This window comes from Papio anubis, chromosome 16, assembly GCF_008728515.1.
Source record: "Papio anubis isolate 15944 chromosome 16, Panubis1.0, whole genome shotgun sequence".
In the NCBI taxonomy this organism is placed as follows: domain Eukaryota; kingdom Metazoa; phylum Chordata; class Mammalia; order Primates; family Cercopithecidae; genus Papio; species Papio anubis.
Window position 1 is genome coordinate 62,219,996 of NC_044991.1, and position 131,249 is coordinate 62,351,244.

At 43.4% G+C, this 131,249-nt stretch overlaps 2 protein-coding genes and 1 non-coding gene across 5 annotated transcripts; 1 reads left to right on the plus strand and 2 right to left on the minus strand.

The window, feature by feature from the left end:
* Positions 1-35,012: 35,012 nt before the first annotated feature.
* On the minus strand, positions 35,013-68,172 carry EDEM2 (ER degradation enhancing alpha-mannosidase like protein 2). 3 transcript variants are annotated; one of them, XM_003904815.3, is made up of 11 exons: positions 67,971-68,172; positions 67,631-67,741; positions 65,503-65,542; positions 62,550-62,655; positions 58,082-58,207; positions 54,978-55,189; positions 51,844-51,985; positions 46,264-46,388; positions 43,870-44,014; positions 38,244-38,365; positions 35,013-35,582 (listed from the first exon to the last, which is right to left on the minus strand). In XM_003904815.3, the coding sequence occupies exons 1-11, from the start codon at positions 68,075-68,077 to the stop codon at positions 35,082-35,084; spliced, it is 1,737 nt and encodes a 578-aa protein (XP_003904864.1). In that variant the 5' UTR covers positions 68,078-68,172; the 3' UTR covers positions 35,013-35,081. The 3 variants fall into 3 exon arrangements, with proteins under 3 accessions (XP_003904864.1, XP_017800356.1, XP_003904865.1); XM_017944867.3 differs by lacking the exon at positions 58,082-58,207 and having other exon boundaries at positions 67,971-68,168; XM_003904816.3 differs by lacking the exon at positions 67,631-67,741 and having other exon boundaries at positions 67,971-68,167.
* Positions 36,788-36,859, minus strand: LOC116270882. Its single transcript, XR_004179187.1, has one exon. It is a non-coding gene; the product is annotated as a small nucleolar RNA SNORD56 (small nucleolar RNA).
* Positions 68,173-91,919: 23,747 nt separating the features above from the next.
* On the plus strand, positions 91,920-97,356 carry PROCR (protein C receptor). The gene is made up of 4 exons (XM_021921104.1): positions 91,920-92,210; positions 94,728-94,979; positions 96,165-96,443; positions 96,691-97,356. Exons 1-4 carry the CDS (start codon positions 92,141-92,143, stop codon positions 96,804-96,806), a joined length of 717 nt encoding a protein of 238 aa, XP_021776796.1. The 5' UTR covers positions 91,920-92,140; the 3' UTR covers positions 96,807-97,356.
* Positions 97,357-131,249: the final 33,893 nt, after the last annotated feature.

Genomic DNA, 131,249 nt, shown 5'->3' on the forward strand with positions numbered 1-131,249 from the left:
AAATTGTGACATCACATTCTCTGTCAGGTGAAAACCCTGTCCTAATTTCTATCCACTAGATAGCATGTTGTCTCTACTATGAGCCCAAATACTCATTTTTTCAGCTAACTTCTGTGGCAGGATGGCAATGACTCCCCCCACCCAACACACCCACACTTTTTCCATTCCTAGCAGGGGGCTTGTAATAAAAATGAAAGAGGAGAGCTAAGTGTGATATAAGAGGGAATGGTGAAGAGTGTGACTCATAACTAAGATGACTGTAACTTACTACTCAAACCAGAACACTTTAAAGAATGAAAAGACACAATAAATAATTACACTGGGATGGTAGGCATAAAAGGGACTCTCCCAGGTGAACTGGCACTATGGTTACCATCCTCACACCCCATCTAAAAGGAGTGGACTCACCATCCATCTTCATAGAACTAGAAAAAAAAATCCTAAAATTCATATGGAACCAAAAAAGAGCCTGCATATTCAAAGCAAGACTAAGCAAAAAGAATAATTCTGGAGGCATCACATTACCTGACTTCAAACTATACTGTAAGGCCATAGTCACCCAAACAGCATGGTACTGGTATAAAAATAGGCACATAGACCAATGGAACAGAATAGAGAATACAGAATAAAGCCAAATACTTATAGGCAACCAATCTTCGATAAAGCAAACAAAAACATAAAGTGGAGAAAGCACATCCTATTCAACAACTGGTGATAACTGGCAAACCACATGTAGAAGAATGAAACTGGATCCTCATGTCTCACTTTATTCAAAAAGAAACTCAGCTGGGCGCAATGGCTCACACTTGTAATCCCAGCACTTTGGGAGGCTAAGGTGGGCAGATCACTTGAGGTCAGGAGTTCGAGACCAGCCTGGCCATCATGGTGAAACCCCATCTCTAATAAAATACAAAAATTAGCTGGGTATAGTAGTGGGTGCCTGTAATCTCAACTACTTGGGAGGCTGACGCAGGAGAATCACTTGAACCCAAGAGGCAGAGGGTGCAGTGAGCCAAGATCATGCCACTGCACTCCAGCCTGGGCGACAGAGACTGTCTCAAATAATAATAATAAACTCAAGATGAATCAAGGACTTAAATCTAAGACCTGAAACCATACAAATTCTAGAAGATAACATCGGAAAAACCCTTCTAGACTTTGGCTTCAGCGAATACTTCATGACCAAGAACCCAAAAGGAAATGCAACAAAAACAAAGATAAATAGATGAGACTTAATTAAACTAAAAAGTAAAAAGAAACAATCAGCAGAGTAAACAGACAACCCACAGAATGGGAGAAAATCTCCTCAATCTATACATCCACCAGAGGACTAATATCCAGAATCTACAAGGAACTCAAACAAATCAGCAAGAAAAAACAAACAATCTCATCAAAAAGTGGTCTAAGGGCACGAACAGACAATTCTCAAAAGAAGATATACAAATGGCCAACAAACATATGAAAAAATGCTCAACATCACTAATTATCAGGGAAATGCAAATCAAAACCACAATGCCATACCACCCTACTCCTGCAAGAATGACCATAATAAAAAAAAAAAAAAAATAGAAGTCAGTGTGGATGTGGTGAAAAGGGAACACTTATACTTCTGGTAGGAATATAAACTAGTACAACCACTGTGGAAAACAATATGGAGATTTGTTAAGGAACTAAAAGTAGAACTACCATTTGATTCCAGCAAGCCCACTAACGGTTATCTACCCAGAGGAAAATAAGTCATTAAATGGAAAAGATACTTGCACATGCATGTTTACAGCAGCACAATTCACAATTGCAAAAATATGAAACCAGCCCAAATGCCCATCAATCAATGAGTGGATAAAGAAATTGTGGTATGTATATACCATGGAATACTACTCAGCCATAAAAAGGAACAAAATAATGGCATTTGTAGCAACCTGGAGACCATTATTATTATTATTATTATTATTTTGAGATGGAACCTTGCTCTGTTACCCAGGCTGGAGTGCAGTGGCATGATCTTGGCTCACTGCAACCTCCACCTCCCAAGTTCAAGCAATTCTCCTGCCTTAGCCTCGCAAGTAGCTGAGATTACAGACACTTGCCACCACGCCTAGTTAATTTTTGTATTCTATTAGAGATGGAGTTTCACCATGTTGGCCAGGCTGGTCTCGAACTCCTGACCTCAAGTGATCTGCCCACCTTAGCCTCCCAAAGTGCTGGGATTACAGGTGTGAGCCACCACACCCAAGCTGGAGACCATTATTCTAAGTGAAGTAACTCAGGAATGAAAAACCAAACATGGTATGTTCTCATTCATAAGTGGGAACTAAGCTATAAGGATGCAAAGACATAAGAATGATACGATGGACTCTGGGGACTCTGAGGAAAGGGTGGGATGGGGGTGAGGGATAAAAGACTATAGACTGGGTACAGTGTACACTGCTTAGGTGATGGGTGCACCAAAATCTCAGAAATCACCACCAAAGAACTTAGTCATGTAACCAAACACCACCTGTTCCCCAAAAACCTATTGAAATAAAATAATAGAACTAAAAGGATTGGTCTTTACTCACCTCCAGCGATTGCTGCCAGATCTTCTGGTCTTTACAGAAAAGCCAAATCAGAGTTTATGTGAAATTCCCAATTCTGGAAACAAGCAAGTGATATTCTGTAAAGAGTCAATATCCAGAATTTATGAAAATGACTGTCTCCCTTTTCCTGGAGTTTTTTATCCCCAGGCAAATCCACAGATGGCTTGCTTTCTGTCACCAGATCTCTGCCCAGGGACAATTATTCCCTGACCACCTATAGTAGTGGTATAGTAGATCTCTCTCTCTCTTTTTTTTTTTTTTTTTTTTTTTTTTTTTTTTTTGAGATGGAGTCTCTCTCTGTTGCCCAGGCTGGAATGCAGTGGTGCGATCTCGGCTCACTGCAACCTCTGCCTCCTGGGTTCAAGCGATTCTCCTGCTTCAGCCTCCTGAGTAGCTGGGACTACAGGCACCTGCCACCACGTCCAGCTAATTTTTGTATTTTTAGTAGAGACTGGATTTCACCATGTTGGCCAGGCTGGTCTCGATCTCCTAACCTCGTGATCCACCTGCCTCGGCCTCCCAAAGTGCTGGGATTACAGGCATGAACCACCACACCCGGCCTAGTAGATCTCTTTTTTTTTTTTTTTTTTTTTTTTTTTTGGAGACAGAGTCTGGCTCTGTAAGCCCAGGCTGAAGTGCAGTGGCGGGATCTGACTCCTGCAAGCGCTCCACCTTCGAGGGTTCCGCGCCATTCTCCTGCCTCCAGCCTCCCGAGCAGCTGGGACTCTGGTGCCCGCCTGCGCCCAGCCTAATTTTTTGTATTTTTTAGTAGAGGCAGGGGTTTCACCATGTTAGCCAGGATGGTCTCAGTCTCCTGACCTAAAGTGATCCACCAGCCTCAGCCTCCCAAAGTGCTGGGATTACAGGCATTGAGCCACTGCTTGACCAGCCTAGTAGATCTCTTATGCTCTTCATCTTATTACCTGCTTTTATTTTTATTTTTTTTTTACATGTCATTGACTTGAAGCTCAGCTACCTGCTTTAAAAAACCACTTACCTCCACCTGACCTGCACTTTTCACGCCCTCCCTATTCTGAAATTATAATTTTGATCTGTTTTGTTCTTTGCTGCATCATCCCTAGCACCCACAATGGTACCTGGCACATAATTACATGATGTTGTTGATGGGGTCAACTTAGATTAGTTAACAGATTCATGAACTCCTACAAAATTACAAAAGATAAGTCAAAGAATATACTAGAAAAATAAATAGGAACAAAGCAGTTCAAAGGGAAAAATAGCTAGTAGAAATGTATAAAATGCCTATCACTAAAAAATATTACCAATAGTAGAATGCTGATGGTGAGAACACAAATTAATATATACCTTTCTGGAAAGCATTTTTTAGCAATATAAATTGTCATAAAAGAAATCAAACTTTTAACTTAATAATTATTCCTTTAGCCACACTGGAAGTTCTAGCCAGAACAATTAGTCAAAAAAAGAATTAAAAAAGCATCCAAATTAGAAGGAAAGAATATCTCTGCAACATCTCTGTTTGCAGATGACATGATCTCATATGTAGAAAATCTAAAATTACACACACACACACACACCACGCTGCTAAGAACTCAAATTAGAAAGTAAAGTTTTAGGACAAAATCAACACACAAAAATCAGCTGCAGGTGCCTGTAGTCCTAGCTACTTGGGAGGATGGGTCTGTCTCTTAAAAAAAATCAGTTGTGTCTGTACACTGGCAATGAACAATCTTAAAAGGAAATTAAGAAATAATCCATTTACAACAGCATCAAAAGGAATAAAATCCTTAGGAATAAGAAACAACCAAGGCAAAAGACTTACATTGAAAACATAAAACATTTGTCGAACTCTTGTGACCATATGAAATAATAATGATTAGCAGCCGAATCTATTCCTTTCCACCTTCTACCTCCTCCCTAGTTTGTTGTTTCTCTTTTGTATCAATACCTCATAAAAGATAGGCTCTTCCTGCTTCTTCTTCACTTGTTTTCCCAGCGGCTGCGAAATTGTTACTTTGTAACTGGGGAGGCACCATCCAGCGCCGAGTACCAAGCGCAGGTGCAACATGACTTAACCGACCAGAAACCAATACCTGCTTAGTCCCGCGCCCTCTGCGATGAGATCATCTCCACCTCTGGCCCAACCCCTTCTCTCAAGTGTATATAAGGCACTGCGTTACCGCCATTAAACGAGACTTGATCAGAGCACTGTCTTGTCTCCATTTCACCCGTGTCTCTTGTCCCCAAATTCCCACTCCCTCCTCCAGGGCCTGCTTAAGCGATCAGCGGGCAGGATCACGTGGCGCCGCGTGGGAACCTGGGAAGCGAGGACTCCGTGAGAAGAAGGGCGTAAAGGGCCGGTCGACCGCTAGCTTAGACAAAGGAGTAAAACTCTTCCGATCTCCACCGGGGTCTGCAGTCTGAATGAAGGTAAGTGGCGTCGAAATGGACAAGAATTAAGTCAGCATCAGATCTATGTAGAGACAATTAAAGAGGCTTTAAAGATACGAGGAGTAAAGGTTAAAGGTAATGATTTGTTTTAAATTTTTGATTTTGTAAAGATACTTGCCCTTGGTTCCCACAGGAAAGGAACTATTGATATTAAAAGATGGCGTAGAGTAGGGGATTGTCTTCAAGACTATTATAATACTTTTGGGCCAGAAAAATTCCTGTGACCGTTTTTTCTTATTGGAACCTCATTAGAGATTTAATAGGCCAAGAAAGAGGCGAATCCTTGAAAACCATGGCTGTGATTAAGCTCAGAGCAAACATATTTTAAAGGTCAGCTCCGCTCTAACTAAAGCCTCCATAAGATGCAGGAGGAGGACCTCATTCCCTCGAAAGTGATCATGAGGAAATTAAGTCTCCTTCTGTAACAGATAAAGAAATGCCACCGCGAAAACAAACCAAAAAATACCCAATTTTACAGATGCTTCAAAAAGGGAGGAAATTAATAAGCACAATCCATGGGACATAAATTGGGATGATTTAGAAAGGCAGCTAAATATCACAACCGATTTGCCTCCCTTTACTTCATACCTTTATATAATAAGACCCATAATGAGGCTTCTGAAACATTGTTATGGCAGCAATAGATCCCAAGAAGAATTAAAACAAAAAAATTGCTCAACTAAGAAGAGCCGATTAAACTTGAAGAGTTACATCAATCACATTGATAATTAGGCTCCAAAAGCTAAAAGCAGGAAATGAAAAAGTATCCAATTCAGACGCTATGGAGGGTTCGCTAGCGTCCACCTCAGCGACCTGGACAACATGTTCCAAGAGGGGGTTGGTTGCTAGCAGACATAGAAGACTCCTCCCCAAAGAGGTTTTCCAGGTCACTGAAACCATAGATGAACAGGGACAGGCTTGGAGACATCACTGGGTTTGACTTTACTATTATAAAGAGTTAAAGACTGCTGCCTCTCAGTATGGGGCTACTGCTCCATATACTCTTGCTATAGTAGAATCTGTAGCCGAAATTGGCTCACTTCCTGAACTGGAATACTTAGTTAGGGCAAGTCCTTTCTGGGGCCATTTAATTTGGAAGTCAGAGTTCTTTGAAAATTGTAGAGATACAGCTAAAAAATCAACAGGCAGGAAGCGGTTGGGATTTTGATATGTTAACTGGTTCAAGAGTAATTATGCAGACACTTTCCGGGGCCCAAATGTAGTATGAATGGTTGTTATGCGAACCGAACACTCGCAAAAGTGGAACTTGTTGAGAGTCGGGGCTCAGCTCACGGCAGTTAAACGAGGACCGATGAGCCATTTTCAGACTTTGTGCATAGACTTATGACCGGCAGGTAGAATTTTGGAAATGCAGAAGCGGGTGTAGATTGTTAAACAGTTAGCTTATGAAAATGCTAACCCATATAGCGGCAATCAGACCTTATCGAAAGAAAACAGATTTAACAGGATACATTCGCCTTTGTTCAGATATTGGGCCCTCCATATCAACAAAGGCCTAGCAATGGCCGCCCGCTTTGCTGACCAAACAATCAAGACTTCCTCATTAACAAAGGTAAAGATAAAGGGGATGTTTTAGGTCGCGGTAAAAGGGACGCGCGCAAAAGGTGCCATGAAAACCAAAATAAAATCAGAAGCGAAAATCAGGCCTTTGCCCAGGTGTAAAGAGGAAGGCACTGGGCAAGCAGATGTAAATCTAAAACTGACAGTCAGGTGTCTTTATCTGCCAGGCAGGGAAACAGGATGAGGGGCCAGCCCAGGCCCAGGAAACAAGCATATGGGGCAGTCAGCTTTGTTCCAGCCAGCAGCAGCAATCCATTTCAAGCTTAGTAGAGCAACCCCAGGAAGTGCAGGACTGGACCTCAGTTCCACCTCCCACACAGTACTAACACACCTGAAATGGGACCACAAACCTTAAATACTGGAATATATGGACCCTTACCACCTAACACTTTTGGGCTACTTTTAGGGAAAAGAAATGAGTGTCACCATGAGAAGGCCTACAAGTCCTCCCTGGAGTTATCGATAATGATTATGAAGAAATTAAAATTATGGCCAGGCTATTGATAATATTATTACTTTATTATCAAGGAGTTAGAATAAGCTCCAGTTAATCCTACCTTTGGTTAAAACAGATAATAGTATCCAACACTCTAATAGAAATATAAAAGGTTCGGATCATCAGATATATATTGGAGTTGCAACCAATTGCAAATCAAAACCTCTCTATGAGTTAGACGGGAAAACATTTACTGGGCTAATAGACACAGGGGCGATGTAACTATCATTAAAGCAAGAAGATTGGCCCTCTCATTGTGGCCTACAGAGACTTTAACTCACTTAAGAGGAATTGGGCAAAGCAGTAATCTAAACAAAGTTCTAAATACCCACTAACATGGACCCAGATAAAAGAAACAGAATTCAGGCCTCATTAAAGAAGCCGTTTTGTCATCCCTTACCTGCCTGTTAACCTGTGGGATCTACTCGCTCAAGTGAAAATTATAATGTGTAGTCCAAGTAATTACAGTTGCTGCTGCACAAATGTTAACTCAAGGATACACCCTGGTAAGGTCTTGGAAAGGAAAGGAGAAGCGGTTATCCCTAGCCTATACTGGTTTCAGGACAACTGATAAAGGGGGTTTTGGAAATTTTTAGCTCAGGGAATGTGGACTGGACGGGATCAGTTACGTATTGGCAGCAGCGTCATCTTAGCGATCAACGTTGTCAGAGAAGTTCCCCATTCGAAGGTTTCTGACCACTTTATCACGAGATGCAGGTTACAGGAAGGCAACGAATCCACACACGAAAGCACCCAGTCTCAAACTGGATAAGTTGTGTAACTGGATGAGTTGTTTGTGAAATTAAAACAATGTGGAAGGAAGGGATTATTAAATTGTGACATCATTCTCTGTCAGGTAGAAAAGCCCTGTACCACTGTTTCCCCTACCTCCACTAGACCATGTTGTCTCCTGCTAGCAGGCTAATGCTCATTTTTCAGCTAACTTCTGTGAGATGGCATGGCTCCCCCACCCAACACGCACCCACACTTTTCCATTCCTAGCAGGGGGCTTCATGTAAAATGAAAAGGAAAGGAAATAAAGTGTGATATAAGAGAAATGGTGAAAGAGTGGTGAAACTCCATAACTAAGATGACTGTAACTTTTCTCAGACAGAACACTTTCAAAAATGAAAAAGACACAGTAAATAATTACACTGGGATGGTGAGGCATAAAGGGACTCCCAGATTGAACTGACACTATGGTTGCCATCTCACCCCATCTAAAAGGTGGACTCTGCATCCATCTTCATGAACTAGAAAAATCCTAAAAATTCATAGCCATGAGACAAAAAGAGCCACTATATTCCATAGCAAGACTAAGCAAAAGAATAATTCTGGAGGCAATCATTACCCTGACTTCCAAACTATATACAACCAAGGCCATGAAAGTCACCCAAACAGCATGTTGCTAGTATAAAAATAGGCATAGACCAATGGAACAGAATAGAAGGCCAGAATAAAGCCAAGTACTTTATGAGGCAGCAATCTTCCCAGAATAAAGCAAACAAAAACATAAGTGGAAAGCACATCCCCTATTCAACAACTGGTGATAACAGCAAATACATGTAGAAGGAGCTGGGCTGGATCTATCATGTCACTTTGTTACCAAAAGAAACTCAGCACAGGCATGATAATGGCTCACCTGCCCATAATCCCAGCACTTTGGGAGAGGCTAAGGTGGGCAGATCACTTGAGGTCAGGAGTTTAGGAGCAACTACCTACAATATCATGGTGAAACCCCATCTCTAATAAAAATAAAAATTAGCTGGTATATGGTAGTGGGTGCCTGTAATCTCAACTGCCAGGAGGAGCTGGCCTTGGGAGAATCACTTGGTTAAAGAGGCAGAGGTGCAGTCAGAGCCAAGATCATGCCTGCACTCCAGCCTGGTGACAGAGACTGTCTCAAATAATAATAATAAACTCAAGATGAATCCAAGGACTTAAATGAATACAAGAAACCATTTTAAATTCTAGAAGATAACATGGGAAAAACCCTTTAATTTTGGCTAGCAATACTTCATGACCAAGAACCCCAAAAGGAAATGCAACAAGCAAAAGAAGTAAAGAATAAATAGATGAGACTTAATTAAAGCTAAAAGTGATAAAAAGAGCAATCAGCAGAGTAAACAGACAACCCACAGAATGGGAGAAAATCTCTCAATCTATACATCCACCGGACTAATATCCAGAATCTACCGGAAACTCAAACAAATCAGCAAGAAAAACAAACAATCTCATCAAAAAGTGGTCTGGGGCACGAACAGACAATTCTCAAAAGAAGAATACAAATGGCTAACAAACATATGAAAAATGCTCAAAACATCACTAATTATCAAATGCAAATCAAACCACAATGCCACACTTCTTACCTATACTCCTGCAAGAATGACCATAATAAAAATGAAGTCAGTGTGGATGTGGTGAAAAGAGAACACCATACTTCTGGTAGGAATATAAACTAATTTACAACCACTGTGGAAAACAATGTAGGTGTTGTTAAGGAACTAAAAATTAGAACTTACCATTTGATTCCATGAAGCCTACTTGATTCCTCTGCAGAGGAAAATAAGTCATTAAATGGAAAAGATACTTACATGCATGTTTACAGCAGCACAATTCACAGTACACTAAAATATGAAAACCAGCCCCAAATGCCCATCCAATCAATGAGTGGATAAAGAGAAATTGTGGTATGTACATATACCATGGAATACTACTCAATATATAAAAGGAACAAAATAATGGCATTTGTAGCAACCTGGAAGACCATTATTATTATTATTATTATTATTATTTTGAGATGAACACTTGCTCTGTTGCCCAGGCTGGAGTCACTGCAGTGGCATGATCTTGGCTCACTGCAACCTCACCTCCCAAGTTCAAGCAATTCTCCTGCCTTAGCCTGCATGAAAGTAGCTGAGATTACAGACCCCGCGCACCACGCCTAGTTAATTTTTGTATTCTATTAGAGATGGAGTTTCACCATGTTGGCCAGGCTGAATTCTCGAACTCCTGACCTCAAGTGATCTGCCCACATAGCCTCCCAAAGTGCTGGGATTACAGGTGTGAGAACCACCACACACCCAAGCTGGAGACAAGCTCAACAAGTGAAGTAACTCAGGAATGAAAAACTTCAAACATACAGGTATGTTCTCTCATTCATAAGTGAGACAAGCTATAAGGATGCAAAGACATAAGAATGATACGATGGACTCTGGGACTCAGGAAAGAGATTGGGATGGGGTGAGGACAAAGACTATAGACTGGGTACAGTGTACACTGTATTTAGGTGATAGATTTTTAAAAATCTCAGAAATCACCACCAAGAGAACTTAGTCATGTAACCAAACACCACCTGTTCCCCAAAAACCTAATATTGAAATAAAATAATGGGAACTAAAGGATTGGTCTTCTCACCTCCAGCGATTGCTGCCAGATCTTCTGGTCTTTACAGAAAAGCCAAAATCAAGAGTTTTTATGTAAATTCCCAATTCTGGGGAAACAAGCAAGTGATATTCTGTAAAAGAGTCAATATCCATTTATGAAGAATGACTGTCTCCTTTCTGAGTTTTTATCCCCAGAGCAAATCCCTGAATGGCTTGCTTTTCTCATCACCAGATCTGCTTAGGGACATTATTCCCTGACCACCATATAGTGGTATATTGAATCTCTCTCTCTCTCTTTTTGAGATGGAGTCTCTCTCTGTTGCCCAGGCTGGAATGCAGTGGTGCGATCTCGGCTCACTGCAACCTCTGCCTCCTGGGTTCAAGCGATTCTCCTCTTCTAAGCCTCCTGAGTAGCTGGGACTACAGGCACCTGCCACCAAGTCCAGCTAATTTTGTGATGCAAGTAGAGACTGGATTTCACCATGTTGGCCAGGCTGGTCTCGATCTCTAACCTCGTGATCCACCTGCCTCAGCCTCCCAAAGTGCACGGGATTACAGGCATGAACCACCACACCCGGCCACAGCAGATCTCTTTTTGGGCGAGGAGTGCAGCTCTGTCGCCCAGGCTGAGGAGTGCAGTGGCAGGGTCTGGCGGCTCCTGCAAGCTCCACCTTCGGGGTTCACGCCATTTCTCCTGCCTCAGCCTCCCGAGCAGCTGGGACTACAGAGTAGCGCCACCTGCAGCCAGCTAATTTTTGTATTTTTAGTAGAGGCAGGGGTTTCACCATGTTAGCCAGGATGGTCTCAATCTCCTGACCTCGTGATCCATACGCCTCAGCCTCCCAAAGTGCTGGGATTACTGAGTGAACCACTCATGACCAGCCCTAGTAGATCTCTTAATATATTAAATCTTATTACCTGCTTTTTATTTTTATTTTTACATGTCATTGTTGAGCTCAAGCTACCTGCTTTAAAAATACCACCCTCCACCTGACCCTTTTTCGCCCTCCTGACTAGAGTATAATTTTGATCCTGTTTTTGTTCTTTGCATCCATCCCTAACACCATAATAGTACCTATTTTAAAAGTACATAGTGTTGTTAGTGAGTCCAACAGATTAGTTAATAGATTCATGAACTCCTACAAAATTACAAAGATAAGTCAAAATATACTAAATAATGGGAACAAACAGTTCAAGGGAAAAATAGCTAGTAAATGTATAAAAATACTATCCTAATGGTACCAATAGTAGAATGCTGATGGTGAACACAAAATTAATATATACCTTTCTAAAACATTTTTAGCAATATAAGTGTCATAAAAGAAATCAAACTTTTTAAACTTAATAATTATTCCTTTAGCCACACTGGAAGTTCCACAGCCAGAACAATTAGTCAAAAAGAATTAAAAAGCATCCAAATTAGAAAGGAAAAATCTCTACCTACAGCTGTCTCTGTTTGCAGATGACATGATCTCATATGCTTTGAAAATCCTAAAATTACACACACACACACCATAGCACTGCTAGAGAACTCAAATTAAGTAAGTTTTAGGACAAAATCAACACCTACAAAAATCAGCTGCACCAGGTGCCATAGTCCTAACTACTTGGGAGGATGAGTCTGTCTCTTAAAAATCAGTTGTGTCTGTACACTGGCAATGAACAATCTTAAAAATTAAGAAAATAATCCATTTACAACAGCATCAAAAGAATAAAATCCTTAGGAATAAACTTAACCAAGGAGGCAAAAAGACTTACATTGAAAACATAAAACATTACTGAAAGGAATTAAAAGGCACAAGTAAATGAAAGGCATTCTGTGCTCATGGATTAAAAGACTTAATATTGTTAAAGTGTCCATCAATGAAAGCAATATACAGACTCAGGGCAATCTATTAAAAATCAATGGCACTTTTTGCAGAAATAGAAAAAAAATCTTAAAATTCATGTGGACTCTCAAAGGACCCTAAACAAAGTCAGAGGCCTCACGATTTCTAATTACAAAACATATTACAGTGTTACAATAATCAAAACAGTGTATACTAGTACAAAGACAGACATAAGGGCCAATAGGAATAGAATAGGGGAACCAGAAATAAGTCCTCACTCATATGGTCAAATGATTGTCAACAAAGATTTAAAACCACACAATGGGGAAAGGACAGTCTCTTCCAGCAAATGATAGCAAATGCAAAAGAGATAGTGGATCCTTATACTATATGCAGAATTAAAATGAATTAAAGACCTAAATGTAAGATGTAAAACTGTAAAATGTCTAGATGAAAACTAAGAGGAAAATCTTCATGACGTTGGATTTGGCAATGATTTCTTGGATATGACTCCAAAAACGCAAGCAACAAAAACAAAAATAGACAAATGGGACTACATTAAACTTAAAAACTTTTGTTCATCAAAGGACACAATCAACAGGTGAAAAGAAGCCGATGGAATGTGAGAAAATATTTGTAAATCATGTATCTGATAAGGAGATAATATCCAGAATATGTAAAAAAATTCCTACACCTTAACAACAACAACAAAAACAAATAACTAGATTTTTAGGTTGGGCAAAAGACTTATATGAATAGACTTATCCCCAAAGAATACACAAAAATGTGCAAGTAACATATGAAAAGGTACTCAACTTCACTAATTATTAGAGAAATGCAAACAAAAACTACAATGAGTTATCACCTTATGTTCATTGGAATGTCCACTATCAAAACAAAACAAAACAAAACAAAAAAACAAAAAACAGAAAATAACATGTGTTGGTAATGATGTGGAGAAATTGGAAACCTTAGGCACTGTTGGTGGGAATGTAAAATGTTTCCATAGAAAACCGTGTGGAGGTTCCTCAAAAAATTAAAACTCGAATTAGCATATGATTCAGCAATCCCATGTCTGGGAATATATCTGAAAGTATTGAAAACAGGATCTCAAAGAGATATCTGAAAATCCACATTCATACCATGATTGTTAACAGCTGAATATGGAAATGAACACAAGTATCCATCAATGATGAATAAATTAAACAAAATGTGACATACATACAATGGAATATTATTCACCTTGAAAAGGCAGGAAATCTCATCACATCTACAGCACGGATGCATCCTTTGAGGATACCAGATAAGTGAAATAAGCCAATCACAGAAAAAAAATAAATACTACACATTCCACTTATATGAGTTATCTAAAGTAGTCAAACTCATAGAAAGTAGAAGGGTGATTACAGGGGCTGCGGGGAGTGGAAAATGGGAAGCTGTTCAATAGATACATTTCCAGTGTTGCAAGCTGAAAAAACTTAGAGATGGGTGTACAAAATAAAGCAAATTATAAAGGAATAAGTAGATTTCTGATCCCATAAATGTATAATTATGGCTGGGTGCACTGACTTATGCCTGTAATCCCAGCACTTTGGGAGGCAAAGGCGGGTGGTTCACTTGAAGTCAGGAGTTCAAAACCAGTCTGGCCAACATGGCAAAACCCCATCTCTACTAAAAAATACAAAAATTAGCTGGGTGTGGTGGCTTGTGCCTGTAGTACCAGCTACTCGGGAGACTGACACAGGAGAATCACTTGAACATGGGAGGCAGAGGTTGCAATGAGCAGAGATTGTGTCACCACACTCCAGCCTGGGCGACAGAGCAAGACTCCGTCTCAAAAAAAAAAAGAAAAAGAAAAAAAAAGCATAATTAGACATTCCTACTTTGTATGTCCATATGCACAACCTGAAAGAAATGTCACCAAAAATGTTAACTATGGTTTTCACAACATAGACAGATTTCAGGTGATTTTTATGTCACTAACATTGAGACAGAGTAGGGACTCCTCTTAGGGGCCTGCAGGTCCCACAAACGTGGAAATAAAGAAAAATCTTGAGTTCCTTCAAGGGAATTTCCAGGCAACTAGCTAGCCTTGAGAAGTAAAAGAGCAACTTGATATGCAAGAAGGTAATAGTAGCTTAAAACAATAGCCAAAGCCCAGGTGCTGTGTCTCACGCCTGTAATCCCAGCACTTTGGGAGGCCGACGTGGTTGGATCGCGAGGTCAGGAGTTTGAGACCAGCCTGGCCAACATGGTGAAACCCTGTCTGTACTAAAAATGCAAAAATTAGCTGGGCGTGGTGGCACGCGCCTGTAGTCCCAGCTACTTGGGAGGCTGAGGCAGGAGAATCACTCAAACCTGGGAGACGGAGGTCGCAGTGAGCCAAGATCATGCCACCGCACTCCCGTCTGATGACAGAATGAGACTCCATCTCAAAAAACAAAAAACAAAAGCCAAAGAAGTTACAGTCAGGAGATATTTTGTTCCCTATAGAAACTGAAAATAATATCTTAAAATTTGTCCCTGAGTGTTGTTTCTCAGAAACTCGAACCCTCACCAAATGGATCTGCTGATAAGCAAACCTCAGATAAGGGAGAGCTGAGGACTAAACTTTGACTTCTATTTTTTGTTCTAAATTTCTTCCTAAGGGGGCTGGAGGAGGGCACGACCATAAGTCAGAGCTAACATTCTTTTCTGTGGATCCCAAATTTTTAGACAAAGCTTTACCGCCTTAACCAATCACAAGTCAGAAAATCTTTGAATCCACTTGTGGGCCCCAGTTGGAGACATCCTGTCTTTTTAGGTGGAACCAATATACAGCCCCCATGTATTGATTTATGACTTCACCTGTAGCCTCTGCCCTCCTGCCATTAAAAACCTATAAGCTGGCCGGGCGCGGTGGCTCTCACCTATAATCCCAGCACTTTGGGAGGCCGAGGCAGGTGGATCACCTGAGGTCAGCAGTTCAAGACCAGCCTGGCCAAAATGGCAAAACCCCGTCTCTACTAAAGATACAAAACTTGGCCAGGCATGGTGGCACGTGCCTGTAATCCCAGCTACTCGGGAAGCTGAGGCAGGAGAATTGCTTGAACCCAGGAGGCAGAGGTTGCAGTGAGCTGAGATTGCACCACTGCACTCCAGCCTGGGCGACAGAGCAAGACTCTGTCTCAAAAAAAAAAAAAAAAAAAAAAAAGGTCGGGCGTGGTGGCTCACGTCTGTAATCCCAGCACTTTGGGAGGCCAAGGCGGGTGGATCACAAGGTCAGGAGATCGAGACCACAGTGAAACCCCGTCTCTACTAAAAATACAAAAAATTAGCCGGGCGCGGTGTCGGGCGCCTGTGGTCCCAGCTACTCAGGAGGCTGAGGCAGGAGAATGGCGTGAACCCGAGAATGGCGTGAACCCGGGAGGCAGAGCTTGCGGTGAGCAGAGATTGCACCACTGCACTCCAGCCTGGGGGACAGAGCAAGACTCCGTCTCAAAAAAAAAAAAAAGCTGAGTGTCTTTCACCACCAGAGGACGCAGTATGCCTCCCACTAGAGGCCCGTTGATGTCAATTTTAATCAGCACTAGAAAAAAAATGAAGCTCCCAAACTGGCTAATTTTTTTCCACCGTAATCCCAAATGACTTAACCAAACATGATGATGCTATTCAGAGAACATTCACTCTTGTAAATAAATAGCCAAACTCATCTCAGTTGGGCAGACAGATTTTCTGGGACTTTTTTTTTTTTTTAAAGTCTTGCTCTGTGACCCAGCCTGGAGTACAGTGGTGTGATTATAGCTCACTGCAGCTGCCAAGCTCCTGGGCTCAAGCAATCCTCCCGCTTCAGCCTCCCAAAGTGCTGGGATTACAGGCATGAGTCATGGCACCCTGCCAAGAAGTCATTTTAATCAAAGCAACCGGCACAGTTATATCAGGCCACAGTAACAGCTGTCCCATGCAACCATGCATCGTCCTGCGGTGTCATATTTACAGTATTTTTTTTTTTACATTACATTTCTAATGTACAACCTCTCAATGATTTGTCTTTCAAATGTTTGTTAAGTACTACCTTATGTGCCAGGCACTGCTATAGGTGCTGTGGATATTGTGCTAAATAAAAGAAATTCCCCGCTCTCATGGGGCTTATACTTCTGGGTAAGATCTACCCTTTATTGAGCACTTACCACTGGCCAAGCATTTTCTTTGCACTATCTTATTCTTTTCACAGCTTTTTGAGGAAGTTTTTCAAATCTACAGAAAAGTTGAAAGATACACCATGAACACTCATATACCCTTTGCTTAGACTTGCCAACTACTAAAACTATATTTGATCTTTCTGTGTGTGTGTGTGTGTATATATATATATAGCTCTTTCCATATATGTATCTCTCTCTATATTTATACTTCATTTGTATGTAGAGAGGGTTTTTGTTTGTTTTGATGTAAGCCACTGTACCATCCTGCTGAGCCATTTTTTGCTTATGCATTTGAAAGTAAATTATAGATATTATGACACTTCACTGCACATTTTAGAATGTATCCCCTAAGATCAACGACATGCTCCTAAAAACTGTGATACTATCACACCTAAGAAATTTAATATTGATATAATTTATCTTTTTACTTATTTGTTCTTTTGAGACGGGGTTTCACTCTTGTTGCCCAGGATGGAGTGCAATGGCGCGATCTCGGCTCACCACAACCTTGGCTCACTGCAACCTCTGCCTCCCGGGTTCAAGCTATTCCCCTGCCTCAGCCTCCCAAGTAGCTGGGATTACAGGCATGCGCCACCACACCTGGCTAATTTGTATTTTCAGTAGAGACAGGGTTTCTCCATGTTGGTCAGGTTGGTCTCGAACTCCCGACCTCAGGTGATCCGCCCGCTTTGGCCTCCCAAAGTGCTGAGATTACAGGCATGAGCCACCATGCCCAGCCTTTTCTTCTTTTTTGAGATGGAGTCTTGCTTTGTAGCCCAGGCTGGAATACAGTGGTGTGATCTCCGCTTTCTGCAACCTCTGCCTCCCGGGTTCAAGCAATTCCCTTGCCTCAGCCTCCCGAATAGCTGAGTTTACAGGCACCCACCACCACACCCAGCTGATTTTTGTATTTTTAGTAGAGATTGGGTTTCACCACGTTGGCCAGGCTGGTCTCGAACTCCTGACGTCAAGTGATCTGCCCACCTTGGCCTCTCAAACTGCTGGGATTACAGGTGTGAGCCACTGCGCCTGGGCATTATTTATCTTATAATCCATATTCAAATATCTGCAATTATCCCCCAAATGTCCCTTACAAGTCTCTTCCCCCCAGTCCAGAGTTCTATAAAGGATCATGTATGCATTTGAAAGCTATGTCTTGTTACTATCTTTTAGTCTAGAAGAGTCTCTCATCTCTTTTGTCCTTTCAGGATATTGACAGTTGTACTGAATATCCTGCCATCTGGATCTGCTTTATTGTTTTCTCATGATTTGGTTAGGATTAAGTTTCTATGGCTAGAATATTAAACAGGTGATGGCGTGCTTTCCCATTGCTTCATATCAGAAAGAAATAATGTAAATTTGTCCCATTATTGATGATGCTAAGTTTGATCTGTTGGGTAACATGTCTTCATTGGAAAAGTACATTTTGGGGTTAATAAGTAATCTGCGGCCTTCAAGACTATGAGACTGTCTTGTTCTCCACCCACCTTTCACCCAGTAGTGTTTGTGTTTGTTTGTTTGTTTGTTTTGAGATGAAGTCTCGCTCTGTCACCCAGGCTGGAGTGCAGTGGCACAATTTCGGCTCACAGCAACCTCCTCTTCTTCTTCTTCTCTTGCCTCAGCCTCCTTCCTGAGTAGCTGGGACTACAGGCATGAGCCACTTCACACGGCAATTTTATTTTTATTTTATTTTATTTTATTTATTTTTTTTTTGAGACGGAGTTTCGCTCTGTCGCCCAGGCTGGAGTGCAGTGGCGCCATCTCGGCTCACTACAAGCTCCGCCTCCCGGGTTCACGCCATTCTCCTGCCTCAGCCTCCTGAGTAGCTGGGACTACAGGCGCCCGCCAACGCGCCCGGCTAATTTTTTGTATTTTTAGTAGAGGCGGGGTTTCACCGTGGTCTCCATCTCCTGATCTCGTGATCCGCCCACCTCGGCCTCCCAAAGTGCTGGGATTACAGGCATGAGCCACCGCGCCCGGCCAATTTTTTTTTTCTTTAGTAGAGACGGGGTTTCACCATATTGGCCAGGTTAGTCTGGAACTCCCAACCTCAGGTGATCCACTTGCCTCGGCTTCTGAAAGTACTGGGATTGCAGGCCTGAGCCACCGCGCCTAGCCCTCACCCAGTAGTTTTTAATCATCCCTTGATGAACCCTCCCTGGATGATTATGCTGGTGGTTGCAAAACGGTAACTTTCTAATTCTACCACTGCTTCCCCTTTTATTAGGTAATATTCCCCCCCCAAAAAGAGCTCCCACCCTTTTTCTGGGGTATCACTATGGACTAATAACTTTTTTAATGTGTTATAATCCATTACTATGGTTATTCTATTTTCTCTTGGTTTTATTAGGGTATCATTTACATAAAATGAAATGCATAGATATTAAGTAATATCTAATCTGATGTATTTTGACATATGTATATACTTGTGTAACCAACACCTTAATTTAACCAATACCCCCAATGGATATAGAAATTTCCATTACTCCAGAAAGTTCTCATGCACTTGTTACCTATTAACTCCAAAGGAGAAAAATGTACTTTTCCACTGTTCTAATTTTTATCATCCTAGATTAATTTTGACTGTTCCATAACTTCACATAAATGGAACCATCTAATATATAGTCTTTTGTGTTTAGCTTCTTTCACTAAGGATGATGTTTTCGAGATTCATCCACGTTGATCTGTATGTCAGTGGTTCCTTCATTTTTTACTACTGGGAAGTCTATGGTCTCAGGAAATGATAGCCCAGGGCCGGGTGCAGTGCCTCACACCTGTAATTCCAGCCCTTTGGAAAGCTGAGGTGCAAGAATTGCTTGAAACCAGGAGTCTCTACAAAAATTTAAAAATGAGCTGGGCTTGGTGGCACACACTTGTAGTTGTAGCTACTTGGGAGGCTGAGATGGGAGGACTGCTTGAGCCCAGGAGCTGGGGTCTGTAGTGAGCTATGATCCCACCACTGCACTCCAGCCTGGGTGACAGTGTGAGACCCTGTCTCTGAAAAAATAAAAAAGAAAATGATACCCTAAGATAAAGGCTTCAGAAGCAGCTCTCTCTGACCTTCTCCTACCCTTCTGTCTCTGGCCTCTTATTCTCCCCTGAGGCTAGTCATGGAAACTAGAATCCCTCTTCCCCAACGCAGGGCTTAGAAACCAGAAACTGGCGGGGCGCAGTGGCTCAATCCTGTAATCCCAGCTCTTTGGGAGGTCGAGGCAGGCGGATCGCCTGAGGTCAGGAGTTGGAGACCAGCATGGCCAACATGGTGATACCCTGTCTTTACTAAAAATACAAAAATTAGCCAGGTGTGGTGGCGCATGCCTGTAATCTCAGGTACTCAGGAGGCTGAGGCAGGAGAATCGCTTGAATGTGGGAGGCGGGGGTTGCAGTGAGCCAAGATTGTGACACTGCACTCCAGCCTGGGCACAAGAGCAAAACTCCATCTCAAAAAAAAAAAAAAAAGAAAAAGAAAAGACCAGAAACCTTCCTCCTTCCCCTTGCCAGCGGTGAAACCAAACCTACAAAATATTACTCCAACTCCCTCCCCCTAAACCACACATACCTTTCTGTGCATAAACTGGCCATAAAGAAATTATCCGACCTACCTGGTTTGACCCCCATTCCAGAGAGGGTCCTGCTACACACCCGGAAGGATGGACAAGAGCAAAACTCTGCCTCAAAAAAAAAAGAAAAAAAAATGTGTGTGTGTATTTCTCATTATTCTTTTTTGATGCTCAAATTGTCCCAAATTTGACCATTGGTAGTCCTTTCAAATTAATTCTTGTGTCGTCCTTGGGACAATCTTGATTTAAAATGGTCCCTGTGGGACTTAAACTTGTCCAACTCTATGATCGGATCTAAGTTCAGAAAATACAAGGTCTCTAAATTTTTGTTGCAGTCTCCACAGATGTAGATTCTTAACTCATTTCCAAAGCTAGTCACTCCTTAATCTACAACAGCCATTCTTCAGCAACACTGAAGATTCTTTTATGATGTAAACTTGAAACCTCTTTCCCCAAATGATGCATGCATCCGACACACAGGCAGACACACACGTGCGCGGACACACACACAGGCAGACACACGTGTGTGCACACACACACAGGCAGACACAGACACACACGTGCACACGCACACAGGCAGACACACACGTGCATGCACGGACACACAGGCAGACACACGTGCGCGGACACACACAGGCAGACACACGTGTGCACGCACACACAGGTAGACACACATGTGTATGCACGGACACACAGGCAGTCACACGTGCATGCATGCACACACACACAGGCAGACACACACGGGCGCACACACAGGCAGGCACACACATGCGCGCACACACACACACAGGCAGACACACACACACAGGCAGACACACGTGCACGTGCGGACACCGACACACACGGGCACGCACACACACACAGGCAGACACACACAGGCAGACACACACACACATATTTTGCCAGTGGTTTTGGATTGTTCACAGTGACCTCTAAATCGCTAAACACCTACTATGTATCAGAGATTGTGCTAGATGCAAAGAAACGCAAAGGGAAGAAAATAAGAAAATTAACATTTGAAAAAGACCTAGGCCCCATGTGGTGGCTCACACCTGACATCCCAGTACTTTGGGAGGCTGAGGCAGGAGGGTCACATGAGCCCAGGAGTTGGACACAAGCCTGGGCAACATAGTGAGGCCTCATCTCTACAAATATATATATATATTTTTTTTTTTTTTAATTAGCCTGGCATGGTTGTGCGTGCCTGTGGTCCCAGCTACTTGGGAGGCTGAGGTGGGAGAATTGCTTGAGCCCTGCGGGCCAAGGCTGCAGTGAGCAGAGATTGCACAGTCCAGCCTGGGCAACAGAGTGAGACCCTGTCTCAAAAAGAAAAAGAAAAGACCTACCATGTATGTTTCGGGTACTGTACCAGGTGTTTGATACATGTCATCTTAACAAATATGCATAAAATAGAAATTTCACAAACTAACAAAGTATCACAGCACACTAGAATACATACTATTATAAATAAAGGCATCTAGTCACTGAATTACATTCATTCACCAGGTATTTCTTGAAAACTTCTTATGTACAAGCTCTGTCCCAGGCGTTGGGGATACATCTGCGAATAAGACAAATACAGCTTGTGCCTTAGAGGGCCCAAGTGTAGTGGAGGAAGGTAGACACATAAGCAATTACCATCAGGGCTCCAACCCACACAAGCATTTTTAAAAATATATTATTGTAGAGACAGATTCTCACTATGTTGCCCACACTTGTCTCAAACTCCTGGCCTCCAGTAATCCTCTCACCTCTGCCTTTCAAAACATTGAGATTGTAGGCATGAACCACTGCGTCTGACCCAAAAATATGTTTCAAAAAGAAAAGCAAAATCTAAAACCCACTACCTCTGAATCTGTACTACATTCTTTGGAAGCGCCTCACAGGTGACAAATTTGCATTGTCTTATATACAACTCAAAGCCCTCTGAGCACAGCTTGATGAGTAAGTGGATAATTAATACTTTTTTTTTTTTTTTTTGAGACAGAGTCTCACTCTGTTGCCAAGCTGTAGTGCAGTGGCATGATCTCGGCTCACTGCAACCTCCGACTCCCTGGTTCAAGCAATTCTCCTGCCTCAGCCTCCTGAGTAGCTAGGACTACAGGCGTGCGCCACCACACCCAACTAACTTTTGTATTTTTAGTAGAGACAGCGTTTCACCATGTTGGCCAGGATGGTCTTGATCTCCTGAACTTGAGATCTGCAGCTGCAGATAGAAAGAAAAGAAATCCCAGATTGAGTATTGTGCTGTAATCCTAGAAAACAGTCGATCAAATTAGAACAGACTCCATAAATAAAAAGAAGAGATTCCAACCAGAAATTAATGTCAGAAATTTGAAAATGGAATATCATTTCAGATTCTTCATCACTAAAAGATCATAAGAAGACATGATTAATAACTTTATGCCTATATATTTGAAAATGTATGTGGAACAGACAAATTTCTAGAAAAAACAGGCTTACCTAAATGGACACAAAACATAACAGAAAATTGGAATCATCTTATGACTATTAAAGACATTTCATCTCTAATTTAAAAGCTTCCCACAAAGAAAACCCCAGTCCCTAATGCCTTTGAAATCTACCACACTTTTAAGGAAGAAATAATGCCAACATCACATAATTTCTTCCAAAGACCAGAAAAAAAGGTCACCAACCGACATGAAAGTAACATAACATTGACACCAACATAGCAGATAAGGTGCAAAAATCTCTCTAATTTCATTTCATTCAGTTCAAACTGTGTTATGGTTTGCCTGTGTCCCTACCTGAATCTCATTTTGAATTGTAGTTCCCATAATCCCTACATGTCACGGGAGAGACCTGGTGGGAGGTCGTTGAATCACGTGGGCAGTTACCTCCATGCTGTTCTGATCATGAGTGAGTTCTCACCAGATCTGATGGTTTTAGAAGGGGCTTTCTCCATCATTCGCTCTTCACTTCTTGCTGGCGCCAGGTGTAGAAGACCTTGTTTGCTTCCCCTTCCACCATGATTGTAAGTTTCCTGAGGCTTCCCCAGCTATGTGGAACTGTGAGTCAATTAAACCTCTTTCCTTTATAAATTACCCAGTTTTGAGTATGTCTTTACTGGCAGCATGAGAATGGATTAATACAAACTGCTTTCATTAATAAAGTTGCATCAGTTTGTTGCAGCAATGTTGGGAACATCTCGTAACCTTGTTCTCAGTCTTGAGCTTGCATTAGAATCACCTGGAGGGGTTGGCTTTGTAAAACTAGATTGCTGGCCCATCTGTGGTCAGGGATGGGGCCCAAGAGTTTTACTTATAACAAGATCCCTGGTAATGCTGTTGCCTCTGCACCAGGGACCAGTTTTGACAATCACTGACCCAGTGGCACATACTATTTTGAAATCTTGCTTGCCATAGAAGTAATGTCGTTTGGAATGCTTGGACAGGCTCAGCATGTTGGAACAACTTCTAATTTAATTCTCTAAGGATGTAAAAAAATACATTGGTTAGATGGGCCAACATTGATATGATTGGCCAATTTCAATATGCTAAAGTAAATGATATGGTCAGCTGTAATCCCTGAAAATTTGTTTTCAAGAAGTTGATTATCACTGTTTTCCTCCAACATATATATGAATTTTAGCAGGATCCCTGTGTTTTCCTAAGATTTACAGCATATAAAAAGAGTATTCCAAATAGCATTGCTTTCAGATTCTAACAATTTTATAATAATTTTATTATATTTTCATTCATATTTGCTGCTCTCATACAATGCCTTTACATTTGTCTGGACTAATTTGTATTGACCAAAGTTACAATTGCCAATTCTCTAAATGCTTTTAATCCAGTTTTGTGGGAGAAGATTAACTAAACAAGAAGACCCTCCTTAAAACGTTCTTACCACTCATATAAGGTATAAGCTAAGTGTTGTGCAACTTTCGATTTGACTTTCTGTGGTTGGATTACAAAATCTATATGAGATTGGAACAACATAATAAGCATTGTTTCCAACATTCTGCAACAGTATAGATTCAAGGAGAAACTCTACTATTGCCAAGATATATTTTTATCACTTGCTACACCATAAAAACTGTACACACCAAATACATGCCAGAGAATAAATTTTTTTTTTCAGGAACCATGTGAGCGATTTTTTTCTTTTGGCACATAATATGCAACCCAATACAATGATAATAAGGCTTTCTCACTGACAGTCACAACATGAATCATAAAATTTGCCTATCACATTATATATATTTTTCTTTCTTTGGAAATATTCGAGAGACTGACTAATTCAACATGTCATGTTTCCAAGCATCTTTTAAGTTTTGATGGTTTTAACTTCTCATTTGCAAGGACATCATTATAATGCATTGGTGTACATGTCATTTTGTTGGATTTACACATTTGATAAAGTAATATATATATTTTTTCTTAGACAGAGTTTCATAATTACCACCCAGACTAGAGAGTGTGATCTCAGCTCACTGCAACCTCCACCTCTCAGGTTCAAGTGATTCTTCTGCCTCAGCCTCCGGAGTAGCTGTGATTACAGGCACCTGCCACCACACCCGGCTAATTTTTGTATTTTTAGTAGAGATGCGGTTTTGCCACATTGGGCAGACTGGTCTCAAACTCCTGACCTCAGGTGATCCGCCCGCCTTGGCCTCCCAAAGTGCTGGGATTATAGGCATGAGCTGGTCGGGCATGGTGACTCACGCCTGTAATCCCAGCACTTTGGGAGGCTGAGATGGGATGATTGCTCAAGGCCAGGGGTTTGAGACCAGCCTGGTCAACACATTGAGACCCCCATCTCTATTAAAATAAATAAACAAATACATAAATAAAGCAAATCTTGCATTTACCCTTTTTAACAAGATTCAAATTATGTCAGTCTGTTGATTAGAGTTGATATTTTCTCCAATATTTCCATTTACTTTTCCCATGTTTTTCACCTTATTATTCTTGTTCTTTGTAGCATTAAAACAGTCAACTTAGCTGGGCTCGGTGGCTCGAGCCTGTAATCCCAGCACTTTGGGAGGCCGAGATGGGTGGATCACGAGGTCAGGAGAGATTGAGACCATCCTGGCTAACACGTGCAGTCCCCGCTCACTAAGAAATAAAACTAGCCGGGTGAGGTGGCGGGCTTCTGTAGTCCCAGCTACCGGGAGGCTGAGGCAGGAGAACATGCGGAACTGGAGGCGGAGCTTGCAGTGAGCTGAGATCCGGCCACTGCACTCCAGCCTGGGCTACAGAGCGAGACTCCGTCTCAAAAAAACAAACAAACAAAAAAAAAACAGTCAACTTAACAGCAACTTGAACTAGTTCAATTAAAATGCTACAATAATTGCACATCCAAAATTTTTTATCTGATTATAAACTTTATGAAAAACTGCACTGCAAATTCCTAACCAAAACCCAGTTGAAAGTCATGGCAATACTGCCCCCCCCCCCCAAAAAAAAAAAACCACTCTTCACAACTAACTACAAACTATTTTGATATAAAATTAAATAATACATAGCTGGGCGCGGTGGCTCATGCCTGTAATCCCAGCACTTTGGGAGGCCAAGGCGGGTGGATCACGAGGTCAGGAGTTTCAGACCAGCCTGGCCAAGATGGTGGAACCCCATCTCTACTAAAAATATAAAAATTAGCCAGTTATGGTGATGGGTGCCTGTAATCCCAACTATTCAGGAGGCTGAGGCAGAGAATTGCTTGAACCCGGGAGGCGGAGGTTGCAGTGAGCTGAGATCGCAACACCCCGCTCCAGCTTGGGCAACAAGAGCAAAACTCCATCTCGAAATAAACAAACAAATACATACATACATTATACTATACTATACTATTCTGTCATTATAACTTGATGGTCATATTGGCAGTCAAGTACCAGAAAATCAAATGAGATGACAATTCACCAAACTGCTTTTAGCCAATGTGTACATTTTTCACATCCCCTCCTCTGTCTCTCCCACAGTGTAATGCAATTAGCCTTGTGCGATTAGTAATGTGCTCCTGTCCTCAGTTCTTGTCAAGAATCCGTACAAGGCACTCTTAAAATTTTTGAATCCATTCTATTTCATTATTTAAAAAGTTAGTGGGCCACATTAAATTTATTTCTTGACCCACTAAAGAGTCATGAGCAAAGTCTCAAAAACATTACTCTAAGGCGCTAAACTATTAACTTCTGCAAGGGAGTTTGTAAAAAAATACAATAAACAGAATAGCTTACCTCTCTGCATGCAGAATGTTTTCTTTGATAACTTTATTTTTCAAGGCTGGATTTATACCACACTGGGCTTGCAAACTACTGCTGCTTCATGGGTTGGTGCGGGGAGGGGTAGGAGATGGGTTTATGGGGTATATATGTTTTCTTTTTTATTTTGTGGTATTTTTAAAACATTGAGATGTAATTCATATACCATAAAATTCACACCATTAAAGTCCAATTCAGTGGTTTTTAGTATATTCCCAATACTGTGTAACTATCATCACTCTCTAATTCCAGAACCTGTTAATCACCCATCAGAAAAACCTATACCCATGAAGAGTAACTCCCCATTTGCCTGCCCCGGTCCCTGCCAACCACTAATTTACTTTCTGTCTCCATGCATTAATCTATGCTAGATAGTTTATATAAAAGGAATCACACAGTATGTGGCCTTTTGTGTCTGGCTTCTTCCCCTTAGCACATATTTTTAAAGGTTTATCCACGTTGCAGCATTTATCAGTACTTCATTCCATTTAGTGGTCGAGTAATATGCCATTGTATGACTATTCCACATTTTAACCATTTGTAAGTTGATGAACGCTAGGGTTGTTCCCACTTTTAGCTATTATGAATAATGCTGTTACATACTGACAGATAAACTTTTGTGTAGACATAATTCATTTTAGTTTTCTCTTGGGTGAGTGGAATTGCCGGGTCACATGGTAACTTAATCTTTTTTATTTATTTATTTATAGGTTGAAGTGCAGTGGTGTGACCTTGGCTCACTCCAACCTCTAACCCCCAGGTTCAAGCAATTCTCCTTCCTCAGCCTCCCAAGTAGCTGCGATTACAGGCATGCGCCACCACGCCCGGCTAATTTTTCGTATTTTTAGTAGAGACAGGGTTTCACCATGTTGGTCAGGCTGGACAATGTTTAATTTTTGATAAACCAACAAACTGTTTTCCAAACCAGCTGCCCCATTTTACATCCCCACCAGCAATGGATGAAAATTCCAGGGCTGCGTGCGGTGGGTCACGGCCGTAATCCCAGCACTTTGGGAGACTGAGGCGGGCAGATCACTTGAGTGCAGGAGTTCGAGACCAGCCTGGGCAACGTGGCAAAGCCCTGTCTCTACAAAAAATAAAAAATTAGCCAGGCATGGTGGCATGCGCCTGTGGTCCCAGCTGCTTGGGAGGCTGAGGTGGGAGGATCGCTCGAGCCCCAGAAGTTGAGGCTTCAGTGGGCTTTGCTTGTGGCGCTGCACTTCAGCCTGGGCAACACAGTAAACCTGTCTCAAAAATTAATAAATAAATAAATCTTTTAAAAACAAAATTCCAAATTCTCCATGTCCTCAATAACATCTTAAAAGCTGGGACTACAGGTGCGAGCCACCATGCTCAGCTAATTTTTGTAGTTTCAGTAGAAACAGGGTTTCACCATGTTACCCAGGTCTTGAACTCCTGGACTCAAACTATCCACCCACCTTGGCCTCCCAAAGTGCAAGGATTACAGGCTTAAACCACTGCTCCTGGCCTTTTTTAAGAAATAAATAATTTAAAAAAATGTTTACATTGACAAGGCTGGGCGCGGTGGCTCACGCCTGTAATCCCAGCACTTTGGGAGGCTGAGGCGGGCAGATCACGAGGTCAGGAGATCAAGACCATCCTGGCCAACATGGTGAAATCCCGGCTCTACTAAAAATACAAAAATTAGCTGGGCATGGTGGTTCATGCCTGTAATCCTAGCTACTTGGCAGGCTGAGGCAGGAGAAGCACTTGAACCGGGGAGTCGGAGGTTGCAGTGAGCCGGGATCTCGCCACCGCACTCCAGCCTGGCAACAGAATGAGACTTCATCTCAAAAAAAAAAAAAAAATTATATTGACAAATAAAATTAGTATATATTTATCAAGTACATGTTGTTTTGAAATAAATATACATTGTAGAATGGAATGACTAAATTAAGGTAATTAGCATATGTGATTAATTTTAGACTTTAAGGATATGTACCAGTCATAATGGTCTCTAAGTATATTAGTCAGGAACCTGACAGGAAACAGATGGCTCATTCAAATTAGAAAGATTAGTGGAAGGTTTAATAAAGAGACTACTTACAAGGTGTGGGCAGAGTGTTAGAGAACCACAAGGGAAAATACGGTAATCCTATACAGCCAATCCTATCCCTAGCCTGAAGGGAGTAAGAGAACGGTTACTGTATTAGTCAGAGTTACAAAACAGAACTAATAGAATATGTTTGTGTAAGGCGGGCTAGGAGGCTCATGCCTGTAATCCCAGCACTTTGGGAGGCCGAGGTGGGTGGATCACCTGAGGTCAGGAGTTCGAGACTAGCCTGACTAACATGCTGAAATCTTGTCTCTACTAAATACAAAAAATTAGCCAGGTGTGGTGGCGGGCACCTGTAATCCCAGCTACTTGGGAGGCTGAGGCAGGAGAATCACTGGAACCCGGGAAGCAGAGGTTGCAGTGAGCCGAGATCATGCCACTGCATTCCAGGATGGGTAACAACAGTGAAACTCCGACTCAAAAAAAAAGAAAAGAATATGTGTGTGTATAGAAAGAGGTTTATAAGGAATTGGCTCACACAATTGCAGAGATTGGCAAGTCCAAATATGCGGTGTGGGCTGGCAAGTTTGAAACCCAGGAGAGCCACTGGCACAGATGAAGTCCCAGAGCGGGCTGCTAAAGAATTCCCTCTCATGTGAGGGAGAGGCCGTGTCTTCGTTCTCTTCAGGCTCCAGCTGATTGAATGAGGCCCACCCACATTATGGAGGGCAATCTTCACCAATTAAAATGTTCATCTCATCCAAAAACACCCTTGCAGAAATACTCAGAATAATGTTTGACCAAATATTGGAGTACCCAGTGGTCCAGCCAGTTTGACACATAAAATTAACTACCACCTGAAAATAAAAAGTTGCATGGAGATGGGCACCTTGGGATAAAATGACACTCTTTTTTTATTATTATTATACTTTAAGTTCCAGGGTACATGTGCACAATGTGCAGGTTTGTTACATATGTATACATGTGCCATGTTGGTTTGCTGCACCCATTAACTCATCATTTACATTAGGTATTTATCCTAATGTTATCCCTCCCCCATACCCCCACCCCACCACAGGCCCTGGTGTGTGATGTTCCCCACCCTGTGTCTAAGTGTTCTCATTGTTCAATTCCCACCTATGAGTGAGAACATGCAGTGTTTGGTTTTCTGTCCTTGCAATAATTTGCTCAGAATGATGATTTCCAGCTTCATCCATGTCCCTACAAAGGACATGAACTCATCAAAGGATATTCTTTTTTTTTTTTTGAGATGGAGTCTTGCTTGTCGCCCAGGCTGGAGTGCAGTGGCGCAATCTCGGCTCACTGCAAGCTCCGCCTCCCAGGTTCACGCCATTCTCCTGTCTCAGCCTCCTGAGTAACTGGGACTACAGGAGCCTGCCACCACGCCCGGCTAATTTTTTGTATTTTTAGCAGAGACGGGGTTTCACTGTGTTAGCCAGGATGGTCTTGATCTCCTGACCTTGTGATCCGCCTGCCTTGGCCTCCCAAAGTGCTGGGATTACAGGTGTGAGCCACCATGCCCGGCCAAGGATATTCTTTTTATATACATATATAGAGAGATGGGGTCTCACTGTGTTGCCCAGGCTGGTCTTGAACTCATGGGCTCAAGCAGTCCTCCCATCTCTGCCTCCCAGAGTGTTGGGATTATAGGTGTGAGCCACCATGTCCAGTCAGAAATGATACCTTTTGATTGAGAGATGTAGCCAGCTTGAAGCAAACCCTGCAAGAAGGGAGCCAGAGGGATAAACGCCCTTGAACTCATTCCACTCCCTTTCACCAATCTCCTGTCTGGGCTCCCCGTTGGATGGACCCAACTGGAAGCCAGGAAGAATGAGTCCATTACTGTAGCTCATACCAGACCACAGAGGATAATGAATTTCTTGGGGCAAAAGATAGGGTGAAAAGTACATCCACAGGGGGAAATGGAAGATATCCTACACACTAGATTATGCCACAGTGATAAGCAATTCCAGCAGACTCAAAGAAACTAGAAGAAAGGAAATAAGATCAAAGCAGAAATTAGCACAATAGACAAACATACGCTTGATAGCAACAAGTCAGTCCCAAGTTTGTTCTTCAAAAAAGAGAAAATAAGAAATCTCTGGCAAGACTAATCAAGAAAAAGAGAAGGCATAGACAATATTAAAAAACAGGCCAGGCATGGGGGCTCACACCTGTAATCCCAGCACCTTGGGAGGCTAAGTCAGGAGGATCATTTGGATGCCAGGAATTTGAGACCACCCTGGGCAACATGGCAAAACCCTGTCTCCACACACACAAAAATTCTTTAATTAGCCAGATGTGATGGTGTATACCTGGAGTTCCAGCTACTTGGAAGGCTGAGGCAGGAGGACTGCTTGAGTGTGGGAGGTCAAGGCTGCAGCGAGTCCTGATCTGCACTCCAGCCTGGGCAAGAGAGCGAGACCTTGTCTCAAAGAAAAAAAAAAAAAAAGAACAAAACAGATAGGACAACTTCATGCCAATGAATTTATAGAAAAGTACAACTTTCTAAGTTAGGGAAGAGTGGGGTTTGGGAAGGGACTTTCTTTCCACTCTCTGGTCTGGCCTGGAATCTGGGGTGTTGACTGATGATCAAGGGTATCCCTAGGTGTGGGGATGAGCTGGTCTTGGCCCAAAGAAGCCTGAATAATGAAGTGGACTGTGGTTCTAAGAGTAGTCATAGCTAATAGTAGCTGTTAGCTAGTAGATGATGTAATTTCCTTCCATTGTGCCTCAACTTTCAGTCAAGACTTCTTCAAAGTTATAGCAGTTCTCGTCTATGTTATGGGGAATTATGTGTGGGCCTAGCTCTCTATTTGAGGCAAAGTAATAAAAGAGAGGGCAAGAGGTGTATCCCTGCCTAACAAGGTAGCCAGAGGTTTGCCATGGTACTGAAGAAAATGATCAGCAGCTGAATTAGCCAAGGTTCATGAGCAAAGATGAGGTTGGCAGATAAAGCCAGACAAATTCCTAGTTAAAAGTCACCTCCTGAGCTATTTAGAGAAACAGTTGATTCAGGGCTGGGATAGGAACGGGATCAGCTGAGCTTGGAACATCTTGTAATACCAGAAAGCAGGATACTATCAAAGACTATTGGGGTTGTGTTAACAGGACTCAGGGCTAACTTGAAGAGCAGCTTCCACTGGCCAAAAATGGGACAATTTGAGCTCTGATAAGAAAAATAATTTCAATGAACTGAAAACCATCAAATGAGTTTAAATCCAAGGGTTCACAATACTTAAAAAACAAAACTTCATTGTCACCACTGGAGGATGCTAGGAAAACGATGCATTATTCTGGAAAATAAAAAATAAAAATTAAGAATCAAATATTTATCCTGGCTTTCCTGAATGAACTCTACCTCAACGAACCCAAATAGTTGACGAGAGGAAGTCTTTCTTTAGAGAATTAGTCTAGCCTCGGCTGGGTGCAGTGGCTCACACCTGTAATCCCAGCACTTTGGGAGGCCAAGGCGGGTGGATCACCTGAGGTCAGGAGTTCGAGACCAGCCTGACCAACATGGCGAAACCCTGTCTTTACTAAAAATACAAAATTAGCTGGGTGTGGTGGCGCACGCGTGTAATCCCAGCTACTTGGGAGGCTGAGGCAGGAGAATTGCTTGAACCTGGGAGGTGGAGGTTACAGTGAGCCGAGATCAAGCCATTGCACTGAAGCCTGGGCAACAAGAGCAAAACTTCATCTCAAAAAAAAAAAAAGAGAGAAATAGTCTAGCCTAATTAAAATCTCACTATTTGGAAACCCCTGTTGAAATGATAGATCTAAGCAATGATCAACAAATGGCTGTTAGTAATAGACAAGCAGACATGATGTGTCTCTTGACCAAAAGAAACAACAGTGCTTATGAACCATTCTTGAAAAATAAAAACACCAGCCTAGGCAACATAGCGAGACCCCATCTAAACAAAAAATTTAAAAATTAGCCAGGCAATGGTGTGGACCTGTAGTCCCAGCTATTCGGGAGGTTGAGGCGGGAGAATCACTTGTGCCCGTGAGGCTGCAGTGAACTGTGATCACTCCACTGGGTGACTGGGTGAGATGCTGTCTCAAAATAAATAAATATACAAATAAAAATAAAAACAAAAGTAAAAATTCAAATCTGATGATGCCTCTAGATCTTAACATCAACTTTAAAAAACAGTTATATAATACCTCAGAGATGCAATTAACAAAATCCATAATATGGGAAATCTACAGGACATACAACTGTTGTCTTCAACAAACTGCAGTGGGAGGAGTGGGAAGGGAGGGAGAGAGGGAGAGGGAAAGAATTTCTGTAAATTAAAAGACACTTCAGAGATATATCATCTAATTTCAAACATATAAATCAACCCTATGTGGGTCCTGATACAAACAACCTATAATACAAAGTTATGAAACAAAACATTTTGAACATTGGAGAGGATATCAAAGAATAATGATTGATTTTTACAGGTGGGCTTTGGGGATGCATTCTGAAATACTTTTAGGAATAAAATGTTTGGAATCCTAAATAATCCAGTGTGGCTATAAATGAAGTAAGGTTGGCCGTGAGTTCATCATCTTTGAAGCTAGTTTGTTGAAACTGGTGAGCACACAAGGGATGAGCACGCAAGGGATGGCTGTCCTGTTCGCTCCACTTTTGTGTATTTAAAATTTTACTTAGCCAGGCTTGGTGGCATGCACCCGTGGTCCCAGCTACCTGGGAGGCTGAGGTGGGATGATCGCCCAAGCCTGGGAGGTGGAGGCTTCAGTGAGCTCAGATCATGCCACTGCATTCCAGCCAGGGGGTGAGTGAGATCCTGTCTCCAAATAAATAGGGAAAATAGAATAGAATAGAATAGAAAATAGAATAGAATAGAATAGAATAGAATAGAAAATAGAATAGAATAGAATAGAATAGAATAGAATAGAATAGAACAAAATAAAATTAAAAAATTAAAAAATTAAAAAAATTTTAAAAATTAAAAAAAATAAAAAAATAAATAAAATAAAATAAAATAAATAAAATAAAATAAAATAAAATAAAATAAAATAAAATAAAATAGTACAGCCTGGCCAGGCATGATGGCTCACTTTGAGAGGCCAAGTTGGGCAGACTGCTTGAGCTTAGGATTTTGAGACCAGCCTGAGCAACGTGGTAAAACCCCATCTCAACAAAAAATACAAAATTTAGGAAAATTAGCCAGGCATGGTGGCATGCTCCTGTTGTCCCTGCTACTCAGGAGGCTAAGGTGGGAGGATCACTTGAGCCCAGGTCAGGGATTGCAGGGCCTGCAGTGAGCCGTGATTGCGCCACTGCACTCCAGACTGGGCAACAGTCTGGAGACCCTGTATCAAAAAAAACTTTACGGCCAGGCACAGTGGCTCATGCCTGTAATCCCAGCACTTTGGGAGGCTGAGGTGGGAGGATTGCTTGAGCCCAGGAATTCGAGACCACCCTGGGCAACAAAGCAAGACCCCATCTCTAATGTTTATAAAAATGTAAAATGAAAAAATTAAAGTTATAAGAAAATAAAATTTAAAAAAGAAATAAAATTTTACATAATTAAAAGCTCACCTCCTCAGGGAGGCTTTTTCCACCCCCCCTATTTAAAGCAGCTTATCTTTCCCCATTATTTTCTAGCACGGCCCCCTGTTTTCTTCATGGAACCGATCACAATGCTGTTTTATCTATTTACTAGGTTATTTCTTTCTGCTAGAAATTTAGTTTTACACGAATAAAAACTGTTTGCCTTGTTTGCTGCTGAACCTCTGGGGCTGGGGCTGGTACACAGAGGTGCCTGCCCAACCCCATGGCTCAAGCCTGTAATCCCAATTTCTCAGGAGGCTGAGGCGGGGGGATTGTTTGAGCCCAGGAGTTGGAGATCAGCCTGGGCAACATAGGGAGACCCTGTCTCTACAAAAATTTTTTTTAAAAATCAGGCAAATTATAGTGGTGTGTGTCTGTGGTCCCAGCTACTCCAGAGGTTGAGATGGGAGGATCACTTGAGCCTGGGAGGTCGAGGCTGCAGTGAGCGGTGATCATGCCACTACATTCCAACCTGGGTGACAGAGGGAGACCCTGTCTCAAAAGAGAAAAGGTGCTTAATAAATCTTTGTTGCTTGGAAGGACAGGTGGATAGATGAGTCAACTAAAGAGTAAGAAGCAGCCGGGCACGGTGGCTCATGCTCATAATCCCAGCACTTTGGGAGGCTGAGGCCGGTGGATCACCTGAGGTCAGGAGTTCGAGACCAGCCCGACCAACATGGTGAAACCCCATCTCTACTAAAAATTAAAAAAAAAAAAATTTAGCCAGATGCAGTGGCGCATACCTGTAGCCCCAGTTACTCGGCAGGCTGAGGCTGGAGAATCGCTTGAACCTGGGAGGTGGAGGTTGCAGTGAGCCAAGATCACGCCACTGCACTCCAGCCTGGGCGACAGAGCGAGTCTCTGTCTCAAAAAAAAAAAAAAAAAAAAAAAAAAGTAAGCAGCACATGTTGGAGCAAGAACTAACAAAGAAATACATTTATGACAACACTCCGCAAAGACACCAGAAAAGGAAGGGAGATTCAACCATCAACCCCTGGGACCTTTGGAGCCAGCTAATTGCATTTAGCCTTTTCTCCAGCTACGTGAGAAAATTAACTAGGTTCACAATTGCCCATAGCCACCAATCTTTTCTTTGAATGAATCTCATGAAATAGCCCAATATGTAAAACGTGATAACCAAAACATGATACCCAAAAGCATTTTATTATAGTTTAGTCTCAAAAAAATAAAAATAAAAAAATTATCCAGTGGTTATGAGGAGTCAAGGAAAACCTGTCCCAGTAATGCCAACTTGGAGGTGAAGGGCTGACTGGGGCAGCTGAGAAGTGGGACCTTCTGTTTGGCAGGCTTCCTCTCCCTTGCCTGGTCATGGTTTTCAGGTGAGAGGAGTGTTCCTGGCCTTGTTGGGGGTTCCCATGGCCCCGAACTCATAGTCTTTTTCTGAAATTTCGACCTGTTGCGTTTGAGAGAGTAGAATTCTCTCATCAAGTCCTCCACCTCCCACTGCTCTTCCTTCAGCCTCTGGCAGCAGTGCAGGGCGGCAGGGTCGATGGGGTGAGCTTCTGTGTTGAAGATGTATCCCCCAGCCCCCAGGATGCACTCCCCATAGGGGGTGATCACTGTGTCAAAGGTGGAGCCATTATTGTGGATGAAGTTGGTTGGGTCAAACAGGAGGTAGAGGTATTTCACAGTCTCGGCCAGGAAGAATGACTCCATGCGGTTGTCCAGCTTGTGGTCTCGCAGATCTTTGATCTGACACGTGGGAGAAGGAAGCAAGTGGAATACCATCACAATTTGATAGTGAGGGTCAGGCAATTCCTTAAGAACTCCTGTTCTGCCACAAAGCAGCTGAGGGCCTGGGAGCAGATCGCTGAACTTTTCAGAACTTCACTCTTTCCCAAGCCACCGTCATCTCACCTGGATTGTCACATCAGCTTCCAAATGGGCTTCCAGCCTCCATCCTTAGCTCTGTAGTTTATATATACACACTATTTTAAAAATAGGGACAGAGTCTCACACCATGTTGCCCAGGCTGGTCTCAAATCCCTGGGTTCAAGCAACTCCTCCTACCTTGGCCTCCCAAAGTACCAGGATGACAGGCGTGAGACACACGCCCAGCCCCTACAGTATATGTATAGCATAAATCTTCCCGTCAATTCTCTACTCAAAACTTTCTGTGAACCCTCCATTTCATGCAGGATAAAAATGGAAGTCATGACCTGGCCCCTGCTCCCTCCCTGCCCTCACCTCTTACCACTCTAAGAGCTCCAGCTGCTGACTTTCTATCCTGAGCTAGCACAGCACCCTCCTGCCTCGGGCTCTTTGCATCTGTGGTTCTTTCAGCCTGGAGCACTCTGCCTCCAGTTTTCCCCATAGCTTGTTCCCTCCCTTCCTTCAGGTCTCTGCTCAAATGCTTCCTCACCAGAAATGTCTCCGCTAACCTTCCTCTATGACATGACAATCTCCTATCCCCTTTATCCCACCTTTTTGTGACTACAAACATAGAGCTAATCGTCTCTTTTAATGATGGCATAGTACTCCATCGTGAAAATGGATCACCATTTACCTAGCTAATCCTCCCTGGAAGGGCACTCAGATGATTACCAAGTTTTTTATTTTTTAATTTTTTTTCAGATGGAGTTTCACTCTGTCGCCCAGGCTGGAGTGCAATGACACAGTCTCAGCTCACTGTAACATCCGCCCCCCGGGTTCAAGCAATTCTCCTGTCTCAGCCTCCAGAGTAGCTGGGACTACAAACACATGCCACCACACCCGGTTAATTTTTTTTTTGTATTTTTAGTAGAGACGCGGTTTCACCATGTTGGCCAGGTTGGTCTTGAACTCCTGACCTTGTGATCCACCCGCCTTGGCCTCCGAAAGCGCTGGGATTACAGGCCTGAGCCGCTGCGCCTGGCCAATTACCAAGTTTTTGTAAGCAAGTAGGGGTCTTTTTTTCTCCACTCAGACCCAAAGTATCGAAACTTACTAGGTTCAACTGCTGTTGATGAAAACTATTGACATTGTTTTAGTAAGGAGTCTTAGAGAATTTCAACTGAGTTTTCAGGCATGGATGACTAAGATTACTTGCTACAAATATTTATTTTAGCTTCTCAGAATTAGTAATACTTCTAAACAAAACATTCTCAGTGGACTCTTACATTTAAAAATATGACTCAAATATGGTCTTGATGCATCAAGACTATTATTTCCTTGCCCTGTTTGACAAAGGTCAGATGCCTGTTCCCATCATTCACCATGGAAGACCTCCAAAGCGCTTCATGTTTATGGAAAGGAGCCCAGCATTCCTAGGAAGGCCGCAGTGGGCTTATCATTTTGGTTTTTCACATAATACAGAATATTAGAAGCCAAATCATATCAGGGGTTTATTTTTTCCCTTCCACATGTAGGTCTTCTCTCTTCCCCTACACATATCTACATTTTACTTAGAGAATATAATCACATTACAAAATTTTGCAAAATAAGTGTTTTGTTGTTGTTTTGAATTCCATACCCCAACACCAACTCTGTAGGCTTTTCGGAGAATTTTCTTCTAGACTATTTTCTTCTACATCTGTATTTATATCTTGCCTGCCTGGGTCCCGTATGGATGTGACATGGCTCTCACCTTTGACCCTTTCAATCTATTTTCCACAGAGCAGCTAGAGTGATCTTTCTAAAGTACAAATCAGATCATGTCACTACTCTGCTGTAAATCCTACCAAGGCTTCACATTCTAAGTAGAAAAAAATCCAAACTCTTTCCTGTGGCTTACACAAAGGCCTATGTGATCTAGCCCCTGCCTACCTCTGGGACCTTATCTCTTCCCACATTTCTCCTTGCTTGCTCCACTCCAGCCACACTGGCCTTCTGTCTACCCGATATATATTCATGGTTTTTTCTCATTAAAATGTAAGCTCCATGAGAGCAGGGCCTCTGCTATAACCCTTGGGCCTAGAGAGTGCCTGGCATGTGAAAGACATTCAATAAATATCTGCGAGACTAAGTAGGACTGCTTTGTTAAGGAGTCCCAGGTTTGAATATAGGGCTATGGGACTCTGGATTCCCCTTAAAATCTATTTTAGTGTCTCACAAAACTTTTTGCTAAACTCACCTTTTCAATGTCACCTACTCAAACAGATCAAGGATCTCTGCTGTGGGAGGAATGCCAAGGGCCTGGGTCAAGATCCCAAGGAACTAATCCTAGCTCTTCCTCTACTAGCTGTGAGATCTTTGGCAAGGCACTTAAGCTTCTCTGTTCTTTGGTCTTGCCATCTGTAAAATACGAGCATTATGTATATCTCCAAGCTCTCTTCTAGTGCTGATATGTCAGAACTCCCAAAGCTCTACCCTTAAAGAGGCTTTTTAGCAGCAAGAGGAGACTCTTCCCAGTCTTGGGGCCATGGAAACACTTACTGTTGCAAATCCGCACTCCACCTTGCTGATTTTTTCAATGGATTCCACAGCATCTCTTCCGAGTTCTAGAAGGGTGGGATCCCCAGTGGCACGGTAGAGGTACATTGCGCTTTCAATAAGTTCTGCAAAGTCCAAAGCAGACCCTCCTCACTCAGTGGCTGCACAGAGATGGCCTGGGGCCTCTTAGGGCAGTGAGGGACTACTCCCCTCCATATCTTGTCCATGAGGCCCCAACTAGTAGGAACACAGGATACCTCATCCAACGCTGAGTTTCAGAGCCAGTATACCCAAAGCTTGAAGCTCAGTGGAGACCAGCATTAAGGCTGACCAGTGACTCCCACCCCAAGAAGAGAAAGAAAGGTGGCCAGGTTCTGGGGTAGAGAAGGTGGCGTAGATTGTTGCCTATTTACCAATATCTGTTCCCCACTTCCTCCTTAGTAGCAGGATTCCTAACTTTAGCTAAGCACAGGCTGCCTGGCTGCCAACACTAACAACTATTCTAACAGCTAGGTAGGATTAAGGACACCATGGCGAGCCATATAAGCCCAGAACGTGAGAGAGAAATAAATTTCTATCCTAATTAAGCTACTATTTTTTTCCTGTCACTCAGAGTCTAACCTAATTCTAAAATGCAAAAGAAGAGTAAGGGGTCGGGTGCAGTGGCTCACGCCTGTAATCCCAGCACTTTGGGAGGCCGAGGCAGGGGGATCACAAGGTCAGGAGATTGAGACCATCCTGGCTAACATGGTGAAACTCCGTCTCTACTAAAAATACAAAAAATTAGCCGGGCATGGTGGCAGGCACCTATGGTCCCAGCTACTCGGGAGGCTGAGGCAGGAGAATGGTGTGAACCTGGGAGGCGGAGGTTGCAGTGAGCCGAGAACGCACCACTGCACTCCAGCCTGGGCAACAGAGCAAGACTCCATCTCAAAAAAAAAAAAAAAGAAAAGAGTAAGAGCCTGGCATCATAAGGCTCTTTCTGAGATAGGATAGGTCAAAAGAAAAGGGTGAGATATCCAAGAGCAGACCAGGCATGGTAGCTCATGCCTGTAATCCCAGTGCTTTGGGAATCCAAGGTAAGAGGATAGTTTGAGCCCAGGAGTTTGAGACCAGCCTGGGCAACGTAGTGAGATCTTGTCTCTACAAAAGATAAAAATAATTAGCTGGGTGTGGCATGCACCTGTAGTCCTAGCTACTCAGGAGGCTGAGGCAGGAGGATCACTTGAGCCCAGGAGGTTGAGGCTGCAGTGAGCCATGATTAAGCCACTGCAGCATTCCCGCCTGGGTGACAAGAGTGAGACCTTATATAAAAAAATAAAAATAAAAAAAATAAAATAAACCACCAAACCATCATTCTAACAAAGATATGGTCATCAGTTCACTGTGCCCGGAAGAAAGTGATGTTTTGTCTTGCCCAATTCTATGCCACAACTGGAATTTGATGTTAAGACACGAGCTCTATCTTAAGATGAATATTAGCCAACAGGAGTGGGTCCAGATGAGAATATTTATTCTAGAGAAAAGGAAATATTAAAAAAATGTGTTTATTGCTTTCAAATACCTGAAGAACTGTTGTAGAGTTGACTTCAAGGGTGGCCTCAGCTCAATATGGTTTTCTACTTCATCCATCTTTTCTAAGAGAGAGAATCCCTGTCCCCTTTCTGTCCCATCATCTCCCCGACCTTCTCCTGTCCTGTTTCCACCTGGGCTTGATCAGTGCTTCTCTCCCTTTTGGCTTATTGCTACAAATTCTAGTTCTTATTTTATTTAATTAATTATTTTTTGAGACAGAGTCTTGCTCTGTCACCCAGGCTGGAGTGCCATGGCGTGATCTCCGCTCACTGCAACTCCGCCTCCTGGGTTCAAGGGATTCTCATGCCTCAACCTCCCGAGTTGCTGGGATTACAGGCATTCACCACCAGGCCTGACTCATTTTTGTATTTTTAGTGGAGACAAGGTTTCGCCATGTTGGCCAGGCTGGTCTCAAACTCCTGACCTCAAGTCATCCGCCCGCCTTGGCTTCCTGAAGTGTTGAGATAACAGGCGTGAGTCACTGCACCCAACCTCTAGTTCTTATTTTAGAGAAAAGATCTCTGCCTATCTCCCCAGTTCTCTCTTACTTCCTCCTCCTCTTCTCTCCTCACAGGCCTCTAGACAATTGCTAATCTAATTGCTCATATTCTAAGGCACAGACTAAGGTACACTCACTACCAGATGAACACATTCTGTGTGTTCAAAGGCAGAAAAGACAGTGCTGTCATGGGAGGCCTCCTCTTCTGCTTCTTTTTTGTGCTGCTGCTGCTTCTTTTTTTTGAGAGCGAGTTTTGCTGTTACCCAGGCTGGAGTGCAATGGCACGATCTTGGCTCACTGCAACCTCCGCCTCCCAGGTTCAAGCAATTCTCCTGTCTCAGCCTCCTGAGTAGCTGGGACTACAGGCACATGCCACCACGTCCAGCTAATTTTTGTATTTTTAGTAGAGACGGGGTTTCGTCATATTGGTGAGGCTGGTCTCGAACTCTCGACCTCAGTTGATCCACCCGCCTCGGCCTCCCAAAGTGCTGGGATTACAAGCGTGAGCCACCGCACCCAGCCCTCTTCTGTTTCTAGCAGCTGGTGGGGCCAGTGCCCTCATGACCAGCCATTGCGCTTCTCTCCTCACATGTGGGCCTCCTAAGCATGTTAGTTATTGCTTTACTTTCCTGTGCATCTGGCCAGCTCTGTCGAGCAGTGGTCCCCAACTGTTTTGGCATCAGGGACCAGTTTCGTGGAAGACAATTTTTCCATGAACTGGGGTTGTAGGGAATGGTTTTGGGATAATTCATGCACATTACATTTATTGTGTACTTTATTTATATTATTATTACGTTGTAATATATAATAAAATAATTACACAATCCACCATAATGTAGAATCAGTGGGAGCCCTGAGCTTGTTTTCCTGCAACTAGACAGCCCCATCTGGGGGTCATGGGAGATAGTGAGAGATCATCAGGCATCAGCTTCTCATAAGGAGCACACAACCTAGATCCCTCACATACGCAGTTCACAATAGGGTTCGTGGTCCTATGAGCATCTAATGCTGCCATGGATCTGACAGGAGGCGGAGCTCAGGCAGCAATGTGAGCGATGAGGAGCGGCTGTAAATACAGATGAAGCTTCGCTTGCTCACATGCCACTCACCTGCTGTGTGGCCTGGTTTCTAACAGGCCACGGACTCATACCAGTCCATAGCCTGGGGGTTGGGGATCCCTGCTCTAGAGGAAGGTGACAGCCCAAAGTTCAGATTTGGACTTACAGGGAGGTAAAAACCTGCAGAGGCCTTTAGGATAGGCTCTGTGCTCCAACACTGCTGATCAGAGACATATATGAGAGTATAGGGATGTGGCAAATCTAGTGAAAGAGTAATCCTTATCTCCTATTTGTCATTGTTTTGGGGTAGGAGGGATGACTGGATTAAGGCACTCCTGGATTCCTGACAGTGGTGCCTTATGTTTTTGTTTTTGTTTTTGAGACAGGGTCTCACTCCATCACCCAGGCTGGACTGCAGTGGCGCAATCATGGCTCACTGCAGTTACGACCTCCTGGGCTCAAGTGATCCTCCCACCCGAGCCTCCCAGGTAGCTGGGATGGGACTACAGGCATGCACCACCACTCTTGGCTAATTTATTCTTATTTCTCATAGAGTCAAGGTCTCACTATGTTGCCCACGCTGACCTTGAACCCCTGGGCTTAAGTGATCCTCCTGCCTTATCTTCCCAGAGTGCTGGGATTACAGGCATGAGCTATTGCGTCTGGCCAGTAGTGTCTTACTTTCCATGAATGCATTCCTGCCAGCCTGTCCTGCAAATGGAACAGGTTGCTGCTGTTAAGTAGCAAGCTTCTTGTCACTTGTCACTCGTGGAAACTAAGCAAAAACTAGATAACTATTTGACAGGACCATATTAGGAAGATTCCAATTAGAACAACTCTCAAGTTCCCTCTAACCCTAAGATTGTGCAAGCCTATGTCTTACATTTAGTCCCAAACCCTGATCTTTATCTGTTGGTAACAAACACTAGATATGATACCTTCTCAGAGCTTCTTATTTTTATTATTTATTTATTTATTTATTTTGAGATAGAGTTTTGCTCTTTTTTGCCCAGGCTGGAGTGCAATGGCATGATCTTGGCTCACCGCAACTTCCACCTCCTGGGTTCAAATGATTCTACTGTCTCAGCCTCCCAAGTAGCTGAGATTACAGGTGCGCGCCACCATGCCCGGATAATTTTGTATTTTTAGTTGAGATGGGGTTTCATCATGTTGGCCAGACTGGTCTCAAACTCCTGACTTTAGGTGATCCACCTGCCTTGGCCTCCCAAAGTGCTGGGATTACAGGCGTGAGCCACCACGCCCGACTGAGTTTCTTGTTTTAAAAACATGCCATGAGAACGAATGCACGGGAAACATCAGTAACAGTGGCCTCTAAGGAGTCAAAAGTGACTAATTAGCTCTTTATTCCCTCTCCTGGAACCCTCTACACCTCCCACATAATCATTTGAGTTAGAAGAGGAAGGAAATGAGGTAGAAGAAGGCAGCATAAGCAGAAGCCACTAGGAAGGCCTGTCCCATGGCTGAAAGGCAATTCAGGTGGGAAAGTGGGAAGTGTCTAAGACAATGGCCTCATGGCCTATTTTGGGGTGGGGGATGACTATGCGTGCTGACTAAGCTTCCTTCCTTTGTCCCCCTTTTTCTTCCCCTCCTCACAATTTTCAGCTTCCCTGAAGTGAATCAGAGGACACCAGGGCTAGAAAGGAATGTAAGAGAATGTCTCAAATATAATCCTTTGCTTGATTCTGAGCTGCAAATGGGGAGGTGGAAGAGACTAGGTAATTCCTAAGGTCTGTGCCACAGTTCTATCATTCCATACACGTAAGCATAATTTATCTGACCCATGGACTTAGGAAGTTTGTCTACACTTCTGAACTCCTGATGGCAGGAGCTCAAAAGGAGTCAACCTTGGCCTTTTCCTTCTCACTCATTTCCTGATTTGAAAGAGTATACTGGGCCAGTCGCGGTGGCTCATGTCTGTAATCCCAGCACTTTGGGAGGCCAACGTGGGTGGATCACTTAAGGTTGGGAGTTCAAGACCAGCCTGACCAACATGGTGAAACCCCGTCTTTACTAAAAATACAAAATGAGCTGGGCGTGGTGGCTCATGCCTGTAATCCCAGCTACTCAAGGAGGCTGAGGCAGGAGAATCGCTTGAACCCAGGAGGCAGAGGTTGCAGTGAGCCAAGATCACGCCATTGCACTCCAGCCGGGGCAACAAGAGCAAAACTCCATCTCAAAAAAATAAAAATAAAAAAGAAAGAGCTTGCAATTTAGTTAGGAGTCCTGGGTTCCAGGCCTGGCTCCTACACTTAAGAACCAGAGGCGAGCCATTTCATCCCACTAGGCCTCAGTTTCCATATCTGAAAACATGGGAATAATGAACTCCTAGGAAGAAAACCACCCAGAGTCACTGGAAGGAACAGATGGAAAAAAATGAACTTGTGGGCAGTTGTGAAGCATGGAGCCTTGTAGAGGGGATTTGGGGTTTCAGGAACCAGAGCCTGCGGGCAGATGACAAGCCAGAGAGGCTGCTCACCTGGCCGAAGTGGGTAGCCCTCTCGCTTCTCCACTGTGTATCCCTGAGGAATGTTGTAGAATTCCGGGAGCCCCCCAAACTGCTTCCATACGGTGTAGTAGTTGAGGAAGGTCCTCATGGCATTGTCAATGTCTCCAATGAGGCTCTGTGGGAGAAAGTGGCTGTTAGGCAGGTAGACAGCAGGCATAAAACCCTACAGACCTTAAGAAAAGACAAAGTACAATCTGTGGGGCCAAAAAGGCCTTGAATCAATCCCTGAGTCTGCCAGTTACTCAGTGTGGTGCTGAGCCAGGCACTGGACTCCTCTGAGCCTCATCTATAAGACATAACATACACCATCTATCTCATACATTGTTGGAAGGAACAGAGATTGTATGTTAAGTCCCTACATCTTCTGAGTCATTGTCAGCTACTAACAGTTTTGGAATTCAGCCAGCCAGTTCAAAAGTCTAAGAATAGAGAAAAGTTTGTGCTAAGTCTCACTCCCACCACCACACCCCCAAAAGACAACCATTTTTGTTTTTGTTTTTGAGACAGGGTCTTGCTCTGTCACCTAGATTGGAGTGCAGTGGCACAATCATGGTTCATTACAGCCTTCACCTCCTGGGCTCAAGAGATCCTCTCACCTCGGCTGGGCGTGGTGGCTCACGCCTGTAATCCCAGCACTTCGGGAGTCCGAGGCGGGTGGATCATGAGGTCAGGAGATCGAGATCATCCTGACTAACACGGTGAAACCCCATCTCTACTAAAAATACAAAAAAATTAGCTGGGCATGGTGGCGGGCGCCTGTAGTCCCAGCTACTCGGGAGGCTGAGGCAGGAGAATAGTGTGAACCCTGGGAGGCGGCACTTGCAGTGAGCTGAGATTGTGCCACTGCGTTCCAGCCTGGGCGACTGAGCAAGACTCCGTCAAAAAAAAAAAAAAAAAAAAGAGATCCTCTCACCTCAGTCTCCCATGTAGTTGGGACCACAGGTGCACACCACAATTCCTGGCTAATTTTCTTATTTTATGTAGAGATGGGGGTCTCATTTTGTTGCCCAGGCTGATCTCAAACTCCTGGGCTCAAGTGATCCTCCTACCTCAGCCTCCTAAAGTGCTGAGATTACAACCACGACCCATCCTGCCTGGCTTCAGATAACCATTACAGATTTCTTGTATAATCTTCCAGAGTTTCTACATGCATGAGTATACGTTATTTTCCCCACACTAAAAAAATAGCCTTTAGTTCCTTATTAATAGGGATATTAATTATCTCCATATTTTTAGATACAGAAATTTGGTTTTCAGATATTTTTATTTGAATTGGTTCCAACAACTAATGTGGCAATAAATAATTCTGCATATGTCACATCAAACAGATGTAAAGTGTTATGTGTAAGATACATTTTCAGAATTAGGATCACTGGGTCAAAGGATATATGCATTTATAATTTTACGTGCTATTGCTAAGTAGCCATTACTACTAATGTAATCTCACAGGGAAGCAGCTGACCTTGACGTCTCCACTGGACGTCTCATGGACAGAACAAACTTGTCATTTCCTAAAAAAATTCTTGGTTCCTTTACATTCCCACAAAGTTGCCTCCTTACTCTGGCCTTTTTCCCTTCTTGGTAAATGACACAATGTCTACCTGGTTATTCTGGATAGAAACCTGGTGGTCATTTTTTTTTTTTTTTTTTTTTTTGAGACAGGGTCTCACTCTGTCACCCAGGCTGCAGACACATGATCATGGCTCACTGCAGACTTGATCTTCGCGGTTCAAGCAATCCTTCCACTGCAGTCTCCTGAGTAGCTGGGACTACAGGCATGTGCCACCATGCTCTGCTAATTTTTTATTTTTTGTACAGATGAGAGCTCACTATGTTGCCCAGGTGGGCCTACTTTTTCTTAAAACTTTTAAAAACGTAGATTATGAAAACATTTTGGTACATGCACTATTTTGGAACAGCAAAGTGGGGCAGATTAGATAGGCTCTAAGATCCTTCCGGCTGCAACTCTACCAGACCATGTAATGAGAAAATAACGAGATGGCAGAGCGGCATGAGCTGCTTCCTGCCCTTCCTCAGGCCCACTGTCAAGAATGAGATTGGACAGAAACGCCCAGTGGAAAAACAGCTGTTGCCAATGGCCATTCCTGCCCAGACTGGAAATGCACTGTCGACTTTAAGTACCACAACGTTCCATGGCAAACTGGAAGCTCAGTTCCTGACCCTTACTTTGGCAGAACTCTAAATCTATCTAATTCACTCTAGGTCTCTCTTCCATCCTCAACCTGTCCCTCCAAAAAAAAGTACTCAAGTAACTAACAAAGTACCATATTTGACTTATACATCAGAATGAGCTTGCTTTGCCAGACCCATAGAAAGATGATCACATTCTTTGATCATTCCTACCTGAAGACCAGGCCAGTAGGCCTCCAAGGACTGGAAGACTGGCATGGACACAGTCCCCTTGTACATCTGCACCCAAAGGTACCAGTCATCGAAGCGGGTGTAGTTCCGGATGGCTTTGTTATACTCTGCAATGGGAGAGATGGGATAATGGACATATGAGTGATTAGGGAGACAAAAGGCAAGCCTGGACAACAGAAGGACTTACACTTTGGAAAGAGCACCAGGATGCAATGAGACAAGTAGGCTAGAAAAGAGCATGGATTCTGGAGTCAAACTTCCAGCTCAAATTCCAGCTCCAGCTCTACCACATTGCTAACCATGACCTGGGGTGGGTTTTTCCCTTTTAAGTCTCAGCCTTATGATCTATAAAATGAGGCCAGGCACGGTGGCTCAAACCTACAATCCCAGCATTTTAGGAGGCCGAGGCAGGCAGATCACCTGAGGTCGGGAGTTCAATATCAGCCTGACCAACATGGAGAAACCCTGTCTCTACTAAAAATACAAAATTAGCAGGGTGTGGTGGTGCATGCCTGTCATCTCAGCTACTTGGGAGGCTGAGGCAGGAGAATTGTTTGAACCTGGGAGGCGGAGGTTGCCGTGAACTGAGATCACGCCATTGCACTCCAGCCTGGACAACAAGAGTGAAACTCCATCTTAAAAAAAAAAAAAGCGGCCGGGCGCGGTGGCTCAAGCCTGTAATCCCAGCACTCTGGGAGGCCAAGACGGGCGGATCATGAGGTCAGGAGATCGAGACCATCCTGGCTAACCCAGTGAAACCCCATCTCTACTAAAAAATACAAGAAAATTAGCCGGGCATGGTGGCGGGCGCCTGTAGTCCCAGCTACGCGGGAGGCTGAGGCAGGAGAATGGCGTGAACCCGGGAGGCGGAGCTTGCAGTGAGCTGAGATCCGGCCACCGCACTCCAGCCTGGGCGAGGCAGCGAGACTCCGTCTCAGAAAAAAAAAAAAAAAAAGGGGGGGGGGGGGGGGGGGGTGGTAGTAATTGATATGGCTTGGCTGTGTCCCCACCTAAATCTCATCTTGAATTGTAGCTCCCATAATTCTCATGTGTTGTGGAAGGGACCTTGTGGGAGATAACTGAATCATGGGGGCCGTTTCCTCCATACTTTTCTCGTAGTAGTGAATAAGTCTCACGAGATCTGATGGTTTTATAAGGGGTTCCCCTTTCACTTGGCTCTCATTCTCTCTTGCCTGCCGCCATGTAAGATGTGCCTTTCACCTTCCGCCATGATTGTGAGGCCCCCCCAGCCATGTGGAACTGTGAGTCAATAAACCTCTTTTTCTTTATAAATTACCCAGTCTCGAGTATGTCTTTATCAGCAGCATGAAAATGGACTAAAACAGTAATGTTAAGTATCTGTGAGACTTTTCAGTCATTTATGGACACAACAAACATTCGCTGAGCACCTACCAGGTACCAGGCACCTATGAGTTTGTAAACAAGACAAAATCCAGCCCTTGGAGAACTTACATTCTAGTGGGAACTTGAATTTATCCCTTATATCTCTCCCCTAGATTGTAAATCCATGAGGCCTGGGACTTTGTTTTGTTTACTGCAGAATCCCCCACACTAGTACAATGAGCAATAAATATTTTCTGAATGAACAAAGTATCAAATATACATGCAAATAAATAAGATAATCTCAAACAGGAGTTGTAAGGATTATATGAAACAGTCCATGTTCAGAGCTTGGCACAATGCTTGGCACATCCATGGTATTCAATAAATATTTGTTGAAGAAATGAGTAGAGTAGTCCCCCCTTATTTGAGGAGAATATGTTCTAAGACCCTTAGTGGATGTCTGAAACCATGGCTAGTACTATATAAACTCTATATACAGTCATGTGCCATATAACAACATGTTGGTCAACACTGAACTGTAGAGATGGTGGTGGTCCTATAAGATTATAATAGAGGTGAAAAATCACCACAGCCTAAAGATATCACAGCTGTTGTAATTTTATAATGTAATGCATTACTCACTTGTTTGTGGTGATATTGGTGTAAACAAACCTACTGTGCTGCCAGTCATAAAAGTATAACATACAATTATGTACAGTACACGATATTTGATAAATATTTACTCACTTATGTATCTACTATACTATTATCATTAGAGTACTCCTTCCACTTAGATAAAAAAGGTCAGCTGGGTGTGGTGGTTCACGCCTGTAATCCCAACACTTTGGGAGGCCGAGGCAAGTGGATCACCTGAGGTCAGGAGTTTGAGACCAGCCCGGCCAACATGGTGAAACCCCATCTCTACTAAAAATACCAAAAATTAGCCAAGAGTAGTGGTAGGCCCCTGTAATCCCAGCTGCTCAGGAGGCCGAGACAGGAGAATCACAGGAGAATTGAACCTGGGAGGTGGAGGTTGCAGTGAGCCGAGATAGCACCATTACACTACAGCATTGGCAACAGAAGCGAAACTTCGTCTCAAAAAAAAAAAAAAAAAAAAAAGTCAACTGTGAAACAGCTTCAGGCAGGTCCTTCGAGGAATTCCAGAAGGCATTGTCATCATCTGAGATAACAGCTCTGTGAGTGTTACTGCCCCTGAAGACCTTCTAGCAGGATAACATGGGGAAATGCAAGACAGTGATATTGATGATCCTGACCCTGTGTTGGCCTAGGCTAATGTGTGCTTGTAGCTTAGTTTTTAACAAAAAAGTATAAAAGGTAAAAACAAAATAAAAAAGTAAAAATAGAAAAAAGCTTAGAGAATAAGGATATAAAGAAAATATTTTTGTATAGCTGTACAATGTGTTTTAAGCTAAGCGTTATTACAAATGAGTCAAAAAGTTTTTAAAAAATTTAAAGTTTACAAAGTAAAAAAGTTACAGTAATCTAATGTTAATTTATTATTGGAGGACAGGCATGGTGGCTCACGCTTGTAATCCCAGCACATTGGGAGGCCGAGGCAGGTGATCACTTGAGGTCAGCAGTTCGTGACCAGCCTGGCCAACATGGTGAAACCCCATCCGTCTGTACTAAAAATACAAAAATTAGGCCAGGCACCATGGCTCATGCCTGTAATCCTAGCACTTTGGGAGGCTGAGGCGGGTGGACTGCCTGAGCTCAGGAGTTCAAGACCAGCCTCGGCAACACGGTGAAACCCCGTCTCTACTAAAATACAAAAAATTAGCTGGGCGTGGCAGCGTGCACTTGTAATCCTAGCTACTCGGGAGGCTGAGGCAGGAGAATTGCTAGAACCCAGGAGGCGGAGGTTGCAGTGAGCCGAGATCGCAGGACTGCACTCCAGCCTGGGCAACACAGTGAGACTCTGTCTCTAAAAGGAAAAAAAAAAATTAGGCAGGCGTGGTGGTGGGTGCCTGTAATCCCAGCTACTCAGCAGGCTGAGGCAGGAGAATCACCTGAACTGGGGAAGCAGAGGTTGCAGTAAACCAAGATCATGCCACTGCACTCCAGCCTGGGCAACAGAGCGAGACTCCATCTCAAAACAAAAAAAAAAAAAAAGAATTTATTATTGGAGAAAGAAAAAAAAAATTAAATAAATTTAGTGTAGCCTAAGTGTACAGTATTTATAAAGTTTACAACAGTGTAATGTCCTAGACCTTGACGTTCACTCACCACTCACCGACTCAACCAGAGCAACTTCCTGTCCTATAAACTTCATTCATGGTTAAGTGCCCTATACAGATGTACCATTTTTTATCTTTTATACTGTATTTGTACTGCACTTTTTCTATGTTTAGATACATAAATACTTACCATTCTATTACAATTGTCTCTAGTATTCAGGAGAGTAACATGCTGTACAGGTTTGTAGACTACGAGCAATAGGCTACACCATATAAACTAGGTGTGTAGTTGGCTATACCATCTAGGTTTGCTTAAGTACACCCTATGATGTTTGCAAAATGATGAAATCACCTAACGATGCAATTCTCAGAATATATCCCTGTCATTAAGCAATGCGTGACTACTGTTTTCCTATACATACACATCTATGAGAAAGCTTACATCATTAAATTTTTAAAAATTTTTACTTTTGAGACAGAGTCTTAGTCTGTCACCCAGGCTGAAGTGCAGTGGTATGATCATGGCTCACTGCACCCTCAACCTCCCAGGGTCAAGCAATCCTTCACTTCAGTCTCCCAAGTAGCTGGGACTACAGGCACGCACCACCATGTCCAGCTAATTTTTTTAAATTTTTTGTAGAGACAAGGTCTCACCATGTTTCCCAGGCTGATCTTGATCTTCTGGGGTCAAGCAAGTCTCTTGCCTCAGCCTCCCAAAGCGCTGGGATTAAAGACATGAGCCACTGTGCCCAGCCGAAAAAGTTTAATTTATAAATTAGGCATGAGAAGAGATTAACAATAACTAATAAAACAGAACGATGATAACAATATATTGTATAGATGTTATGTGAATTTGTCTCTTTGGTAAGAGACAGAAAAAAAAGAAATTATGTAAATTTGGTGTCTCAAAATATCTTTTTTTTTTTTTTTTTTAAGAGAGGGGGTCTTGTTATATTGCCCAGGCTGGTCTCAAACTCCTGGCCTCAAGCAATCCTCACTTCCAAAGCACTGGGATTACAGGCATGAGCCACTGCACTCAGCCTCAAAATACCTTATCTGACTGTACTCACCTATTTTCAGACTGTAGTTGACCATGGATAACTGAAACCATGGAAATCAAAGCTGTGGATAACAGGGGACTACTGTTGCTATAATAGTAATGGTAATTAGGTGCTCAACAATTCCTTAATATTGCTAGTGTCTAAGGGCCTGGAGGGTAAGATGTATTTATTCAACAGGCATTAATCTATTACCTACCACATGTAAAGCACTGTGAGAAACAAGATGAATAAGGCACGGATTCTGCATTCAATTAGTAGAGCTGTAACTGTTGATAAGAGCTAACTGCAAAACAGACGCTAAAGGTCCTAAATTTTGAAGAAGGATCAAGCTACTTCCTGGGCAAGGTGACATTTAAGTTAGGCTTTGAAGGGTGAAAAGAATTTGGACACAGGAAGACAGGAAAAAAGACATTCTAGGCAAAGAAGACGCCATGTGCAATGGCCAGGAGATAAGAAATACAGGGCTATATACACAGAATGCAGCATGCTTCAGTTGGCTTTTGCAAGAAGGCATGAAGTGGTGTAGTGGGCATGAAGTGGGCAGTGTAAGTCCATAGTGACTCTGAATTCAGAACTGATTCTGCAGGCACTCAGGCTGGGCATGGTGGCTCACACCTGTAATCCCAGCAGTTTGGGAGGCCAAGGCAGGCAGATCACCTGAGGTCTGGAGTTTAAGACCAGCCTGGCCAACACAGTGAAATCCCATTTCTATAAAAATTCAAAAATTAGCTGGGTGTGATGGTGTGCGCCTGTAGTCCCAGCTACTAAGGAGGCTGAGGCACAAGAATCACTTGAACCTGGGAGGCAGAGGTTGCAGTGAGCCTAGATTGTGCCACTGCACTCCAGCCTGGGAGACACAGCAAGACTCTGTCTCAAAAAAAAAAAAAAAATGTTTTTAAACAAATCACACATCAACAAGAAAAATCAGGGGAAAAGCTCCCTTACTCTGCCCTTTTTACCTAGGAACATGGCCATGAGCTTCTTATCCTGAAGCAGGATGGCTCCTTTCACCAAGTACTCAAAGTAGGAGTCCACGCCAGCCCCGATGCCTGCGTCCTGGGCCACCCACTTGCCAGTGAGCACATCAATGTGGTTGCCGACCTGAGAGAGAGAAAGACACATGGTCCCAAGGGGAAGGCTGATGGCCAAAGAAGGATCTACTCACCCCCAACCCTGACTACCCAGGAAGATGCAAGGTAGGCGCCCCAGTGCTTCTTGGGAGACACACAGACTGTGAAAGGGAAGGGCAAGGCTGGATCATGGCCAGCCTTCCTGTACATCCGCATAGTAGAGATGCATCTCATGCACATTTATGAAGACTTAATTACACACATTGAGCAAAAAATGAAAAAGAAAAATGATTTGGAGTGTTTATGTCCTGCCTAGAGTGAGTGTGAGATGGGAGATGAGAATTTGCTGTTCCCACAATCTGTCCGATTTCTCAGCACTCAGCATGTGATTCCAGTATCTGAAGACACAGGCATGCTTTACATATTTCCATAAATTAACTCAAGAAGAACATTCACCAGCAAGCTGACAGAGTGGTTCTAAGGAGAGAAACCGATAGCTGGAGACAGGGGCAAAAGGGGACTTCACCAATGTCACTGAGTACCTTTTTTTTTATATCCTTTGACTTTTTTTTTTTTTTTTTTAAATTGTTCAGTCTCTGTAGAGACTGTTAAAAATTGCCAATGCTGGCTGGCCAGGCGCAGTGGCTCATGCCTATAATCCCAGCACTTTGGGAGGCTGAGGTGGGCGAATCACTTGAGGTCAGAAGTCCGAGACCAACTTGGCCAACATGGTAAAACCCCGTCTCTACTAAAAACACAAAAATTAGCCAGGCATGGTGGTGTGCGCCTGTAATCCCAGCTACTCAGCAGGCAGAGGCACGAGAATCACTTGAATCCAGGAGGGGGAGGTTGCAGTGAGCTGAGATCGTGCCACTGCACTCCAGCCTGGGCGACAGGGGGAGACTCTGTCTCAAAAAAATAAACAAAGATATGCATTTTTCTGTTTCATTTTATTTATTTTATTTTTTGTATTTTTAGGAGAGACGGGGTTTCTCTAGGTTGGTCAGGCTGGTCTCAAACTCCCGACCTCAGGTGATCCGCCTGCCTCAGCCTCCCAAGGTGTTGGGATTACAGGCGTGAGCCACCACGCCCGGTCACAGATATGTATTTTTCATACAGCTTAGACCCTCATGGAAGCTGGTAACTTCATTTGGTACTCAAAGAAATAGCTAACTGTTCTGTGTTAGTTTGGGTTCCCCCAGAGGCACAACCTCATTCTGATCGAAAGTAGTTGATTTGGAAGGCGAGTCCCTGTAAACACCAGTAGAGGAGGAGTAAAGTGAGGCAGGGCAAGGGATGCAGCATTTAAGGGGTATGCCATCAGGCAGGTTTCCACCATGGGAACTGGAGTTCAATCCTGCTGGGGAGCTCAGGAATTCAGTGCAGAGCTCGAGCTTCGGAGTGATCCCACCAAAGGGGCAGGGAACTGGAATGTTTATCCACCAACTCCCATTGGTATCAGTTACTGGCTTGAGAGCTACTCACGGGTAGCATTAAATCCTAGTACCCTCAGCCAAAGGCAAGCAGAGTGGCTCCAGGCACCAGAGGAGACCCCTAGGCAAAGAGGCGCAGGTGATGGCAGTTGGAAGACTGGCCAGTGTGCATGGAAATGGTAAGAGTTGAGAGGATATGGGCACAGCACCAACACAGTCTACTACGGTCCCATTGCTGGAGCAAAACCTGCCTGAGATGGCCTAAGGGATTCACTACAGGTCTCCAGGGGGGCACCTTTTTTTTTTTTTTTTGAGACGGAGTTTTGCTCTTGTTGCCCAGGCTGGAAGGCAATGGCGTGATCTCGGCTCATCGCAACCTCTGCCTCCTGGGTTCAAGCAATTCTCCTGCCTCTACTTCCCAAGTAGCTGGGATTACAGGCATGCACCACCACACCCGGCTAATTTTGTATTTTTTTAGTAGCGATTGGGTTTCTCCATGTTGGTCAGGCTGCTCTGGAACTCCTGACCTCAAGTGATCCGCCTGCCTTGACCTCCCAAAGTGCTGGGATTACAGGCATGAGCCACCGTGCCCAGCCTTAAGGGGGCACCTTCTTAAGGGATTTTCAAGGAGTCCTCACACAAGCTTTACTTTTCAAGCTGAATTAGCACCAGACTCTGCATAAAATGTGCCTAGACCTGAATGCAGTCTTCCTATGTCAGAATGACTCAGCAAAGTTGGTATTAACATATTAACATTACTGACGAAGTAACTGAGGACAAGAGAGGTTGAGTGACTTGCTCAGAGTCACACAGTTTCGATGTAGCAAGGCCAGGGCTTGAATCCAGTTCTGACTAAATCCAGTGGTATGTCCTGGATGGCTTTGGCTCAATTACTGTTAATCTTACTGGATTATTCCCTTTAAAAGCTGAAACTGACCTTAGAGATCATCTGGTCCAAAGTGTGTTCAATTTCCATGGGTTAATAGTACCGGAAGATAAAGGGAAGCTCTGGTGTTAAATAAGTTTGGGAAATGTTAAGTTAAGCAAAGTTGAACAGATTTCTTTACTAGAGGACTTTTATTCTGCTCAAGAGCATTCTGACTCTCCAAAAAAGGGGGGGATATTATGTGTAATATTCCCCTAACTTAACTGGCCAGGACTCATTTTGTCACGCAACAGTCATTCAGTATCTCCCAGAACTGGTGTCCTAAAAAACACAGCAAATACAGACAGACAGTAAAAATGAAGGCCGGACGAGCTGATGAGCTGAAGTCACCACGTGAGTCAGGTGCATGAAATATACGACCCTCTTCCTAGAAATCAGAGAATCTCAAGTGGTCAAAGCTTAATGCAGCCCCTGCTGCCCGCCAGAAAAATGTGCTTTCCCACTCTCCTCCCCACTCCAAGCCAAACTTGAATTGGAGGGTTGGTCTATTTTTGGTGTCCTGAGCCCAAATCCTGGACTACTCCTAAGGTCACCCTAAGTTTTCCTTGGCTTGATTGCAACTTATTGCTCAGAGCCCTGGGCCTCATAAGCTGGGGCCAAGGTGGCAACTTTGACTCAAACAGGAAGGGCAGCAGCGAACCTACCAGCCCGATATCTGACCGGCTCTCCCAGAGGCGCATCAAAGCCACTCTGGCCACATCTTCAAACACCGGGTCACCAGTGAGGCTGCTCAGGGTGGCAAATTCAACAATGAAGGTCCCAATCCCTGCCGTACAGGTGACAGGGGTCTCTCCTGGGTTCACGCCATGAAGTAAGTTCACCGTTCCATATGGCATGCCAGTGGGGGTCTGAAAGGCTGAACAATTGAAAAATTATGACCCCGGACAGGAGCAGGGGGATAGGGATAGTTCTGATACACGCCCAAAGCCTGGGACCTTAGCCAGCACTTTCCTCTTTCTCCTGGGTGTCCTGCTAGAGTCTGAGCCAGAGAAGGATAAATGTCGTAACTGGAGGGCCCTGAGCAGCCACCCAGCCCAGATGCTGTCAAACACTGCTCTGCACAACCCTTGGGTTCCTGCTCGTGATGAGGGTGCGCCACACACACTCGCTTTAGCTATTTTTATTTATTTTACACTATGCCTTCAAAGTCCAGGCAGGTAACTTATTGTAATGCAGGCAGGGGTTAAGCCACAGAAAGTGGTGGGGCTTGTGGCACAATGAAAAGAGTAAGCCCCATTCAAAGCCATTCATAGACTTTTGGCACACGCCTATAATCCCAGCACTTTGGGAGGCCAAGGCAGACAGATCCCTTGAGGCCAGGAGTTCCAGATCAGCCTGGCCAACATGGTGAAACCCTGTCTCTACTAAAAATACAAAAATTAGACAAGTGTGGTGGTGCACGTCTGTAATTCCGGCTATTTGGGAGGCTGAGGCACAAGAATTGTTTGAACCCAGGAGGCGGGGGCTGCAGTGAGCTGAGATTGTACCACTGCACTCCAGCCTGGGTGACAAGACGAGACCCTGTCTCAAAATAATAATAATAATAATAATAAACAAAGCCATTCATAGACTTTAAATAAAGATCTCTGCTTTAAATAAAGAGTATAGGGGATAAATAATTTTTAAAAGGAAGCAAAATAGGATATAAACCACTAAACCACTGATATAGCATGACCCTGGATTTATAGGTAGGGAAAACCATGCCTGTGAAGAAGTGATTCAGCCAAAGGCCACACAGAAGAGTGTCAAACAGAGCTGGGATGGGAACGCCTGCCCTATGCCCACCCCTAGCCCCAGTCCAGTTCTCTGCCCGCCCCACCCAAGTGTCTTCTGATTCAAGACGAGAACTAGACAACCAGCCAGAGGCAGAGATTTCCTCTCCGGGCCTAAAGGTCAAACAACTCCAGAGCAGCCTGTGCGTCACCAATCTGTGAACAAAGGTGTCGACACTTCCAAGAACCACAGGGTCTAGCAACTCTGTCTGCCACAGACAAGAAACTTGCTATCTGGCAGACACCAGCGGGACAGCAAGTCACAACCAGGAAGGGCTCTAAGGAATATTTCAGAAAAGTCAGGCCGTATTAAAAAGAAGGGGAGTGACAAAATCCTGTTTCTTGACCTTTTTTTATAAAATGACCAATGGCCAAAAATAATTAAATAATAAAGGAGGAGCACCTAGACAGAGTTTCCAGAGTTCCCTCCAGGAATGCATCACACAGGACACAATGTCTGCAAGGAAGACGCTTAAGCCATGAGCCATGAGCCATGAGTGAGACCTGAACCCAGCTCACCCACTATCCTCAGCTCTCCCCCAAAGGATAGGCAAGTGCTATGTGAGAGGGATAAAGAGGCTGGGTGTGGTGGCTCATACCTGTAATCCCAACACTTTGGGAGGCCGAGGCAGGTGGATCACTTGATCCCAGGAGTTCAAGACCAGCCTGGGCAACATGGTGAAACCCCATCTCCACAAAAAAATTTAGCCACGTGCGGTGGCGTGTGCCTGTAATCCCAGCTACTCAGGAGGCTGAGGTGGGAGAATCAACTGAGCCCAGAAGTTCAAGAGGCTGCAGTGAGCCATGATCATGCCACTGCACTCCAGCCTGGGTGACAGTGAGACCCTGTCTCAAAAAAAAAAAAAAAAAAGAAAGAAAGAAAAGGGATAAATAAGTGAGATGGCCAAGAGGCTGGTGGAAAGCACAGTGTGACGTGTCTGGGTGTGAACAGTCCTCAGAGCTTCCACCACACCCTGAAGGGAACACAGTGTACAGTTGATGCTACTGAGCCTGGTGTTACTGCCTCACTAGACAAAAACACGGAGGCTTGGCCTGCAGCCCTGGACACAGCTTAGCCACAAAACAAATCCCTCTCGTTTTAAAAGTGTTGGAGGTTCTCTAAGCAGTTTCTCTTTCCTGACCTCATTTTAGCCTCCCCAAAACCCAATGTGGTGGGGAGGTGGAAATTATGATTCTCATTCGATAGATGGAGAAATTAAACTGTGGAGAGAGACCAGACACAGTGGCTCATGCCTGTAATCCCAGCACTTTGCAAGGCCGAGGTAGGCAGATCACTTGAGGTCAGGAGTTTGAGACCAGCCTGACCAACATGGTGAAACTTCATCTCTACTAAAAATACAAAAATTAGCTGGTCGTGGTGGTGGGCGCCTGTAATCCCAGCTACTTGAGAGGCTGAGGCAAAAGAATTGCTTGAACCCGGGAGGCAGTGGTTACAGTGACCTGAGATTGCGCCACTGCACTCCAGCCTGGGTGACAGAGCAAGACTCCATCACGAACAAACCAACAACAAACTGTGAAGCGAAAGAGTGGCTTGGTCAAAATGTTGACTGGCAGAGCTGAGTCTAGAATCCAGGGCTGCTAATGCTCACACCAACACCCTTCCCTGGGCCCCTGTTACTCCAGCAGTGTGTGAAATAACCGTAGTACCTGGGAGGGGACAAATGGGTTCATTCAAAATAAGGGCAATGGCCTTCCACCCACCAGGCTGGTCACCTTCCACCATCCCCTGCAAACAATAATGAGGTCAACTCATCCACCTGGGTCAGGGCCCCAGCAGGCCCTTAAAATGCCCAGGACACTCCTGATTTCCACGGTGGGTGCCTGGGGGGGTAGAAATACCAAATACACCTGCTGAGAAATACCAGGAATTAATTCAGCACTGCCACTCCCATCTTCAGCAAGGGAAGCAGGACCTAATGGACTTCATCTCTGCCCCATCTCTGTGTGGGTCTTACCTGGGAGGAGTTTTCGGGCCGCCTCCTCAGCCATTCTCAGGAGAGGCCCGGAACAGGGCCATCCAGCCTCTACTTCCACCCCAGCCTTCTTGGAGAGCAGATGAGCAGACAGGAGTCCTCCTACCACTACAGATGGCACAGAAAGCAAATGGCACAGTCCAAAGGGAAAGACCAAGGGACCAAGGATCTTTCCCCTGTGCGAGTTAAACCTAAACACTCTATTGGGGGTGCATGTTCTCAGGACCTCCTGAGGCTATTTCATGGGTAAAAAAACAAACAAACAAACAAAAAACCTCCCTCTATTGGGGTGGGCTCACTGGGAAGAAGCTAGAGCCACCTAGTGAAAAAAGAGTCCCTTAATCCCACATATTTATACAGTGTTAAGTTTATGAGTTTTTTTCTCTTGGTGCATCACAAGAATAGTGTCTATTTTTCTGTAAGTCCCTATTGTGTACCAAGCACTAACTATTACTGCCCCCTGTTCATATGAAGATACTGAGGTTCCATGAGATAAAGTGACTTGCCCCAGGTCACCCATCTAGTAGGTGGTAGGGCTCAGTATCTTTGATTCCAAAGCCCATGCTCATTCCATTTGTCACTCTGTCTGTCTCCCAGTCATCTGTCACACCTGGAGGGAGGGGGTAATGGTGGTTATTACCTTTATTTTACTAATTTATCTATTTCAACTTATTATGCAATATTTAGAACTTTTTTTTTTTTTTTCTTTGAGACAGAGTCTCATTCTGTCCCCCAGGCAGGAGTGCAGTGGCACAATTTCGGCTCACTGCAAGCTCCACCTCCCAGGTTCACACCATTCTCCTGCCTCAGCCTCCTGAGTAGCTAGGACTACAGGCACCCGCCACCGTCCGGCTAATTTTTTTGGTTTTTTTTTTGTAGAGACAGTGTTTCACTGCACTAGCCAGGATGGTCTCGATCTCCTGACCTCATGATCCGCCCGCCTCGGCCTCCCAAAGTGCTGGGATTACAGGCCTCAGCCACCGTGCCCGGCCTATTTAGAACTTTTAAAAAGACACAAAGGTTCTGTACTTGGAAACATAGCTAAATAGATATCCTGAGTGGCCCTCTCACTGAAAATAACTGGTGACCCTAAGCTTCAAAATTCCTCTCCTCCCTGCAGAGGGGGAATAGGAGACCAAGGCCAGGCCTGCACCAGGTGGAAGTCTGATAAAAGGTCCCTATGTAAGCCAGGCGCGGTGGCTCACGTCTGTAACACCAGCACTTTGGGAGGCCGAGGTGGACAGACCACGAGGTCAGGAGATGGAGACCATCCTGGCCAACATGGTGAAACCCCGTCTCTACTAAAAATACAAAATATTAGCCGGGCATGGTGGCGCACGCCTGTAGTCCCAGCTACTCGGGAGGCTGAGGCAGGAGAATCCCCTTGAACCCAGGAGGCGGAGGTTGCAGTGAGCCAAGATGGCACCACTGCACTCCAGCCTGGGCAACAGAGTGAGACTCCATCTCAAAAAAAAAAAAAGTCCAGGTGCGGTGGCTCACGTCTGTAATCCCAGCACTTTAGGAGTCCAAGGCAGGCGGATTGCGTGAGCTCAGGAGTTTACGACCAGCCTGATAAACACAGTGAAACCCCGTCTCTATCAAAAATACAAAAAATTAGCCGGGGTGGTGGCACGTGCCTGTAATCCCAGCTACTCGGGAGGCTGAGGCAGGAGAATCGCTTGAACCCGGGAGGTGGAGGTTGCGGTGAGCCGAGATCGCGCCATTGCACTCCAGCCTGGGCAAAAAGAGCAAAACTCTGTCTCAAAAAAAAAAAACAACAAAAAACAAAAACAAATAAAAAAAAAAAAAAACACTGCAGAACACCAAAGGGAAAAAAGATCTCGAGTGCAGCCAGAATCCATGTAATAAGTATTAATGCTGGGTGATGGGCACATCTGGTTCATTATACTATTTTCTCTACTTTTATGTTTGAAGTTTTCCATAATAAAAAGTTTTTAAAAGGAGACACCAAAGTGAAAACCAAAACAAGATTCTCTACAAAGAAATAATAAATTGACAGATTACTTCTTAACAATAATGAAACCAGAAGATATTGGAAAATTTTTTCAATACAATAAGAGAAAGTAATCATCAACCTAGAACCATACACCCAGCAAAAATATCACCCAAAGGCCAACCAAAGACAGTGGAATAAAGACATTTTCATATAAACAAAAGCTGGGAATGTTTGCAAAGCACACACCTGCATTAAAGGAAATTCTAAAGGAAATACTTTGGAGAAAAGGTCTGACACACGAAAAGAAAAGATAGTCAAAAAAGTGGTAAAAAGGCCAGGCACAGTGGCTCACGCCTGTAATTCCAGCACTTTGGGAAGCCAAGGCAGGTGGATCACTCAAGGTCAGGAGTTTGAGACCAGCCTGGCCAACGTGGTGAAACACCATCTGTACTAAAAATACAAAAAATTGCCTGGTGTGGTGGTGCACACCTGTAATCCCAGCTACTTGGGAGTCTGGGGCAGGAGAATCATTTAAACCCAGGAGGTTGAGGTTACAGTGAGCCAAGATCGTGCCATTGCACTCCAGCCTGGGTGACAGAGTGAGACTCTATTTCAAACCAAAAACAACAACAAAAAAGTGGTAAATATATGCGTAAATGCAAAACTTCAACAGTATAGAACAAAAATTATAATGTATGGAGGATTTAAAACAAATAACTAAAATATATAACTATAGCATATAGGTCAGGATGTTCTCTAAGCCAGGTTTTGCATTATTCAGGAGTAGAACAAAGATTTTCACTAAATTTGGACTTTGATAAGTTATGTTTATTAAATTTACTTGGTAAACTATGTAAAAAGCTAGATATTGTGCATAATTTCCATATTGGTAAGAGGAAAATGGAATGGGGGAAAAACAATCTAAAGAAGGCATGAAAAAGGGCAGAATAAAGGAACATAAAGAAGATGGCACAGGGCCAGGTGCAGTGGCTCACACCTATAATCCCAGCACTTTGGGAGGCTGAGGCGGGCGGATCACCTGAGGTCAGGAGTTCGAGACTAGCCTGGCCAACATGGTGAAACCCCATCTGTACTAAAAATACAAAAATTAGCAGGGCATGGTGGCGAGCACCTGCAATCCCAGCTACATGGGAGGCTGAGACAGGATAATCGCTTGAACCCGGGAGGCAGAGGTTGCAGTAAGCCGAGATCGCACCACTACGCTCCCGCCTGGGCAACAGAGCGAGACTCCATCTCAAAAAAAAACAGAAGATGGCACAGAGAGCACAATACTGTAGAAATGAGTGCAAATATATCAGTAATTACAGTAAATGTAAATGGATTAAATGTTTCAGTTAAAGATTGTCAGAATGGATAAAATATAATACACTATTTGCAAAAGATGTATCTAATCATAAAACTACAGAAAGATGGAAAGGATAGAAAAAGATACATGGGAAAATGTCAACCAAAAGAAAGCTGGTATCAATTATATTCATATCAAAAATCAAGGTATAAGAACGACTTTCATTCACGGATGACAAACTGGGCTCAGAAGCTGGGAGACACAGCCAACAAGCACAGCCTCAAACTCACGCCGGATTCCTAAACCAGGATTTTAGACCATGTTGTCCCTCTGCTCTCTTCTCTTTTTTAAAATTTTTATGGATCATATGTCTGGAATATAAGTTTCATTGCAGAAAACATACAAAATAATGGGGAAAAGTAGAACTCTGCCATCCAGAGGTGACAGCTGTTAAGTGGTCTAGAAGTCAATGCAAATAAGGGTTGTGGTAGCTTCACAAGAATCATTGGAAGTCTGCTAAAAATACTGATCCTAGGACCCAACCCAGAGATTCCAATTCATTAGGTTTAGGGTGGAGCTTCAACATCTGGATTTTTTAAAAGGTCCTAAGTGGTTCCTACGGGCAGCCAAGTTTGGAAGATTAATGCCCTAGATTTGCACTGTCCAATACAATAATCACTAACCACATGTGACTATTTAAATTTAATATCATTAAAATTAAATGAAATTAAAAATTAAGTTCCATAGTTGTAGTAGATACATTCCAAATGCTCAAGAGCTCACGTGGTTAGTGGCTACCACACTGGCCAAAACACAGAAAATAAAACATTTCCATCATTGCAGAAAATTGGATTGGACAGACAGTAAGTTCCAAGAAGGCAAGGATCATATCTCTCTTGTTCATAGCTGTGTGCCTAGTATCAAATATATATTAAAGAGGTGAGTAATCTGGTGTATTTCTTTCCAGGCTTTTAGTGTCCTGGTCACTTTCATATCTGAAACTGACGAGGAAATCCTGAGACTTCCCCACCTCATCCTCCAGGAGAGAAGGAGAGCTCTGTCGGTCAGAGGTTTTGGCCAAGGGTCCTGGCATGGTCAGTCCTTAAAATCCTATTTACCACTTTTTGGTTTACAGAGGCAATTTCACACTCTCTTTTCTTTTAAAGGTCCTAGAGAGCAGCCCTCACCTCGAATGTTGGTTTCAAACACAGAGGCGTTCACATCAATATCAAAGTCCACGTTGTCCTGGAGCACTTCAACCACTCTTTGGAATTCTGAGACATTCCCCAAAATCTGGAAATAAAAAAGAGACCTGACGCTGAGGCTGTTGCATGCATGGAGGCAGATTCAGAGTCTGGGATCCTATGTTGATGTGGCCCTCACAAATTCCACTTAAGACCTCCAGTTTCTTTCCTAGGACTGGTGACAGCAGAAGAAAGCACTGAGAGCTAGAGATCATCCAGAGACTTCATATCAAGAGACTGGTTAAGTAAATTCCTAGGTCCCAATTAAGAGTGACGATGTAGTCATTTAAACGGACACAATAGGCCGGGCGCGGTGGCTCAAGCCTGTAATCCCAGCACTTTGAGAGGCCGAGATGGGCGGATCATGAGGTCAGGAGATCGAGACCATCCTGGCTAACACTGTGAAACCCCGTCTCTACTAAAAAATACAAAAAACTAGCCGGGCGAGGTGGCAGGCGCCTGTAGTCCCAGCTACTAGGGAGGCTGAGGCAGGAGAATGGCGTAAACCCGGGAGGCAGAGCTTGCAGTGAGCTGAGATCCGGCCACTGCACTCCAGCCTGGGCGACAGAGCAAGACTCCGCCTCAAAAACAAACAAACAAACAAACAAAAACGGACACAATATAAAGAATGCAAACTACATGGAAGTCTTAGGTTTTTTGTTTTGTTTTTTTGAGACAGAGTCTCACTCTGTCGCCCAGGGTAGAATGCAGTGGCGAGATCTCAGCTTACTTCAAGCTCCGCCTCCCGGATTCTCCTGCCTCAGCCTCCTGAGTAGCTGGGATTATGCGCCACCATGCCCAGCTAATTTTTGTATTTTTAGTAGAGACAGGGTTTCACCATATTGGCCAGGCTGGTCTCGAACTCCTAACCTCGTGATCCACCCGCCTTTGTAATCCCAAAGTGCTGGGATTACAGGAGTGAGCCACCGCACTCAGCCAAAAGTCTTAGTTTGACATTTTGCAGTAGGTATCAGTTGTTTTTAACCCTGTCTTGTCATGTTCAACCTTGTGGAAAACAGAACAGGTTGGCTGACCCAAAACTAAATTCATTCCTACCCTCTTTACCTCATGGCCTCCCACCAGAGGTTGGAAATCCAGAAGCTTTCTCGGCCTCCTTTGCTGCTGCAGTTGATTGTTTACCCAGTCAATTCTGACCCTTGAGAATTCTACTGGGGGCACTTCTGAGAAGGCTTTTGTTTTCTTAATACCAAGGGACAAACACAGCTAACATGGCTTTTAGTCTCTCTCTTTCTGCCTTGAACTGAGACTTGATTTCTGAAGCGATGGCAGCTATGTGAGACCATGAGGTACTAAGCATGAGAATAAAAGCCAAACCACTAACGATACTAGAATGCAAAGCTACAAAGAGCCTAGTCTCTGATAACACGGTTGAGTAGCTGACCCAACGCTAGAAATTACCTCTAGACTTTCTTTTGCTTGAGAAAATAAACCCTTTTTATTTCAACCATTAGCCAAATGCAATCTCAATCTCTCTTCTTTTGACAATAAATAACATCTCAGTTTACCCTCTAGGAATCACTCTTCCCCAGTAGTCACTCCTGTGATTTGGGAGAGGCTGATCCCATCCCTCTGGCTATGGAATGGGTACTTGACCTGGACCAGTCCAAGACTTTTTTTTGTTTTGTTTTGAGACAGGGTCTTGCTCTGTTGCACAAGTTGGAGTGCAGTGGTGTGATCACAGCTCATCACAGCCTTGAACTCCGGGGCTCAAGTAATGCTGGCCTCCCAAACTGCTGGGATTACAGGCATGAACCACCAAGCCTGGCCCTTTTTACCTTTCTAAGCATCAGGTTTCTTTTATATCTTTTGTTTGTTTGTTTGTCTGAGACAGGGTCTTACTCTGTTACCCAGACCAGAGTGCAGTGGTGCAATCTTGGCTCACTGCAACCTCTACCTCCCTGACTCAAACAATCCTCCCACCTCACCCTCCTCCCAAACAGATGGAGCCACAGACATGTGCCATCATGCCTAATTTTTTATATTTTTGGTAGAGATGGGGTTTCACCATATTGCCCAGGCTGGTCTTGAACTCCTGTGCTTCAGTGATCCTCCCGCCTTGGCCTCCCAAAGTGCTGGGATTACAGGCGTGAGCCACTGCACCCAGTCGTAAGCATCAGGTTTCTTAGCCATAAGAAGGAGTATATGTACTTACCTCAAGAAGTTGTTGGAAGAATTAATACATGTCTATACTAAGCCCTACACAAACATACTAATTAGTCACTGATATTATTTTTTTATTTTTAATTTTTTGAGACAGAGTTTCACTCGTCACCCAGGCTGGAGTGCAATGGTGCAATCTCAGCTCACTGCAACCTCTGCCTCCCGGGTTCAAGCAATTCTCCTGCCTCAGCCTCCCCAGTAGCTGGGATAACAGACATGTGCCACTACGCCAGGCTAATTTTTTGTATTTTAATAGAGACGGGGTTTCACCATATTGGCTGGGCTGGTCTCGAACCCCTGACCTCAGGTGATCTGCCTGCCTCAGCCTTCCAAAGTGCTGGGATCACAGGTGTGAGCCACCGTGCTCAACCTGATATCCTTTTATTATCATTGAACATGGCTCCTAGAATGTAAGCCTCTGAAAAGAGGAGGATGTCAAAGTCTCTGTATCCTCCACAGAGTTATACAAGCCTATTACAAGTCTCCGTATATAACAGGTCCTCTATAAATGTTTGCTAAATAAATGAATCTGCATAAGTTGTAGTTCATTTTTCCCTATGTAGCTAGGCAACTGCAGCGGACAGTTCAGAATCATGAGATGCAAATAAAAGGCCTAGGAAAGGAATTCATTTTTCACCCACAGTCAAGCTGCCAAAAGAGGAAGGATGTTGGTTATGTAACGGTGGAAAGGAAAAGAAACAGACGAGATACTTACCAGCAAGGTGTCCAGTGCGTCAATTAGAGTCAGAGAAAAACTGCAAAAGGACAGAAATCCCAGCCGCTTAGTAAGAAAATCAAATACCAGACATTATGGCTGCCCTAGATCTGATCCCCCTAAAAGTAAATGAGGCAAAGTAATGCCTCTGCCTGTCCCACTTACAGTCACAACAGAGAAACCACAGTGAAAATCGCAGGGATCCTCTGACCCACTTAATGCACCTGGGAGGGTTGGCTGATGTAGCTCCATTGTAATTAAATACATCACCTATATTCTGGCATTCTCCTCTACCATTGGGAGGCAGTATACGATTGTAGCTTAAAGCACAGACTTTTCACCAATTTTCACATCTAGGAATTTACCCCACAGTGAACAGCTGTTTGACAGTGTTCATGGCAGTATTGTTTAGAACAGCAAGAGGCTGGAAAGAACCCAACTGTCCGCCCATTAATGGGTGATTAAACTGTGTTATAAACAGTGCAAAACTATGAAGTTATCAAAAAGATTGTCATCAAGACTTCTATGTGCTGATGAAAAGATATTCGAATTGTTTTTAATGAAAAAGACAGGGTGGTTTAGTATGTTTCCATCTGTGTTTCAAAAAGACATACTTACTGACAGAAAGCAGATCAGAAATTGTTAGGGTCAGTGGTGGTGCAGGGATGAACTATAAAGGGTCACAAGGGAGCTTTTTAAGATAACAGAAGTGTTTCATATCTTGACTATGATGGTGGTCACTATACACTTAAAACGAGCATAGGCCAGGCATGGTGGCTCATGCCTGTAATCCCCCAGCACTTTGGGAGGCCGAGGTGGGTGGATCACCTTAGGTCAGGAGTTCAAGACCAGCCTGGCCAAATGGCAAAACCCCATCTCCACAAAAAAATTATCCAGGTGTGGTGGTGGGCTCCTATAATCCCAACTACCTGGGAGGCTGAGGCAGGAGAATCGCCTGAAGCCAGGAGGCGGAGGTTGCAGTGAGCCAAGATCACACCATTGCACGCCAGCCTGGGAAACAACAAACTCCATCTCAAAAAAAAAAAAAAAGAGTATACTTTATTATATGTAAATTATGCCTTTAAGAAGTTCATTTTTAAAAGATACACATATACACATCTATATGTATAATGGCACAAACCAAGAATATTTCTGGAGAGATACGAAGGAAAGTTAATAGTTGGAATTCTAGGGTATGGGAGATATTTATTGTATATAATTTTTTACCACTTGAATTTGCCATTTGTATTTACTTTGTTGCAACTTAAAAAAATAAAAACCATCACAAGTTTTGAGTTTAATTTCTCTCGACCTTAGCACATTCGTGTGTAAAACAGGGATAATGGCACCTAACTCGTAGGGGTATTAAGATAATTAAAGGAGATGACACAGTAAAATGTTTAGCACAGTGTTCAATCAATGCCAGCTTCAGCTAATGCAATGATTCTTCACTCAGCAAGGAATAAGCCAGTGAATTCCAGCTCTCATAGATTTTTATTCTAGTGGAAACGAGAAAGACAAACCAGTAGATAAGTGAAAATGAGAGTATCAAAGAGAAGTGCTACAAAGAAAATAAAACAGGTAACTTGTGAGAGTGACTTAAAAGGGAGTCGTGGGTCGTTAGGGAAGCGGATGCTGAGGAGGTGACTACTGAGCTGAGATCTGAATGACAAGCAGCAGCCAGTTATGGGAGGAAAACGGGGAGAGTGTATTTCAGGCACAGGGAACACCAACTACAAACAGTTAAGTTTTAGGAGTGTCACACTCCTTCCTCGACCTGAATGCCCACCTGCACAATGAAAGGGTTGGGTTTTCTAATTCTTGGAGCCCTTCCACGGTTTCTTGTTACTCCAGAAATTGCCTATGTCCCCACAGCTGGTGCCTGTTACTGCTGGCGCTGAGCCCAGCGATCCAGCCCACCCGGCTAATCCAGGGCTTTTTTTTCACTGAGAGAGGCTAAATGGATCCTGGAAGTGATAGCAAGAATTGGAGGGAGCGCGGTTGTAGCTCATCTGGGGGCTTTCCGGTGCCGGTGAGGAGACCATGAAGCCACCAGCCCCAGTTGACCCGCCCGCCTAGGCCCGGAGAGTCAGACCCTGGCCGCCCCTTGCCCCTCCGCTCGCACTACCTGCCCCAGGTGTCGTGCCCGTCACAGGTGAGAGGTCGTAGCTCATCGAAGGGAAAGGCATTCTCCAGGTAGCTGTCGTAGGCGTGGTAGAACATGGCCTTGACTCGCTCCCTGGGCGTGGGACGAGAAATCAGGCATGGGGCCAGAACACAAAAACAAGCGGGGGAAGAACAAGATACAGGGCGGAAAGTGGGAATCACTAGCTGATTTCTGCCTGGGACCTAGCGGCGGGGTCCGAGCAAGTCGGGGTAGGAGAACTGGGATGGACAGAAAGGGAAGGGACCCGGTTCGCGCATCCCATTCCCCAACTGCGAAAGGGCGAGAACCTGGCCTCCTTCACCTGTAGTGGGCGGGATCTGGCGCGGAGCCGTCGGGACCTGGCGCACCATGGTGCAGAGGCAGCAGCGCGCACAGGAGGCCAAGCGAGATGAGCAGCCGGAAAGGCATAGAGCTCGTGTCCTCTCAGCGCCGCCGCAGCAGCAGCAGCCACTGCAACCAGCTCATCCTGGGAGCTGCTGCGGGTTCTTCCGGGGACCCGCGCCACTGCGCCTGCGCGCTGAGAAATCAGTCTCTCACTTCCGGACTACAAGCCCCGGAATGCAATGGGCAGCGAAACGTGGCCGAAGAGCAACTTGGGATATACGGTTTCGGAAACACTGATCAACGTGTCTTAAAGACAGTGGCTGTTGTTACTACTGTTATTAATTAATGTTTTAATAATAACAGCTAGCGTGCATTGAGCACTTATTGTGTACTAGTACTGTACGGAGCATTTAAAATGCATTCTATCATATTTGTTTCAACAACCTTATTAAGCATGAAGGCTGGGTAAACATGAGAAATGTTCAGCCTCTACCATTATTATGTAGCAGAAGGAGCCGCAGACAAAACTCCTCAGACGCCGGGTTAAAGAAGGAAGGAGTTTTAATCGGCTGGGAGCGTGGGCTGACTCAAGTCTCAAAAACCGAGCTCCCCGAGTGAGCAATTCCTGTCTCTTTTAAGAGCTTACAACTCTAAGGGGGTCCGCCTGAGAGGGTCGTGATTGATTGAGGAAGCAGTGGGTATGTGCCTAGGGGCTGCATGCACCGGTAATCCGAAGGGAACAGAACAGGACAGGGATTTTTACAATGCTTTTCCATACAATGTCTGGAATCTATAGATAATATAACCGGTTAGTTCAGGGCTGGATCTTTAATTACCAGGCCTGGAATGCAGCGCTGGGCTGTCTGACTACTGATTTAACTTCTGTCTTTAACTCCTACTTTTTATTTGAGGCAGAAATTGGGCATAAGATAATATGAGGGGTGGTCTGCTCCGCTATTTAGGGATATTAAGCTTCCCAAACCAGTTACTTGTTGATTGTATAAGATACAACTCACATTTATTTGTCCAAAACTTCCACTTTTTTTTTTTTAATCTCTTGCATTTTCTGATGCTGTCACTCTTGAGGTTTCCTGAAATCCCTTCAGTTCTAGAAATTCATGACATTTCTTTCCTTCCACTTTGGGATGTGGTTACACAATCACGGTCCCTTCAGTCTCCATCTCAAACCGGAAGCTTACCCCTATCAGCCCTGTAGAATGTCTTAGGTAAGAATGAATACCTTGGTCAGGCGCGGTGGCCCAAGCCTGTAATCCTAGCACTTTGGGAGATTGAGGCGGGTGGATCACCTAAGGTTGAGAGATGGAAACCAGCCTGGCCAACCTGGTGAAACCCCGTCGTTACTAAAAATACGAAAATTAGCCAGGCGTGGTGGTGGGTGCCTGTAATCCCAGCTACTGGGGAGGCTGAGGCAGGAGAATCGCTTGAAACTGGAAGGCAGAGGTTGCAGTGTGCCAGGATCGCACCACTGCACTCCAGCCTGGGCAAAAGAGCAAAACTCCATCTCAAAAAAAAAAAAAAAAAGAAAAAAGAATGACTACTCTGGAGCACTATAGCTTTCAGGAGGTTTGTGATCCATTTCTCTATTTCCCTTATTCCCAAGTTTCTCAAGTTTGGTCAGCACCTTAGACCACAGCAACACCCATGACTTTGGTCAGTGTGACATGCAGTAGAACCAACCCTGAATTTGAAGTCAGATCTAGGCTCCAGTTAATTACAACTCTGTCACTCATCTATAACCTGTGTATGTGACCCTCTCCTCTGGGGCTAGCATCCTTGTCTATAAATAATGAGGTGTTTGAACAAATGGATCTTTGAGATCATTTTCGGTCTAGCTTTCTATGATTCTAGGATTGGCTATCTCCTATTTGCTGAAAAAGGCACATGGAAGTGGTAGGTCAGTTTGTTGAGCCGGAGTGCAGCCAGGCTTGGTCTCCTTTGGTCCCACATCTATCCCTGAAAACATCCCCCAAGTAAGTGTCTCAAAATGCCATCCATTGATAGAATTAAATCCCTGACAACCCAGAGAGATTGAGGTGATATAGCCTAGAGGCTAAAAGTATGGGCTTTATATTTGGGCAGACCTGAGTTGGAGTACTAGCTTCATCACCTGTTAGGATATGACCCTGCCAGTTTTTCTCTGAGCCTCAGTTATCTCATCTGTATAATAGGAATAGTATTAGTACCTACTTAATAGGATTGTGAGGATTTGGTGAGCTATTGCATGTAAAGCACCTGGCATCGTGTCTGGCAGAAGAGACACTCAGTAAATATTAGGATGTTTTTATTTTTTATTTATTTATTTTTTGAGATGGAGTTTCATTCTTGTCGCCCAGGCTGGAGTGCAATGGTGTGATCTCAGCTCGCTGCAACCTCTGCCTTCTGGGTTCAAGCGATTCTCCTGCCTCAGCTTCCGGAGTAGCTGGGATTACAGGCGCCTGCCACTGCACCCAGCTAATTTTTATATTTTTAGTAGAGACAGGGTTTCGCCATGTTGGCAAGGCTGGTCTTGAACTCCTGATCTCAGGTGATCCACCCCACCTCGACCTCCCAAAGTGTTGGGATTACAGGCGTGAGCCACCGCACCCAGCCTAGGATGTTTTTAGAAACTCTTCTTGGGGCTTCCAGATGGAAGGGAAAGGAGACGACAGTAAGCTGAAACCTGGATAACAACACAGGAGCACTGTATTCGTTTCCTGTGATTCTTCCAACCAATTACCACAAACCAAGTGGCTTAAAGCAACAGAAATTTATTCTCTTGCAGGTTGGGAGGTCAGGAGCCTGAAATCAATTTCACTAGGCTAAAATTAAGTTCTTGACAGGGCCACACCCACTCCAAAGTCTCTAGGGGAGAATCCGTCCCTTGCCTCTCTAGATTCTCCTGAATGCTCGCATTCCTTGGCTTATGGTTGTATCACTCTAGTATCTGCCCGTGTCTTCATATATCCTTCTCTGTGGATGTGTCACATCTTCTTCTGCTTTTCTCTTATAAGGACGTTTATAATTGCATTTAGCACCCCCCCCCCCCCCCCCCCCCCCCCTAAAAAAACAAAAAAAACCCCCCCCAAAAATTTTAAATAAATTACTCCTGGAAAAAAAAAAAAAAAAGAAAGAAACACCCCTTTTCCAAATAGAGAAACATTTACAGTTTCCAGAGATTAGGACCTGGACTTTAGGGGGCTGTTTCCAGTCTAGCACAGGGACTAAATATTTTTCAGACCTGGGCCTTGCCCTGTTATGAAACTCACCTTCTCCATATTATAAATCATATAGCTTATTTTTTTTGTCTCCCATTCAAAATTCTAGTGTAGATAAAACTTTTGCAGGAAGGGTGGGTTCAGGTTGCCTGGATTTGGTAACGATAGGTCTCTCTTTATGAGCAAGACTGAAACACTCACGATTTTCCTTTATATTCTTTTTCTAGCTTGATGTCATTTTCCACACTGTCACTGAACAAATAAAACCATGACTTAGGTTTTCACAATTCATGTGACTAATTTCATAGTTCTCTAATGAGAATAAAAAACTTGTTTTACCCTCTGGAAAGTGTCAGAACTCTTCTTCTCACTCTGTGTTTATAATATTGGATTCCAGAAGGTTATGACCCACCAGTGAAATGTCACACTTGAGCATTTACTTGTGAAGAGACTCAGGGTAAGTTGCCTACCTCTCTGAGTCTCAATTTCCTATTGTAAAATACAGAAATTGATGATGCCATAAAGGAATTCTGGGAATTAAATGAGATAATGAAAGTGAAAATTCTCAGCACAATGACTGGTATATATTAAGTTCTTGATACATATTAATTCTCTTCCCTGCCTTCCCAACTCTTCCTTTTTTTAAAGGCAGAGCAGCTGGTTCCATTTACTGAGCATCTGCCCCTAGTCATCCAAGGCGTTATAGGCAATAGTTCCTACCCTCAAAAGTCTGAGGCACAGTGCTGAGCATATAACTAAGATTCCAAAATAATCAAGTCATAGGCCTTTCCCTTGAAGTGCTTGCAATTTTGTTAGAAAGGGAAGATGTCAATTGGAGAATACTTGGAATCATAGGGTGTTCAAGTCTTCCCTGTGGGTGAATAGAGTTTGGAGGGAGCTCAGATGACATCAGTATCTGAGGCCAATGTCCTTGGACAATGTTCAGTGGAACAAGACTTTGACTGGTCGTCAGAAACTCTTGGTCTTGTTACTTGTTTATCCACTATCTCTGTGTGATCTCGGGCAAGTCATTTTCTCTTTTGGGGACTCAGTTTCCATATCTGGAAGATGAAAGAGTGACTATCAGCACAAGGAAAATATTAACAGATCCATACAGAGTTATTGCAAAAAATCAGAAAACAGAATTCAACACACATCAACTGCAGAAATTTCCCCCGAGAAACATCCATGAAGCAGAACAAAACAGTGCGACAGCATTCCAAACAGAATCTGACTATTTGCCAACAAAATAAGAAAGGACGGGGATGGGGAGGGGGACAAGAAGACGGAGAAGGAAAAATTGTCACATGTATTGATAATAGCTAACATTTACATAGCAATTAATATGTTCTTTGTACTTTACATCCATCAACCATTAATCCTTACCACAACCCTCTAAGAAAGTGTCATTATCACCATTTTATAAACCAAAAACCTGAAGCACAGATTCTAAGAACTGAAGGGAGATTTAGCAACTTAATCAATGTCTCATACCGAGTAAGTAGAAGAGTCAAGGTTTGGATCCAAACAGCCTATACTCTAACGCATTAATGAAAATAATAACAAATATATAAATAAAAGGCCAATATAGAATTTAACAATGGAGATCTGGTGAACTGCTACAGTGGCCTCTAGCTTCAGCTTCATGTGGTTTTAGGGCCAACATTTCCTTCCCTTTTGCTGGAAAATTAAAGGGAAAAGCTCAATTCCCTGAAGTTGGAAGCCAAGGCATTTTAGATCCCCTTTGGCCAAATACACTTGACCTCTTTCAGCAGGGGAGAATCATTTTTCCAGCATCTGAAGGTCATTTGGTTCTCCCAACTCCCAAAGCCGGGATTGCATACTACATACTTTTGACTTGCCAAAAAATAAGTTTATCCCTGGGAAATTTCCCATCTGTTGCTTTGTAGAAATGCTTGAACTTCTGTGTGCAGCATGTCCAAACATTTAGATCAATGACCCCCTGGTTAGAGTCCCAGACCTGGCTATTTTTTTTTTTTTCTTTTTGAGATGAGAGTTTTGCTTTTGTCACCCAGGCTAGAGTGCAGTGGCGTGATCTCAGCTCACCGCAACCTCTGCCTCTCGGGTTCAAGCGATTCTCCTGCCTCAGCCTCCCGAGTAGCTGGGATTACAGGCATGCGTCACCATACCCGGCTAATTTTTATATTTTTGGTAGAGACAGCATTTCACCATGTTGGCCAGCCTGGTCTCAAACTCCTGACCTCAGGTGATCCACCCACCTCGGCCTCCCAAAGTGTTGAGATGACAGGCATGAGCCACCGTGCCTGGCCTTACGCTTTTATTCTCAATTTATTTTTATTCTTTTTGAGATAGGGTCTCACTCGGTTACCTAGGCATGATCACCACTCACTTCAGCTTCGACCTCCCAGGCTCAAGTGATCTTTCCACCTCAGCCTCCCAATCAGCTGGGACCACAGATATGTGACAGTATGCCCAGTTAATTTTTAATTTTTTGTAGAGACAAAGTCTCGCTGTATTGCCCAGGCCAGTCTTGAACTCCTGGGCTCAAGCAATCCTACCGCCTTGGTCTCCCAAAGTGTAGAGATTACAGGCATGAGCCACCACACCTGGCCTCAGACCACGTTTTTATTATGCTTATGTTGGAAGTGAACTCAGACCTGTAGCTAAATCTGCCACGGAATTGTGCACTTCAAAATGGTTAAGATGGTAAGTTGTATCACATGTATTTTGTCACAATTTCTTAAAAATTAAAAAGTGAGGCTGGGCACAGTGGCTCAAGCCTACAATTCCAACACTTTGGGAGGCTGAGGTGGGCAGATTGCTTGAGCCCAGGAATTTGAGACCAGCTTGAGCAACATGGCAAAACCCTGTCACTACAAAAAAAAAGAAAAAAAAAATTAGCAGGGTGTAGTGGCATGTGTCCCTAATCAAAGCTACTCAGGAGGCTGAGGAGGGAGGATCACCCTCCCACCTCAGCCTAAATGGAATGGAATAAATGGAATGTGATACAACAAAATTATTTATTATTATTATTATTATTATTATGTCTGCTGCCCTTTTGAAATACACAATTCTGGCAGAGTGCAGTGGTTCACGCCTGTAATCCCAGCACTTTGGGAGGCCGAGGTGGGCAGATCACCTGAGGTCAGGAGTTCAAGAGCAGCCTGGCCGACAAACCCCATCTCTTCTAAAAATACAAAAATTAGCTGGGTGTGTTGGCGAACGCCTGTAATCTCAGCTACTCGGGAGGCTGAGGCATGAGAATTGCTAGAACCTGGGAGGTGGAGGTTGCAGTGAGCCGAGATCATGCCACTGCACTCCAGCCAGGGCGACTGAGCAAGACTATGTCTCAAAAAAAAAAAAAGAAAAGAAAAGAAAAGAAAAGAAAAAGAAATACCCAATTCTTTCACAGAAAATATATTCTTATTTGCTGGCGGGGAAAGGGGTGGTTGGTAGATGGGAAAAGGGTGCTTTCTTTGCTGATATCCAAAGCGGACACTTTCTCTGCCTATTTGATGATACAAAACTAGCCCTACCACACCAGGCTAAGGGAGAGAAGAGGATCTGTGTCCCACAGAATTCCCCCTATTAGCCTACCTGCCCCATAGCCCCCTAACTCTGCTGCTAATCAATTGTGCCAGGTCAGGAAGAAGGAAACTAGAGGGAAAGAAGAAGCCTAATAGATTGAAAATCCCCTCAGCAAACATTTATTGAGAGCCTTATAATGGTTAGTGTCTACTGAATTAAACTTATTAGTGTTAAGAAAAATTATCTGAAACATGTTACTAAGGTAAAAAGATGATCATGTGGCCAGGCGCGGTGGCTCAAGCCTGTAATCCCAGCACTTTGGGAGGCCGAGACGGGCGGATCACGAGGTCAGGAGATCGAGACCATCCTGGCTAACACGGTGAAACCCCGTCTCTACTAAAAATACAAAAAACTAGCCCGGTGGTGGTGAGCCTGTAGTCCCCAGCTTTCCCGAGGCTGAGGCAGAGAATGGTGTAAACCTGGAGGCAGAGCTTGCAGTGAGCTGAGATCAGGCCACTGCACTCCAGCCTGGGCGACAAATGAGACTCCTTCTCAAAAAAAAAAAAAAAGATGGTTAATGCTTGACTTTTTGCTGTCCATGAAGTAAAACGTATTACTTGATCACTGTATATCCTAAAGAAACGTGACACTATTTACATAATTAATTAGGGCCCAGACATTGTACAATTCTATAAAGTAATAAGATGTAACACTTTCCTTTCCTGTGTAGTAGAGAAGATAATCCCAAAGGTTATGATACTACTACTCTGTAGGACATTAACCCATTTAGTATTTAATTTAGCAATCTTACTTCAATATTTTTCTTTTCCATTGACTATAAAAATTCCAGTTCTTTTTTCTTTCTTTTGAGACAGGGTCTCACATTGTTGCCCAGGCTGGAGTGCAGTGGTTCGAACACGGCTCACTACAGTCTTGACCTCCCACATCCCAGGCTCAAGTGATCTTGCCTCAGTCCCTCAAGTAGCTGGGACTACATGCATGTGCCACTATGCCCAGCTAATTTTTGTATCTTTTCATATAGACAGGGTTTTGCCATGTTGTGCAGGCTGGTCTGGAACTCCTGGCTAAGCAATCCACCCACCTTGGCCTCCCAAAGTGCTGGGATTATAGGTGTAATCCGACTGTGCCCAGCCCAAACTCTAGTTCTTATATTCTGTTTTGAACTGGCTTTGTCATCCTGCTAGTCCCCTCATTAATGAGTTAAATGAAACTCTGACCCATGCTCACTGTCTATTTCAATGAGAATTGTGGGGGTTTTTTTGTTTTTGGTTTTGGTTTTTTTTTGAGACAGAGTCTCACTCTGTTGCCCAGGCTGGAGTGCAGTGGTGTGATCTTGGCTTACTGCCTCCCGGGTTCAAATAATTCTTTTGCCTCAGCCTCCCAAGTAGCTGGGAATACAGGCACCCACCACCATTCCCAGCTAATTTTTGTATTTTTAGTAGAGATGGGGTTTCATCATGTTGGCCAGACTGGTCTCGAACTCCTGACCTCAAGTGATCCACCCACTTCAGCCTCCCAAAGTGCTGGGATTTACAGGAGTGAGCCACTGCGCCTGGCCAATAATTACATTTTTAACATGCTGATAATTATCCCTGACACTAAGTGTCAGACCCTGGATTAAGTAATTTATAGATCCATGAAACTCCTTTGAGATAGTTTTTTGTCCCCATTTTCCAGATGAGAAAGTGAAGGCACAAAAAGATAAAAGAATTTTGTCAGTGCCAGTTTTGTGCCAGGAGCTTTACTAAGTTACAGTTTTTTCTCCTTCCCTGGGAGTCCTGTTTATCTATTCATTGATTAAAAAAAAATCTATTGAGCACTTATGATGTGCCAAATACTCTGCTAAGCTGGTAATATAGAACTTTAAAACACATTCTCTGCCCTCTTATGGCTTTTGGTGTGGAAGACAGACGCATAAATAGACAATTATCATTTAAAGAAGTAAAGGAGGAAAACTCTCCGAATCTATTCTGGTTTGGGGGCTGCCTGCAAAAAAACTTAAGTAATTAACTAATTAAATATTTTTTTAAAAATAAAAAGAACTAAGGGAAAGAGAGGGCTCCAGTAGAACAGAGGCAACATCTAACCCTGGCTTGTGGACATGAAGTCAGGGAAGGCTTCCTGTAGTAGGTGACACCTGAGTATTCTAATAGGAATTAGTAGGGCTGAAGAAGGTGGTGGGAAGAACCTCAATTCAAAATTTTGATTCTTTTGTGTATTAGGAAAGGCTCTTCTTCTGACTCCTGCTTACCTCCTCATATCACTTCTTCCTTCCTATCACCTACTCCTATTTGGCCATATTTAAGTATTACTGCCTTCTCAAGTACTTTCTCCTTTCCTATTATATTCTTTTGTACCTTTTTCACCCTGTACTTGAAACAACTTTTTCCTCATCCCTACTTGCCACTTAGGCATTATCGGGGTTTTTTGTTGTTGTTTTTTTTGTTTGTTTGTTTGTTTTTGAGACAGGGTCTTGCTCTGTCACCCAGGATGGAGTCCAGTGGTGCACTGCAGTCTCAGCCTCCTGGGCTCAAGTGATCCTCCCACCTCAGCCTCCCGAGTTGCTGGGACTACAGGCACGCATCACCATGCCTGGCTAATTTTTGTATTTTTTCAGAGCCCAGACGAACTCCTGGGCTCAAGCAATCCTCCTGCCTCAGCCTCCCAAAGTGCTGGGATTACAGGTGTGAGCCACTGTACCCAGCCTGAAAAGCATTCCTTTTTAAACCAGGAAAATGGCAAGAATATTCTCTTATATTCTCTATCACTTTTTTTTTTTTTTTTTGGAGACAAGAGTCTTGCTCTGTTGCCCAGGCTAGAGTGCAGTGGCACGATCTCGGCTCACTGCAGCCTCTGCCTCTTGGGTTCAAATGATTCTCCTGCCTCAGCCTCCTGAGTAGCTGGGATTATAGGCATTCACCACCACACCCGGCTAATTTTTGTATTTTTAGTACAGATGGGGTTTCACCATATTGGCCAGGCTGATTTCAAACTCCTGGCTTCAAGTGATCCACCCACCTCAGACTGCCAAAATGGTGGGATTTCAGGCGTGAGCCACTGTGCCTGGCCTTCTATTACTGTTTCTGTTAAACATTGTACTAGAGGTTATAGCCAGAACAATAAGTTAAAAAGAAACAAACATAAAAATTAAAAAAGAATAAATAATCTGCATTATCTATTGGTGCTATGATTATGCATGTAGAACATCTAAAAAAGTCTAAAAATAATTATTATAACAAACAAGTTTATTAAGATTGCTAGACACAAAACTAATGCAACAAAATCATCAGTATTCTATATGCTGAGAATAAGCAGTTAGACCATGAGATTTTAAAAATATATTATTTGCAATAATATTTTTAAAATATGAAGAACTTGGCTGGGTACAGTGGCTCATGCCTGTAATCCCAGCACTTTGGGAGGCCAAGGTGGGCAGATCACTTGAGGTCAGGAGTTCGAGACCAGTCTGGCCAACATGGTGAAACCCTGTCTCTACTAAAAATATAATTAGCCTAGTGTGGTGGTGTGTGCCTTTAACCCCAGCTACTCTGGAGGCTGAGGCAGGAAAATCGCTTGAATCTGGGAGGTGGAAGTTGCAGTGAGCCAAGACTGTGCCACTGCACTTCAGCCTGCAACAGAGCAAGACTCTGTCTCAAAATATATACATATATATGTATATATGAAGAACTTATAGGGGAAAATTTAACAGAGGATGGGCCATATGTTCAGAGAGAAAATCATAAAACTCTGAGAGATATCAAAGAAGCTGTAAACAAAATATACCGTATCATGCACTGGATGATTCAATATTGTGAAGATATCAATTATTCCCAGTCATTTACGTGCTAAATGCAATACCAACCAAAATTTCATCAACTTGATAAAAAAGATTCCAAAATTTAGGTGTAGACGTTCAAATATTCAAAAATAGCCAAGACACTCTTGAAGAACAAAGAGGGAAGACTTGATCTACAAGAAATAAAGACATTATGAAATAATATTAATTGAGGGCTGGGCACTGTGGCTCACGCCTGTAATCTCAGCACTTTGGGAGGCCGAGGCGGCTGGATCACCTGAGGTCAGGAGTTCGCGACCAGCCTGACCAACATGGAGAAACCCCGTCTCTACTAAAAACACAAAATTAGCCAGGCATGGTGGCGCATGCCTGTATTCCCAGCTACTTGGGAGGCTGAGGCAGGAGAATCACTTGAACCTGGGAGGCGGAGGTTGTGATGAGCTGAGATTGCGCCATTGCACTCCAGCCTGGGCAACAAGAGTGAAACTCCATCTCAAAAAAAAAACATTAAAAAAAAAAGAAATAATACTAATTGAGATAATGAGCATTGGTGCAGGGTGAGACAACTGGGCCACTGAAACAGAATAGACATATTTACTATAAGTCAGAGATATCACTGCAGATCAGTAAGGAAAGGCCAACTTTTGATAACTGGTTCTGGGACAGTGGATATCCATTAAAAGAAACTAATCTTGGCTGGTCGCGGTGGCTCAAGCCTGTAATACCAGCACTTTGGGAGGCCGAGACGGGCGGATCACGAGGTCAGGAGATCGAGACCATCCTGGCTAACACGGTGAAACCCTGTCTCTACTGAAAAAAAATACAAAAAACTAGCCGAGTGAGGTGGCGGGCGCCTGTAGTCCCAGCTACTTGGGAGGCTGAGGCAGGAGAACGGCGTGAACCCGGGAGGCAGAGCTTGCAGTGAGCTGAGATCCAGCCACTGCACTCCAGCCTGGGTGATAGAGCGAGACTCCGTCTCAAAAAAAAAAAACAAAAACAAAAAAAAAACCTAATCTTGACCTCTACTTCATACCATACCTCAAGGTGAAAGACAAAACTAAAAAGCTTTGAACATAAACAGAATATCTTCATGACCTTGGGGGTAGGGAAGGGTTGCTTAAATAAGGCACAAAAAGTACAAACCATAAAAGAATAAGTTGATAAATATAACCACCTTAAAATTAGGAACTTTTGTTTATCTGAAGACATGATAAAGAAAGTGCAAAGGGGCTGGGTGCAGTGGCTCATGCCTGTAATCCCAGCACTTTGGGAGGCTGAGGTGGGAGGATCACTTGAGCCCAGAAGTTTGAGACCAGTCTCGGCAGCATAGCAAGCCCTCATCTCTACAAAAATAAGTTTAAAAAAAGAAAAAAAAAAACCTGCGAGGGTAAAACCACCTACTCAAGCCTCAGCCATGGCGGACACCCTTCGACACCTAGGTGGCATAGCCTGCTACACCCCTAGGTTCCTTGGTATAGCCTATTTCTCCTAGGCTACAAACCTGTAGAGCATGTTACTATACTGAATACTTTAAGCAACTGTAACACAACGGAAGTATTTGTGTATCTTAAGAAATCTAGGATTTGCTGGCAAGATGGCCGAATAGGAACAGCTCCCATCTGCGACTCCCAGTAAGACTGATGCAGAAGGTGGGTGATTTCTGCATTTCCAACTGAGGTACCCGGTTTATCTCATTGGGACTGGTTGGGCAGTGGGTGCAGCCCACGGAGGGCAAGCTGAAGCAGGGTGGGGCATCACCTCACCCAGGAAGTACAAGGGGTCGGGGGATATCCCCCACTAGTCAAGGGAAGCTGTGAGGGACTGTACCCTGAGGAACGGTGCACTCAAGCCCAGATATTGCGCTTTTCCCAAGATCTTCACAACCTGTAGACCAGGAGATTCCCTCTGGTGCCTACGCCACCAGGGCCCTGGGTTTCAAGCACAAAACTGGGCAGCCATTTGGGCAGACACCGAGTTAGCTGCTGCAGGAGGGTTTTTTTTTTTTTTTTCTACCCCAGTGGCACCTGGGGAACACCAGCAAGACAGAATCGTTCACTCCGCAGGCTGGGAGCGGTGGCTCACGCCTATAATCCCAGCACTTTGGGAGGCCAAGGTGGGCGGATCACGAGGTCGGGAGATCGAGACCAGCCTGACCAACATGGTGAAACCCCGTCTCTGCTAAAAATGTAAAAATTAGCCGGGCGTGGAGACGCACACCTGTAATCCCAGCTATTCAGGAGGCTGGGTCAGGAGAATCGCTTGAACCCGGGAGGCAGGGGTTGCAGTGAGCAGAGAGGGCGCCACTGCACTCCAGCCTGGGCCACAGGGCGAGACTCCGTCTCAAAAAAAAAAAAAAAAACCAGAATCGTTCACTCCGCTGGAAACAGGGCTGAAGCCAGAGAGCCATGTGGTCTGGCTCGGTGGGTCCCACCCCCACAGAGCTCAGCAAGCTAAGATCCACTGGCTTGAAATTCTCACTGCCAGCACAGCAGTCTGAGGTCGACCTGGGAGGCTTGAGCTTGGTAGTGGGAGGGGTGTCCGCCATTGCTGAGGCTTGAGTAGGTGGTTTTACCCTCACAGTGTAAACAAAGCCGCAGGGAAGTTCAAACTGGGCGGAGCCCACCGCAGCTCAGCAAGGTTGCTATGGCCAGATTGCCTATCTAGATTCCTCTCCTCTGGGCAGGGCATCTCTGAAAAAAAAGGCAGCAGCCCCAGTCAGGAACTTATAGATAAAATCCCTGGCCTGCACAGTGGCTCACGCCTGTAATCCCAGCACTTTGGGAGGCCGAGACGGGTGGAGCATTTGAAGTCAGGAGTTCGAGACTAGCCTGACTAACATGGTGAAACCCCATCTCTACTAAAATACAAAGAAAATTAGCCAGGCATGGTGGCAGATGCCTGTAATTCCAGCTACTTGGGAGGCTGAGGGAGAAGAATTGCTTGAAGCCAGGAGGTGGAGGTTGCAGTAAGCCGAGATTGTGCCATTGCACTCTAGCCTGGGTGACAGAGTGCAATGTCTCAAAAAAAAAAAAAAAAAAAAAAAAAAAACTCCCTGGGACAGAGCACCTGGGGGAAGGGGTGGCTTGGTCACGGCTTCAGCAGACTTAAACATCCCTGCCTGATGGCTCTGAAGAGAACTCCCAGGGCAACATTCGAGCTCTGATAAGGGTCAGACTGCCTCCTCAAGTGGGTCCCTGACCCCTATGTATCCTGACTGGGAGACACCTCCCATAGGGGCCAACAGACACCTCATACAGGAGAGCTCTTGCTGGCATCTGATGGATGCCCCTCTGGGATGAAGCTTCCAGAGGAAGGAACAGGCAGCAATCTTTGCTGTTCTGCAGTCTCCAGTGGTGATATCCAGGAAAACAGGCTCTGGAGTGGACCTCCAGCAAACTCCAGCAGAGTTGGAGTAGAGGGGCCTGACAGCTAGAAGGAAAACTAACAAACAGAAAGGAATAACATCAACATCAACAAAAAGGACGTCCACTCAGAGACCCCATCCGAAAGTCACCAACATCAGAGACCAAAAGTAGAGAAACTAATGCAAAAAGGCTGAAAAATTCCAAAAACCAGAATGCCTCTTCTCCTCCAAAGGATCACAACTCCTTGTGAGCAAGGGAACAAAACTGGACAGAGAGTGAGTTTGACGAATTGACAGAAGTAGGCTTCAGAAGGTGGGTAATAACAAACTCTTCTGAGCTAAACGAGCATGTTCTAACCCAATGCCAGGAAGCTAAGAACCTTGAAAAGAGGTTAGATGAATTGCTGACTAGAATAATCAGTTTAGAGAAGAACATAAATGACCTTATGGAGCTGAAAAACACAGCACGAGAACTTCGTGAAGCATATGCAAGTATCAATAGCCAAATTGATCAAGAAGAAGAAAGGATAACAGAGATTGAAGATCAACTTAATGAAATAAAGAGAGAAGACAAGATTAGAGAAAAAAGAATGAAAAGAAACAAACAAAACCTCCAAGAAATATGGGACTATGGCCAGGCGCGGTGGCTCAAGCCTGTAATCCCAGCACTTTGGGAGGCCGAGACGGGCAGATCACAAGGTCAGGAGATCGAGACCATCCTGGCTAACACGGTGAAACCCCATCTCTACTAAAAAGTACAAAAAACTAGCTGGGCGAGGTGGCCAGCACCTGTAGTCCTAGCTACTTGGGAGGCTGAGGCAGGAGAATGGCGTGAACCCGGGAGGCAGAGCTTGCAGTGAGCTGAGATCCGGCCACTGCACTCCAGCCTGGGCAACAGAGCGAGACTCCATCTCAAAAAAAAAAAAAAGAAAAAAAGAAATATGGGACTATGTGAAAAGACCAAATCTACGTTTGATTGGTGTACCTGAAAGTGACAGGGAGAATGGAATCAAGATGGAAAACACTCTTCAGGATATTATCCAGGAGAACGTCCCCAACCTAGCAAGACAGGCCAACATTCAAATTCAGGAAATACAGAGAACACCACAAAATCAATGTGCAAAAATCACAAGCATTCCTATACAGACAAACAGAGCCAAATCATGAGTGAACTCCCCTTCACAATTGCTACAAAGAGAACAAAACACATAGGAATACAACTTACAAGGGATGTGAAAGACCTCTTCAAGGAGAATAACCACTGCTCAAGGAAATAAGAGAGAACAAAAATAAATGGAAAAACATTCCATGCTCATGGATAGGAAGAATCAATATAGTGAAAATGGCCATACTGCCCAAAGTAATTTATAGATTCAATGCTATTCCCATCAAGCTACCATTGACTTCCTTCACAGAATTGGAAAAAACTACTTTAAATTTCCTATGGAACCCAAAAAGAGCCCACATAGCCAAGACCTTCCTAAGCCAAAAGAACAAAGCTAGAGGCATCACGCTACCTGACTTCAAACTATACTACAAGGCTACAGTGACCAAAACAGTATGGTACTGGTACCAAAATAGAGATATGGACCAAATGGAACAGAACAGAGCCCTCAGAAATAATACCACACATCTACAACCATCTGATCTTTGACAAACCTGAAAAAATAAGAAATGGGGAAAGGATCCCCTATTTAATAAACGGTGCTGGGAAAACTGGCTAGCCATATGTAGAAAGCTGAAACTGGATCCCTTCCTTACACCTTATACAAAAATTAACTCAAGATGGATTAAAGACTTAAATGTTGGACCTAAAACTATAAAAAACCTAGATGAAAACTTAGCAATACCATTCAGGACATAGGCACGGGCAAGGACTTCGTGTCTAAAACACCAAAAGCAATGGCAACAAAAGCCAAAATTGACAAATGGGATCTAATTAAACTAAAGGGCTTCTGCACAACAAAAGAAACTATTATCAGAGTGAACAGGCAACCTACAGAATAGGAGAAAATTTTTGCAATCTATCCACCTGACAAAGGGCTAATATCCAGAATCTACAAAGAACTTAAACAAATTTACAAGAAAAAAACAACGAGAACACATGGACACAGTGAGGGGAACATCACACACTGGGGTCTGTCAGGGGGTGGGGAGCTAGGGGAGGGATAGCATTAGGAGAAATACCTAATGTAGATGACGGGTTGATGGATGCAGCAAACCACCCTGACAGGTGTATACCTGCGTAACAAACCTGCACGTTCTGCATATGTACCCCAGAACTTAAAGTATAATAAAAATTAAAAAAAGAAATCTAAACATAGAAAAGGTACAGTAAAAATATGGTATAGTCGATTTTAAAAGGTATACCTGTAGAGTGTGTACTTCATGAATGGAGCCTGAAGGACTTGATGTTGCTCTGAGTGGGTCAGTGAGTGAGTGGTGAGCAAATGTGATGGCCTAAGACATTACTGTACACTACTGTAGACTTTATCAACACTGTTCACTTAGGCTGCACTAAATTTATGCAAAAATATTTTTCTTTCTTCAATAATAAATTAACCTTAGCTTACTGTAAAAAAAAAAAATGTGAAAAGGTAATATTTATGTGTTCTGTGTTCAGGAAACCAGGAGGAATGGATTTTGCTGAAACTGGAATACATGGGTAGATAAGGCTAGAGAGATAGGCAGGAGCCAAGCCAACAATACCAGGCTACCACCAATTGCTGGGGTAGGCAAGAGCAGGCATCATCCTGGGTGTTTGGAGCTTCTTTTCATGTTCCCTAAGTTGGGGTGTGTTGGGGGGGATGATACAGGGAGAAATTCTGATTAAGACTTACATCTATTCCTTTGCCTTCTTTTCAAGAAGTCATACTTAATGTCCATCCCTCCTGGACAGGGTCTGTTCTGTTTGCTGCTAAGCTCCTTTCTTATCTCTCTCACCTACTGAACATATACTGTGTTCTGGGAGCTTTGAATGCATCATCTTGTTTATCCTCATGAGATGGTCTAATAATGAAGAAAGCATGTTTTGGCATTCAACTCACCTGGGTGTGAGTCCCAGCTCTGCCTTTTACTAGCTGGATGTCTTTGAGCAGCTCCGTTCACTGTTCTGTGCTTCTGTGTCCTCATCTGCAAAATGGGAATGATGGCTATTTCTTCAGATTGCCCTCCCTCCCTTTTTTCTCTCCCTCCCTCCCTCCCTTCCTTCCTCCCTCCCTCCTTCCCCCCTCCTTCTCTCCTTTCTTCTTTCTCTTTCTTTCTTTCTTTCTCTTTCTCTCTTTCTCTTTCTTCTTTCCTTCTTTCTTTTTTCTCCTTTCTTCCTTCCTTCCTTCCCTCCTTCCTTCCTTCCCTCCTTCCTTCCTTCCCTCCTTCCTTCCTTCCTTCCTTTCTTCCTTCCTTCCTCTCTCTCTCTCTGTCTGTCTTTCAACAGGGTCTTGCTATATTACCCAGGCTGGTCTCAAACTCCTGGACTCAGGCAATCCTCCCAGCTTGGCCTCCCAAAGTGCTAGGATTACAGGCCTGAGCACCTGGCCCGGACTTTCTTCAGACTTTTCACAGGGTACTAGTGAGAAAAAAATACATGGACTCTGCTTACTTAATACTGTGACTGGCACATGACAAGCTCTTCGCACACGTTATTGCTATTATTCCACATCCTAAGGGGGAAGTGCCTTTGAAGGGTCCACGCTCTTTTGTTACCCAAATTAGGCCAGGTTGCTTACTGCCGTTCTCCAGTAGCTAAAAACGGGTGGGAGAGCCTGGTCCTCTGAAGTCCAGCTGGGCACACGGCCAGTCCCTGGCCCGTCCCTGCTCCTGCTGCCCTGGCAAGGCCTCCCTTACCCACTGGGGCTGCACCAGCACTGGCCCCGGCTCAGCTTCCTGTCTCCCTTATCTTCCTCCAGCATGTGCTGTCTGGAGTAGGAAACACTACCGCTTGCTTCCCTCATTTCCCTTTGCTCAACAGGACCCTCATTTTTTAGGTCTCAGTCAAATCCCAGCTGCTGGCCTGGTGCCCACTCTGTGATTTTCTACACCTCAGCCACCCAGCCCAGATGCAGTGTAGGCCCTGGCTCCAATAGCAGCATTTCTCTTTTCTTCCCCACCCCCATCCCTGGGTTTAGAATGAGAAAATGCTCAAGTTGCCCCTCTCCCAACACTCTTATTTTCTCTGTTCCCCAGGGCCTCCACACTTCCATCCTTTTTTTTTTTTTTTTTTTTTTTTTGAGACAGAGTCTTGCTCAGTTGCTCAGGCTAGAGTGCAGTGGCAGGATCTTAGCTCACTGCAAGCTCCGCCACCCAGGTTCAAGTGATTCTCCCACCTCAACCTCCTGAATAGCTGGGATTACAGGTGCGCCACCATGCCCAGCTAATTTTTGTATTTTTAGTAGTTTTTACCATGTTGCCCAGGCTGATCTCAAACTCCTGACCTCAGGTGATCCATCCACCTTGGCCTCCCAGAGCGCTGGGATTACAGGCATGCCCAGCCCCATACTTTCTGAGTTCAAATCCTCACTCTGCACTTCCAAGCTGTGTGACCTTGGGCTACTTACTTAACTATTTTTCTGGGCTTTAATTTTTTCTTTTTCTTTTTTTTTTTTTGTACAAAGGAAGCAGAGAAGTTTTCATCAGGTTATCCAGGTTAGTCTCAAACTCCTGGGCTCAAGGGATCCTTCTGCCTGGGCCTCCCAAAATGCTGGGATTACAGGCATGAGCCGCCATGCCCAGTTTTTTTGGTGGTTGTTTTGTTTTGTTTGAGACAGGGTCTCTTTCTCTCACCCAGGCTGGGGTGCAGAGGCACAGACATAGCTCACTGCAGCCTTGACCTTTTGACATCCTGGGCTCAAGCCATACTCCTGCCTCAGCCTCCCGAGTAGATGGGATCACAGGTGTGTACCACCATGCCTGGCTAATTAAAAAAAAAATTTTTTTGTAGAGATGGAGTCTCATATGTTGCCATGCTGGTTACTGATTTACAGGCATGAGCCACTACACCCAACCAGCTTTAATTTTTTTTTTTTTTTTTTGTCTGTAACATGGAAACAATGAGCATGGTCTGCTCCAGAGAAAGTGATTAAAGGTCTAGCACATAGTATGAATTTTAAGAATGTTTTATAACATATATATTAAACATTCAAGCATGTTGGAGGTATGTGTTCAAAAATGTATTGATGAAGAGTGCTCAAAATAATTTTTGAGACACTGTGGGGGGGGTTAAATTCACAAACTTTGGCATCAGGGAGAGAGAAAGTTTCAAATTATAGCTTTTGCTGTGTGACCTTAGGTAAGTCACTTAACCTCTCTGAGCCTCGGTTTCTTTATTAGTAAAATGGTGATGCTAGTGAAACCCATTTTATAGGGCTAGCATAAGAATAAATTAAGATTATTTATGTAAAGAGCTGAACACTGTTCCTGGCCTGAAATAAGTGTTACCTATAATAATGGTATCATTGTCTCACTGTTCAATTTTCAGGGCTCTAGGATATGAGAGGGGTGCTTGGGAAATAGCTATTGCTGCTGCCATTTGTCCATGATGGATCTTAACCTGATTAGAAAGGCCTCGATGTGGCTGGCCCCCTGGGATTACAAATCCCAGCACTTTGGAAGGCCAAGGCGGATGGATTACTTGAGGTCAGGAATTCGAGACCAGCCTGGCCAACATGATGAAACCCTATCACTACTAAAAATGCAAAAATTAGCCAGGCGTGGTGGCACCCACCTGTAAATCCCAGCTACTTGGGAGGCTGAGGCAGGAGAATTGCTTGAATCCAGGAGGCGGAGGTTGCACACTGCAGAGATCATACCGTTGCACTCCTGCTTGGGCAACAGAGCAAGACTCCATCTCAAAAAACAAAAAAGAAAGAAAGAAAGAAAAGGAAAGAAAGCCCTTGATGTTATGAGCGCTGTATAAGATAATGTGGGTGAAAGTGGACCCAGACCCTACCCACTTAGATTGAAGGCTCACAGCATTCAATTCCAAATTGGTTCAATCATACGCTCTCTTACCCTCTCTTACCCATCCCAAAGTACCCTTCAAGCCTTCAGGGGAGAAAAAAGTCAAAGCAAAAATATGCACAACCTCGCTAAGAGTCAGATAAATGCAAACTAAAACCAAAGAGAAATGCCATTTTACACCCAACCATCTGATAATGCCAAGAGCTGGCAAGGATGTGAAGTGAGGGAATTCTCATACGCTGCTGGGAATGTAAATTGGCACAACCTTTTTGTAAAACAGTTTGGCAATATCTAGTAAAACTGAAGATGCATATACCTTATTACTCAGAAATTCCACTCTTAAGTTTGCACCTACAAAAACTCCCACATATGCACAAGGACTCGTGTATGAGAATGTTCATACCAGCACTGTTTGTAATAGCAAAAAACTGGAAAAAAACTTAAATGTTCAGCAACAAGAGAATGGATACATAAATAATAATCTATTCCCAAAATTTATTTATTTTTTTTGAGACAGGGTCTCGCTCTGTTGCCCAGACTGGAGTGCAGTGGCATGATTATGGCTCACTGCAGTCTCAACCTCCCGGGCTCAAGCAATCCTCCTACCTCAGCCTCCTGAGTAGCTGGGACCACAGGCACACCCCACCATGCCCAGCTAATTTTATTTTATTTTTGTAGAGATGGGGGTTTCACTATGTTGCCCAGGCTGGTCTTGAACTCCTGGGCTCAAGTGATCCACCCACCTTGGCCTCCCAAAGTGCTGGGATTATACCTCCCCAGCTGGAATATTTTAAAGCAGTGAAAATGAATGGTCTACACATAGCCACATGAATGAATCTTACTAATATATTAAGTGAAAAAAGCAAAATGTACAGAGGAATACATACATTTTAATACCATTTATATAAAGCTCAAAATATATTAAATACCACTATCTATTGTTTAGGGATATATACATAAGTAGTGTAAGTATATAGAAATATAAGGAAATGAAAAATATCAAATCTTCATTTTCATTTGAAGTGGTTACTTCAGGGGCTGTGGCAGGGAGAGAGAGATGCAACTGAGGAAGAGTCCATAGGGGGCTTCAACTATATTAGTAATATTGTATTTCTTATGCTGGGTGGTGGGGATAGGTATGTTTGAAATGTAATCCTTTAAGCGTGAAATAACTCTTCAGAAATGAAATATTTCAGGCTGTGCACAATGACTCACGCTTGTAATCCCAGCACTTTGGGAGGCTGAAGTGGGTGGATCACCTGAGGTCAGGAGTTGGAGACCAACCAGGCCAACATGGTGAAACCCCGTCTCTACTAAAAATACAAAAATTAGCCAGGTGTGGTGGCAGGTGCCTGCAATGCCAGCAACTCAGGAGGCTGAGGCAGGAGAATCACTTGAATCCGGGAGGCGGAGGCTGCAATGCGCCGAAATCACGCCACTGCACTACAGCCTGGGAGACAGAGCAACACTCCATCTCAAAAAAAAAAAAAAAAAAAAAAAAGAAAAGAAAAACAAAAAAGAAATGTTTCATAATTTTTAATAAAAGTCAAGACAATATAAATTGGTAGTGATTTAAGTCATTCTACTTTTCCTGAGGCCCAGTGCAGGAAAACAAAGTTCCTATCCCTCTTCCAACTAGACTATTTTGATAAGCTGCAAAAAGAAAAGACTTTGATGCTATTTCTTAGCCAGTTTGCAAGAGCTGAAAGGTAAGCATGGAAGCTCTTGCATATATTCAGTTCAGAGAATGGGTGCCTAGTTTACGTCCAGCCTTTGTCCCAGATTTCACTATGACGTCACCTTTCCAGGGAGAAGTATATAAAATAAAAAGTTTAAATCCCCCTCAGTCCTTTACCCAATCCCATTCCCCAGAGGTAATCTCTATTGACAGTACCCCTTCGGACATTTTCCCTATGTATATACAAATACACAAATACACACAGAAAGTTAATTTTGGCCAGGTGCAGTGGCTCCTGCCTATACCAGAGGATCGCTCGAGTGCAGAAGTTCAAGACCAGCCTGGGCAACATAGCGAGACCTTGTCTTTAGTAAAAATCAAAAAAATTAGCTGGGTGTGGTGGCACAGTGGCACGTACCTGTAGTCTCAGCTACTCAGGTGGTTGAGGTGGGAGAATCACTTGAGCCTGGGAGGTCAAGGCTGCAATGAGCTGTGATTGCTTCACTACACTACAGCCTGGGTGACAGAGAAAGACCGTGTCTCAAAAAAATAATAATTACATATATATATATATATATATGAGGATGAAATTATATATGTATTATTTGAACAGAAGTGAAATCTTTTCTTTTTTTTTTCAGACAGAATCTTGCTGCATCACCCAGGCTGGAGTGCCGTGGTACAACCTCGGCTCTCTGCAACCTCCACCTCCCAGGTTCAAGCGATTCTCATGCCTCAGTCTCCCAAGTAGCTGGGATTACAGGCATGCACCACCATGCCCAGCTAATTTTTGTATTTTTAGTAGAGACATTCGCCTTGTTGGCCAGGCTGGTCTCAGACTCCTGGCCTCAAGTGATCCACCCACCTCAGCCTCCCAAAGTACTGGGATTACAGGCATGAGACACTATGCCCAGTCAGAAGTGAAGTTTTTTAATTAAAAATTTTATTTTATTATTATTTTATTTATTTATTTATTTTTTGAGACAGAGTCTCACTCTGTTACCCAGGCTGGAGTGCAACGGCGTGAACTCGGCTCATGGTGACCTCCATCTCCCAAGCTCAAGCGATTCTCCTGCCTCAGTCTCCCAAGTACCTGAGATTACAGGCTCACGCCATCACACCCAGCTAATTTTTTTTGTATTTTTCGTAGAGATGGCGTTTCACCATGTTGGCCAGGCTGATCTTGAGCTCCTGACCTTGTGATCTGCCTGCCTCGGCCTCCCAAACTGCTGGGATTACAGGCGTGAGCCACCGTGCCTGACCAAGAAACAGGTTGTTTAGTGGTTCTGTGTGTGGTTGACACATAAATGGTCCTAAACTGTTCAAAATATTCTGCAACTTATTCTTGGACATCTATGTACATCATAACTATCTCATTCAGTCATTCACTTTGCTGATATTTATTATGTGATGTGCACTCTTCCAGGGAGACTATTGCACGAGATAAACGTCCTCCTTCCTCATAGAGATTACATTCTGGTGAAACTTTCAAACAATAAGCATGTAAATAAATAATATAATTTCATGTAGTACTAAGTAATATGATGAAAATAAAGTGGGGATTGGGCAGGGGAGGGTGTACTTTCTTTTAACTATTACATAGTATTCACAGTATGGATTAACATAGCTTGGGGGAGTGACTTTAAAACTTTTCTACTTGCTTCCTAGAGTAAGGAACACATTTTACACTGCTATCCAGAACTCATGGAAACATACACACAAAACCAAAGTACACATGTACAACTGAGCAAATATTTCATGATATAACACTTTCTCTTACTAAGGGTGATGCACTGAACTTTTGTATTCTGTTCTATTTCATTTTTTAAAAATGGTAACCATGACCTGCTAAATTGTTTTCATTGTCCACTAATAAATTATGACCTCAGTTTCAAAAATATTGCTTTAGGTAACCAATCATCTTCTGAGATTTATACAGATTGCTCATAATTCTCTCCTATTTAAAAAAAAAATTGTTGCAGTGAACTGCTTTACACTCATTTTATGACTACTTCTGAGACCAAGATCCTTGATTACGTAATTGCTATTTACTTAAAATTCTGGTAAAATGTAGCCATTATACTGGAAAACTAAATTTTAATCTTGGATCTGTCACTACCATGATATATAAACTTTGGGCAAGTCCCTGCACCTCTCTGGACCTCCATTTCCCTATCAGCAACCTGCTGATCCTATACCCAGGAATGTGTTCTAAGTTAACAGTAGATGCCCCACCCCCTGCATCAGCGTGGGCAGGACTTCTCACCAAGCCCTTCTCCCCCTTTTCCACTCCCTGTTCCTGGTTCCTAGGAAGCAGCCCATGGAGGAGGGAAAAGGCAGGTCTGGGCAGGAGGGCGCAATGAAGGGCGGGGCAGAGGGAGGGTAGGAGGGAGGCCAGCCCCCTAGTAGGAAATGAGACACAGCACGAATAACACTTTATAAGCCCGACACCCTCTTCCTCCTCCCATCTCCTGGCCTTCTTCCATCCTCCTCTGCCCAGACTCCGCCCCTCCCAGACGGTCCTCACTTCTCTTTTCCCTAGACTGCCGCCAGTGGAGCCCCCAGCCTGCCGGAGCGAGGAACCCAGGTCCAGAGCCTCAACTTCAGGATGTTGACAACATTACTGCCGATACTGCTGCTGTCTGACTGGGCCTTTTGTAGCCAAAACGCCTCAGATGGTGAGTCGGGGGCACATCTCCTGCCTCAGGATGGTTCTGGAGAATCTCATTCTATCTGGGTACGTGGCAAGACCACAGGATAGCTTATCTCGCAGCATCTGTGTCTGCAGCTGGCTAGATCGCTCCACAGGGCAGGCAGAGTCTTGGGGACTGGTTTGTGTCTCAAAGCCAAGGTGAGTTAGTACATTTAAGCCCCTGAAAAGGGGGAGATGAAAGAGGCTAGGGGAAACAGGATGACTGGAAACCTGAGAAAGAAACCAGCAGAGAGGGTAGGAGAATCAGCCTCAGGGAGAGGGAAGAAAGGGGAACTGAGGGTGATGGTAGATAGGGGTACATCTAGGGGAGAGGGGAAGAGGCTCAGATGAGAAGAGAAATGGAGGGAATGGGAAGACACTGGGAAAACTGATGGAAGAACTGAGGGAAGACTGGGGCAGAGAGAGGTGAGGGGAGGCTAGGGAAAATGGAAGAAGACTGGGTGCAGCTGGTGGAACTTGAGAGAAAGAGATGCTGTGCCTAATAGAACTTATGGGCGATCAGGCTGCCTGAAGTGGCCCTGTTTAAGCAGAAAAGGGAGTTATTACCCTCCCTTATAATTGCACAGGGGCCTCCTTTCCCCTCTCTCACAGTCCCCATAGCTTCAGTCTCCCCCTCAGAGAGGCAGCAAATAATAACCAGTATTCAATGGGTGCTCACTATGGTTAATACTTGGATTGACCCATTTAACTCGCACAAACCCCGAAAGGTGGGTAATATTATTACTATCTTCATTTTATAGAGGAGGAAACTGGGTCACAGAGTAGTTAAGGACCATGGGTTATCCATAAATATACTTATTCACATCTGCAGATACAAAGCACAACTTCTCAAATGCAAACACAGACAGGACCCACTCACACACACAGATTTACAACCCTGGACTCATCCAAATGTGCTCTGGGCATCAACTCTGTGCCAGACTCTTTTCTGCGTGTAGGAAGCAGAGATCACCAGGCATGGTTCCATAGCCTAGAGGAGTCCATTGTAGCCTGTGTGTGTTTGAAGACAGTCAGGTAGAATCTAGTGAGATATTCACTAATATATGGTGGTCTGGGATCACTGAAACAGACCCACTGTGTCTTGTGGGGCATCAGAAAAAAATTTCCAAGGAGAGGGCAACTGAGCTGGGTCTTTTTTTTTTTTTTTTGAGATGGAGTCTCAGGCTGGAATAGAGTGGCACAATCTCAGCTAACTGCAACCTCCACCTCCCAGGTTCAAGCGATTCTCCTGCCTCAGCCTCCTGAGTAGCTGGGACTACAGGCATATACCACCACGTCTGGCTAATATTTGTACTTTTAGTACAGATGGGATTTCTCCATGTTGGCCAGGCTGGTCTTGAATCCCTGACCTCAAATGATCCACCCGCCTCGGCCTCCCAAAGTGCTGAGATTACAGGCATGAGCCACTGTGCCCAGTCTCTAAGCTGGGTCTTAAATCATGAATAAACTCCGCTAGGCAGAAAAAGGGAGGCAGAGTAATCCTGACATGCTATTCATGTGTCAGCCAAAGGCAGCATGAGGAACCCCAACTAGTTTGATATATAAGCAGTGGGAAGCAGCCAGAAAAGGCAGCAGGGGCCAGGTATCTAGCAGCCTTAAATGCCAAGCTAAAGACTCTGGACTTGATCCTGTGGGGAGGCAGTGTAGCAGAATGGCTAAGAGTACTGGACTTGACTGCCTACATGCAAACCTTGGCTCTGCCGCACTATCTCTGCCTCAGTTTCCCATGTAGACTGGGGTTAATAATAGTAGCTACGAGCCCAGATCGCGCCACTGCACTCCAGCCTGGGCGACAGAGCAAGACTCCGTCTCAAAAAAAAATAATAATAATAATAATAATAGTAGCTACCGCATTAAGCCATTTGGGAAAGGCACAAAGATAATAATGTATGTAAAGCCCATTGCCCAGGTTATAATAAGCACCTAATGGACATTGGCTATGATTATTTTTGATTAATGAAGGGGAGGGGGTTATGGCACTGGAAGATTTTAAGTAGGAAAAGGACATGATCTCATCCCTGGGTCAGGTGGAGGTCGGAATAGAGAATGGGGAGATGTAGAAAGGTACTACCCCCGTCCAGATGAGACGGGTGAATCCTGAATCAGGGCAGTGGAAGGGGAGACAGAGAACAGGCCATGGAACTGGGATTTTATTCAGGTCAGGATTTGTTAACCATTTGTTCCGTTGGTTAACAGGAAACGGGGGGAGGGAGAGCCAAGGGTGAAAAAGGAAGCAGAAAGGAGTGTCTCTTCCACTGCAGGCCTCAGTTTCCTCATCTGTAAAACGGAGATAATAATCCCTGTCCTGCCCTCCTGGCAGAGTTACTGTGAGCGTCAAATGGGAGAAGCGGTGGGAGGGCACATTATAGTTTATGAAGGGTCGAGAAGGTGGGCGGCCAGCCTCAAGGTAGGGGGTTATTATCTTCCGCTGCCCGCCGCCCCCTCCCACGCCGGCCCAGGCTGACGCTGACTCTGCCCGCAGGCCTCCAAAGCCTTCATATGCTCCAGATCTCCTACTTCCGTGACCCCTATCACGTGTGGTACCAGGGCAACGCGTCGCTGGGGGGACACCTGACACACGTGCTGGAAGGCCCAGGCACCAACGCCACGATCCTCCAGCTGCAGCCCTTGCAGGAGCCCGAGAGCTGGGCGCGCATGCAGAGTGGCCTGCAGGCCTACCTACTCGAGTTCCACGGCCTCGTGCGCCTGGTGCACCAGGAGCGGACCTTGGCCTGTGAGTGGGCACGCAGCGGGGGCGGGGTCTGGGCGGGGCTGGTGGGGGCGGGGCCTGACTGGTGGAGGCGGGCTGGGGCTTGCAGGGACTGGGCCGCCACTGGAGCTCGGTGGCGCCTGGGCCTTTGAAAATTGCTGGGTGGGGGCTGGAGAGAGGCAGGTGTCCCCGCTAAGAAAGCCCCGACTCGGGCGGTCGGCCTGCTGGCATAACCTCTTGGGGTAGACCCTGTTGGGAGGCCCTCACACCGTGACACCGAAGGTGCCCTGAAAACTCCTCACCCCTCACCTCACAGTCCTCCAACTCCTTTTCTTCATAGATCCCCGTCCTTCTCTTCCCACACCCCCAGCACTTCACTCTCCACCCTCCAGCCACCTCTCCTCATACAAGCTGATGACTTCGCTCTTAGCTCCACTCATGACCCCAACTTCTCCCCCAAAGACCCCAGTTCTTCTCTGAAAGCCCCACTCCCTCCCCATCACAACCCCAACTCCTTCTTCTCAAAGACCCTAGTTTCTTTTCTCAAAGTACCACTCCGTCCCTCACCCCGATCATAGCCTTTAACTCCTTTCTCTCCTAGTCCCCCACTGCACCCACCTTTTTTTTTTTTCTTTCTGAGAGAGAGTCTTGCTCTGTCGTCCAGACTGGAGTGCAGTGGCCCGATCTCGGTTCACTGCAACCTCCGCCTCCCGGGTTCAAGCGATTCTTCTGCCTCAGCCTCCCAAGTAGCTGATATTACAGGTGCTCGCCACCAGGCCCGGCTATTTTTTTGTATTTTTAGTAGAGAGGGGGTTTCGCCATGTTGGCCAGGCTCGTCTGGAACTCCTGACCTCAGGCGATCCACTGCCCTGGCTTCCCAAAGTGCTGGGATTACAGGTGTGAGTCCCTGCCCCCCGCCGCCCAACCCCCATTTTTTTTTTTTTTTTTCTATCACCAGTTGAACAAGGCCTGACAATTCCCTTTTTTCATCATAGTCCCTGGCCCCTTCTTTCTCAGCCTGTAACAGTCTAACCACAAACCCCTCCTCACAGCCCCAGGCCCTTCTCCCCACAGTTCCCTGACCTATAGACTCCCCTCTCCTCACAGCACTGACTCTCACCTTCCTATGTTCTTTTCCCCTTGCTGGGCCTCCTCCCACACCTGGCACCCTCTCTGCACAGTCCCCTGACCCTGACTCTCTATCCACAGTTCCTCTGACCATCCGCTGCTTCCTGGGCTGTGAGCTGCCTCCCGAGGGCTCTAGAGCCCATGTCTTCTTCGAAGTGGCCGTGAACGGGAGCTCCTTTGTGAGTTTCCGGCCGGAGACAGCCTTGTGGCAGGCAGACACCCAGGTCCCCTCCAAAGTGGTCACCTTCATCTTGCAGCAGCTCAATGCCTACAACCGCACTCGGTATGAACTGCGGGAATTCCTGGAGGACACCTGTGTGCAGTATGTGCAGAAACATATTTCCATGGAAAACATGAAAGGTATGATGGGACTGGGGCCCAGGCCTGCAAGCTGGGGAGAGGGCGGGGTCCAGACAAATGGATGGACCTGAAGAATGGATGCCTAGAGCAACAAGAGGCCCACAGCTGGGGGTTTGGGACAGAACACACTTAAGTCAGTTGGTAAACGGGTCCCTTTCTCCTGGGGCAGAAATGCTTTGGGGTTTGACTCAAATCATGGACTCCTTGGGGGTCTATTCTTCGGGCTAACTCTCTGCATGTTCTGCAGGGAGCCAAACAAGCCGCTCCTACACTTCGCTGGTCCTGGGCGTCCTGGTGGGCAGTTTCATCATTGCTGGTGTGGCTGTAGGCATCTTCCTGTGCACAGGTGGACGGCGATGTTGATTACCCTCCAGCCCCCTCAGGAGGGGCTGGACTGATGGAGGCTGGCAAGGGAAAGTTTCAGCTCACTGTGAAGCCAGACTCCCCCACTGAAACACCAGAAGGTTTGGAGTGACAGCTCCTTTCTTCTCCCACATCTGCCCACTGAAGATTTGAGGGAGGGGAGATGGAGAGGAGAGGTGGACAAAGTACTTGGTTTGCTAAGAAACTAAGAACCTGTATGCTTTGGTGAATTAGTCTGATAAGTGAATGTTTATCTATCTTTGTGGAAAACAGATAATGGAGTTGGGGCAGGGGGCCTATGGCCCATCCTCCAAAGATAGACAGAATCACCTGAGGCATTCAAAAGTTGTAACCAAATAAACAAATCATCCACAATCAAAATACAACATTCAATGCTTCCAGGTGTGTCAGACTTGGAATGGGACACTGGTATAATAGGGTAGAAAGAAGTAACACGAAGAAGTGGTAGAAATGTAAAATCCAAGTCATATGGCAGTGATCGATTATTAATCAATTAATAATATTAATAAATATCTTATATTTAAAGCATTGTTATCTCCTCCACTTTGCAAAATTTTTGGAAAAGTAACCTATACCCATTTCTTCTGCTTCCTTATTTCTCACTCATTTTTTTTTTTTTTTTTGAGACAGAGTCTTGCTCTGTTGCCCAGGCTGGAGTGCAACAGCGTGATCTCAGCTCACTGGAACCTCTGCCTCCCAGATTCAAGTAATTCTCCTGCCTCAGCCTTCCAAGCAGCTGGGATTACAGATGCATGCCACCACACCCAGCTAATTTTTGTATTTTTAATAGAGATGGGGTTTCACCATGCTGGCTAGGCTGGTCTGGAACTCCTGACCTCGTGATCCGCCCACTTCAGCCTCCCACCATGCTAGGATTAGATGTGAGCCACCGTGCCTGGCCTTCACACTCATTCTTAGACCCACTGCAATCTGACTTCTCTATAAACTGCTCTAAGATCACTAGTAACCTCTAATTGTCAAACCATCACCCTATATGGTATCTGCAAATTTGCAGACTAGAACTCTCTTTTTACCTTAACTTCTGAGATACCATACTTCAATTTTTAAAAACTGTTCTGTCTACTTTTTTTCAATCCCGTTGACTATGTCATCTTACTTGATTCACCCTGGAAATGTTGGCTTCCTTAGAATTCCATTTTTTTCCTTTTGTTCCTATTTGAACTATACCCTTTCTAGGTGACCTACTGACCTTCATGGCTTCAAATACTATCTACCTGTGGTTTCCATGGAAGCAATATAATTTTATCTTTAAGAGCATGTGTTTTGTTGGCCGGGCGCGGTGGCTCACGCCTATGAGGTCAGGAGTTCAAGACAAGCCTGACCAACACAGTGAAATCCTATCTCTACTAAAAACACAAAAATTAGCTGAGTGTGGTGGCACATGCCCCGTAATCCCAGCTACTTGGGAGGCTGAGGCAGGAGAATCACTTGAACCCGAGAGGCAGAGGTTGTAGTGAGCCCAGATAACACCACTGCACTGCAACCTGGGCAACAGAGCGAGATTCTTTTTTTCTTTTCTGAAAAAAAAAAGAGTATGTGTTTTGTCATCAGACTTAAGTTTTACTTCTTTGAGCCAGAAATTTAACCTCTTCTAGTCTCAGTTTTTTTGTTCCCAAATGGTATTAATAAAATATGCCAAAGGGTACAAGAAAAACAATACCTAATTCATACAGGCGTGAAGAGTATTAAATAAAAGTATATATGTAAAATAATATGCCAAGCGCAAGCTGGACATGGTGGCTCACATCTGCAATCCCAGCACTTTGGGAGGCCGAGGCGGGCGGATCACGACGTCAGGAGATCAAGACCATCCTGACTAACACGGTGAAACCCTGTCTCTACTAAACAAAATACAAAAAATTAGCCTGGCATGGTGGCGGGCAGCTGTAGTCCCAGCTCCTCAGAAGGCTGAGGCAGGAGAATGGCGAGAACGCGGGAGGCGGAGCTTGCGGTGAGCCGAGATCGCACCACTGCACTCCAGCCTGGGCGACAGAGCAAGGCTCTGTCTCAAAAAAAAAAAAAAAAAAAAAAAAGCCAAACACAGTGACTAGCTCACACCTGTAATCCCAACACTTTGGGAGGCGGAGGCAGGAGGATTGCTTGAGCTCAGGAGTTTGAGACCAGCCTAGGCAATATAATGAGACCCTGTCTCTATAAAAAAGTAGAAAAAATTAGCTGGGCGTGGTGGTGTGGGCCTGTAGTTGCAGTTACTCAAGAGGCTGAGGTAAGAGGATTGCTTGAGCCCAGGAGGTTGAGGCTGCATTGAGCCATGATCGTGCCACCACACTCCAGCCTGGCAACAGACCCAGAAAAAAAAAAAAAAAAAAAAAAAGGTAGTATATGTATAGTCAGTAAATACAGCAGTGGCTTCTGATCTCCAGACCTCTCATTTGCATTGATTCTTTAAAGTCATCTCTACCTTAATGCTCTGTAGACATTTCAGAATCAACATGTTCAAAATCAAATTTATTATCTTTCTCCCCAAATCTGCTCTCTCTACTTCTGATGTTTACTGTTCATTAATGGATAACAGAATAACCATCAAATCATGTAAGTGGAGAGACCTCACTGTTAACCTTTATTTACTCCCTCTTATTTATCCCCACCTACCAAATACAGTATCTATAAAACACATTCACTCATTTCTACCCCATTACCTTTGTTCAAGATATCATAATTCCTCTCTTTCTTTGTGGTAAACATGAAGGTGTACCATTCAGTTCTACCTCCAAAGACAGACTTCCTGTTGGCCAGGCACGGTGGTTCATACCTGTAATCCCAGCACTTTGGGAGGCCGAGGTGGGGGGATCACCTGATGTCAGGAGTTGGAGACCAGCCTGGCCAACATGGCGAAACCCTGTCTCTACTAAAAATACAAAAATTAGCTGGGCGTAGTAGTGCACGCCTGTAATCCCAGCAACTAGCAGGGGCTGAGGCAGGAGAATCGCTTGAACCCGAGAGGCGGAGGTTGCAATGAGCTGAGATCTCGCCACTGCATTCCAGCCTGGGCAACAAGAGTGAAACACCATCTCAAATAAATAAATAAATAAATAAGAAAAAAAAAGACTTGCTGTTCAGCTCTAGGGGGAATAGCTAGCAGACAACTTCCGCCTACTTCAGTTCTTTCAATGTCTGCCTCAGCTGTAGAGGACAGTCCTACACAAGATCATGTCCATCCCAGAGCTGCCCTCACTCGGTACCTGAGCAAGGCAGGGGTATAAAGGTTTGATCATTTTGGCCAACTGCAGGACAGCTCTGAGAATAGGTTGGCTTGACAAGGGCTGGCCAGGGCTGGAAATATTCACTCCAGAGCTCCCTACCAGGGAGGCTGGGTCTTTGTCAGATCTGCATTGCAGTTTGACTTCTCTCTTAGCTCAGCCCTGCTTCTTCCTCCTGGTAAGCATCTTGCACCTCAAACTCTGTCTCAGCCTCTGCTTCCAGATAACCCAACTTGTGTGTGTGTCTCTCTCTTTCTTTCAAAATTGAGAAATGTTCTCAATCTTTTGTCTGGACCCTGGCAGTAGCCTCCTCCTAAGAAATTGTCTAATTTCTCCATGTTTTAATTCATCTTCTACATTGCAATAAAAAACACAGATCTAATTGTGTCATTATTCTGTTTTTGTTGTTGTTTTGTTTTGTTTTGTTTGTTTTGAGACAAAACAAACCTCTGTCGCCCAGTCGCCCAAAACAAGCCTCTGTCGCCCAGGCTGGAGTGCAGTAGTGTGATCTCAGCTCACTGCAACCTCTGCCTCCCAGGTTCAAGCAATTCTCCTGACTCAGCCTCCTGAGTAGCTGGGATTACAGGCATGTGCCACCATGCCCAGCTAATTTTTTGTAATTTTAGTAGTCGGGGTTTCACCATGTTGGTCAGGCTGGTCTTAAGCTCCTGACCTCAAGTGATCCACCCGCCTTGGCCTCACAAAGTGCTGGGATTACAGGCATGAGCCACCATGCCTAGACTGTTTTTTACATTTTTCATACTTATTGAGTTAAATTCAGAATCCTCAAAATGACATTCAAGGCCATGCACAATGTGGCCCCAACCTAATTTTCTAATTTTATTTTATTATTATTATTATTTTTAGATGGAGTCTCGCTCTGTCACCCAGGCTGGAGTGCAGTGATGCGATCTCTACTCACTGCAACCTCTGCCTCCTGGGTTCAAGCTATTCTCCTACCTCAGCCTCCTGAGTAGCTGGGATTAAAGGCATGTGCCACCATGCCCCACTCATTTTTGTATTTTTAGTAGCGACAGGGTTTCACCATATTGGTCAGGCTGATCTTGAACTCCTGACCTTATGATCTGCCTGCCTCAGCCTCCCAAAGTGCTGGGATTACAGGCATGAGCCATCATGCCCAGCCCCTCAAATTTTATTTTCTACCATTTCTCTTTACCCACTATGCCCTAGGTTATTTATTTTAAAAGCGTATTTTTAAATGACAGAAGTGGTATAACAATAGCAATAACACAGATGTTTACAAAGAAATTTCATAAAGGAAAAATGGAACACCTCCTGCTTTCTCATTCTCCCCAAATCCTTACTCCAGAGGTATGCTAAGATTATTAGTTGCAAGCAACAGAAACCAACTCTGCCAACTTAAGGGGAAAATAAGTTTATTGGAAGGTTATTAAGTAATCCTTAGAGTTGATGGGAAAGCCAGATAATCAAGCTCAGAAAGTAGAACCAGGGACCACAGCCAAAGTCACACCACATGAATGATATTAAGGATACCTCAGCTGGAAGCACTACCTCCATCACCAATGCATGCTTCCATATTAAAGGAATTCTCTGACCCCTGTGTCTTTACATCATTTGTTCAAGAGTCAATGTCCTTAGTGGAAGCAGCCAAATGACCAAGCCTTGATCACGTTGCTTTTGCCTTAGCTGCAAGTGCAGCGGGAAAAAGGAAAACTTTAGATACCTTTGACTTCTCTCGTGGGAGTTGAGATCCTGTCTCCCATTAAGACTCACACAGAGGAAGAGATTTCAGATACTGGGCAACCAAAACAGGTACAGGTGATTTTAAAGAATTGATGCGGCCGGGCGCGGTGGCTCACGCCTGTAATCCCAGCACTTTGGGGGGCCGAGGCGGGTGGATCATGAGGTCAGGAGATCGAGACCATCCTGGTTAACACTGTGAAACCCCGTCTCTACTAAAAATACAAAAAATTAGCCGGGCGTGGTGGCGGGCGCCTATAGTCCCAGCTACTCGGGAGGCTGAGGCAGGAGAATGGCGTGAACCTGGGAGGCGGAGCTTGCAGTGAGCCGAGATTGCGCCACTGCACTCCAGCCTGGGGGAGAGAGCAAGACTCCGTCTCAAAAAAAAAAAAAAAAAGAAAAGAAAAAAACAGAATTGATGCAAATGAGAAGCCTGCAGATCAGCAGCCACTGCTGTATTTACTGACTTTACATATATTATCTTTTTTTTTGAGACAAAATCTTGGTCTGTTGCCCAGGCTGGAATTGGTGGCACGATCATGGCTCACTGCAGCTTCAACCTCCTGGGCTCAAAAAACAGAACAAAAGAAAAATAAAATAGAAAAGCAAAAACAACAAAACCCATAAATGTTCACTATACCTCACATCATTATTTACTTATTTAATAAATGTTTGTCAGAAACTTCCATATAGAAGGCTTTATGCTATGTACTTTGGAAGACACAAAACGATTAGGATATGATCCTTCTCAAGGAGCCCAGTCTTTTCTTGGGAAGATAAAACATACCCAAAAAAGAAAAACACAAGGCAAGATGCTTTGTATAACTAGAAGAAACACACAAATAAAAATATGTTATGTGGCTGGGCATCGTGGCTCACGCCTGTAATCCCAGCACTTTGGGAGGCTGAGGTGGGCAGTTCACCTGAGGTCAGGAGTTTGAGACCAGCGGGGCCAACATGGTGAAACCCTGTCTCTAGTAAATATACAAAAATTAGCCAGGCATGGTGGCACGTGCCTACAGTTCCAGTTACTCAGGAGGCTAAGGAAGGAGAATAGCTTTTACCCAGGAGGCAGAGATTGCAGTGAGTTGAGATTGTGCCACTGCACTCCAGCCTGGACAGCGGAGTGAGACTCTGTCTCAAAAAAGAAAAAAAAAAAAAATGGAAAGAAAGAAGGAAAAATGCTCTGATTTACTCTAGTAGCTATCATTTACATATTGCTATATAGTCTTTGGAATTCTGTAACTTGCGTTTATCATTTAATACTCTCTTTGGTCTTGTAAGATAGATATTCTCATTTTAGATTAGGAAACATGTTTAGGGATAATAAGAAAGTTAATTAACTGATATGGTTTGGATGTTTTGTCGCTCCCAATCTCATATTGGAATGTGACCTCCATTGTTAGAGGTGGGCCTAATGGGAGGTGTTTGGGTCAAGGGGGCAGATCCCTCATGAATGGCTTAACACCATCCCTTGGTGATGAGTGAGTTCTTGCTCAGTTAGATTACACGTGAGATCTCGTTGTTTAAAAGGATCTGAGACCTCCCTTCCTCTTTCTTGCTTCCTTCTGTCTCCATCTTATATGCCTGCTTCCCCTTTGCCTTCCACCATGATTGAAAGCTTCCTGAGACCTCACCAGAAGATGCTGGTGCTGTGCTTCCTGTACATCCTGCAGAAGTGTGAGCCAAGATAAACCTCTTTTCTTTTATAAATTAGCCACTTGCAGGTATTCCAGTATAGCAACACAAGAATGGACTAATACAGTATCAGAGCTAGCATTCAAACCCATGCCTTTGTGTTCTAGGTTTTATGCTTTCTCTCCTCTACTAAAACTGAGGGAATCAGAGGAAACTGGGGGAGAAACATGGTATTTGTGAATGGGTGAGATATGACCATGCCCAAATAGGAAAGATAGAACAGATTCAATAATGAAAATAGGAAAAAGCAGAGTAAATTTTAGACATTTCTTAAAGAAGATACACCAGTGGCCAATAAGCACATGAAAAGATGCCCAACATCATTATAGTCATTATGGAAATGCAAATCAAAACCATGAGATACCACTTCATACCAGCAAGAATGGCTATAGGAGAATGGATATAATCAATATTGTGAAAATGACCATACTGCCAAAAGCAATCTACAAATTCAATGCAATCTCCATCAAAACACCACCATCATTCTTCACAGAGTTAGAAAAAACAATTCTAAAATTCATATGGAACCAAAAAAGAGCCCACATAGCCAAAGCAAGAGTAAGCAAAAAGAACAAATCCGGAGGCATCATACTACCTGATTTCAAATAATACTCTAAGGCCATAGTCACCAAAACGGCATGATACTGGTATAAAAATAGGCACATAGACCAATGGAACAGAATAGAGAACCCAGAAATACACCCAAATACTTACAGACAACTGATCTTTGATAAAGCAAGCAAAAACATAAAGTGGGGAAAGGACACCCTTTTCAACAAATGGTGCTGGGATAATTGATTAACCACATGTAGAAGAACGAAACTGGATCCTCATCTTTTACCTTATACAAAAATCAACTCAAGATGGATTAAGCAGCTGGGCGTAGTGGCTCACACCTGTAATCCTAACGCTTTGGGAGGCTGAGGCAGGCAGATCACGAGGTTAGGAGATCGAGACCATCCTGGCTAACACGGTGAAACCCATCTCTACTAAAAATACAAAAAATTAGCCAGACGTGGTAGCGGGTGCCTATAGTCCCAGCTACTTGAGAGGCTGAAGCAGGAGAATGGCGTGAACCTGGGAGGCGGAGCTTGCAGTGAGCTCTGATCATGCCACTGCACTCCAGCCTGGGTGATAGAGCGAGACTGCGAGACTCCCTCCCAAAAAAAAAAAAAAAAAACACAAAACAAAGCAAACAAATAAACAAAAAACAAGATGGATTAAGGACTTAAACCTAAGACCTGAAACTATTAAATTTCTAGAAGATAAGTTTGGAAAAACCCTTCTAGACATTGGCTTGGCCAAGGATTTCATGGCAAAAAAAAAATAAAAAATAAAAAAAATAGCAGTTGCAATATAAATAAAGGTAAATAGCTGGGACCTAATTAAACTAAAGAGCTTTTGCACAGCAAAAGGAACAGTCAGTAGAGTAAACAGACAACACACAGAGTGGGAGAAAATCTTCACAATCTATATATCGGACAAAGGACTAATATCCAGAATCTATGATGAACTCAAACAAATCAGTAATACAAAAAAACAATTGAGCCCATCAAAAAGTGGGCTAAGGACATGAATAGACAATTCTCAAAAGAAAATATACGAATAGCCAACAAACATATGAAAAAAATGCTCAACATCACTAATGATCAAGAAAATGCAAATCAAAACCACAATACGATACCACCTTACTCCCATAAGAATGGCCATAATCAAATAATAAAAAAATAGATGTTGGCATGGATGCAGCAATCAGGGAACACTTCTATGCTGCTGGTGGGAATGTAAACTAGTACAGCTGCTATGGAAAACAGTGTGGAGATTCCTTTAAAAACTAAAAGTAGACTACCATTTTTTTTTTTTTTTTTTTAGGCGGGTCACCAAGCTCTGTCGCCAGGCTGGAGTGCGGTGGCGGATCTCAGCTCACTGCAGCTCCATACTCCCGAGGTCACGCCATTCTCCTGCCTCAGCCTCCCCAGGTAGCTGGGACTGCAGGCGCCCGCCACCTGCGCCCAGCTGGTTTTTTGTATTTTTTAGTAGAGATGGGTTTCCTGTGTTAGCAGGATGGTCTCGATCTCCTGACCTGCATTGATCCGCCCGTCTCGGCCTCCCAAAGTGCTGGGATTACAGGCTTGAGCCACCGCGCCCGGCCGTAGACTACCATTTGATCCAGCAATCCCACTACTGGGTATCTACCCAGAGGAAAAGAAGTCATTATTCAAAAAAGATACTTGCACGTGCATGTTTATAGCAGCATAATTCACAATAGCAAAATCGTGGAACCAACCCAAATGCCCATCAATCAACGAGTGGATAAAGAAACTCTGATATATGTATATGATGGAGTACTACTCATCCATAAAAGGAATGAATTAACAGCATTTGCAATGACCTGGAGGAGATTAGAGACTATTATTCTAAGTGAAGTAACTCAGGAATGGAAAACCAAACATCGTATGTTCTCACTGATATGTGGGAGCTAAGCTATGAGGATGCAAAGGCATAAGAATGACACAATGGACTTTGGGGACTTGGGGGGAAGAGTGAGAGGGGGTGAGGGATAAAAGACTACAAATATGGTCGTTGTATACTGCTTGGGTGGTGGTTCGCCACAAATCTCCACCAAACAACTTACTCATGTAACCAAATGCCACCTATACCTCAATAACTTATGGAAAAATAAAATTAAAAAAAAAGAATGGATATAGGAAAAAAGACAGACAATAACTAGTGTTGGCAAGAATCTGAAGAAATTGGAAACGTCATACATTGCTGGTGGCAATGGTACAGCACTTTGGAAAACAATTTGACAGTTCTTCAAAAAGTTAAACATAGAGTTATTATGTGACCCAGCAAATCTACTCCTAGTATATACCCAAGAAAATTGAAACATACATCAATGCAAATACTTGTACATGAATGTTCACAGCAGCATTATTCATAATAGCCAAAAATGGTAATAATCCAAATGTCTGTTAATTGACGGAGAAACAAAATGCAGTATTTTAATACAATGGAATATTATCTAGCCATGAAAATGAGATACTGATACATGTTACAACATGGATGAGCCTTAAAAACATGATAAGTAGGCCGGGTGCAGTGGCTCACGCCTGTAATCACAGCACTTCGGGAGGCTGAGGTGGGTGGATCACGAGGTCAGGAGTTCGAGACCAGCCTGACCAACATGGAGAAACCCTGTCTCTACTAAAAATACAAAATTAGGCGGGCATGGTGGCGCATTCCTGTAATCCCCGCTACTCGGGAGGCTGAAGCAGGAGAATCGCTTGAGCCCAGGAGGCGGAGGTTGTGGTGAGCCAAGATTGCGCCATTGCACTCCAGCCTGGGCAACAAGAGCGAAACTCCGTCTCAAAAAAAAAAAAAAAAAAAAAGATAAGTAAAAGAAAACAGTCACAAAGAACCACTTACATGATTCAACGTATGTGAAACATCAAGAATGAAACATCAAGAATAGGCAATCTATAGATAGAGGTAGAAAGTAGATAAGTGATGTCTACTGCTAGGGGGATGGGGTGGTGACACAGCATGACTATAAAAGATACAGAGTTTTGTTGTGTGGTAATGAAAATGTTCTAAACGTAATTGTAGTGACGGTTGCACAATTTTAAATACAATTTAAAAACCATTGATCTGGCTGGGCATGGTGGCTCACGCCTGTAATCCTAGCACTTTGGGAGGCCGAGGTGGCAGATCATGAGGTCAGGAGATCGAGACCATCCTGGCTAACATGGTGAAACTCCAACTCTACTAAAAATTACTATCTACTCTACTGAAAAATTAGCCGGGCTTGGTGGCGGGCGCCTGTAGTCCCAGCTACTCGGGAGGCTGAGGCAGGTGAATGGCGGGAACCCGGGAGGCAGAGCTTGTAGTAAGCCGAGATCGCGCCACTGCACTCCAGCCTGGGCGACAGAGCAAGACCCTATCTCAAAAAAAACAAAAAACAAAAAACAAAAAAACATTAATCTGTATACTTTTTTTTTAAATTTATTTTTATTTATTTTTTCTGAGACGGAGTCTTGCTCTGTTGCCCAGGCTGGAGTGCAGTGGCGATCTTGGCTCACTGCAAGCTCTTCCTCCCGGGTTCATGCCATTCTCCTGCCTCAGTCTCCCGAGTAGCTGGGACTACAGGCGCCCGCCACCACGCCCGGCTAATTTTTTTGTATTTTTAGTGGAGACAGGGTTTCTCCATGTTAGCCAGGATGGTCTTGATCTCCTGACCTCGTGATCCACCTGCCTCGGCCTCCCAAAGTGCTGGGATTACAGGCGTGAGCCACCGCGCCCGGCCTACCTGTATACTTGAAATGGTTGGATTGTATGATATATGAATTACATCTCAATAAAGATGTTATGAAATGATAATAATAAGTTTAAATCTGAACAACGAAAGCAATAGCTGTTTAAATCAGTGGCCTGCAAAACATGTTAACAATTAGGTCAATTCCTTCTTTGCATTTCCTCCATCCATGGTTTGATCTATCTTCCTCCAAGTCTGCTCTGTCACTCAGGCTGGAGTGCAGTGGTGTGATCACAGTTCACTGCAGTCTCAACCTCCTGGGCTCAAACGATCCTCCCACCTCAGCTTCCTGAGTAGCTGGGACTATAGGTGTGCACCACCAAGCCCACCTAAATTTGCTTTTTTGTTTGTTTGTTTGTTTTGTAGGATGGGGTTTCGCCATGCCTGGGCCTGCCAAAGTGCTGTGACTACAGGCATGAGCCACCACACCTGGCCTGAACACTAATGGTGAAATAAAGCTGGGTAGCTGTAAGTGGCTTGCCCAAAGTTCCACAGTGAGGTGGTACAAGAACTGGCACTAGCACTTGGGACTTCTGACTTTTGATCCTGAGTTATTGCTGCTACATCATTCCATGAGAGGCATTAGGAATCACAGGTTAAAGAGGTAAGGTACTACTTGGGGGGATTCTCTGAAAATTTATGCCCGCGTGCAAAAGCAGGAGAGGTAAATAATCAGGGAAACAGTGGGATGAATAACTCTGACGTTTTAGGGAGAAGATATGACCCTCATTTCCAGGAGTTTCTACACAGGGTAAAGAGTGAATGGAAGGTTCATCTGCTTATGCTTACATATGTGAATACGTGTTCATAGCTACATGCCCTTAGATAAGTCAGTGCCCCTCTCTGAGAGGGAGTTCATCATCTCTGAGACAGCTAAGGTATCTCCCAGCTCTGATAAATAGGATTCTACATTCCTAAGTCCAGACGGCTGACATTAGGACAACTGTAAAGGTCCTAGAAGTTCCATTCCTCTTTTTGGGAATGATCTTAGAATGTTTGGCTTGGGTCTGTTATGTGGCAGCCAGACTATTAGAGCTCCAGTTGTAGTTTACAAGAGAAATAAACAAATCTGAAACAAAGGTAAACAAATGACTCCCTGGCATATAATAAAAGTATCCTTCTGGGTGGCTTGGCTTACTGGATTCCCCGTCTTTTAATTCAGTTCAACACGTGTGCCTTGATTTTATATCTCTGCCAGGTGGCCTGAGGTTTAGGTTTTGGACCGCATTCTTTTTCCAATTCGGCCAACTGTTGCTGAGAACTGTTTTATGCAAAGAATTGTGCTAACTGCTAGCAGGGATACAAAAGTGGATAAAACATGATCTCTGCCCAGGAACTGATATGACAGTCTAGAAGGAGAAGCATACAAAGCAGTTTATTTTAACACAGAAGGAATGAAAAGATTCAAAGTAATTATAAGCTATGTACTGAAAGAAAGAGATCTGGGAAGGCTACACAAAGGCCATAGATTTCATCTGGGCCTTGAAGAAGAGAATTACAGTAGGTGAAAAGGGGAAGGATGTTTCTCCTTTCCTAGGCTAAGATCTTTGAGGAAAGAGATTATATCTTATTTATCTCCATGTTCCTGACACCCAACATAGTGCCTGGCACAAGGAAAGAGTCAAATACATGTGTTTTGAATTGATGAATAATGAGTGGATTCTGGACTGATATAATAGCACAAAGACAAAGTGGATAAAAGTGCACCTTATGTTTAGGGAATGCTAAATGGTCTGATGTGGTTGCTCTGAATATTGGTTATGTAAGGAAATGTTGTGGGAAATCAAATTTTAGTACCAGATTAAGAATGCCATGCTAAGAAGTTACACTTAGTCTATAGGCAATAGTTAACTATTTACTCCTCTAGGCAAAATACCGTTGTTCATCTTTGTATCCTTGGTATCTAAACAGTGCCAGGAATTTAGAAGTTAGTCAATAAATGGCTGGATGAATGAATGAAGAGTTTTGAGGAAGGAAATTATTTCATCCAATCTGCACCTTACTTTACTGATAATAATCCCTCAGTTTTATGTACAATTTTGTAGTCACAGAAACATTTTATTCTATTATGTCATGAAAAATGTTATTGATATGCTCAAAAAGCTTATTAGGAAAGAAGGACAGATATTATTATCATTTCTTGTAGATGTTATTATTCTCATTTCCTGGCAACGTTATTATTCTTACACCCAGTATAAAGAAACCAAAACTCTATTTATTCTAATATCCCTTGGTATATCTGAAGGTCTGTTTATATGTACCTGCATATAACAGGATTCTCATGGGTAGCCTTAGTCTTGTATCACACTCACTATAATCAGGATTTCTACATATCCCAAAAAATAGATCCAACTCTTAATGCAGGGATATTGTACTGATCACTTCACGGGGATCCTGGCTCTACCATCCCCGACCCAGCAGAACTTAATCAATTCTTACACATTTCTGTTCTTTTCCTCAAGTTTGATCTCCCTAAACATCAATGAACTTATCTCTCTTCCTTCTCTTTCCTCTCACAATCTTGCCCCCCTCCCACCAAAACAAACAACAAAACCCATTATTTTATTAAGCGTTTCATTTCTCAATATGTATATTTTTCTTAGCAAAACAAAAGTCCCATGGTTTTTCTTATTTCCTTAAACATGATGTTTTATTTCATCCAGTTGCAACTGAAGAGGTGATTAGATTTGGTCTGTGGAACTCCAGGGAACAGATTAATGAATGAGAGGAAGTCAAAGAGAAATAAATGTTAGTTTAATGTAACTTTCTGACCCAGCAATTCAATAATGGAACTGGCTGTTTCACAAAGTAGTGAACTCCCCATTACTGGAAGTATTCAGCATGTCAAGTCCAAGTTCTGACCTCTAAAACCACATGTGACAGTCCTACATATGTTCAAAGATGGTGGTCCTATTCTTCTAAATCTTTTCTTTTTTTCTTTTTCTTTCTTCTTTCTTTCTTTTTTTTTTGAGATGGAGTCTCGCTGTGTCGCCAGGCTGCAGTGTAGTGGCGTGATCTCGGCTCACTGCAACCTCTGCCTCCTGGGTTCAAGCGATTCTCCTGCCTCAGCTTCCTGAAGTAACTGGGACTACAGATGCCTGCCACCACGCCCAGCTAATTTTTGTATTTTTAGTACAGACGGGGTTTCAACATGTTGGCCTGGATGGTCTTGATCTCTTGACCTCATGATCTGCCCGCCTCAGCTTCCCAAAAGTGCTGGGATTACAGGCATGAGCCACTGTGCCTGGCAACCTTTTCTTCTCTAGATTAAACGTCCTACTTTCTTCAAGGGTTCCTTATTTGATGTGGCATTTCAGTAACCTGCTATTGTTCTTCTGGACTTGTTACAATTTGTCAATTTCTCATGCATTTATTTAAAAAATTTATTGAGTCGGGTCACTAGGATTACTAAATAAGAAAAAGAAAATTATTGAGTGATTTCTATGGTTCAGACACTGTTTTAGGACGCGGGAATAGAGCAATACATCAGAGAACAAAACAAAGTCTGTCTTAGAACCTACAGTGTACTGGGAGGGACAGCCCCTAAACAAGTAATTTTTTTTTTAACATCAGAGATTATAGGTAGAAAAATAAGGGAGGTCGAAGGGAGGATAACTGACTTGCTGTTTGAGACAGCATAATCAGGGCAGGCCTCTGGAATAAGATGACAGTTGAGCGGAGAGCTGAAGGAAGTGCAAGAGTGGCCAGCGGAAGAACAACCCAATTTAGATAGACAGAACAAGTGCAAAAGCCCTGAGGAGTAAGCTTGGTTTATTTGATGAACATGGAGGCCAGTTTATCTGAAGTGGTACAGGCAAAGAGGAGAGAAAGTGCAGGAGGCAAATAACGGAGGGCCTAATAAGCCAGTTATCTGTACTTTGCTATTTGTTCTGAGTGAGATGGAAAGCCATTGGAGGCTTTCGAGAAGAGGACTGACGTGATTTGATTTGCATTTGAAGAGCATCACTATGGCTACCATGGGGGGAAACAAAGTTTAAAAGGCAAAGAAATACTCAGGTAGCTCCAAGGATACTCGTACATTCCTGTTAGGAGGCAATAATATGGGTGAAAACTGATGGTGGCATGGACCAGGGTGATACCACTACTTACCCATCAGAATAGTTAAAAAGAAGAAGACAAACAAGGAAGGAAAGAAAAGACAATACTGGCAAGGATACAAACCAATTAGAACTTTCCTACATTGCTGTTGGTAAGGTAAATTGGTACAAAACAACCACTGTTTGGAAAACTGCAGTATCTACTAAAGTTGAACATCTGCCTCCTAGGCATATGCCTAGCAGAAATGTTTACCTATGTTCACTGAAAGACATATAGAAAATTAGTCATAGCTGTAAGAATTAAAGAAAGAGGAGAGAAACACAAAGGGCAGCTCGACAGTCAACAGGGACAGGTTTATTTTGAATAAACCTGAGTGGGGCAGCTGGCCAAGTTAGGTCAGAGCCACACTCTCTTACAGACTAAGAGTTTTTAAGGATTCGGGGTAGGAGAATTTATCAGAGACTTGGACTGCTTCTGTGTCTCTTTGTTGTGCTTACCTGGGAGGGAGAGTTGTGTGTCTGTTCCCCTACATCTTTCTGCAGCTGCAGGCATATCTCTCGGGTCTGCTTATAGCTTCCCTATCTTAGTGCACCTGAAGGGAAAGGAATGTGCTTATTAAGGCCTACTGTTTACTGGGGGCCACTGTATGAGGGTGAAGTTCGGCAGCTACCCAAGAGACTTTCCCCCCAACCTCGCTCTGTACCGAGCTGTCTTATCTGTGTTTTACTGTCTGCTCTTTCTGTCTATTTGTAGTTAGAAGAGAATGATTTCCTTGAAATGCATGAGGCTAGAAAGGGAGCTGGAACTTAAAGTGGCGGTGTTTGTCCGAGATGACAGTGCTCCTGCTCTGTCAATAGCAGTATTCTTTGTAATATCACCAACTAAAAAGTACCCAAACACTATCAATAATAGAATAATGAAACTAATTATACTATATTTACATAACGGAATAAACAACAATGAGAATGGAAGAACTTAAACTACATGTCTTAATATAAGTGAATGTCACAAATACAATATTGATCAAAGGAAGCCAAACACAAAAAGGTATAAACTATATGATTACATTTATATAAATTCCAAAGACACACAAAACTAACCTGTGGTGTTAGAAGCCAGGATATTGGTTACCTTTGGGAAGCTAATGATTAGAAGGCAGACATGAGGGCTTCTGAGGCGATGCTCTATCTCTTTTTTTTCTTTCTTTCTTTCTTTTTCTTTCTTTCTTTCTTTCTTTTTTTTTTTTTTTTTGTGAGATGGAGTCTTGCTCTGTGGCCCAGGCTGGAGTGCAGTGGTGCCATCTCGGCTCCTCTCAAGCTCCACCTCCCGGGTTCATGCCATTCTCCTGCCTCAGCCTCCCGAGTAGCTGGGACTACAGGCGCCCGCCACCACGCCTGGTTAATTTTTTGTATTTTTAGTAGAGATGGGGTTTCACTGTGTTAGCCAGGATGGTCTCGATCTCCTGACCTCGTGATCCATCCACCTCATCCTCCCAAAGTGCTGGGATTACAGGCATGAGCTACCGCACCCGGCCTTTTTTTTCTTTTTGAAACGGAGTCTCACTCTGTCATCAGGCTGGAGTGCAATGGCGCAATCTTGGCTCACTGCAACCTCCACCTCCCAGGTTCAAGCGATTCTCCTGCCTCAGCTTCCCAAGTAGCTGGTACTACAGGGGCATGCCACTATGCCCAGCTAATTTTTGTATTTTTAGTAGAGATGGGGTTTCACTGTGTTGGCCAGGATGGTCTTGATCTCTTGACCTCGTGATTGGCCTGCCTCAGCCTTGCAGAGTGCTGGGATTATAGGTGTGAGCCACCATGCCTGGCCTGCCCTGTTTCTTAATCTGGATTCTGGCTATATCAATATGCTCACTTTGTGAACATTCACTGAGTTGTACATTTATAAATTTGAGCACTCTCCTGTATCAGTGTTATGCCTCAATAAAGTTTACATTACAAAGGAATGACTCAGAGGTTTTTATCTGTGCAACTGGAGGCTATAATTGACATTTATTGAAATGGGGAAGCTATAGAAGAAATAGGTTTTGGTGGGAAATGCATTCATTATGTACATATTACGTTTGATATTTATTAGACATCCAAGTTGAAATGCTGATAGAATGCAGTTGGTATACAAGTCTGCAGTTGAGGGAAATGTCTAGGCTGAAGACCTAAATTTGAGAGCTCACTATATAGATAACATGTAAACTCATAAAGCTGGATGGGATCACCTAAGGAATAGTCTGGACAGAGAAAACATTCAAGTACTAAACCCTGAGGATGCCCCAACATTTAAAGGCTGGAAATTGAGGCGAAACCACTAAAGAAAACTGAGTAGCCATTGAGGTATGGTGACAGCCAAGAGAGTGGAATCTCAGAAGCAAGGTGGAAAAAGTGTTCCAAGGAGGAAGTAATCACTGTAACAGATACTGCAGACAGTGGAATAAGGTAAGGACTGAGAATTGGTTATCGATGGAGATCATTGGTGACCTTGATAAATAGCAGTTTTGGTGGTGTGGTAGGGACAAAAGCCTAATTAGAATGAGCTCAAGAAATAAACTAATTTGAGACAGTGACTATAAATAACTCTTTTGAGGAGTTTGGTTTGTTTTACAGAAGAACAGAGAAGTAAGATATTAAAAATAATATTAATTAAGGATATTAAGAAGTGTTGGGTTAAGTAACTAAGGAGGCTCATGGGATCAAGAAAAGTTTTTTCTCTTAATAAGGTAGATAATATAGTATGTTTGTACACTTATAGGGATAATCAATAGGGAAGGAAAATTTGATGACACAGGAAAAAGAGACGGCAGTGGCTGGAGTGGTGTCCTGGAGCAGGACATAAAAGAGGTTAGACTTCAAGGCACAAATGGAGAGACCAACTTAGCTAGGAGCATGGACAGTTCCTCTAGGGAGGAAAGAGCTAGAGAAAGGGATCCCTTAAATCTGTGCATGTGTCACGAGAAATCTCAAGCTCACTACCAAGCTGCACATGTGCTTGGTAAAAAGAAAGCTTGGTAATGGCTTTGGTAACTCAACTGTAATATAAATCACCATCTGACTGTCAGACTAACCACAGAGTGGCATGGAGTAGATTCAAACAGCCTAGCAAAGACTCTGAAAATGAACTAACACTGCAACCACCACCCACAGCAGCTGAGACAGAACTTGTAGCCTGAACCTAATTGAGTTAATTGCCTCATGATTCTTTCCAAGGCTTCCCTTCTCTGTTCTTGAAGCTTATTATTTACTATTATTATTATTATTATTGTTATATATTTTTTGAGACAGAGTTTCACTCTTGTCGCCCAGGCTGGAGTACAATGGCCCAATCTTGGCTCACTGCAACCTCCGCCTTATGGCTCTAAGAAATTCTCCTGCCTCAGCCTCCCAAATAGCTGGGATTACAGGCACCCACCACCAGGCCCAGCTAATTTTTGTGTTTTTAATAGAGACGGGGTTTCACCATGTTGGCCAGGATGGTCTCGATCTCCTGACCTCGTGATCCACCTGCCTCGGCCTCCCAAAGTGCTGGGATTACAGGTGTGAACCACTGTGCCCAGCCTAGTAGATCTCTTATACTCTTCATCTTATTACTTGCTTTTTATTTGATTTTTTTTAACATGTCACTGACTTGAAGCTCAGCTACCTGCTTTAAAAAAACCACTTACCTCCACCTGACCTACAGTTGTCACGCCCTCCCCCTGACTAGAGTATAATTTTGATCTGTTTTGTTCTTTGCTGCATCCATCCCTAGCACCCACAATGGTACCTGGCACATAGTACATAGTATTTGTTGATGGGATCAACAGATTAGTTAACAGATTCATGAACTCTACAAAATTACAAAGATAAGTCAAAGAATATACTAGAAAAATAAATAGGAACAAGCAGTTCAAAGGGGAAAAATAGCTAGTAAATGTATAAAAAGATGCCTATCCTCAATGTTACCAATAGTAGAATGCTGATGGTGAGAACACAAATTAATATATACCTTTCTGGAAAGCATTTTTTTAAGCAATATGAATTGTCATAAAGAAATCCAAACTTTTTAACTTAATAATTATTCCTTTAGCCACACTGGAAGTTCTAGTCAGAACAATTAGTCAAAAAAAGAATTAAAAAGCATCCAAATTAGAAAGGAAGAATATCTCTGCAACATCTCTGTTTGCAGATGACATGATCTCATATGTAGAAAATCCTAAAAATTACACACACACACACACACTGCTAGAACTCAAATTAAGTAAAGTTTTAGGTTACAAAATCAACACACAAAAATCAGCTGCACCAGGTGCCTGTAGTCCTAGCTACTTGGGAGGATGAGTCTGTCTCTTAAAAAAAAAAAATCAGTTGTGTCTGTACACTGGCAATGAACAATCTTAAAAGGAAATTAAGAAAATAATCCATTTACAACAGCATCAAAAGGAATAAAATCCTTAGGAATAAACTTAACCAAGGAGGCAAAAGACTTACACATTGAAAACATAAAACATTACTGAAAGAAATTAAAGGCACAAGTAAATGGAAAGGCATTCTGTGCTCATGGATTAAAAGACTTAATATTGTTAAAGTGTCCATCAATGAAAGCAATATACAGACTCAGGGCAATCTCTATTAAAATCCCAATGGCACTTTTTGCAGAAATAGAAAAAAAATCTTAAAATTCATGTGGACTCTCAAAGGACCCTAAACAAAGTCAGAGGCCTCACATTTCCTAATTACAAAACATATTATGGTGTTACAGTAATCAAAACTGTGGTACTAGTACAAAGACAGACATATGGGCCAATAGAATAGAATAGAGAACCCAGAAATAAGTCTTCACTCATATGGTCAAATGATCATCAACAAAGATTCCAAAACCACACAATGGGGAAAGGACAGTCTCTTCAACAAATGGTATGAAATGCAAAAGAATGAAGATGGATCCTTATACTATATGCAGAATTAAAATGAATTAAAGACCTAACTATAAGACGTAAAACTGTAAAATGTCTAGATGAAAACTAAGAGGAAAATCTTCATGATGTTGGATTTGGCAATGATTTCTTGGATATGACTCCAAAAACACAAGCAACAAAAATAAAAATAGACAAATGGGACTACATTAAACTTAAAAACTTTTGTTCATCAAAGGACACAATCAACAGGTGAAAAGAAGCCGATGGAATGTGAGAAAATATTTGTAAGTCATGTATCTCATAAGGAGATAATATCCAGAATATGTAAAGAATTTCTACACCTTAACAACAACAACAAAAACAAATAACCAGATTTTTAGGTTGGGCAAAAGACTTGAATAGACTTATCCCCAAAGAATACACACAAATATGCAAGTAACATATGAAAAGGTACTCAACTTCACTAATCATTAGAGAAATGCAAATAAAAACTACAATGAGTTATCACCTTACGTTCGTTGGGATGTCCACTATCAAAAAAAAAAAAAAAAAAAAAAAAAAAAAAAAAAAAACCTGTGTTGGCAATGATGTGGAGAAATTGGAAACCTTAGGCACTGTTGGTGGGAATGTAAAATGTTTCCATAGAAAACAGTGTGGAGGTTCCTCAAAAAATTAAAACTCGAATTAGCATATGATCCAGCAATCCAGTCCCATGTCTGGGAATATATCAGAAAGAACTGAAAACAGAATCTCAAAGAGGTATCTGAAAACCCACATTCATAGCAGGATTATTAACAATAGTCAAGTGATAGAAGCAACACAAGTATCCATCAATAGATGAATGAATAAACAAAATGTGATATATACATACAATGGAATATTATTCAGCCTTGAAAAGGCAGGAAATCTCATCACGTCTTACAACACGGATGATCCTTGAGGATACTGTGATAAGTGAAATAAGCCAATCACAGAAAAATAAATACTACACAATTCCACTTATATGAGTTATCTAAAGTAGTCAAACTCATAGAAAGTAGAAGGGTGATTACAGGGGCTGCGGGGAGTGGAAAATGGGAAGTTGTTCAATAGATATAGAGCTTCAGTGTTGCAAGCTGAAAAAGTCCTAGAGATGGGTGTACAAAATAAAGCAAATTATAAAGGAATAAGTAGATTTCTGATCCCATAAATGTATAATTATGGCTGGGCACACTGACTTATGCCTGTAATCCCAGCACTCTGGGAGGCAAAGGTGGGTGGTTCACTTGAAGTCAGGAGTTCAAAACCAGCCTGGGCCAACATGGCAAAACCCCATCTCTACTAAAAAATACAAAAATTAGCTGGATGTGGTGGCTTGTGCCTGTAGTCCCAGCTACTGGGGGGGCTGAGGCAGGAGAATCACTTGAACTGAGGAGGCAGAGATTGCAGTGAGCTGAGATTGCACCATTGCACTCTAGCTTGGGTGACAGAGTAAGACTGAGAAAAGAAAGAAAAAGAAAGAAAGAAAGAAAGAATGAAGGAAGGAAGAAAGAAAGGAAGGAGGCCGGGTGCGGTGGCTCAAGCCTGTAATCCCAGCACTTTGGGAGGCCGAGGCGGGTGGATCACAAGGTCAGGAGATCGAGACTATCCTGGCTAACATGGTGAAACCCCGTCTCTACTAAAAATACAAAAAACTAGCCGGGCGCGGTAGCGGGCGCCTGTAGTCCCAGCTACTTGGGAGGCTGAGGCGGGAGAATGGCGTGAACCCGGGGGGCGGAGCTTGCAGTGAGCCGAGATCGCGCCACTGCACTCCAGCCTGGGAGACACAGTGAGACTCCGTCTCAAAAAAAAAAAAAAAAAAAGAAAGAAAGAAAGGAAGGAAGGAAGGAAGGAAGGAAGGAAGGAAGGAAAGGCCTTTTAGATATACATTAAAAATAGTCCGGTTGCAGTGGCTCATGCCTGCAAGCTCAGCACTTTGGGAGGCAGAGGTGAGCAGACTGCCTGAGTTCAGGAGTTCAAGACCAGCTGGGCAACATGGTGAGACCCTATCTCTACTCTAAATACAAAAGAATTAGCAGGGTGTGGTAGCACACACCTGTAGTCCCAGCTACTCAGGAGGCTGAGGCAGGAGAATCGCTTGAACCCAGGAGGCAGAGGTTGCAGTGAGCCAGGACTGGGCCTGGATAAAAGCAATGAAAACCCCACCCACCCTAATCAAATTTCTGAAAACCAAAGATTAGGAAAAAAATTTTAAGAGTAACTAGCAAAAAATGGCACGTTACATATGGGAGAACAATAATTCTTACGACTGCAGATTTTTCATCTGAGACCATGGGAACCAGAAGACAATTGAATAACACCTTTAAAGTGCTGAAAGAAAAGAACTGTCGGGTGGCGCGGTGGCTCAAGCCTGTAATCCCAGCACTTTGGGAGGCCGAGACGGGTGGATCACAAGGTCAGGAGATCGAGACCATCCTGGCTAACACGGTGAAACCCCGTCTCTACTAAAAAAAATACAAAAAACTAGCCGGGCATGGTGGCGGGCACCTGTAGTCCCAGCTACTGGGGAGGCTGAGGCAGGAGAATGGCGTAAACCCGGGAGGCAGAGCTTGCAGTGAGCCGAGATCCGGTCACTGCACTCCAGCCTGGGCGACAGAGCGAGACTCCATCTCAAAAAGAAAAAAAAAAAAGAAATGTCAGCTTGAAATTTTCTATCTAGTGAATATTCTCTTTGAGAATAAAAGTGAAATAAAAACATTCTCAGATAAAGAAAGCCTAAGAGAATTTGTCTCCAGAACACCTGCTCTGAAAGAAATGCTAATAGAAGCCAAAGTGAAATAATACCAAAAGGAAATTTGGAACTACAGAAATGAAGGAAGAGCAACAGAATTGGATAAAGATAGGTTATTTTTCTCTCCTTACATAAAGTTATTTATGATCATTGAAATAAAAATTATAACACAGTCTAGGAGAGTTTCAATGTATGTAGATGTCATGGATAGGGCAATTGTAAATAACAGGGGGAGGGTAAAGGGACCCATATATAGGCATACCTCATTTTATTCATTTTATCATGCTTTCTAGATATTGTGATTTTACAAATTGAAGGTTTGTGAGGCAAGTCTATCAGTGCCATTTGTGTTCACTTCCTGTTTCTTGTGTCACATTCCAGTAATTCTTGCAATATTTCAAACTTCTTTTTTCTTTTGTAGAGACAAAGTATCAGTACACTGACCAGGCTAGTCTTGGACTCCTGGCCGGTCTTGGACTCCTGGCCTCAGGTGATCCTCCTACCTTGGCCTCTCAAAGTGCTAGGATTACAGATGTGAGCCACTGAACCCAGCCCAAACTTTTTCATTATTATTATATCTGGTGTGGTGATCTGTGATCAGTGTTCTTGGATTTTACAATTGTAATTGTTTTGGGGTGTCACAAATCACATCTATATAAGATGGCAAACCTATAGTTGATACATGTAATATGTGTCTGGCTGCTCCACTCACCCAGCTGTTCTCTCACCTTTCTGCCTCTTCTTGGCCCTCCCTATTCTGTGGGGCACAATACATTGAAATTAGGCCAATGAATAACCCTATAATGGCCTCTAAATTATAGGGTTATAATTCTTCTTTAGAAAAGAATTTAGAAATTCCTGTAATGGCCTCTAAATTATAGGGTTATAATTCTTCTTCTTTAGAAAAGAATTTAGAAATTCTTTAGAAAAGAAGAGTCATGGCCAGGTGCAGTGGCTCACATCTGTAATCCTAGCAGTTTGGGAAGCTGAGGTGGGCGGATCATGAGGTCAGGAGTTTGAGACCAGTCTGGCCAACATGGTGAAACCCCATCTCCACTAAAAATACAAAAATTAGCCTGGCATGGTGGCGCATGCGCCTGTAGTCCCAGCTACTTGGGAGGCTGAGGCAAGAGAATTGCTTGAACCAGGGAAGCAGAGGTTGCAGCGAGCCGAGATTGCACCACTGCACTCCAGCCTGGATGACAGAGCAAGACTCCATCTCAAAAAAAAAAAAAAAAAAGAAAGAAAGAAAGAAAGAAAGAAAGAAAGAAAGAAAAAAAGAAAGAAAGAAAGAAAAGAAAAGACGAGTCAAACACATCTCTCACTTTAAATCAAAACCATAATATGATTAATCTTAGTGAGGAATGTATGTCAAAAGACTAGATAGGTCAAAAGCTAGGCCTCTTACACCAAATGGTTAGCCAAATTATAAATGCAAAGTAAAAGTTCTCAAAGAAAATTAAAAGTGCTGCTCCAGTGACCATATGAATGATAAAGTGAAACAGCCTTAATGCTCATATGGAGAAAGTTTTAGAGGTCTGGATAGAACATTAAACCAGTGACAACATTCCCTTCAGCCAAAACCTAATCTAGAGCAAATCCCTAACTCTCTTTAATTCTGTGAAGGCTGAGAGAGGTGAGGAAGTTGCAGAAGAAAAGTTTGAAGGTAGCATAAGTTGGCTCCTGAGGTTTAGGGAAAGAAGCCATCTCCAGAACATAAAAGTACAAGGTGAAGCAGCAAGTGCTAATGTAGAAGCTGCAGCAAGTTCTACAGAAGATCTAGCTAAGATCACTGATAAAGGTGGCTACACTAAGCAACCTTTCCATGTAGGCAAAACAGCCTTCTATTGGAAGAAGATGCCATCGAGGATTTTTTTTTTTTTTTTGAGATGGACTCTCATTCTGTCGTCCAGGCTGGCATGCAGCAGCACAATCTCGGCTCACTGCAACCTCCGTATGCTGGGTTCAAGCAATTCTGCCTCAGCCTCCCAAGTAGTTGGGACTACAGGTGTGCACCACCATGCCCGCCTAATTTTTTGTATTTTTAGTAGAGATGGAGTTTCACCATGCTGACCAGGCTGGTCTCGAACTCCTGACCTCGTGATCTGCCCGCCTCATCCTCCCAAAGTGCTGGGATTACAGCCTTAAGCTACCATGCCCAGCCAGCCATCTAGGACTTCTATAGCTAGAGATAAGTCATTGCCTGGATTCAAAGCTTCAAAGGACAGGCTGACTCTCTTATTAAGGGATAATACAGCTGGTGACTTTAAGTTGAAGCCAATGTCCATTTACCATTATGAAAATCATAGAACCATTAAGAATGATGTGAATTCTCTGCCTACGCTCCATAAATGGAACAACAAAGCCTGGAGGACAGCATATCTGTTTATAGCATGGTTTACTGGGTATTTTAAGCCCATTGTTGAGACCTACTGCTCAGGAAAAAAGATTCCTTTCAAAATATTACTGCTCATTGGCAATGCACGTGGTCACCCAAAAGCCCTGATGGAGATGTACAAGGAGATTAAGGTTGTTTTCATTCTTGCTAACACATCATTCATTCTGCAGTCCATGGATCAAGGAGTAACTTCGACTTTCAAGTCTTATTTAAGAAATACGGGCTGGGCGCAGAGGTTCATGCCTGTAATCTCAGCACTTTGGGAGGCCGAGGTGGGCGGATCACAGGGTCAGGAGTTCAAGAGCAGCCGGCCAGCATAGTGAAACCCCGTCTCTAATAAAAATGTGGAAATTGACTGGCATGGTGGCAGGCACCTGTAGTCCCAGCTACTTGGGAGGCTGAGCAGGAGAATCGCTTGAACCTGGGAGTCGGAGGTTGCAGTGAGCCGAGATCGCACCACTGCACTCCAGCCTGGGCAACACAGTGAAACACTGTCTCAAAAAACAAAACAAAACAAAACAAAACATTTCCCAGGCTAGAGCTGCCATAGATAGTGATTTCTCTTCTCTGGTCAATCTGGACAAAGTAAATAAAAAGCCTTCCGGAAATGATTCACCATTCTAAATGTCATTAAGAACAGTTGTGATTCATGGGAGGAGGTTAAAAATATCAACATTAACAGATATTTGGAAGAAGTTGATTCCAACCCTCATGAATGACTTTGAGAGGTTCAAGTCTTCAGTGGAGGAAGAAACTGCTGATGTAGCGGAAATAGCAAGACAGCTAGAATTAAAAGTGAAGCCTGCAAACATGACTGAATTCTGTAATCTCATGATAAGACTTTAATTAATGAGGAGTTGCTTCTTCTGGATGAGCAAAGAAAGTGGTTTGTCAAGATAGAATCTACTCCTGTTGAAGATACTGTAAACATTGTTGAAATGAAAACAAAGGATTTAGAATATTACATAAACTTAGTTGATAAAGAAGCAGCCACAATTGAGAGGATTGACTCCAATTTTGAAAAAGGTTCTGCTGTGGGTAAAATGCTATCAAACAGCGTCACATGCTACAGAGAAATATTTTGTGGAAGGAAGAGTCAATTGATATGCAAACTTTATTGTTGTGTTATTTTAAGAAATTGCCACAGCTACTCCAATCTTCAGCAACCACCACCCTTATCAGTCAGTAGTCATCACACTGAGGCAAGACCCTCCACCAGAATGACTCACCGAAGGCTCAGATGATTGTTCACATTTTTAAGCAACAAAGTACTTTTTAACTAAGGTATTTACATTTTAGACATAATGTCATTGCATAACATTGTATGCAATGTCTAATGTTATTAGGCATATTGTTATTGCACATTTATCAGACTATAATATAGTATAAACATAAGTTTTATTTATTATTGTTTTTCTTTTTAGACGAACTCTTTGCTCTGTTGCCCAGGCTGGAGTGCAGTGGCAATCTCGGCTCAATGCAATGTCCGCCTCCTAGGTTCCAGCGATTCTCCTGCCTCAGCCACTCAGGTAGCTGGGATTACAGGCACGTTGCCACCATGCCTAGCTAATTTTTGTAATTTTAGTAGAGATGGGGTTTCACCATGTTGACCAAGGTGGTCTCGAGTTCCTGACCTCAGGTGATCTGCCTGCCTCGGCCTCCCAAATTGCTAAGATTATAGGTGTGAGCCACTGTGCCCAGCCTTAAACATAACTTTTGTATGCACTAGGAAACCAAAAACCTTGTGTGATTCACTTTATTGCAATATTCACTTTACTGAAGTGGTCTAGAACTATAGGTATGCCTGTAGTTGTGAGATGTCAGTGTTTTACTTGAAGCGTAAAAATATTGATTTTAAGTTGACTGTTAAAATTAGGTATGTGTATTATCCTTAGATCAACAGCTTAAAAAAAAAAACAACCCAACGAAAGATATAGACAACCAATATATTAAATTGGAATATAAAATATATTCAAATAATCCAAAATGTAACAGGAAAGGGGAAATTGAGAGGCAAAAAAATGCAGGAGACAAGCAGAAAAATGATAAATTGTAGACCAAAATCCACTCTTATCAATAATTATATTAAATGTAAATGGTCCTTAAAAATGTAAATGGTCTAAACACACCAATTAAAAGACAAAGATGGCCGGGAGCAGTGGCTCATGCCTGTAATCCCAGCACTTTGGGAGGCCGAGACGGGCGGATCACCTGAGGTCAGGAGTTCAAGACCCGCCTGGCCAACATGGTGAAACCCCGTCTCTACCAACAATACAAAAATCAGCCGGACATGGTGGCATGTGCCTGTAATCCCAGCTACTCAGGAGGCTGAGGCAGGAGAATCACTTGAACCTGGGAGGCAGAGGTTGCAGGGCACCAAGATCATGCCATTGCATTCCAGCCTGGGCGGCAGAGCAAGATTCCATTTCAAAAAAAAAAAAGAAAAGACAAAGATTATCAGATTGGAAAAAGAAAAAAACAAGACCCGACTATATGCTATTTTATTTTATTTTTACTTCTCAAATGTCTTATGGTTTAAGGAAACTTATCTTAAATATAAAGATATAAACATAGGGAAATTACATAATGATAAAAGTGTCAATTCACCAAGAAGATAAACACTGAAATATACTACGCAACTAACAAAGATCCAAAATAAATGAAGCAAAAAATGATAGAACTAAAAGAGACATGGAAAAATCCACGGTCATAATTGGGGGACTTCAATAATTCCTTTCTCAATAACTGATAAACAAATAGATGAAAATCAAAAAGGATGTATAAAACCTGGATAACATTACCAACTGGTTTCATATAATGGACACTTATAAAACAATCTACCCAAGAGCAACAGAACACATATTCTTTTCAAATGTCCACAGAACATGTACCCAGATAGATCATATTCTGGGTCATAAAATAAACTTTAACAATTTTTAATAAATTAAAACCACATAAAGCATGTTCTCTGGCTATACCAAAATTAAACAAGAAATCAACAATAGAAAACTCCCCCAGCCTGACCATCATGGTGAAACCCCGTCTCTACTAACAATACAAAAATCAGCCAGACGTGGTGGCATGCACCTGTAATCCCAGCTACTCAGGAGGCTGACGCAGGAGAATCGCTTGAACCTGGGAGGCGGAAGTTGCAGTGCGCCAAGATCACGCCATTGCATTCTAGCCTGGGCAGCAGAGCAAGATTCCATTTCAAAAAAAAAAAAAAAAGACAAAGATTATCAGATTGGGAAAAGGAAAAAACAAGACCCGACTATATGCTATCTGCAAGAAAGCTATTTTATTTTACTTCTCAAATGCCTTATGGTTTAAGGAAACTTATTTTAAATATAAAGATAAAAATATAGGGAAATTACATAATGATAAAAGGATCAATTGACCAAGAAGATAAACACTGAATAGTGTGCAACTAACAAAGATCCAAAATAAATGAAGCAAAAATTGATAGAACTAAAAGAGACATGGAAAAATCCACGGTTGTAACTGGGAGACTTCAAAACTCCGTTCTCAATAACTGATAAACAAATAGATGGAAATCAAAAAGGATATATAAAACCTGGATAACATTATCAACTGGTTTCATATAATGGACATTTATAAAATACTCTACCCAAAAGCAACAGAACACATATTCTTTTCAAATGCCCACATAACATGTACCCAGATAGATCATATTCTGGGTCATAAAATAAACTTTAACAATTTTTTTTTTTTTTTTTTTTTGAGACGGAGTCTGGCTCTGTCGCCCAGGCTGGGGTGCAGTGGCCGGATCTCAGCTCACTGCAAGCTCTGCCTCCCAGGTTTATGCCATTCTCCTGCCTCAGCCTCCCGAGTAGCTGGGACTACAGGCGCCCGCCACCACGCCCGGCTAGTTTTTGTTGTATTTTTTAGTAGAGACGGGGTTTCACCGTGTTAGCCAGGATGGTCGCGATCTCCTGACCTTGTGATCCGCCCGTCTCGGCCTCCCAAAGTGCTGGGATTACAGGCTTGAGCCACCGCGCCCGGCCAACAATTTTTAATAAATTAAAACCACCTAAGGCCGGGCGTGGTGGCTCACGCCTGTAATCCCAGCACTTTGGGAGGCTGAGGCGGCAGATCACCTCAGGTCGGGAGTTAAAGACCAGCTTGACCAACATGGTGAAACCCCGTCTCTACTGAAAATACAAAACTAGCTGGGCATAGTGGCGCATGCCTGTAATCCCAGCTACTTGGGAGACTGAGGCGGGAGAATTGCTTGAACCCAGGAGGCAGAGGCTGCGGTGAGCCGAGATCGTCCAGCCTGGGCAACAAAAGCAAAACTTTGTATCAAAAACAAAAACAAACAAACAAAAAAACCCCACATAAAGCGTGTTCTCTGGCTATACCAAAATTAAATAAGAAATCAATAATAGAAAACTCCCCCAGCCTGACCAACATGGCAAAACCCTGTCTCTACTAAAAATACAAAAATTAGCCGGGTGTGTTGGTGCGCGCCTGTAATCTCAGCTACTCAGGGGGCTGAGGCAGGAGAATTGCTTGAACCCAGGAGATGGAGGTTGCAGTGAGCCAAGATCACACCATTGCACTTTAGCCTAGGTGACAGAACAAGACTCCGTCTCAAAAAAAAAAAAAAAAAAAAAGAAAAAGAAAAAGAAGAAAACTCTCAAACATTTGGAAATTGTTAATATTCTTCTAAATAATCCATGGGTCAGAGAGAAAATCTTAAAGTAAATCAGAAAATATTTGAACTGACTGAACATGAAAACAAAACATATCAAAATTTATGGGTTGTAGCTAAAGCAGTGTGTACAGGAACATTTACAGCTTTACATGCCTATAATAGAAAAAAGAAAGGCCTCAAATCATATTCTAAGCTTCTACCTTAAGAAACTAGAGAAAGAAAAAATTAAACCTAAATCAAGCAGAAGAAAAAGAAATTAGAAAAGCAGAAATCAATGAAATTGAAAACAGAAAAAAAATAGAGAACAATCAATAAAACCAAAAGCTTTCAAAAGGTATACAGAATTCATTAACTTTTTGACAGACCTACCAAGGAAAAGAAAGAGAGAAGACATAAATTACTAATACCAGGAATGAAAGGGGGGATGTCACTTCAGACCCTCCAGATATTAAAAGGATAATAAGAGAATATTACAAACAACTCTATGCTCATAAATTTGGCAACTTAGATGAAATGGACCAATTTCTTCAAAGACACAAATTACCTAAACTCAGTCCAGAAGAAATAGATAAGAGAAATAGTCCTAAATATACTAAAGAAAAGTGAATTAATAGTTTAAAACCTTCCAATGTAGAGAAGAAAACTCCAGGCCCAGATGGTTTCTTTTATTTTCCTTCCTCCCTTCCCTTCCTTTCCCTTCCCTCCCCTCCCCTCCCCTCCCCTCCCTCCCTCCCTTCCTTCCTTCCTCTCTCTCTTTTCTTTCCTTTTCTCTTTTCTTTTCTTTCCTTTTCTTTTCTTTCTTTTCTTTTTGGCGGGGACTCACTCCTGTTATTCAGGCTGGAGTACAGTGGTGCAATCACAGCTCACTGCAGCCAAGACTTCCGCACCCAGCTACTTTTTTTTCGTATGTTTGGTAGAGGTGGGTTTTCACCATGTTGCCCAGGCTGATCTCGAACTCCTGGCTCAAGTAATCCGCCTGCCTTAACTTCCTAAAGTGCTGGGATTACAGGCGTAAGCCACCATGCCTGGCCTCTAGATGGTTTCACTGGGAAATTCTACCAAATGTTAAAAAAAGAAATAGTATCAATTCCACACAAACTCTTCCAGAAAATAAAAAAACTTAGCTCATTTTATGAGGCCAGCATGGTCCTGATGCCAAAATTTCAAAAAGATAACAACAAAACTATAGAACAATACTTCACATGAACATATACCCCAAAACTTCGACAAACTATAAACTATTAGCAAATGGAATCCAGAAATATATATATATATATATATATATATATATTATTTTTTTTTTTAAATAATACTTCACTACTATGTGCAGTTTATCCCAGGTAATTTAATGCTGGTGTAACATTCAAAAATAGCCAGGCATGGTGGCTCACGCCTATAATCCCAGCACTTTGGGATGGTGAAGCAGGCAGATCACCTGAGGTCAGGGGTTTGAGACCAGCCTGGTCAACATGGTGAAAACCAGTCTCTACTAAAAACACAAAAATTAGCCGGGCGTGGTTGTGTGCACCGGTAGTCCCAGCTACTTGGGAGCCTGAGGCAGAAGAATCACTTGAACCTGGGAGGTGGAGGTTGCAATGAGCTGAGATTGCACCACTGCACTCCTGCTTGGGGGACAGAGCAAGACTCCATCTCAATAATAGTAATAATAATAAATAAATGAGCATACTTCACCATATTGGCAGACTAAGGAAGAAAAAAGCACATGATAATCCTAACTGATGAAGAAAATTCATTAACAAAATTTAAAACCCATTCATGATTAAAAAAAAAAATCTCTCAGCAAACTAGAGAAGGCAACTTCCTTAATCTAATTAAAAAAAAAAATCTACGAAATGGGCATCATACTTAATAGTGAAAAACTGAATATTTTCTCCCTAAGATTGGGAATATGGCAAAGATGCTCACTCTCCACACTTGTATTCAACATCATCCAAAAAGTTCTAACCGATGCAAAAAGGCAAGAGGAAAGGCAAAAAAGAAAACCATAAGGATTGGAAATAAAGAAATAAAATTATCCCTGTTAGTAGCCAACATGATGTTCTACGTAGAAAATCCTATTAAATCTGCAAAAAGGCTCCCAGAACTAATTAATGAGTTTAGTAAAGTCACAGGACACAAAGTCATAATATTAAAAAAAAAAACAAACTGTATTTCTATATACCGGCAACAAGCAATTGGAAAACCAAATCAAACATCATTTACAGTAGCTTCAAAATAATGAAATACTTTAAGGATAAATCTAACAAAATATGTTCAGAATCTTTATGCTGAAAACTACAAAACACTGATGAAAGAAATAAAGGAAGAGCTAAATAAATGGAGAGATATAACATGTTTACTGACTGGAAGGCTCAATTTTGTTAAGATGTTAGCGCTCCCCCAGCTGATATAAAGATTCACACAATCCCAATAAAAATTGTAGCAGGATTTTTTTGTCGATATCAACAGATTGATTCTAAAATTTACACAGAAAGGCAAAGGAACTGGAAAGCTAAAACAATTTTGGAAAAGTAGAACAACGTTGGAGAACTCACACTCTCTGATTTCAAGATATACTATACTGATATCCTCTTGGCAAGAGGATAGACACATAGATCAATAGAATAGAGTCCAGAAACAGAGTGACACCAAAATGGCCTATTGATTTTTTTACAAAGGTGCAAAGGCAGTCCAATGGAGAAAGGTTGTCTTTTTAAGAAATGATGCTGGATGGGCCAGGTGTGGTGGCTCCCGCCTGTAATCCCAGCAATTTGGGAGGCTGAGGTGGGCAGATCACCTCAGGTCAGGAGTTTGAGATCAGCCTGGCCAACATGGTGAAACTCTGTCTCTACTAAAAATACAAAAATTAGCCAGGGATGGTAGCGCATGCCTGTAATCCCAGCTACTCTGGAGGCTGAGGCAGGAGAATTGCTTGAACCCAGGAGGCGGAAGTTGCAGTGAGCTGAGATGGCGCCATCGCACTCTAACCTGGGCGACAAAGCAAGACTCCGTCTCAAAAAAAAAAAAAAAAAAAAGAAATGAAATGATGCTGGAATAGTGGGACATTCATACGCAAAAATGTAAACCTTGACCTATACCACATACCTTCTATTTAAAAATTTTAGTCGAAATGTATCATAGACCTAAATATAAACTCATGAAACTTTTAGAAAAAAGCATAGGAGAAAAACCTTTGTCACTTTGGGTTGGGCAGAGTTCTTAGATGTAACATTAAAGCACAATTCATACGAGGAAAATTTTAAAATTTAATAAATCAAATTTCATCAAAACTAATTTTTTTTTTTTCTTGTCAATGCCTTTTTTGTCAAAAGGCATTGACAAGCAACAACCTCAGAGAAAATACTTGCAAATCACATTTCTTTTTTTTTCCTCACTCTTGTTGCCCAGGCTGGAGTGCAGTGGCGCAATTTTGGCTCACTGCAACCTCTGCCTCCCAGGTTCAAGTGATTCTCCTTCCTCAGCCTCCCCAGTAGCTGGGATTATGGGAGCCCGCCACCACACGTGGCTAATTTTTGTATTTTTAGTAGAGACGGGGTTTCACCGTGTTGGCCAGGCTGGTCTTGAACTCCTGACCTCAGGTGATCCCCCCAACCTCAGCCTCCCAAAGTGCTGGGATTACAGGTGTGAGCCATTGCACTTGACCGCAAATCACATTTCTAACAAAGGACTTGAATCCAGAATTTATCTTTTAATTTGTTTTAAAATTTTTATTTTATTTTATTTTTGGTAGAGACAGGATCTTTGTATGTTGCCCAGGCTAGTCTCAAACTCCTGTCCTCAAGTGATCCTCTTGCTCAGCCTCCCAAAGCACTAGGACTACAGGCATGAGTCACTGTGCCTGGCCTAGAATTTACAAAGAACTGTCAGCCGGGAGTGGTGGCTCATGCCTGTAATCCCAGTACTTTGGGAGGCCGAGGCAGGTGGATCATGAGGTCAGGAGTTCAAGACCAGCCTGACCAACATAGTGAAAACTCATCTCTACTAAAAATACAGAACAATTAGCCAGGCATTTGCTACCCAGGAGGCTGAAGCAGGACAATCACTTGAACCTGGGAGGCAGAGGTTGCAGTGAGCCGAGATGGAGCCACTGCTCTCCAGCCCAGGCAACAGTGTGAGACTCTGTCTCAAAAAAAAACTCTCAAAACTCAGAAATAACAAAACAAACAATTTTTTAAAAAGACAAAAGTTTTGAACAGGCACTTCACCAGAGAAGATATATGGATGGCAAATAAATATTTGAAAATATACTCAACATCATTCATCGGTAGGAATTGCAAATTAAAACCACAGTAAGGTATGTCTATACACCTATTGAAATTGAACAAAAATCTGACAATGCCAATTGTTGGTGAGAAGGCAGAACAACTGCCACTCTCATATTTTGCTGGTGGGAATGCAAAATGATACAGCCCCTCTAGGTTTCTTATAAAGTTAAACACACACTTACCATAGGCTCCAACAATCCCTCCTAGAAATTAGCCCAAGTAAAATGAAAATTTATGTTCACACCAAAACCTGCATGTGAATGTTTACAGAAGCTTTATTCATAATTGCCAAAACTAGAAACAACCTAAATATTCCTCAACTGGGAAATGGAGTAACAAACTGTGGTACATCCA

Bases quoted from the DNA above. Each gene is read 5' to 3' on its own strand.
- EDEM2 (XM_003904815.3), bottom strand. From the start codon at position 68,077: ATGCCTTTCCGGCTGCTCATCTCGCTTGGCCTCCTGTGCGCGCTGCTG. The intron at 58,208-62,549 runs GTGAGGGCTGCT...TGCCATCTGTAG, and splicing joins GTTTGAAACCAACATTCGAG to TGGTAGGAGGACTCCTGTCT. The intron at 38,366-43,869 runs GTGAGCAGCCTC...TGGACTTTGCAG, and splicing joins GGGCTACCCACTTCGGCCAG to AACTTATTGAAAGCGCAATG.
- PROCR (XM_021921104.1), top strand. From the start codon at position 92,141: ATGTTGACAACATTACTGCCGATACTGCTGCTGTCTGACTGGGCCTTT. The intron at 92,211-94,727 runs GTGAGTCGGGGG...CTCTGCCCGCAG, and splicing joins TAGCCAAAACGCCTCAGATG to GCCTCCAAAGCCTTCATATG. The intron at 94,980-96,164 runs GTGAGTGGGCAC...CTCTATCCACAG, and splicing joins CCAGGAGCGGACCTTGGCCT to TTCCTCTGACCATCCGCTGC.